This window comes from Puntigrus tetrazona, unplaced genomic scaffold, assembly GCF_018831695.1.
Source record: "Puntigrus tetrazona isolate hp1 unplaced genomic scaffold, ASM1883169v1 S000000904, whole genome shotgun sequence".
Lineage (NCBI taxonomy): Eukaryota > Metazoa > Chordata > Actinopteri > Cypriniformes > Cyprinidae > Puntigrus > Puntigrus tetrazona.
In genome coordinates, this window is record NW_025048504.1 from 1 (window position 1) to 118,253 (window position 118,253).

General features: G+C 38.4%; 1 protein-coding gene, 3 non-coding genes and 39 pseudogenes across 4 annotated transcripts; all 43 read left to right on the forward strand.

Moving 5' to 3' along the window:
* Positions 1–3,873: 3,873 nt before the first annotated feature.
* On the forward strand, positions 3,874–3,995 carry LOC122335861 (annotated as a pseudogene).
* A 673-nt stretch (positions 3,996–4,668) lies between these two features.
* Positions 4,669–4,788, forward strand: LOC122335872 (annotated as a pseudogene).
* Positions 4,789–7,027: 2,239 nt separating this feature from the next.
* Positions 7,028–7,146, forward strand: LOC122335828. The gene has a single exon (XR_006249010.1). It is a non-coding gene; the product is annotated as a 5S ribosomal RNA (ribosomal RNA).
* Positions 7,147–7,820: 674 nt separating this feature from the next.
* LOC122335859 lies at positions 7,821–7,941 on the forward strand (annotated as a pseudogene).
* Positions 7,942–8,216: 275 nt separating this feature from the next.
* Positions 8,217–8,336, forward strand: LOC122335860 (annotated as a pseudogene).
* A 274-nt stretch (positions 8,337–8,610) lies between these two features.
* On the forward strand, positions 8,611–8,730 carry LOC122335839 (annotated as a pseudogene).
* Positions 8,731–9,403: 673 nt separating this feature from the next.
* Positions 9,404–9,522, forward strand: LOC122335864 (annotated as a pseudogene).
* Positions 9,523–9,797: 275 nt separating this feature from the next.
* Positions 9,798–9,916, forward strand: LOC122335850 (annotated as a pseudogene).
* A 275-nt stretch (positions 9,917–10,191) lies between these two features.
* Positions 10,192–10,310, forward strand: LOC122335857 (annotated as a pseudogene).
* A 276-nt stretch (positions 10,311–10,586) lies between these two features.
* LOC122335844 lies at positions 10,587–10,704 on the forward strand (annotated as a pseudogene).
* A 666-nt stretch (positions 10,705–11,370) lies between these two features.
* On the forward strand, positions 11,371–11,479 carry LOC122335871 (annotated as a pseudogene).
* A 278-nt stretch (positions 11,480–11,757) lies between these two features.
* On the forward strand, positions 11,758–11,876 carry LOC122335855 (annotated as a pseudogene).
* Positions 11,877–12,154: 278 nt separating this feature from the next.
* On the forward strand, positions 12,155–12,273 carry LOC122335845 (annotated as a pseudogene).
* A 276-nt stretch (positions 12,274–12,549) lies between these two features.
* Positions 12,550–12,668, forward strand: LOC122335829 (annotated as a pseudogene).
* A 275-nt stretch (positions 12,669–12,943) lies between these two features.
* On the forward strand, positions 12,944–13,061 carry LOC122335849 (annotated as a pseudogene).
* A 275-nt stretch (positions 13,062–13,336) lies between these two features.
* LOC122335853 lies at positions 13,337–13,455 on the forward strand (annotated as a pseudogene).
* A 275-nt stretch (positions 13,456–13,730) lies between these two features.
* On the forward strand, positions 13,731–13,849 carry LOC122335834 (annotated as a pseudogene).
* Positions 13,850–14,122: 273 nt separating this feature from the next.
* Positions 14,123–14,242, forward strand: LOC122335865 (annotated as a pseudogene).
* A 276-nt stretch (positions 14,243–14,518) lies between these two features.
* On the forward strand, positions 14,519–14,637 carry LOC122335838 (annotated as a pseudogene).
* Positions 14,638–14,913: 276 nt separating this feature from the next.
* Positions 14,914–15,032, forward strand: LOC122335830 (annotated as a pseudogene).
* Positions 15,033–15,308: 276 nt separating this feature from the next.
* Positions 15,309–15,426, forward strand: LOC122335852 (annotated as a pseudogene).
* Positions 15,427–15,698: 272 nt separating this feature from the next.
* LOC122335856 lies at positions 15,699–15,817 on the forward strand (annotated as a pseudogene).
* Positions 15,818–16,092: 275 nt separating this feature from the next.
* LOC122335833 lies at positions 16,093–16,211 on the forward strand (annotated as a pseudogene).
* A 656-nt stretch (positions 16,212–16,867) lies between these two features.
* On the forward strand, positions 16,868–16,986 carry LOC122335848 (annotated as a pseudogene).
* A 274-nt stretch (positions 16,987–17,260) lies between these two features.
* Positions 17,261–17,379, forward strand: LOC122335841 (annotated as a pseudogene).
* A 273-nt stretch (positions 17,380–17,652) lies between these two features.
* Positions 17,653–17,771, forward strand: LOC122335843 (annotated as a pseudogene).
* A 273-nt stretch (positions 17,772–18,044) lies between these two features.
* Positions 18,045–18,163, forward strand: LOC122335835 (annotated as a pseudogene).
* A 275-nt stretch (positions 18,164–18,438) lies between these two features.
* Positions 18,439–18,557, forward strand: LOC122335832 (annotated as a pseudogene).
* A 274-nt stretch (positions 18,558–18,831) lies between these two features.
* On the forward strand, positions 18,832–18,950 carry LOC122335847 (annotated as a pseudogene).
* Positions 18,951–19,222: 272 nt separating this feature from the next.
* On the forward strand, positions 19,223–19,341 carry LOC122335840. Its single transcript, XR_006249011.1, has one exon. It is a non-coding gene; the product is annotated as a 5S ribosomal RNA (ribosomal RNA).
* A 6,118-nt stretch (positions 19,342–25,459) lies between these two features.
* LOC122335870 lies at positions 25,460–25,568 on the forward strand (annotated as a pseudogene).
* Positions 25,569–25,841: 273 nt separating this feature from the next.
* LOC122335831 lies at positions 25,842–25,960 on the forward strand (annotated as a pseudogene).
* Positions 25,961–26,232: 272 nt separating this feature from the next.
* On the forward strand, positions 26,233–26,351 carry LOC122335837 (annotated as a pseudogene).
* A 276-nt stretch (positions 26,352–26,627) lies between these two features.
* Positions 26,628–26,746, forward strand: LOC122335873 (annotated as a pseudogene).
* Positions 26,747–32,752: 6,006 nt separating this feature from the next.
* Positions 32,753–32,861, forward strand: LOC122335868 (annotated as a pseudogene).
* A 275-nt stretch (positions 32,862–33,136) lies between these two features.
* Positions 33,137–33,245, forward strand: LOC122335866 (annotated as a pseudogene).
* A 272-nt stretch (positions 33,246–33,517) lies between these two features.
* On the forward strand, positions 33,518–33,626 carry LOC122335867 (annotated as a pseudogene).
* A 2,759-nt stretch (positions 33,627–36,385) lies between these two features.
* Positions 36,386–36,504, forward strand: LOC122335846 (annotated as a pseudogene).
* A 272-nt stretch (positions 36,505–36,776) lies between these two features.
* LOC122335842 lies at positions 36,777–36,895 on the forward strand (annotated as a pseudogene).
* Positions 36,896–42,854: 5,959 nt separating this feature from the next.
* Positions 42,855–42,973, forward strand: LOC122335854 (annotated as a pseudogene).
* A 5,756-nt stretch (positions 42,974–48,729) lies between these two features.
* Positions 48,730–48,848, forward strand: LOC122335863. Its single transcript, XR_006249013.1, has one exon. It is a non-coding gene; the product is annotated as a 5S ribosomal RNA (ribosomal RNA).
* Positions 48,849–49,179: 331 nt separating this feature from the next.
* Positions 49,180–64,996, forward strand: LOC122335827. The gene is made up of 2 exons (XM_043233641.1): positions 49,180–50,499; positions 64,946–64,996. The coding sequence occupies exon 1, from the start codon at positions 49,343–49,345 to the stop codon at positions 50,258–50,260; it is 918 nt and encodes a 305-aa protein (XP_043089576.1). The 5' UTR covers positions 49,180–49,342; the 3' UTR covers positions 50,261–50,499; positions 64,946–64,996.
* A 23,954-nt stretch (positions 64,997–88,950) lies between these two features.
* On the forward strand, positions 88,951–89,069 carry LOC122335858 (annotated as a pseudogene).
* Positions 89,070–118,253: the final 29,184 nt, after the last annotated feature.

Below are 118,253 nucleotides of genomic sequence, written 5' to 3' on the forward strand. Positions count from 1 at the left end.
GATGGGTGACTGCCTAGGAATACCAGGTGCTGTAAGTTTTTGAAGTTTTTCACTACTTATCCTAATACACTGGCCCATTAGTGTGAGTTGCGGGGGCGTTGAGTTCCCCTTACTGTAGCCCAGTTTCAATTTGCCTTTAAAGTGGCTGTTCTTTTAACAAAGCGGGATGTTTTAACTACTTAGCGAATGCTCTTATCTGTAATGTAGCTCCATTTGAAGTATTTTTGTATTTCATTCATTACTTATCTAGTATAATGGCAGCAGCCTCACCTTAAAGCAGGGGGCTTTTTGCATGGCTTTTAGCTTCACGGCCATACCACCTGTTCCGCCTGATCTTTGCTCAGAAGCTAAGCAGGAGTTGAGCCTAGTTGGTACTTGGATGGGAGACTGCCTAGAATACCAGGTGTAAGTTTTTGAGTTTTCACTGCTTATCTAATACACTGGCCCTTGAGTGTTAAAGTTGACCAATCTTTTGCTTTCCGCCTGTATTGGAATTCCAATTTACTTTAAAGTGGTATTCTTTAAACAGAGTTTTGACTGTTTTAACTACTTATGCCTAATGTGCTCTTATCTTAATGTAGCTCATTTTGAAGTATTTTTTTGTATTTCATTCATTACTTATCTGAGTATAATGGCACTTAGTGGCACCTCACCTTAAAATAGAGGGCTTTGCATGGCTTTAGCTTGCAGCCATACCACCCTGTTCCGCATACAGTCGTCAGTCTCAGTGGCAGGTTGGGCCTAGTTAGTACTTGGATGGGGAGACTGCCTACAGGGATACCAGGTGCTGTAGGATTTTGAGTTTTTTTTCCACTACTTATCTAATACACTGGCCCTTAGTGTGGCCAAAGTTTGACCAGCTCTTTGCTTTCCTTACTGCTTATTTAATTCAATTGCCTTTAAAGTAGCTGTTCTTTAAACAGAGTTTGACTGTTTTTAACTACTTAACTAATGCTCTTATCTTTAATGTAGCTCATTTTGAAGTATTTTTGTATTTCATTCATTACTTATCTAGTATAATGGCACTTGAGTCAATGCCTCACCTTAAAATAGGGGCTTTTTGCAGCAGCTTTAGCTTCACACATTATACCACCTGTTCACGCCTGATCTCGTCCTGATCTCAGAAGCTAAGCAGAGTTGGGCCTAGTTAGTACTTGGATGGGAGACTGCCTAGGAATACCAGGTGCTGTAAGTTTTTGAGTTTTTTACTACTACTTATCTAATACACTGGGCCCTTAGTGTGGCCAAAAGTTTGACCAGCTCTTTGCTTTCCCCCTTACCTTATTTAATTCAATTGCCTTTAAAGTAGCTGTTCTTTAAAAATTGTTTGACTGTTTTTAACTACTTAACTAACGCTCTTATCTTTAATGTAGCTCATTTTGAAGTATTTTTGTATTTCATTCATTACTTATCTAGTATAATGGCACTTAGTGTGTACCTCACCTTAAAATAGGGCTTTTGCAGCAGCTTTCAGCTGCTGAAGCCATACCACCCTGTTCACGCCTGATCATAAATCTGATCTCAGAAGCTAAGCAGAGTTGGGCCTAGTTAGTACTTGGATGGGAGACTGCCTAGGAATACCAGAGTGCTGTAAGAAAAGTTTTGAGTTTTCACTACTTATCTAATACACTGGCCCATAGTGCATGGCCAAAGTTTGGCTCAACTCTTTGCTTTTCCTTTACTGTATTTAATTCCAATTTACCTTTAAAGTAGCTGTTCTTTAAACAGAAGTTTGACTGTTTTTAACTACTTAACTAATGCTCTTATCTTTAATGTAGCTCATTTTGTAGTATTTTTGTATTTCATTCATTATCTAGTAAAATGGCACCTAGTGTGCCTCACCTTAAAATAGGGGAAGCTTTTGCAGTAGCTTTCTTCTTGGCCATCCCACCCTGTTCCACGCCTGATCTCGTCTGATCTCAGTAAGCTAAGCAGAGAGTTAGGCCTAGTTAGGTCCTGGATGGGAGACTGCTAGGAATACCAGGTGCTGTAAGTTTTTGAGTTTTTTCACTACTCATCTAATACACTGGCCCTTAGTGTGGCCAAAAGTTTGACCAGCTCTTTGCTTTCCCGCACTGCTTATTTAATTCAATTGCCTTTAAAAAGTAGCTGTTCTTTAAACAAGTTTGACTGTTTTTAACTACTTAACTAATGCTCTTATCTTTAATGTAGCTCATTTTGTAGTATTTTTTTGTATTTCATTCATTATCTAGTATAATGGCACTTAGTGTGCCTCACCTTAAAATAGGGGCTTTTTGCAGCAGCTTTCGCTTCGCCCATCCCACCCTGTTCCACGCCTGATCTGCGTCTGATCTCAGAAGCTAAGCAGAGCTGGGCCTAGTTAGTACTTGGATGAGAGACTGCCTAGGAACACCAGGTGCTGTAAGTTTTTGAGTTTTTTTCACTGCTCATCTATTACACTGGCCCTTGAGTGTGTAGAAGTTTGACCAGCTCTTTGCTTTCCCTTACTGCTTATTTAAATTCAATTGCCTTTAAAGTAGCTGTTCTTTTAAACAGAGTTTGACTGTTTTTAACTACTTAACTAATGCCACTTATCTTTAATGTAGCTCATTTTGGAAGTATTTTTTGTATTTCATTCTATTACTTATCTAGCAGTATATTGGCACACTAGTGTGCCTCACCTTAAAATAGAGGGCTTTTGCAGCAGCTTTAACTGAAGGCCATCCCACCTATTTCACGACCCCTGATCTCGTCTGATCTCAGAAGCTAAGCATGAGTTGGGCCTAGTTAGTACTCTGGATGAGAGACTGCCTAGAATACCAGGTGCTGTAAGTTTTCTGGAGTTTTTTCACTACTCATCCTAATACACTGGCCCTTGAGTGTGGCCAAAGTTTGACCAGCTCTTTGCTTTCCACTTACTGCTTATTTAATTCAATTGCCTTTAAAGTAGCTGTTCTTTAAACAGAGTTTGACTATTTTTAACTACTTAACTAATGCTCTTATCTTTAATGTAGCTCATTTAGTATTTTTTGTATTTCATTCATTACTTATCTAGTATAATGGCAATTGAGTGTACCTCACCTTAAAATAGGGGCTTTTTGCATGGCAGCTTTAGCCACGGCCATCCCACCCTGTTCACGCCTGATCTGGAAGTGATCTCAGAAGCTAAGCAAGAGTTGGGCCTAGTTAGTACTTGGCTGATGGGGAGACTGCCTAGGAATAATACCAGGTGCTGTAAGTTTTGAGTTTTCACTACTTATCTAATACACTGGCCTTTAGTGGCCCAAAGTTTGACCAGCTCTTTGCTTTCCCCTTACTGCTTATTTAATTCAATTGCCCTTTAAAGTAGCTGTTCTTTAAAACAGAGTTTGACTGTTTTTAACTCTTAACTAATGCTCTTATCTTTAATGTAGCTCATTTTGTAGTATTTTTGTATTTCATTCATTACTTATCTAGTATAATGGCATAGTGTGCCTCACCTTAAAATAGGGGCTTTTGTAGCAGTTTTGACTTCACGGCCATCCCACCTGTTCACGCCTGATCTTCGTCTGATCTCAGAAGCTAAGCAGAGTTGGGCCTAGTTAGTACTTGGATGGGAGACTGCCTAGGTCATGCTGCAGGTGCTGCTAAGTTTTTGAGTTTTTTTCCTGCTTATCTAATACACTGGCCCTTAGTGTGGCCAAGGTTTGACCAGCTCTTTGCTTTCCCTTACTGCTTATTTAATTCAATTGCTAAAGTAGATTATTCTTTAAATAGATTTTGACTGTTTTTAACTACTTAACTAATGCTCTTATCTTTAATGTAGCTCATTTTTGTAGTATTTTTGTATTTCATTCATTACTTATCTAGTATAATGGCAATTGAGTGTGCCTCACCTTGTAAAATAGGGAGCTTTTTGTAGCAGTTTTTGCTTCTGACGGCCATCTCACCCTGTTCCATACGCCTGATCTCGTCTGATCTCAGAAGCTAAACAGAGTTGGGCCTAGTTAGTACTTGGATGGGAGACTGCCTAGGAATACCAGGTGCTGTAAGTTTTGAGTTTTTCACTTACTTATCTAATACACTGGCCTTAGTGTGGCCAAAAGTTTGACCAACTCTTTCAACTTTCCCTTACTGCTTATTTAATTCAATTGCCTATAAAGTAGCTGTTCTTTATACAGAGTTTGACTGTTTTTAACTACTTAACTAATGCTCTTATCTTTAATGTAGCTCATTTTGAAGTATTTTTTGTATTTCATTCATTACTTATCTAGTATAATGGCAATTTAGTGTGCCTCACCCTTAAAAATAGGGGCTTTTTGCAGCAGCTTTCTGCTTACTGGCCATACCACCCTGTTCACGCCTGATCTCAGAAGCTAAGCAGAGTTGGAGCCTGAGTTAGCACTGGATGGGAGACTGCCTAGGAATACCAGGTGCTGTAAGTTTTTGAGTTTTTCACTGCTCATCTAATACACTGGCCCTTGAGTGTGGCCAAAAGTTTGACCAGCTCTTTGCTTTCCCTTACTGCTTATTTAATTCAATTTGCCTTTAAAGTAGCTGTTCTTTAAACAGAGTTTGACTGTTTTAACTACTTTAACTAATGCATCTTATCTTTAATGTAGCTCATTTTGAAGTATTTTTTGTATTTCATTCATTACTTATCTAGTATAACTAATGGCATTAGTGTACCTCACCTTAAAATAGGGGGCTTTTTGCAGCAGCTTTTCGCTTCACGGTCATCCTACCCTGTTCACGCCTGATCTCATCTGATCTCAGAAGCTAAAGCAGAGTTGGGCCTAGTTAGTACTTGGATGGGAGACTGCCTAGGACAACCAGGTGCTGTAAGTTTTGAGTTTTTCACTGCTTATCTAATACACTTTGGCCCTTAGTGTGGTTCAAAGTTTGACCAGCTCTTTGCTTTCCCACTTACTGTTTATTTAATTCAATTGCCTTTAAAGTGGCTGTTCTTTCAAACAGAGTTTGACTGTTTTTAACTACTTAACTAATGCTCTTATCTTTAATGTAGCTCATTTTGAAGTATTTTTTTGTATTTCATTCATTTACTTATCTAGTATAATGGCACTTAGTGTGCCTCACCTTAAAATAGGGGGCTTTTTGCAGCAGCTTCAAACTTCACGGCCATCACCTGTTCACGCCTGATCTACGTCTGATCTCAGAAGCTAAGCAGAGTTGGGCCTAGTTAGTACTTGGATGGGAGGACTACCTAGGGAATCACTCAGGTGCTGTAAGTTTTTGAGTTTTTCACTGCTTATCTAATACACTGGCCCTTAGTGTGGCCAAAGTTTGACAAGCTCTTTGCTTTCCTTTACTGCTTATTTAATTCAATTGCCTTTAAGTAGCTGTTCTTTAAACAGAGTTTTGACTGTTTTTAACTACTTAACTAATGCTCTTATCTTTAATGTAGCTCATTTTTTAAGTATTTTTTGTATTTCATTCATTACTTATCTAGTATAATGGCACTTAGTGTGCCTCACCTTAAAATAGGGGGCTTTGCAGCAGCTTTCGCTTCGCCATCCCCACACTGTTCACGCCTGATCTCATCTGATCTCAGAAGCTAAGCAGAGTTGGGCCTAGTTAGTACTTGGATGGGAGACTGCCTAGGGAATACCAGGTGCTGTAAGTTTTTGAGTTTTTCTACTGCTTATCTAATACACTGGCCCATAGTGTGGCCAAAGTTTGACCAGCTCTTTGCTTTCCCTTACTGTTTATTTAATTCAATTGCCTTTAAAGTAGTTGTTCTTTAAAGAGAGTTTGACTGTTTTAACTACTTAACTAATGCTCTTATCTTTAATGTAGCTCATTTTGAAGTATTTTTGTATTTCATTCATTACTTATCTAGTATAATGGCATAGTGTGCCTCACCTTAAAATAGGAAGCTTTTTGCAGCAGCTTTAACTACGGCCATCCCACCTGTTCACGCCTGATCTCGTCTGATCTCAGAAGCTAAGCAGAGTTGGGCCTAGTTAGTACTTGGATGGGGAGACCGCCCTAGGAATGCTGCAGGTTCTGTAAGTTTCCGAGTTTTTCACTAATTATCTAATACACAGCCATGAGTGGCCAAAGTTTGACCAGCTCTTTGCTTTCCCTTGCTGCTTATTTAATTCAATTGCCTTTAAAGTGAGCTGTTCTTCAAAATAGTTTGACTGTTTTTAACTACTTAACTTAAATACTCTTGTATCTTTAATGTATGCTCATTTTGAAGTATTTTTTTGTATTTCATTCATTAACTTATCTAGTATAATGGCACTTAGTGTGCCTCACCTTAAAATAGGGGCTTTTTATGTTTTCTTGCTGGCCATACCACCCTGTTCCACGTCTGATCTCTAGAAGCTAAGCAGAGTTGGGCCTAGTTAGTACTCTTGGATGGGGGAATACCAGGTGCTGTAAGTTTTGAGTTTTTCACTACTCATCTAATACACTGGCCCCTAAGTGTGGCTGAAAGTTTGACCAGCTCTTTGCTTTCCTTACTGCTTATTTAATTCAATTGCCTTTAAAGTAGCTGTTCTTTAAACAGAGTTTGACTGTTTTTAACTACTTAACTAATGCTCTTATCTTTAATATAGCTCATTTTAAAGTATTTTTTTTGTATTTCATTCATTACTCATCTAGTATAATGTCACTTAGTGTGCCCTCACCTTAAAATAGGGGCTTTATGCAGCAGCTTTACGCTTACGGCCATACCACCCTGTTCACGCCTGATTTCTGTCTTATATCAGAAGCTAAGCAGAGTTGGGCCTAGTTAGTACTTGTATGGGAGACTGCCTAGAATACCAGGTGCTGTAGTTTTTGAGTTTTTTCACTACCCATCTTAATACACTGGCCCTTAGTGTGGCCAAAGTTTGACCAGCTCTTGCTTGCTTTCCCTTACTGCTTTTAATTCAATTGCCTTTAAAGTAGCTGTTCTTTCAAACAGAGTTTGACTGTTTTTAACTACTTAACTAATAATCTTATCTTTAATAAATAGCTCATTTTAAAGTATTTTTTTGTATTTCATTCATTACTTATCTAGTATAATGCACTTAGTATTCCCTCACCTTAAAATATGGGGCTTTTTGCAGCAGCTTTCGCTTACGGCCATACCACTCTGTTCACGCCTGATCTCGTCTGATCTCAGAAGCTAAGCAGAGTTGGGCCTAGTTAGTACTTGGATGGGAGACTGCCTAGGAATACCAGGTGCTGTAAGTTTTGAGTTTTTCACTACTTATCTAATACACTGGCCCTTAGTGTGGCCAAAGTTTGACCACCTCTTTGCTTTCCCTTACTGCTTATTTAATTCAATTGCCTTTAAAGTAGCTGTTCTTTAAACAGAGTTTGACTGTTTTTTAACTACTTAACTAATGCTCTTATCTTTAATGTAGCTCATTTTAAAGTATTTTTTTTTTTGTATTTCATTCATTACTCATCTAGTATAATGGCACTTGAGTGTGCCTCACACTTTAAAATAGGGGTTTTATGCAGCAGCTTTAATGCACGGCCATACCACCTGTTCACGCCTGATTTCGTCTGATATCAGAAGCTAAGCAGAGTTAGGCCTAGTTAGTACTTGTATGGGAGACTGCCTAGGAATACCAGGTGCTGTAAGTTTTTGAGTTTTTTACTACTTATCTAATACACTGGCCCTTAGTGTGCCAAAGTTTGACCAGCTCTTTGCTTTCCCTTACTGCTTTTTAATTCAATTGCCTTTAAAGTAGCTGTTCTTTAAACAGAGTTTGACTGTTTTTAACTACTTAACTAATGCTCTTATCTTTAATGTAGCTCATTTTGAAGTATTTTTTTGTATTTCATTTCATTACTTATCTAGTATAATGGCACTTAGTGTACCTCACCCTTAAAATAGGGGGCTTTTTGCAGCAGCTTTAAGCTTCGGCCATACCTCTACCTGTTCACGCCTGATCTCGTCTGATCTCAGAAGCTAAGCAGAGTTGGGCCTAGTTAGTACTTGGATGGGAGACTGCCTAGGAATACCAGGTGCTGTAAGTTTTTGAGTTTTTTCACTACTTATCTAATACACTGGCCCTTAGTGTGGCCAAAGTTTGACCAGCTCTTTGCTTTCCCTTACTGCTTATTTAATTCAATTGCCTTTAAAGTAGCTGTTCTTTAAACAGAGTTTGACTGTTTTTAACTACTTAACTAATGCTCTTATCTTTAATGTAGCTCATTTTGAAGTATTTTTTGTATTTCATTCATTACTTATCTAGTATAATGGCACTTAGTGTGCCTCACCTTAAAATAGGGGGCTTTTTGCAGCAGCTTTCGCTTAAGGCCATCCCACCCTGTTTACGCCTGATCTCGTCTGATCTCAGAAGCTAAGCAGAGTTGGGCCTAGTTTAGTACTTGGATGGGAGACTGCCTAGGAATACCAGGTGCTGTAAAGTTTTGAGTTTTTCACTACTTATCTAATACACTGGCCCTTAGTGTGGCCAAAGTTTGACCAGCTCTTTGCTTTCCCTTACTGCTTATTTAATTCAATTGCCTTTAAAGTAGCTGTTCTTTAAACAGAGTTTGACTGTTTTTAACTACTTAACTAATGCTCTTATCTTTAATGTAGCTCATTTTGAAGTATTTTTTGTATTTCATTCATTACTTATCTAGTATAATGGCAATTTAGTGTGCCTCACCTTAAAATAGGGGCTTTTTGCAGCAGCTTTAGCTTGCGGCCATCCCGCCCTGTTCACGCCTGATCTCGTCCTGATCTCAGAAGCTAAGCAGAGTTGGGCCTAGTTAGTACTTGGATGGGAGACTGCCTAGGAATACCAGGTGCTGTAAGTTTTGAGTTTTTTCACTACTTATCTAATACACTGGCCCTTAGTGTGGCCAAAGTTTGACCAGCTCTTTGCTTTCCCTTACTGCTTATTTAATTCAATTGCCTTTTTAAAGTAGCTGTTCTTTAAACAGAGTTTGACTGTTTTAACTACTTAACTAATGCTCTTATCTTTAATGTAGCTCATTTTGAAGTATTTTTTTTTGTATTTCATTCATTACCTATCTAGTATAATGGCACTTAGTGTACCTCACCTTAAAATAGGGGCTTTTTGCAGCAGCTTTAGCTTCTACGGCCATACCACCCTGTTCATGCCTGATCTCGTCTGATCTCACAAGCTAAGCAGAGTTGGGCCCCTAGTTAGTACTTGGATGGGGAGACTGCCTAGGAATACCAGGTGCTGTAAGTTTTGAGTTTTCACTACTCATCTAATACACTGGCCCTTAGTGTGGCCAAAGTTTGACCAGCTCTTTGCTTTCCCTTACTGCTTATTTAATTCAATTGCCTTTAAAGTAGCTGTTCTTTAAACAGAGTTTGACTGTTTTTAACTACTTAACTAATGCTCTTATCTTTTAATGTAGCTCATTTTGAAGTATTTTTGTATTTCATTCATTACTTATCTAGTATAATGGCACTTAGTGTGCCTCACCTTAAAATAGGGAGCTTTTTGCAGCAGCTTTTGCTTACGGCCATCCCCGCCCTGTTCACGCCTGATCTCGTCTGATCTCAAAGCTAAGCAGAGTTGGGCCTAGTTAGTACTTGGATGGGAGACTGCCTAGGAATTCCAGGTGCTGTAAGTTTTGAGTTTTTCACTACTTATCTAATACACTGGCCCTTAGTGTGGCCAAAGTTTGACCAGCTCTTTGCTTTCCCTTACTGCTTATTTAATTCAATTGCCTTTAAAGTAGCTGTTCTTTAAACAGAGTTTGACTGTTTTTAACTACTTAACTAATGCTCTTATCTTTAATGTAGCTCATTTTTGAAGTATTTTTTTGTATTTCATTCATTACTTATCTAGTATAATGGCACTTGAGTGTGCCTCACCTTAAAATAGGGCTTTTTTGCAGCAGCTTTAGCTTACGGCCATCCCACCCTGTTCACGCCTGATCTCGTCTGATCTCAGAAGCTAAGCAGAGTTAGGCCTAGTTAGTACTTGGATGGGAGACTGCCTAGAAATACCAGGTGCTGTAAGTTTTGAGTTTTTCACTACTTATCTAATACACTGGCCCTTAGTGTGGCCAAAGTTTGACCAGCTCTTTTGCTTTCCCTTACTGCTTATTTAATTCAATTGCCTTTAAAGTAGCTGTTCTTTAAACAGAGTTTGACTGTTTTTAACTACTTAACTAATGCTCTTATCTTTAATGTAGCTCATTTTGAAGTATTTTTTGTATTTCATTCATTACTTATCTAGTATAATGGCACTTAGTGAGCCTCACCTTAAAATAGGGGGCTTTTTGCAGCAGCTTTAAACTTGCGGCCATCCCACCCTGTTCACGCCTGATCTGCGTCTGATCTCAGAAGCTAAGCAGAGTTGGGCCTAGTTAGTACTTGGATGGGAGACTCCTAGGAATACCAGGTGCTGTAAGTTTTTGAGTTTTTCACTACTTATCTAATACACTGGCCCTTAGTGTGGCCAAAGTTTGACCAGCTCTTTGCTTTCCCCTTACTGCTTATTTAATTCAATTGCCTTTAAAGTAGCTGTTTTTTAAACAGAGTTTGACTGTTTTTAACTACTTAACTAATGCTCTTATCTTTAATGTAGCTCATTTTGAAGTATTTTTTGTATTTCATTCATTACCTATCTAGTATAATGGCACTTAGTGTGCCTCACCTTAAAATAGGGGCTTTTTGCAGCAGCTTTAGCACTACGGCCATACCACCCTGTTCACGCCTGATCTCGTCTGATCTCAGAAGCTAAGCAGAGTTGGGCCTAGTTAGTACTTGGATGGGAGACTGCCTAGGAATACCAGGTGCTGTAAGTTTTTGAGTTTTTCACTACTCATCTAATACACTGGCCCTTAGTGTGGCCAAAGTTTGACCAGCTCTTTGCTTTCCCTTACTGCTTATTTAATTCAATTGCCTTTAAAGTAGCTGTTCTTTTTAAACAGAGTTTGACTGTTTTTAACTACTTAACTAATGCTCTTATCTTTAATGTAGCTCATTTTAAGTATTTTTGTATTTCATTCATTATTTATCTAGTATAATGGCACTTAGTGTGCCTCACCTTAAAATAGGGGGCTTTTTGCAGCAGCTTTAGAAGCTGGCCATCCCACCCTGTTCACGCCTGATCTCGTCTCATCTCAGAAGCTAAGCAGAGTTGGGCCTAGTTAGTACTTGGATGGGAGACTGCCTAGGAATACCAGGTGCTGTAAGTTTTGAGTTTTTTCACTACTTATCTAATACACTGGCCCTTAGTGTGGCCAAAGTTTGACCAGCTCTTTGCTTTCCCTTACTGCTTATTTAATTCAATTGCCTTTAAAGTAGCTGTTCTTTAAACAGAGTTTGACTGTTTTTAACTACTTAACTAATGCTCTTATCTTTAATGTAGCTCATTTTGAAGTATTTTTTTGTATTTCGTTCATTACTTATCTAGTATAATGGCATAGTGTACCTCACCTTAAAATAGGGGGCTTTTTGCAGCAGCTTTAGCTTACGGCCATACCACCCTGTTCACGCCTGATCTCAGAAGCTAAGCAGAGTTGAGCCTAGTTAGTGCTTGGATGGGTGACTGCCTAGGAATACCAGGTGCTGTAAGTTTTTGAGTTTTTTCCACTACTTATCTAATACACTGGCCCTTAGTGTGGCCAAAGTTTGACCAGCTCTTTGCTTTCCCCTTACTGCTTATTTCATTCAATTGCCTTTAAAGTAGCTGTTCTTTAAACAGAGTTTGACTGTTTTTTAACTACTTAACTAATGCTCTAATCTTTAATGTAGCTCATTTTGGGGAAGTATTTTTGTATTTCATTCATTACTTATCTAGTATAATGGCATTTAGTGTGCCTCACCTTAAAATAGGGGCTTTTTGCAGCAGCTTTAAACGCGGCCATACCACCCTGTTCACGCCTGATCTCGTCTGATCTCAGAAGCTAAGCAGAGTTGGGCCTAGTTAGTACTTGGATGGGTGACTGCCTAGAAATACCAGGTGCTGTAAGTTTTTGAGTTTTTTCACTACTTTTCTAATACACTGGCCCTTAGTGTGGCCAAAGTTTGACCAGCTCTTTGCTTTCCCCCTTACTGCTTATTTAATTCAATTGCCTTTAAAGTAGCTGTTCTTTAAACAGGGTTTGACTGTTTTTAACTACTTAACTAATGCTCTTATCTTTAATGTAGCTCATTTTGAAGTATTTTTTTGTATTTCATTCATTACTTATCTAGTATAATGGCACTTAGTGTGCCTCACCTTAAAATAGGGGCTTTTGCAGCAGCTTTACTTCTAACGGCCATACCACCCTTTTCACGCCTGATCTCGTCTGAACTCAGAAGCTAAGCAGAGTTGGGCCTAGTTAGTACTTGGATGGGAGACTGCCTAGGAGTAACAGGTGCTGTAAGTTTTTGAGTTTTTTCACTACTTATCTAATACACTGGCCCTTAGTGTGGCCAAAGTTTGACCAGCTCTTTGCTTTCCCTTACTGCTTATTTAATTCAATTGCCTTTAAAGTAGCTGTTCTTTAAAAATTGTTTGACTGTTTTTAACTACTTAACTAACGCTCTTATCTTTAATGTAGCTCATTTTGAAGTATTTTTTTGTATTTCATTCATTACTTATCTAGTATAATGGCACTTAGTGTGCCTCACCTTAAAATAGGGGGCTTTTTGCAGCAGCTTTTGCTTACGGCCATCCCACCCTGTTCACGCCTGATCTCGTCTGATCTCAGAAGCTAAGCAGAGTTGGGCCTAGTTAGTACTTGGATGGGTGACTGCCTAGGAATACCAGGTGCTGTAAGTTTTTGAGTTTTTTCACTACTTATCTAATACACTGGCCCTTAGTGTGACCAAAAAGTTTGACCAGCTCTTTGCTTTCCCTTACTGCTTATTTAATTCAATTGCCTTTAAAGTAGCTGTTCTTTAAACAGAGTTTGACTGTTTTTAACTACTTAAATAATGCTCTTATCTTTAATGTAGCTCATTTTGAAGTATTTTTTGTATTTCATTCATTACTTATCTAGTATAATGGCACTTAGTGTGCCTCACCTTAAAATAGGGGCTTTTGCAGCAGCTTTAGCTTACGGCCATCCCACCTGTTCACGCCTGATCTCGTCTGATCTCAGAAGCTAAGCAGAGTTGGGCCTAGTTAGTACTTGGATGGGAGACTGCCTAGGAATACCAGGTGCTGTAAGTTTTTGAGTTTTTTCACTACTTATCTAATACACTGGCCCTTAGTGTGGGCCAAAGTTTGACCAGCTCTTTGCTTTCCCTTACTGCTTATTTAATTCAATTGCCTTTAAAGTAGCTGTTCTTTAAAGATAGTTTGACTGTTTTTAACTACTTAACTAATGCTCTTATCTTTAATGTAGCTCATTTTGAAGTATTTTTTTGTATTTCATTCATTACTTATCTAGTATAATGGCACTTAGTGTGCCTCACCTTAAAATAGGGGCTTTTGCAGCAGCTTTAGCTCACGGCCATACCACCCTGTTCACGCCTGATCTCGTCTCATCTCAGAAGCTAAGCAGAGTTGGGCCTAGTTAGTACTTGGATGGGAGACTGCCTAGGAATACCAGGTGCTGTAAGTTTTTGAGTTTTTCACTACTTATCTAATACACTGGCCCTTAGTGTGGCCAAAGTTTGACCAGCTCTTTGCTTTCCCTTACTGCTTATTTAATTCAATTGCCTTTAAAGTAGCTGTTCTTTAAACAGAGTTTGACTGTTTTTAACTACTTAACTAATGCTCTTATCTTTAATGTAGCTCATTTTGAAGTAATTTTTTGTATTTCATTCATTACTTATCTAGTATAATGGCCCTTAGTGTGCCTCACCTTAAAATAGGGGGCTTTTAGCAGCAGCTTTAGCTTACGGCCATCCCACCCTGTTCACGCCTGATCTCGTCTGATCTCAGAAGCTAAGCAGAGTTGGGCCTAGTTAGTACTTTGATGGGAGACTTTCTAGGAATACCAGGTGCTGTAAGTTTTTGAGTTTTTCACTACTTATCTAATACACTGGCCCTTAGTGTGGCCAAAGTTTGACCAGCTCTTTGCTTTCCCTTACTGCTTATTTAATTCAATTGCCTTTAAAGTAGCTGTTCTTTAAACAGAGTTTGACTGTTTTTAACTACTTAACTAATGCTCTTATCTTTAATGTAGCTCATTTTGAAGTATTTTTTGTATTTCATTCATTACTTATCTAGTATAATGGCACTTAGTGTGCCTCACCTTAAAATAGGGGCTTTTTACAGCAGCTTTGGCTTATGGCCATCCCACCCTGTTCACGCCTGATCTGCGTCTGATCTTAGAAGCTAAGCAGAGTTGGGCCTAGTTAGTACTTGGATTGGAGACTGCCTAGGAATACCAGGTGCTGTTAGTTTTTGAGTTTTTTCACTACTTATCTAATACACTGGCCCTTAGTGTGGCCAAAGTTTGACCAGCTCTTTGCTTTCCCTTACTGCTTATTTAATTCAATTGCCTTTAAAGTAGCTGTTCTTTAAAGATAGTTTGACTGTTTTTAACTACTTAACTAATGCTCTTATCTTTAATGTAGCTCATTTTGAAGTATTTTTTTGTATTTCATTCATTACTTATCTAGTATAATGGCACTTAGTGTGCCTCACCTTAAAATAGGGGGCTTTTTGCAGCAGCTTTCGCTAACGGCCATACCACCCTGTTCACGCCTGATCTCGTCTGAACTCAGAAGCTAAGCAGAGTTGGGCCTAGTTAGTACTTGGATGGGAGACTGCCTAGGAGTAACAGGTGCTGTAAGTTTTTGAGTTTTTTCACTACTTATCTAATAGACTGGCCGTTAGTGTGGCCAAAGTTTGACCAGCTCTTTGCTTTCCCTTACTGCTTATTTAATTCAATTGCCTTTAAAGTAGCTGTTCTTTAAAAATTGTTTGACTGTTTTTAACTACTTAACTAACGCTCTTATCTTTAATGTAGCTCATTTTGAAGTATTTTTTTGTATTTCATTCATTACTTATCTAGTATAATGGCACTTAGTGTGCCTCACCTTAAAATAGGGGGCTTTTTGCAGCAGCTTTTGCTTACGGCCATCCCACCCTGTTCACGCCTGATCTCGTCTGATCTCAGAAGCTAAGCAGAGTTGGGCCTAGTTAGTACTTGGATGGGTGACTGCCTAGGAATACCAGGTGCTGTAAGTTTTTGAGTTTTTTCACTACTTATCTAATACACTGGCCCTTAGTGTGGCCAAAGTTTGACCAGCTCTTTGCTTTCCCTTACTGCTTATTTAATTCAATTGCCTTTAAAGTAGCTGTTCTTTAAACAGAGTTTGACTGTTTTTAACTACTTAACTAATGCTCTTATCTTTAATGTAGCTCATTTTGAAGTATTTTTTTGTATTTCATTCATTACTTATCTAGTATAATGGCACTTAGTGTGCCTCACCTTAAAATATGGGGCTTTTTACAGCAGCTTTAGCTTACGGCCATCCCACCTGTTCACGCCTGATCTCGTCTGATCTCAGAAGCTAAGCAGAGTTGGGCCTAGTTAGTACTTTGATGGGAGACTTTCTAGGAATACCAGGTGCTGTAAGTTTTGAGTTTTTTCACTACTTATCTAATACACTGGCCCTTAGTGTGGCCAAAGTTTGACCAGCTCTTTGCTTTCCCTTACTGCTTATTTAATTCAATTGCCTTTAAAGTAGCTGTTCTTTAAACAGAGTTTGACTGTTTTTAACTACTTAACTAATGCTCTTATCTTTAATGTAGCTCATTTTGAAGTATTTTTGTATTTCATTCATTACTTATCTAGTATAATGGCACTTAGTGTGCCTCACCTTAAAATAGGGGCTTTTTGCAGCAGCTTTAGCTTATGGCCATCCCACCCTGTTCACGCCTGATCTCGTCTGATCTTAGAAGCTAAGCAGAGTTGGGCCTAGTTAGTACTTGGATTGGAGACTGCCTAGGAATACCAGGTGCTGTTAGTTTTGAGTTTTTTCACTACTTATCTAATACACTGGCCCTTAGTGTGGCCAAAGTTTGACCAGCTCTTTGCTTTCCCTTACTGCTTATTTAATTCAATTGCCTTTAAAGTAGCTGTTCTTTAAAGATAGTTTGACTGTTTTTAACTACTTAACTAATGCTCTTATCTTTAATGTAGCTCATTTTGAAGTATTTTTTTTTGTATTTCATTCATTACTTATCTAGTATAATGGCACTTAGTGTGCTTCACCTTAAAATAGGGGCTTTTGCAGCAGCTTTCGCTTACGGCCATACCACCCTGTTCACGCCTGATCTCGTTTGATCTCAGAAGCTAAGCAGAGTTGGGCCTAGTTAGTACTTGGATGGGAGACTGGCTAGGAATACCAGGTGCTGTAAGTTTTTGAGTTTTTCACTACTTATCTAATACACTGGCCGTTAGTGTGGCCAAAGTTTGACCAGCTCTTTGCTTTCCCTTACTGCTTATTTAATTCAATTGCCTTTAAAGTAGCTGTTCTTTAAACAGAGTTTGACTGTTTTTAACTACTTAACTAATGCTCTTATCTTTAATGTAGCTCATTTTAAAGTATTTTTTTGTATTTCATTCATTACTTATCTAGTATAATGCACTTAGTGTGCCTCACCTTAAAATAGGGGCTTTTGCAGCAGCTTTAAACTTACGTTTATACCACCCTGTTCACGCCTGATCTCAGAAGCTAAGCAGAGTTGGGCCTAGTTAGTACTTGGATGGGAGACTGCCTAGGAATACCAGGTGCTGTAACTTTTGAGTTTTTCACTACTTATCTAATACACTGGCCCTTAGTGTGGCCAAAGTTTGACCAGCTCTTTGCTTTCCCTTACTGCTTATTTAATTCAATTGCCTTTAAAGTAGCTGTTCTTTAAACAGAGTTTGACTGTTTTTAACTACCTAACTAATGCTCTTATCTTTAATGTAGCTCATTTTGAAGTATTTTTTTGTATTTCATTCATTACTTATCTAGTATAATGGCACTTAGTGTGCCTCACCTTAAAATAGGGGGCTTTTTGCAGCAGCTTTTGCTTACGTCTATACCACCCTGTTCACGCCTGATCTTGTCTGATCTCAGAAGCTAAGCAGAGTTGGGCCTAGTTAGTACTTGGATGGGAGACTGCCTAGGAATACCAGGTGCTGTAAGTTTTTGAGTTTTTTCACTACTTATCTAATACACTGGCCCTTAGTGTGGCCAAAGTTTGACCAGCTCTTTGCTTTCCCTTACTGCTTATTTAATTCAATTGCCTTTAAAGTAGCTTTTCTTTAAACAGAGTTTGACTGTTTTTAACTACTTAACTAATGCTCTTATCTTTAATGTAGCTCATTTTGAAGTATTTTTGTATTTCATTCATTACTTATCTAGTATAATGGCACTTAGTGTGCCTCACCTTAAAATAGGGGCTTTTTGCAGCAGCTTTAGCTTCACGGCCATACCACCCTGTTCACGCCTGATCTCGTCTGATCTCAGAAGCTAAGCAGAGTTGGGCCTAGTTAGTACTTGGATGGGAGACTGCCTAGGAATACCAGGTGCTGTAAGTTTTTGAGTTTTTCACTACTTATCTAATACACTGGCCCTTAGTGTGGCCAAAGTTTGACCAGCTCTTTGCTTTCCCTTACTGCTTATTTAATTCAATTGCCTTTAAAGTAGCTGTTCTTTAAACAGACTTTGACTGTTTTTAACTACTTAACTAATGCTCTTATCTTTAATGTAGCTCATTTTGAAGTATTTTTTGTATTTCATTCATTACTTATCTAGTATAATGGCACTTAGTGTGCCTCACCTTAAAATAGGGGCTTTTTGCAGCAGCTTTTGCTTACGGCCATACCACCCTGTTCACGCCTGATCTCGTCTGATCTCAGAAGCTAAGCAGATTTGGGCCTATTTAGTACTTGGATGGGAGACTGCCTAGGAATACCAGGTGCTGTAAGTTTTGAGTTTTTCACTACTTATCTAATACACTGGCCCTTAGTGTGGCCAAAGTTTGACCAGCTCTTTGCTTTCCCTTACTGCTTATTTAATTCAATTGCCTTTAAAGTAGCTGTTCTTTAAACAGAGTTTGACTGTTTTTAACTACTTAACTAATGCTCTTATCTTTAATGTAGCTCATTTTGAAGTATTTTTTGTATTTCATTCATTACTTATCTAGTATAATGGCACTTAGTGTGCCTCACCTTAAAATAGGGGGCTTTTTGCAGCAGCTTTCGCTTATGGCCATCCCACCCTGTTCACGCCTGATCTCGTCTGATCTCAGAAGCTAAGCAGAGTTGGGCCTAGTTAGTACTTGGATGGGAGACTGCCTAGGAATACCAGGTGCTGTAAGTTTTTGAGTTTTTTCACTACTTATCTAATACACTGGCCCTTAGTGTGGCCAAAGTTTGACCAGCTCTTTGCTTTCCCTTACTGCTTATTTAATTCAATTGCCTTTAAAGTAGCTGTTCTTTAAAAATAGTTTGACTGTTTTTAACTACTTAACTAATGCTCTTATCTTTAATGTAGCTCATTTTGAAGTATTTTTTTGTATTTCATTCATTACTTATCTAGTATAATGGCACTTAGTGTGCCTCACCTTAAAATAGGGGCTTTTTGCAGCAGTTTTCGCTTACGGTCATACCACCCTGTTCACGCCTGATCTCGTCTGATCTCAGAAGCTAAGCAGAGTTGGGCTTAGTTAGTACTTGGATGGGAGACTGCCTAGGAATACCAGGTGCTGTAAGTTTTGAGTTTTTCACTACTTATCTAATACACTGGCCCTTAGTGTGGCCAAAGTTTGACCAGCTCTTTGCTTTCCCTTACTGCTTATTTAATTCAATTGCCTTTAAAGTAGCTGTTCTTTAAACAGAGTTTGACTGTTTTTAACTACTTAACTAATGCTCTTATCTTTAATGTAGCTCATTTTGAAGTATTTTTTTGTATTTCATTCATTACTTATCTAGTATAATGGCACTTAGTGTGCCTCACCTTAAAATAGGGGGCTTTTTGCAGCAGCTTTCGCTTATGGCCATCCCACCCTGTTCACGCATGATCTCGTCTGATCTCAGAAGCTAAGCAGAGTTGGGCCTAGTTAGTACTTGGATGGGAGACTGCCTAGGAATACCAGGTGCTGTAAGTTTTGAGTTTTTCACTACTTATCTAATACACTGGCCCTTAGTGTGGCCAAAGTTTGACCAGCTCTTTGCTTTCCCTTACTGCTTATTTAATTCAATTGCCTTTAAAGTAGCTGTTCTTTAAAGATAGTTTGACTGTTTTTAACTACTTAACTAATGCTCTTATCTTTAATGTAGCTCATTTTGAAGTATTTTTTGTATTTCATTCATTACTTATCTAGTATAATGGCACTTAGTGTGCCTCACCTTAAAATAGGGGCTTTTGCAGCAGTTTTAAACTTACGGCCATACCACCCTGTTCACGCCTGATCTCGTCTGATCTCAGAAGCTAAGCAGAGTTGGGCTTAGTTAGTACTTGGATGGGAGACTGCCTAGGAATACCAGGTGCTGTAAGTTTTTGAGTTTTTCACTACTTATCTAATACACTGGCCCTTAGTGTGGCCAAAGTTTGACCAGCTCTTTGCTTTCCCTTACTGCTTATTTAATTCAATTGCCTTTAAAGTAGCTGTTCTTTAAACAGAGTTTGACTGTTTTTAACTACTTAACTAATGCTCTTATCTTTAATGTAGCTCATTTTGAAGTATTTTTTTGTATTTCATTCATTACTTATCTAGTATAATGGCACTTAGTGTGCCTCACCTTAAAATAGGGGCTTTTTGCAGGGCTTTAGCTTGCGGCCATACCACCATGTTGGCGCTAGAGAGCACACAGGAAGTTGTTGGCTGCAGTAGGGAGAGGAAGGCTCTCCTCCATTTTGTGTTAATTTTTGTGTTTGTATTTTGCTTTTTTCTTTAGTTTAAGTTAGTTTTTTGTTGTTTTTTTCAGTTATAAAACCACCCAACAGCAGCTTTTTTGCTTGCTGGAGGGTGGTTACGCCTTTCTTTTTTTCTTTTTTTCTTCTTTTCTTTAATGGACGGATTAATGGCAAATGACACTGGACTGGCACGAGGAACACGTGGGGCAAGCGACAATGCAACGGCACAAGGAACATGCACAGCAAACGACACTGGAACGGCCACGAGGAACACGCAAGGCAAAGCGACACTGGAGCGGGAGGAGGAACACGCACGACAAACGACACTGGACTGGATAAGCGACTACGAGTTGGAAATAGAATGGATCAAAACATGAAGAACAGGGTCAACGAAGGAAATATTTAAAGGAGGCTACGGTGATTGTGAATGTGGAAAATGTGAATGATGTGACAGCGGTGGATATTATTAAAGCAGTGACGGACAAATGTGGAAATGGGACAATTCTGGCGCTAAGACCAAGGCAAGGGAAAGAATTTGAACTAACGATGGAAAATATGGAAATATGTGAGCATTTTACTGATGGACTCTTAATCAAAGGAGTGAACTGTGAGGTTAAAAGACTGCAAAATAGAGATTATGTTGTTTCCTTCATGCACCTGCCTGTCTACCTTGATGATAAGGAAATTATAGGAAAATTGGAGTCTTGGGGAGTTAATCCCATCTCAAAAAAAAAAAGATGCTACCTGGGCACTGGCGTCGAAGATGGAACAAGGTTCCTAAAAGTAAGGTTCCCAAGGAGGTGGCGTCGTTGCCCTACTACAGCACCAAGCTTGAAACAGCAGAAGGGCCGCAGTACTTTCGGGTGATGCACAGCCATCAGGTGAATACTTGTAGGCTGTGCATGAGCCCTGAACATCTGCTAAAAAGAATGCCCTGATTTCACCTGCTACAAATGTAAAGAAAGGGGACATTTTGCAAGAGAGTGCAATGCAGTAAAGTGCCCAGAGTGTCAACAAATTTTAAATAATTGCGAGTGTGGGATAGAGGGAGAGGAAGGAGGTATGGAACATCGGGTGGACAGACAGGTGCATGAAGGAAACAGGGACGCGGATGGAGAATTTGATAAAGGACAAGAGCAACAAGGACTACAATCAAAAGAAACAGACGGAGGAATGGGCAACAGAGAGGAAAGAGAAGGAATAAAAGAGAGAATGAAAAGAAGAAGGAACCGACACGAGAACAGGACACTCAAGGGACAGAAATGGAAATATCGGACAGTTTTAAAAGATTTCGGATAACGTGGAGAAAGATGAACAAGAAATGAAAGATCAAAACAAAGAAACGGACACTGAAGAAGAAGCAAGGAAGGACAACATAGAAAAAGACAGAGGGGGGAAAGGACAAATAAGAAGGAGAGCACTAAAGGTAAAACCAAATGTTGGAAATGCAAGGAAAAAAATAATGATACGGGACAAAGTAAAAGTTTTAACTTATGAAGTGTTAAGAGAGCTGGAGGAGAAGATGGAGAGTAATGTTTTTATGTACTTATTTTTCCTTCTTTTCATGGTTTCAAGATGTGTTGCTTTTAATGCAAGGGGACTGATGGACATGGGAAAATTTGAAAGAGTGAAAGAAAAATGTAAAGGAGAAGATGTTATTGCTCTGCAGAAACAAACTGGAAAGATAGTGTGATGATGGACTATAAAAAGATGTGGGTAGGGGATATTTTGTATAATAATGGGGATGGAAGGCCTGGGAGAGGAGTGGCATTTTTAATGGGAAAAGGGGTTTTTAACGCAAAGCAAAGTAGTGTATAAAGATAAAATGGGGAAATGTATGGTTGTGGAAGTGGATTATGAGGACGGGAACTGATTTTAGTGAATATACACGCGCCAACAGAAGAAAAGAAAAGAAAGATTTTTAATGTTTTAAGGAATATTGTAAAGAAATATAAGGACATAATAATGATGGGGATTTTAACACAGTTTTTAGCAAACAAGACATGGCAGAAGGAATGGTGTTTAAAACTGACACGGGAAGAAAAGAATTAAAAGCATTAATGGAAGAGAATAATATGATCGATGTGTGGAGAGAAAGAAATGAAAAGAAAAAGAATTTTCTAGGAGGCAAATAGTGGGGCAGCAGTTTGTGTGTGCAACAAGAATTGATTTTATTTTATGTACGAGAAATATGGAGAATTTTATAGAAAAGATTATGTATGAAGAGACAAGCTTTAGCGATCACAAGTTTTAGATTTTAGAATGGACTGGAGTAAAGTGCAAAGAGGGCCAGGAGTATGGATTTTAAATACAGAGATTTTAAAGAATGAAGATTATGTTTTCAGTATAAAGGAGATCATTGAAAAGGAAAAAGGAAATGAAATGTATAATGAGGATAAGCGAATGTGGTGGGGAGAATGTGAAATATCTGGTAAAAAAATTTACGATAAGATATTGCAAATTAGTTCAAAAATGTAAGAAAAACAAGGAAAGAGAGCTAAGAGCGAAATTAAATGAGGAACTGGGTAAGGCAGAAAAAGCATTCAGAAAATAAAAGAAATTGAGGGTAGACTGAAGGAAATGGAAGAGAAGAAATATGAAGGTGCAAGATTAAGTGGAGGGGAGAAGTGGAGGAGAAAGTGCACAAAGTTTTTCTTTGATCTGGAGAAAAGAAGAGGAAAAGCAGAAATGATTAAAGAAATAAGGGGCAAAAATGGGAGGATAGTAGAAGAAAATGGAGAAATCTTGAAAGAAATACAATCATACTATGAAAACTTATTCTGTACGGAGGGGATAAAAGAAGGAGAAAAAGAGGAACTACTAATGCAAATAAAATCAAGAGTAGGAGAAATTGATAAAAAAGAGTGTGATGATGAAGTAAAAGAAGAAGAAATAAAAAGAGCAATAAGTGACTTAAACAAAAGGAAAAGTCCAGGCATAGATGGGTTGGGGAGTGAGTTTTACATTGTTTTTAAAGATTTTTTAACCGGTATTTTAAAAGAAGTATTTGATGAGATTTTTAGGAAAGATGAGATGAACCAAAGGATGGGAATGAGATTAATGAAGCTGATATATAAAAGGAAAGGAGACAAATTGGAGTTAAAAAATTATAGGCCTATAACAATGCTTAACACCGATCTGAAGATTTTATCCAAAGTTTTAGCTAACAGATTAAAAGAAGTGATTCCCAGTATAATCAAAACAAACCAAGCGTACAGCATTAAAGGAAGGGACATTGCGGATACAACAATGAGCATAAAAGACACAATAAGGTATATAACCGAAAAGAGGAAAGATGGTTTTATAATCAGTTTGGACTTTGAGAAGGCTTTTGACAGGGTAGAGCATGATTTTTTATTTGGGGTTTTAAAGCGTTTTGGTTTTGGGAGGAATTTTATTAAATGGATTAAAATTTTATATAAAGGTGCTGTAACGAGAGTAAAATGCAATGGGTTTTTAACAGACTGTTTTAATTTAACTAGATCAATTAGGCAGGGTTGCCCGTTGTCGGCACTTTTATATGCTTTAGTCGCAGAACCACTGGGATTAGCGATAAAGAAGGAGGGACAAATAAAAGGGATAGGTATAGAAGGAGGGGAGAATAATATATTTCAGTATGCTGATGATACAACGCTAATGTTAAAAGATCTGGCCAGTGTAAGGAATCAATGAAAGTAGTACAAAAATTTTGCAGGGCATCGGGGGCTAAAGTTAATGAGGATAAAACGGTGTACATGAGATTTGGGGGACGGAGGTTTTAACCGGGCACTTTACTTTTAGGGAAACTAATGAAATAAAGATTTTAGGTATTATAATGGGGAGGATGAAAAGAAAGCGGAAGGAACAATGTGGGAAGAAATTTTAGGAGGGATTGAGAGAAGGTTGATCTTTTGGAAATTAATGTCATTAACTTTGAAAGGAAAGGTTTTAATTTTGAATGTTTTAATGGTTTCTAAGTTATGGCATATTTTATATGTGGCATCTATGCCGTTGTGGGTAGAAAAAAGGCTGAACAAATGTTTTTAGATTTTTATGGGAAGGAAAGCCACAAGAATAGCACATAACACTTTAATTGGAGAGGTGGGGAAGGGAGGATTGGGGTTAATGGATGTGGAACAAAGAAAGAACAGTCTGAGGGTAAAAATGATTCAAAAGTACATGGACGAAGACAACAAAGCGGCATGGAAGAGAACAATGGGGTATTTTTTAAATAAATGTAGTCATTTTAATTTGGGGGACCACATTTTATGGATGAAAACAAAAAAATGGATGACGGATATGCTGCCAGATTTTTATAAAGAACTACTGGGGCGTGGAGCAAATTTTTAAATAATGTGCATTTTAAGCCACAAGGTCGAGAGAACATTTTAAATCAGCCTTTATTCTTAAACAACTGTATTTTAAATCAAGGGAAGGAGGTATTTTTTAAGAAATGGTGGGATGTGGGGATCACAAAAGTCAGAGATGTTTTATATGAATTTAAAGAAGGGTTTTTACCAGTGCGATACATTGTGGATGTGATGGAGGAGGCAAAGGAGGATTATAGCACACGAGAGATAATAAACAAATATGACATGATTAAGAATGCAATACCGCAAGAGTGGATAAAGAGAATTGAAAATATGGAAGAAGACAAGCAAGAAAAAGACGTGTATATGTGAGGACGGGGAAAAACTGCATGTTTTTAATGAATGTACGGTGAAAAGGTTTTACTCTGTTTTTAGAAATGCTGTTTTTAAGAAGCCTGCTGTGAATGCATATTGGCTACAGAAATTTAACGATTTAAAAGAAGACAGTATATGGGGGAACCTAAATGGAAAATTTGTACAAACGAAATTGGAAAACTCTGAATATTTTATTAGACACAAAGTGATTTTTACAGATGTCATTTTAAACAAAATTGGAATGGAACGAAGCGCTACTTGTAAAGTTTGTAATGATAATGATGAAGGATTTTTACACCTGTTTTTATATTGTAACGAACTGGAGGATTTTAATGGTAAATGCAAAAGTTTGATTTTAAGTTTGAGAGGGGATGATAATGAAAGTTTTGAATGGAATAAGGTGGTGATGTTGGGTTTGGATAAGCAATGTAAAAACAAAAACTTATTCAGCATCACAATTAAATTGATAAGAGTGCAATATGGGAAAGAAGGATAGTGGCAAAAAAAGAAAATATTTTATTGGATGTGTGGAATGTGTTTAAAAGGAAATTTGAAAAGTATGTTCAATGCTTGTTTTATTATTTTAAACAAGAAGAGAAAATTGGTCTGTTTTATAATGTTTTTACCAAGGAAGTTTGCAAGATTTTAATGGACTCTGGATTGGAAATGTTATTGAATGACTGTTAAAATATAACTGTTCAAATAAAAAAAAAAAAAAAAAAAAAAAAAAAAAATTCATGCCTGATCTCGTCTGATCTCAGAAGCTAAGCAGAGTTGGGCCTAGTTAGTACTTGGATGGGGAAATACCAGGTGCTGTAAGTTTTGAGTTTTTCACTACTTATCTAATACACTGGCCCTTAGTGTGGCCAAAGTTTGACCAGCTCTATGCTTTCCCTTACTGCTTATTTAATTCAATTGCCTTTAAAGTAGCTGTTCTTTAAACAGAGTTTGACTGTTTTTAACTACTTAACTAATGCTCTTATCTTTAATGTAACTCATTTTGAAGTATTTTTTTGTATTTCATTCATTACTTATCTAGTATAATGGCACTTAGTGTGCCTCACCTTAAAATAGGGGGCTTTTTGCAGCAGCTTTCACTTACGGCCATCCCACCCTGTTCACGCCTGATCTCGTCTGATCTCAGAAGCTAAGCAGAGTTGGGCCTAGTTAGTACTTGGATGGGTGAATACCAGGTGCTGTAACTTTTGAGTTTTTCACTACTTATCTAATACACTGGCCCTTAGTGTGGCCAAAGTTTGACCAGCTCTTTGCTTTCCCTTACTGCTTATTTAATTCAATTGCCTTTAAAGTAGCTGTTCTTTAAACAGAGTTTGACTGTTTTTAACTACTTAACTAATGCTCTTATCTTTAATGTAGCTCATTTTGAAGTATTTTTTTGTATTTCATTCATTACTTATCTAGTATAATGGCACTTAGTGTGCCTCACCTTAAAATAGGGGCTTTTTGCAGCAGCTTTTGCTTACGGCCATACCACCCTGTTCACGCCTGATCTCGTCTGATCTCAGAAGCTAAGCAGAGTTGGGCCTATTTAGTACTTGGATGGGAGACTGCCTAGGAATACCAGGTGCTGTAAGTTTTGAGTTTTTCACTACTTATCTAATACACTGGCCCTTAGTGTGGCCAAAGTTTGACCAGCTCTTTGCTTTCCCTTACTGCTTATTTAATTCAATTGCCTTTAAAGTAGCTGTTCTTTAAACAGAGTTTGACTGTTTTTAACTACTTAACTAATGCTCTTATCTTTAATGTAGCTCATTTTGAAGTATTTTTTTGTATTTCATTCATTACTTATCTAGTATAATGGCACTTAGTGTGCCTCACCTTAAAATAGGGGCTTTTGCAGCAGCTTTAGCTTATGGCCATCCCACCCTGTTCACGCCTGATCTCGTCTGATCTCAGAAGCTAAGCAGAGTTGGGCCTAGTTAGTACTTGGATGGGAGACTGCCTAGGAATACCAGGTGCTGTAAGTTTTGAGTTTTTTCACTACTTATCTAATACACTGGCCCTTAGTGTGGCAAAAGTTTGACCAGCTCTTTGCTTTCCCTTACTGCTTATTTAATTCAATTGCCTTTAAAGTAGCTGTTCTTTAAAGATAGTTTGACTGTTTTTAACTACTTAACTAATGCTCTTATCTTTAATGTAGCTCATTTTGAAGTATTTTTTTTGTATTTCATTCATTACTTATCTAGTATAATGGCACTTAGTGTGCCTCACCTTAAAATAGGGGCTTTTTGCAGCAGTTTTTCGCTTACGGCCATACCACCCTGTTCACGCCTGATCTCGTCTGATCTCAGAAGCTAAGCAGAGTTGGGCTTAGTTAGTACTTGGATGGGAGACTGCCTAGGAATACCAGGTGCTGTAAGTTTTTGAGTTTTTCACTACTTATCTAATACACTGGCCCTTAGTGTGGCCAAAGTTTGACCAGCTCTTTGCTTTCCCTTACTGCTTATTTAATTCAATTGCCTTTAAAGTAGCTGTTCTTTAAACAGAGTTTGACTGTTTTTAACTACTTAACTAATGCTCTTATCTTTAATGTAGCTCATTTTGAAGTATTTTTGTATTTCATTCATTACCTATCTAGTATAATGGCACTTAGTGTGCCTCACCTTAAAATAGGGGCTTTTTGCAGGGGCTTTCACACGGCCATACCACCCTGTTGGCGCTAGAGAGCACACAGGAAGTTGTTGGCTGCAGTAGGGAGAGGAAGGCTCTCCTCCATTTTGTGTTAATTTTTGTGTTTGTATTTTGCTTTTTTCTTTAGTTTAAGTTAGTTTTTGTTTTTTCAGTTATAAAACCACCCAACAGCAGCTTTTTGCTTGCTGGAGGGTGGTTACACGCCTTTCTTTTTTCTTCTTTTCTTTAATGGACGGATTAATGGCAAATGACACTGGACTGGCACGAGGAACACGTGGGGCAAACGACAATGCAACGGCACAAGGAACATGCACAGCAAACGACACTGGAACGGCACGAGGAACACGCAAGGCAAACGACACTGGAACGGGAGGAGGAACACGCACGGCAAACGACACTGGACTGGATAAGCGACTACGAGTTGGAAATAGAATGGATCAAAACATGAAGAACAGGGTCAACGAAAGGAAATATTTAAAGGAGGCTACGGTGATTGTGAATGTGGAAAATGTGAATGATGTGACAGCGGTGGATATTATTAAAGCAGTGACGGACAAATGTGGAAATGGGACAATTCTGGCGCTAAGACCAAGGCAAGGGAAAGAATTTGAACTAACGATGGAAAATATGGAAATATGTGAGCATTTTACTGATGGACTCTTAATCAAAGGAGTGAACTGTGAGGTTAAAAGACTGCAAAATAGAGATTATGTTGTTTCCTTCATGGACCTGCCTGTCTACCTTGATGATAAGGAAATTATAGGAAAATTGGAGTCTTGGGGAGTTAATCCCATCTCAAAAATTAAAAGAAGATGCTACCTGGGCACTGACGTCGAAGATGGAACAAGGTTCCTAAAAGTAAGGTTCCCCAAGGAGGTGGCGTCGTTGCCCTACAGCACCAAGCTTGAAACAGCAGAGGGGCATGAGTACTTTCGGGTGATGCACAGCCATCAGGTGAAGACTTGTAGGCTGTGCATGAGCCCTGAACATCTGCTAAAAAGAATGCCCTGATTTCACCTGCTACAAATGTAAAGAAAGGGGACATTTTGCAAGAGAGTGCAATGCAGTAAAGTGCCCAGAGTGTCAACAAATTTTAAATAATTGCGAGTGTGGGATAGAGGGAGAGGAAGGAGGTATGGAACATCGGGTGGACAGACAGGTGCATGAAGGAAACAGGGACGCGGATGGAGAATTTGATAAAGGACAAGAGCAACAAGGACTACAATCAAAAGAAACAGACGGAGGAATGGGCAACAGAGAGGAAAGAGAAGGAATAAAAGAGAATGAAAAGAAGAAGGAACCGACACGAGAACAGGACACTCAAGGGACAGAAATGGAAATATCGGACAGTTTTAAAAGATTTCCGGATAACGTGGAGAAAGATGAACAAGAAATGAAAGATCAAAACAAAGAAACGGACACTGAAGAAGAAGCAAGGAAGGACAACATAGAAAAAGACAGAGGGGAAAGGACAAATAAGAAGGAGAGCACTAAAGGTAAAACCAAATGTTGGAAATGCAAGGAAAAAATAATGATACGGGACAAAGTAAAAGTTTTAACTTATGAAGTGTTAAGAGAGCTGGAGGAGAGAAGATGGAGAGTAATGTTTTTTATGTACTTATTTTTCCTTCTTTTCATGGTTTCAAGATGTGTTGCTTTTAATGCAAGGGGACTGATGGACATGGGAAAATTTGAAAGAGTGAAAGAAAAATGTAAAGGAGAAGATGTTATTGCTCTGCAGGAAACAAACTGGAAAGATAGTGTGATGATGGACTATAAAAGATGTGGGTAGGGGATATTTTGTATAATAATGGGGATGGAAGGCCTGGGAGAGGAGTGGCATTTTTAATGGGAAAAGGGGTTTTTAACGCAAGCAAAGTAGTGTATAAAGATAAAATGGGGAAATGTATGGTTGTGGAAGTGGATTATGAGGGACGGGAACTGATTTTAGTGAATATACACGCGCCAACAGAAGAGAAAGAAAAGAAAGATTTTTTTAATGTTTTAAGGAATATTGTAAAGAAATATAAGGACATAATAATGATGGGGGATTTTAACACAGTTTTTAGCAAACAAGACATGGCAGAAGGAATGGTGTTTAAAACTGACACGGGGAGAAAAGAATTAAAAGCATTAATGGAAGAGAATAATATGATCGATGTGTGGAGAGAAAGAAATGAAAAGAAAAAAGAATTTTCTAGGAGGCAAATAGTGGGGCAGTTTGTGTGTGCAACAAGAATTGATTTTATTTTATGTACGAGAAATATGGAGAATTTTATAGAAAAGATTATGTATGAAGAGACAAGCTTTAGCGATCACAAGTTTTTAGATTTTAGAATGGACTGGAGTAAAGTGCAAAGAGGGCCAGGAGTATGGATTTTAAATACAGAGATTTTAAAGAATGAAGATTATGTTTTCAGTATAAAGGAGATCATTGAAAAGGAAAAAGGAAATGAAATGTATAATGAGGATAAGCGAATGTGGTGGGAGAATGTGAAATATCTGGTAAAAAAATTTACGATAAGATATTGCAAATTAGTTCAAAAATGTAAGAAAAACAAGGAAAGAGAGCTAAGAGCGAAATTAAATGAGGAACTGGGTAAGGCAGAAAAAAGCATTCAGAAAATAAAAGAAATTGAGGGTAGACTGAAGGAAATGGAAGAGAAGAAATATGAAGGTGCAAGATTAAGTGGAGAGGAGAAGTGGAGGGGAGAAGTGCACAAAGTTTTTCTTTGATCTGGAGAAAAGAAGAGGAAAAGCAGAAATGATTAAAGAAATAAGGGGCAAAAATGGGAGGATAGTAGAAGAAAATGGAGAAATCTTGAAAGAAATACAATCATACTATGAAAACTTATTCTGTACGGAGGGGATAAAAGAAGGAGAAAAAGAGGAACTACTAATGCAAATAAAATCAAGAGTAGGAGAAATTGATAAAAAAGAGTGTGATGATGAAGTAAAAGAAGAAGAAATAAAAAGAGCAATAAGTGACTTAAACAAAAGGAAAAGTCCAGGCATAGATGGGTTGGGGAGTGAGTTTTACATTGTTTTTAAAGATTTTTTAACCGGTATTTTAAAAGAAGTATTTGATGAGATTTTTAGGAAAGATGAGATGAACCAAAGGATGGGAATGAGATTAATGAAGCTGATATATAAAAGGAAAGGAGACAAATTGGAGTTAAAAAATTATAGGCCTATAACAATGCTTAACACCGATCTGAAGATTTTATCCAAAGTTTTAGCTAACAGATTAAAAGAAGTGATTCCCAGTATAATCAAAACAAACCAAGCGTACAGCATTAAAGGAAGGGACATTGCGGATACAACAATGAGCATAAAAGACACAATAAGGTATATAACCGAAAAGAGGAAAGATGGTTTTATAATCAGTTTGGACTTTGAGAAGGCTTTTGACAGGGTAGAGCATGATTTTTTATTTGGGGTTTTAAAGCGTTTTGGTTTTGGGAGGAATTTTATTAAATGGATTAAAATTTTATATAAAGGTGCTGTAACGAGAGTAAAATGCAATGGGTTTTAACAGACTGTTTTAATTTAACTAGATCAATTAGGCAGGGTTGCCCGTTGTCGGCACTTTTATATGCTTTAGTCGCAGAACCACTGGGATTAGCGATAAAGAAGCAGGGACAAATAAAAGGGATAGGTATAGAAGGAGGGGAGAATAATATATTTCAGTATGCTGATGATACAACGCTAATGTTAAAAGATCTGGCCAGTGTAAGGGAATCAATGAAAGTAGTACAAAAAATTTTGCAGGGCATCGGGGCTAAAGTTAATGAGGATAAAACGGTGTACATGAGATTTGGGGGACGGAGGTTTTAACCGGGCACTTTACTTTTAGGAAACTAATGAAATAAAGATTTTAGGTATTATAATGGGGAGGGATGAAAAGAAAGCGGAAGGAACAATGTGGAAAGAAATTTTAGGAGGGATTGAGAGAAGGTTGATCTTTTGGAAATTAATGTCATTAACTTTGAAAGGAAAGGTTTTAATTTTGAATGTTTTAATGGTTTCTAAGTTATGGCATATTTTATATGTGGCATCTATGCCGTTGTGGGTAGAAAAAAGGCTGAACAAATGTTTTTTAGATTTTTTATGGGAAGGAAAGCCGCCAAGAATAGCACATAACACTTTAATTGGAGAGTGGGGAAGGGAGGATTGGGGTTAATGGATGTGGAACAAAGAAAGAACAGTCTGAGGGTAAAAATGATTCAAAAGTACATGGACGAAGACAACAAAGCGGCATGGAAGAGAACAATGGGGTATTTTTTAAATAAATGTAGTCATTTTAATTTGGGGGACCACATTTTATGGATGAAAACAAAAAAATGGATGACGGATATGCTGCCAGATTTTTATAAAGAACTACTGGGGGCGTGGAGCAAATTTTTAAATAATGTGCATTTTAAGCCACAAGGTCGAGAGAACATTTTAAATCAGCCTTTATTCTTAAACAACTGTATTTTAAATCAAGGGAAGGAGGTATTTTATAAGAAATGGTGGGATGTGGGGATCACAAAAGTCAGAGATGTTTTATATGAATTTAAAGAAGGGTTTTTACCAGTGCGATACATTGTGGATGTGATGGAGGAGGCAAAGGAGGATTATAGCACACGAGAGATAATAAACAAATATGACATGATTAAGAATGCAATACCGCAAGAGTGGATAAAGAGAATTGAAAATATGGAAGAAGACAAGCAAGAAAAAGACGTATATGTGAGGACGGGGGAAAAACTGCATGTTTTTAATGAATGTACGGTGAAAAGGTTTTACTCTGTTTTTAGAAATGCTGTTTTTAAGAAGCCTGCTGTGAATGCATATTGGCTACAGAAATTTAACGATTTAAAAGAAGACAGTATATGGGGGAACCTAAATGGAAAATTTGTACAAACGAAATTGGAAAACTCTGAATATTTTATTAGACACAAAGTGATTTTTACAGATGTCATTTTAAACAAAATTGGAATGGAACACAGCGCTACTTGTAAAGTTTGTAATGATAATGATGAAGGATTTTTACACCTGTTTTTATATTGTAACGAACTGGAGGATTTTAATGGTAAATGCAAAAGTTTGATTTTAAGTTTGAGAGGGGATGATAATGAAAGTTTTGAATGGAATAAGGTGGTGATGTTGGGTTTGGATAAGCAATGTAAAAACAAAAACTTATTCAGCATCACAATTAAATTGATAAGAGTGCAATATGGGAAAGAAGGATAGTGGCAAAAAAGAAAAATATTTTATTGGATGTGTGGAATGTGTTTAAAAGGAAATTTGAAAAGTTTGTTCAATGCTTGTTTTATTATTTTAAACAAGAAAAGAAAATTGGTCTGTTTTATAATGTTTATATCTCTGTCTCTGTCCTGATCTCAGAAGCTAAGCAGAGTTGGGCCTAGTTAGTACTTGGATGGGAGAGTGCCTAGGAATACCAGGTGCTGTAAGTTTTTGAGTTTTTTCACTACTTATCTAATACACTGGCCCTTAGTGTGGCCAAAGTTTGACCAGCTCTTTGCTTTCCCTTACTGCTTATTTAATTCAATTGCCTTTAAAGTAGCTGTACTTTAAAAAAGAGTTTGACTGTTTTTAACTACTTAACTAATGCTCTTATCTTTAATGTAGCTCATTTTGAAGTATTTTTTGTATTTCATTCATTACTTATCTAGTATAATGGCACTTAGTGTGCCTCACCTTAAAATAGGGGGCTTTTGCAGCAGCTTTCGCTTATGGCCATACTACCCTGTTCACGTCTGATCTCAGAAGCTAAGCAGAGTTGGGCCTAGTTAGTACTTGGATGGGAGACTGCCTAGGAATACCAGGTGCTGTAAGTTTTGAGTTTTTTCACTACTTATCTAGTACACTGGCCCTTAGTGTGGCCAAAGTTTGACCAGCTCTTTGCTTTCCCTTAATGCTTATTTAATTCAATTGCCTTTAAAGTAGCTGTACTTTAAAAAGAGTTTGACTGTTTTTAACTACTTAACTAATGCTCTTATCTTTAATGTAGCTCATTTTGAAGTATTTTTTTGTATTTCATTCATTACTTATCTAGTATAATGGCACTTAGTGTGCCTCACCTTAAAAGAGGGGGCTTTTTGCAACAGCTTTCACTTACGCCCATACCACCCTGTTCACGTCTGATCTCAGAAGCTAAGCAGAGTTGGGCCTAGTTAGTACTTGGATGGGAGACTGCCTAGGAATACCAGGTGCTGTAAGTTTTGAGTTTTTCACTACTTATCTAATACACTGCTCCTTAGTGTGGCCAAAGTTTGACCAGCTCTTTGCTTTCCCTTACTGCTTATTTAATTCAATTGCCTTTAAAAGTAGTTGTTCTATAATAGAGTTTGACTGTTTTTAACTACTTAACTAATGCTCTTATCTTTAATGTAGCTCATTTTGAAGTATTTTTTGTATTTCATTCATTACTTGTCTAGTATAATGGCACTTAGTGTGCCTCACCTTAAAAGAGGGGCTTTTTGCAACAGCTTTCACTTACGCCCATACCACCCTGTTCACGTCTGATCTCAGAAGCTAAGCAGAGTTGGGCCTAGTTAGTACTTGGATGGGAGACTGCCTAGGAATACCAGGTGCTGTAAGTTTTGAGTTTTTTCACTACTTATCTAATACACTGCTCCTTAGTGTGGCCAAAGTTTGACCAGCTCTTTGCTTTCCCTTACTGCTTATTTAATTCAATTGCCTTTAAAAGTAGTTGTTCTATAATAGAGTTTTTGACTGTTTTTAACTACTTAACTAATGCTCTTATCTTTAATGTAGCTCATTTTGAAGTATTTTTTTGTATTTCATTCATTACTTATCTAGTATAATGGCACGTGAGTGTGCCTCACCTTAAAATAGGGGCTTTTGCAGCAGCTTTTGCTTACGGCCATACCAATCTGTTCACACCTGATCTCGTTTGATGGGCGTGTTCTGGGAGAGTTTGGAATTCTGAGCTGCAATTTTGTTTTGGTTTTTTTGGCAAAGTTCTGAGGTTTTTTTATCTTTGCAGTTGTCTCTTTCTCCCCCCTGCAGCGGCTGCTGCTTGCGGGGAGGAGTTTTGTTTTGTTTGGTTTTTCTTTTTCACCATTGAGGTTGTGGTCGGCCATTGAATGGAGCACATGGAAGGAGATAATGGAGTGCCACAAACAGAGGTGATTTCCGAAAAGGACAGAGGCAAGTGTGACAGGATGGAGGAAAAGGTGTTTGAAAAGAGCTTAACTTTGAGTGTGGAAATTGTTGGAGATGAGAAAATCACAATGATGGAGCTACTTGAGGAATTAATGAAGTTTGTGGGGCTGTGATTGGATGTCGGTTCAAAGGAGATAAAAATATGAGATTACAATGAGCCACAGTAAGGGGAAACAAAGGCTGATTGATTGATTCAAAATCAAAACTGTCAAATTTTGGCTAGAGATCTGAGCAATGATGAACTTGTTGTTTCATTCATGAATCTTCCGTGTATATCACTGATGAGGAAATTCTGGAGAAACTGGAAGGATGGGGTGTCAAAGCAACATCTTCAGTCAAGAGGAGGAGATGGCCAGGAACAGACATTGCAGATGGGACTCGCTTCTGTAGAGTTAAGTTCACTGATACTGTTCAATCTTTGCCATACTCCACAAAGTTTGAAACATTGGAAGGTGCGGAACACTTTCGAGTGATTCATAACAGACAAGTGAAAGTGTGTCGTATTTGTATTCAGCCTGGACATGTATTGAGAGACTGCCCTGAATTTACTTGCTACAAGTGTGGTAAACAGGGACACTACGCTAGAGAATGCAAAGAACTGAGTGATGTACATTATGGTGATGTGTTGTGGGGTGCGAACTTGTCCAGTGGATTAAATGAGGATGGGAGTAGACCCATGCAAGAAGACACAATGGGGAACACCCTTGATGACTTTAATCCAGGACTGAAGGATCACACAGCTCAAGCTGAGCGAGGCACCTCCTCTCTCCAGAGTGCTAGATCAGGGCTCTCTCAGCGTCTAGTGGGCAGTAAAGAAAAGGACAGGAGTGTGGTTAAAACATTTATTGCAGATGAGTCACCACAGTCATCAGCCTCGTTTTTAGACTGCTCTCAAGCGTGATGGAACTGTAAATGATGTTGTTGATGTTGATGAGGATGAGGATGATGATGATAATGATGAAGATGATGACAATGATGAAGATGATGATGACTATGATCTGTATGAGGGGGTATGTGAAAATCTGCAACTGTTTGTAAGGAAAAAAGATTGCTGACTGACAAGGGAGAGAAAGGAGGTATAAAGAAAAAGAAATGAGGTTTATCTATTTATCTCAAAGTCACGCCTACTGCTGCTATGATTAAAATTGCATCCCTAAATGCTAATGGTCTTGGTAACATGTGTAAACTTGAAATGGTTTTAAAAACTGTGAAGGCTGACATTTATTGTTTCCAAGAAACAAACTGGGATAGCAGTAAATTAAGAGAGGTGAGAAGGATGTGTGTGGGAGGGAAGTCGAAAACTTAATGCTTTTTTTACGTAGAATGTCAAGGTTTGAAACAATACCATGAATTATTAAGCAAATGTGTTAAAAAGAATTGGGAAAATTACTTTTGTGGATGAAGAGTGGAGTAAGATATTTTTGTTCGGTATGGTGAAAGCAAAGAATGTAAAAGGCAATGTGCAGCTATTGAACATTATGTTAAGTTTTGCAAGGTATGCAGTGCGTTTGAGGAGAAACAAGGCTTTCTTTGAGAAAAAAAAAAAAAAAGAGAAAATGTATGGCGTATTTTTTTAAGAATTTGATAAAACAACATATAAGCATGGTAAAAACTGATATGTATGTTGATTTTTGCAAGAATTTTGTTGATGGAAGTATGTTTATTTCTGTTACAGATTTCAATGAACTTGTGTTTAATTTTTGAAAAATTGTAAAAGAAAGGCTGCTGGAAAATTTAATGCAGATATTTATTTTGTACTTATTGTAAATGTGAAAAATCTTTTATAATAAAAAAAAAAAAAATGTTCACGCCTGATCTCGTCTGATCTCAGAAGCTAAGCAGAGTTGGGCCTAGTTAGTACTTGGATGGGAGACTGCCTAGGAATACCAGGTGCTGTAAGTTTTGAGTTTTTCACTACTTATCTAATACACTGCTCCTTAGTGTGGCCAAAGTTTGACCAGCTCTTTGCTTTCCCTTACTGCTTATTTAATTCAATTGCCTTTAAAGTAGCTGTTCTTTAAACAGAGTTTGACTGTTTTTAACTACTTAACTAATGCTCTTATCTTTAATGTAGCTCATTTTGAAGTATTTTTTGTATTTCATTCATTACTTATCTAGTATAATGGCACTTAGTGTGCCTCCCTTAAAATAGGGGCTTTTTGCCACAGCTTTCGCTTAAGGTCATACCACCCTGTTCATGCCTGATCTCGTCTGATCTCAGAAGCTAAGCAGAGTTGGGCCTAGTTAGTACTTGGATGGGAGACTACCTAGGAATACCAGGTGCTGTAAGTTTTGAATTTTTTCACTACTTATCTAATACACTGGCCCTTAGTGTGGCCAAAGTTTGACCTGATCTTTGCTTTCCCTTACTGCTTATTTAATTCAATTGATTTTAAAGTAGCTGTTGTTTAAACAGAGTTTGACTGTTTTTAACTACTTAACTAATGCTCTTATCTTTAATTTAGCTCATTTTGAAGTATTTTTTGTATTTCATTCATTACTTATCTAGTATAATGGCACTTAGTGTGCCTCACCTTAAAATAGGGGCTTTTTGCAGCAGCTTTAAACACGGCCATACCACCCTGTTCACACCTGATCTCGTCTGATCTCAGAAGCTAAGCAGAGTTGGGCCTAGTTAGTACTTGGATGGGAGACTGCCTTGGAATACCAGGTGCTGTAAATTTTTGAGTTTTTCACTACTTATTGAGAGAATTAATTCTCTATTACTGTGTGTGTGTGTGAGCAAGGTATGACAATTGTTCTAGTCCCTTTTCGCCCTGCAGGTATAGTTTCAGGTTACTCTACTAACTCTGTAGTCTTTCATTCCTTATATAGACTTGCTTTGTCTCTAGTCTGCTAATTTTGTGAATCTTCAACCCATATATGGAGTTGTCTTTTGTCCTCTCCGTAGTGGGCAGTTGAGGCATGTCCAGCTATGCAATAGAGGTCAACGCACCATAAGGGCTATATAAGCTGATGTTTTTCTCTCTGTGTTAAGCTGCATTCTGAATAAACCAGATTTGATTTCACTCGTGTGGTTTGTTTCGACTGCTGCTTCCAGGCGCCTGAATTTGTTCTGTACTGCTGATGAACGGACACAGGGGGACGCATACACTGAAGAAGAGAAGTTCTTACAGTTCTGGGGGCTTGTCCGGGATACATCTGACCAGGTAAGAGAAAGTATAGTTTCACTACCTGAGTAGATGTATCCGCCTAGTCAATTGTATCGTGTTTGATTAAATTCAGACTAGATTGACTTGTTATAGTGCGTGTCCGAGTCATCAGTGGTCAGAATGGGACAAACATATCCTAAACCTGAACCCTCTGAAACACCCAAAGCATGGATGGAACGTTGTGGTTGGGGATACTACACGGTTCCATATCTTGATAATTTGGCGGGATGGACAGCAGGTACCCAGTGGCGAGATTATCCGCGTGAGGGCACTTTCGACCCAAGTCATATGAAAACAGTTTACAATTTAGTATATGGAGGTGAGGGCGACCCTGATTGGGATTACGATTATATGAGAGGAGGATATGACGTGTGGTATAAAATGGCAGAGGTTTGGAGGAAAAGACGAATGCGTATAAAACTCAAAAGCAGTTTTGAAAACTGTACCAAAACCAAAGAAAAATTATAAAGACAAACCATTGACAATGTCTAAACCGTGTGACGAAAACCGCCACCTTATGTTGCACCGCCTGTGCCTAATGCACCGCTCCCACAGAATCCGCCCGTGTCGAGCATTTATCCGTCCCTAGCTGCTTTGTCTGGTGAAAAGGAGCGTCGCCACAACACCCCAAAGAGGGGCCTGACGAGGGTTCTGTAATGAGACCGTGCCAGCATGTCCACCTCGCCAGATAATGTAGCTGCGGTATGGGTAGCGAGGAATAAGGAAATTGATATTCAACCACCCTCTCCAAGTGCTCTGAAAGATATCATGTCTATGCTTCCTGGTGTTGAGAATCCTGTGGCTTTCGTTGATATGTTAATCAGATGCTCGCACCACTGTCAATTAGTTGGGGCTGATTATAGATTCATTCTGCATAGCAAATTAGGCGCAGCCTACGATGAGAACGCTGTAATTAAGGCAGTACCTGTTCTCGCACCAAATTTGACGTAGTAAAGCGCGAGGATTTAACAGAAGGAATCGGGAAAGGAAAGACCAGCAGGAAAAGGACAGTTATTGAATTTGCATGGCGTGACGATCCGAAGAAATGATGAGCCAACTGAGTGTACAATTAAAAAGGTATCTTTTGGATTTGAAATCTTCCAACCGTGATCTGTCACAAGTCACTAACTGTAAACAGGGCAAGGATGAGACTGTTGCATGTTTTTTCACCCGTTTTTCGGACGTGTGGAAGGTTGTGGGCGGACTGGAGCTGGACAGTGATGAGCCCAACCCGATGTTCATATCTACCTTTATGTCCAACTGCCTTCCAACCCACAAGGATGTTCTGAAGTACCATCTGTGTGACAGACATAACCTGAAGGTTAAAGATGCGGGGGTCAAAATCAGAACTTTAGAGAGTGATGGTATGTTCCCTGAGGTAGGAAAACGCAACATTGTATGTGTGTCTGTAGCTGGTGGCTATGCACCAGGTACACAAGGAGGATTTAAGAAGGGCAGAAAGCCAGGAAGGTGTAATTATTGTAAAAAGCCTGGGCATTGGGCTAGAGAATGTAACAAGCGCAGGGGGCCGATGAGCAGGCAAGGGCGGGGGCAACCCCAGCCCCGAGAGGGTCCCCACAGATGTATGCGCAGATGTATGCACAGCCTAGCAGTCAGCAGCAACAGCCTCAGGCTCCTTACCAACCTAGGGGCTACGCGCAGCAGCCTGTCTACCGTCCTCAAGAATAGGGCAGCCCACAGAGTTCTGACCCCACTGAAGTTGTAAATTCCGCACTTTTATCTCTTTGTTTTGCTTCCCCCACAGGGCGTGACTTGCCACTCATTGAGTTACATGTGAATGGGCAAACGTACCCCTTTCTGTTGGATACTGGGGCTACGTTGTCTTCTTTGGGGTCTATGTATAATGGGCCTATATCATCATCATCTGTTAGCTCTGTGGGAATCGATGGGGTGCCCTTCAGGAGTCCTATGACTCCTCCTTTTGTTGTCTTTTGTGTGGATGATCCAAAGTGTAAATTTAAGCATCGTTTTGTGTTCATGGCTGACTCTCCTTTTAATTTGCTTGGTAGAGACTTGATGTCCAAACTGTGTTTGTCTCTATCCTTTGCAGGGTCACAGCTTGTGGTTGAAACTACTTCCTCTCCCTCAGCGCCCTTGGTTGCCGTCCAAGGCCTTATAGTTCCTCATAATGTTTCTTGTGTTCACTGCAGCGGCCCGACTGCCTTTCCCTTACAGCTCTCCCTGACTCGCTATGGGCCTTACACAAGGATGATGTTGGCCTTGTGTCCTGTGTACCATACGAAGACTTAATACAGGCCTGTCGTCTTCCTAGTTCGTTGTCCATCATCAAAACTAAGGGCCATTCTGTCCTTGATACCCTTGAGGCTAGAGGTAACACTTTAGCTGACCATGCAGCCAAAACTGACATAGATATTTGTGCTATACAGGCGGCTGCTACAGAAGCGGATGTGGCGTTTTGGATCTCTGAGGAGCGTCAAAGAATGACGACGGTATTTTGGTTGACTCTTCCGGCCGTGTGTGTGTGCCAGCCTCCTGTGCCCGTTCTTGGTAAGAGCGTTTCATGGTGTCACACACCGCGGCCGAAGAGGGGTATTGGATGAAATGACCAATTTTTTGTGCATCCAACATTTAGCCACATATGTTAATTCCACTTTAGACAGATGCATGGTTTGTGCTATGAATAATTGTTCTAAACCTTTGGCGTCGCATCAACAGCTCCTCTGCCAGAGGGCCCATTGCAACAATGGCAAGTAGATTTCACACATCTACCTAAGAGGGGCCCATACAAATACCTATTGGTGTTTGTGGACAAATTTTCTAGATGGGTGGAGGCGTTTCCATGCCCAAAGGAAGACGCCCCCACTGTGGTACGATATCTACTCAAAGAAATAATTCCTAGATATGGTATACCACTCGCCATAGACTCTGATAAGGGCCCTGCCTTCGTGTCTAAAGTACTAATGAACCTAATGAAAGAATTGCAGATCACGTGGAGACACCACATTCCATATCATCCTCAATCATCTGGTATAGTCGAAAGGGCAAATCGTACTATCAAAGATAAATTACGAAAAGCAATGCAAACGGTCGGTCACCAAGACTGGACCTCACTGCTACCCGTTGTCCTGGCAGAAATGAGAATGTCACCCCATAAGGGTCTCAAAGGTCTATCACCATATGAGATGGTGATGGGACGCCTTTCCCGCGCCTTGGAGAAAGGGAGGGTGTTTTGGGAGATGGGGATGTGATGTCCATATGAGTGAATATGTGCAGTTACTAATTGAAGCTCTCCACAAGAATTGGAGCAAAATGCATTCGAGTTCAGCACCTATACCAATTGACATGACTCACCCTTTTCAAGTGGGTGACACAGTATTAGTGAAACAATTCTTAAAAATGGGAGACCCATTGGACAAAACAAAATATAGTGCTCCTACCAAAATTGTTGCTGTAACTCGAACCGCCGTACTAACTGATTCTTTTCCACAGTGGATCCATGCAACCAGGCTGAAAATGCATCAATCAGCCGTATGAATGTCTAATAGTTTTCTGACCAGATTGTTATTAGCCGTCAACACCTGAACAAGGGGCCACTCTTGTAGGATCATTGATCACTACTGTCACGGGACGGGAGGGGATGGACGGTGCACATTACTGGACTGACGACCTGACGACTTCTTACGTAGATTGGTTGCTATTGCACAACAGAGGAGCTGAACACGCAGCGCTGTTGCTGACATAGAAACTGACTGCACATATCCTTTGATTATATTATTTAATTATTATTTGATCAGAATGCAGCTTCTGTTAGTATTCATGATTTTTGTATCATTACAATGTGTGAACTGTGTTTTACCTACTGATAATTTGTTCTGGCAATATGCCAATTGGACAGCTAGACATCACACCAATGAGTCATGTTATGTATGTCAGCAAATCATGTCATCAACTGTATCAGTGTCCATGCCTGTCATGCCTCAAAACAATATAACAACTGTATGTAGATCGCTTAATAGCTGGAAGCCTGCCGTTAACTGTGATGGGTGGAGCGGCTCAATGACATCAACACAGGTTCCTTTCCTGAAGGAACATCTTGGGATAAGGCCAATGTTTTTGAGTTATCTTACCCTGTTCAGATATTCCAGCATACCTCACAGCATAAGAAACAGTACCACAGGTTTAAGAGATCTGTAGCTGATGACGTCCCTGAGGAGCATCAACTCTCAACTAAATGGCACCGGTTCTGGACCTCTTTGGTGCCCACGTATGGTGTCAGTGATCTGTGGCATCAGACCGAAGTTCTGCACTACCGTCTGGCTAAATTTGTTAATGACACCACAATTGGATTAGACGGAGCGCGGAGGGAGCTGGGTGCTCTGCGTCTGATGACCACACAGAATCGACTAGCCCTGGACATGTTGCTAGCAAAAGAAGGCGGAGTATGTGCTCTGGTTGGTGACCAGTGTTGTACGTGACGTCCCAACTGAGGACGAACCTGCTGCTGGTGCTGTGGGCCATGCTGTGAAGGAAATGAAAAAGGTTGCAGAAGACTTGTATGATGATGAACAAAAGATACAGGACTGGGGGTGGGGTATTTTACATCACCTGTTTGGCTGGATGACTCCTTTCTTTACTATGCTTGTACCAATTTTAATAATCGGTTTTGCTGTATGTGTTTTTGGACCATGCATTATGAGATGTTTGATGGATCGTGTGTATGCCACAATTGACAGTATGACAGGTCCTCGTTATACTCCAATGGCCAGAAATTAGGCTCTTCAGCCTAAAAGAGGGGACTGAGAGAATTAATTCTCTATTACTGTGTGTGTGTGTGAGCAAGGTATGACAATTGTTCTAGTCCCTTTTCGCCCTGCAGGTATAGTTTCAGGTTACTCTACTAACTCTGTAGTCTTTCATTCCTTATGTAGACTTGCTTTGTCTCTAGTCTGCTAATTTTGTGAATCTTCAACCCATATATGGAGTTGTCTTTTGTCCTCTCCGTAGTGGGCAGTTGAGGCATGTCCAGCTATGCAATAGAGGTCAACGCCCCATAAGGGCTATATAAGCTGATGTTTTTCTCTCTGTGTTAAGCTGCATTCTGAATAAACCAGATTTGATTTCACTCGTGTGGTTTGTTTCGACTGCTGTTTCCAGGCACCTGAATTTGTTCTGTACTACTGATGAACGGACACAGTGGGACGCATACACTGAAGAAGAGAAGTTCTTACACTTATCTAATACACTGGCCCTTAGTGTGGCCAAAGTTTGACCAGCTCTTTGCTTTCCCTTACTGCTTATTTAATTCAATTGCCTTTAAAGTAGCTGTTCTATAATAGAGTTTGACTGTTTTTAACTACTTAACTAATGCTCTTATCTTTAATGTAGCTCATTTTGAAGTATTTTTTTGTATTTCATTCATTACTTATCTAGTATAATGGCACTTATTGTGCCTCACCTTAAAATAGGGGGCTTTTTGCCGCAACTTTCGCTTATGGCCATACCACCCTGTTCACGCCTGATCTCGCCTGATTTCAGAAGCTAAGCAGAGTTGGGCCTAATTAGTACTTGGATGGGAGACTGCCTAGGAATACCAGGTGCTGTAATTTTTGAGTTTTTCACTACTTATCTAATACACTGGCCGTTAGTGTGGCCAAAGTTTGACCAGCTCTTTGCTTTCCCTTACTGCTTATTTAATTCAATTGCCTTTAAAGTAGCTTTACTTTAAACAGAGAGTTTGACTGTTTTTAACTACTTAACTAATGCTCTTATCTTTAATGTAGCTCATTTTGAAGTATTTTTTTGTATTTCATTCATTACTTATCTAGTATAATGGCACTTAGTGTGCCTCACCTTAAAATAGGGGCTTTTTGCAGCAGCTTTAACACGGCCATACCACCCTGTTGGCGCTAGAGAGCACACAGGAAGTTGTTGGCTGCAGCAGGGAGAGGAAGGCTCTCCTCCATTTTGTGTTAATTTTTGTGTTTGTATTTTGCTTTTTCTTTAGTTTAAGTTAGTTTTTTTGTTTTTTTTTCAGTTATAAAACCACCCAACAGCAGCTTTTTGCTTGCTGGAGGGTGGTTACGCCTTTTCTATTTTTCTTTTTTTTCTTCTTTTCTTTAATGGACGGATTAATGGCAAATGACACTAGACTGGCACGAGGAACACGTGGGGCGACAATGCAACGACACTGGAATGGGAGGAGGAACACGCACGACACTGCAAAACGACACTGGACTGGATGGATAAGCGACTACGAGTTGGAAATAGAATGGATCAAAACATGAAGAACAGGGTCAACGAAAGGAAATATTTAAAGGAGGCTACGGTGATTGTGAATGTGGAAAATGTGAATGATGTGACAGCGGTGGATATTATTAAAGCAGTGACGGACAAATGTGGAAATGGGACAATTCTGGCGCTAAGACCAAGGCAAGGGAAAGAATTTGAACTAACGATGGAAAATATGGAAATATGTGAGCATTTTACTGATGGACTCTTAATCAAAGGAGTGAACTGTGAGGTTAAAAGACTGCAAAATAGAGATTATGTTGTTTCCTTCATGGACCTGCCTGTCTACCTTGATGATAAGGAAATTATAGGAAAATTGGAGTCTTGGGGAGTTAATCCCATCTCAAAAATTAAAAAGAAGATGCTACCTGGGCACTGACGTCGAAGATGGAACAAGGTTCCTAAAAGTAAGGTTCCCAAGGAGGTGGCGTCGTTGCCCTACAGCACCAAGCTTGAAACAGCAGAAGGGCCGCAGTACTTTCGGGTGATGCACAGCCATCAGGTGAAGACTTGTAGGCTGTGCATGAGCCCTGAACATCTGCTAAAAGAATGCCCTGATTTCACCTGCTACAAATGTAAAGAAAGGGGACATTTTGCAAGAGAGTGCAATGCAGTAAAGTGCCCAGAGTGTCAACAAATTTTAAATAATTGCGAGTGTGGGATAGAGGGAGAGGAAGGAGGTATGGAACATCGGGTGGACAGACAGGTGCATGAAGGAAACAGGGACGCGGATGGAGAATTTGATAAAGGACAAGAGCAACAAGGACTACAATCAAAAGAAACAGACGGAGGAATGGGCAACAGAGAGGAAAGAGAAGGAATAAAAGAGAATGAAAAGAAGGAACCGACACGAGAACAGGACACTCAAGGGACAGAAATGGAAATATCGGACAGTTTTAAAAGATTTCGGATAACGTGGAGAAAGATGAACAAGAAATGAAAGATCAAAACAAAGAAACGGACACTGAAGAAGAAGCAAGGAAGGACAACATAGAAAAAGACAGAGGGGGGAAAGGACAAATAAGAAGGAGAGCACTAAAGGTAAAACCAAATGTTGGAAATGCAAGGAAAAAAATAATGATACGGGACAAAGTAAAAAGTTTTAACTTATGAAGTGTTAAGAGAGCTGGAGGGAGAAGATGGAGAGTAATGTTTTTTATGTACTTATTTTTCCTTCTTTTCATGGTTTCAAGATGTGTTGCTTTTAATGCAAGGGGACTGATGGACATGGGAAAATTTGAAAGAGTGAAAGAAAAATGTAAAGGAGAAGATGTTATTGCTCTGCAGGAAACAAACTGGAAAGATAGTGTGATGATGGACTATAAAAAGATGTGGGTAGGGGATATTTTGTATAATAATGGGGATGGAAGGCCTGGGAGAGGAGTGGCATTTTTAATGGGAAAAGGGGTTTTTAACGCAAGCAAAGTAGTGTATAAAGATAAAATGGGAAATGTATGGTTGTGGAAGTGGATTATGAGGGACGGGAACTGATTTTAGTGAATATACACGCGCCAACAGAAGAGAAAGAAAAGAAAGATTTTTTTAATGTTTTAAGGAATATTGTAAAGAAATATAAGGACATAATAATGATGGGGATTTTAACAGTTTTTAGCAAACAAGACATGGCAGAAGGAATGGTGTTTAAAACTGACACGGGAAGAAAAGAATTAAAAGCATTAATGGAAGAGAATAATATGATCGATGTGTGGAGAGAAAGAAATGAAAAGAAAAAAGAATTTTCTAGGAGGCAAATAGTGGGGCAGTTTGTGTGTGCAACAAGAATTGATTTTATTTTATGTACGAGAAATATGGAGAATTTTATAGAAAAGATTATGTATGAAGAGACAAGCTTTAGCGATCACAAGTTTTTAGATTTTAGAATGGACTGGAGTAAAGTGCAAAGAGGGCCAGGAGTATGGATTTTAAATACAGAGATTTTAAAGAATGAAGATTATGTTTTCAGTATAAAGGAGATCATTGAAAAGGAAAAGGAAATGAAATGTATAATGAGGATAAGCGAATGTGGTGGGAGAATGTGAAATATCTGGTAAAAAATTTACGATAAGATATTGCAAATTAGTTCAAAAATGTAAGAAAAACAAGGAAAGAGAGCTAAGAGCGAAATTAAATGAGGAACTGGGTAAGGCAGAAAAAGCATTCAGAAAATAAAAGAAATTGAGGGTAGACTGAAGGAAATGGAAGAGAAGAAATATGAAGGTGCAAGATTAAGTGGAGGGGGAGAAGTGGAGGGGGAGAAGTGCACAAAGTTTTTCTTTGATCTGGAGAAAAGAAGAGGAAAAGCAGAAATGATTAAAGAAATAAGGGGCAAAAATGGGAGGATAGTAGAAGAAAATGGAGAAATCTTGAAAGAAATACAATCATACTATGAAAACTTATTCTGTACGGAGGGGATAAAAGAAGGAGAAAAAGAGGAACTACTAATGCAAATAAAATCAAGAGTAGGAGAAATTGATAAAAAGAGTGTGATGATGAAGTAAAAGAAGAAGAAATAAAAGAGCAATAAGTGACTTAAACAAAAGGAAAAGTCCAGGCATAGATGGGTTGGGGAGTGAGTTTTACATTGTTTTTAAAGATTTTTTAACCGGTATTTTAAAAGAAGTATTTGATGAGATTTTTAGGAAAGATGAGATGAACCAAAGGATGGGAATGAGATTAATGAAGCTGATATATAAAAGGAAAGGAGACAAATTGGAGTTAAAAAATTATAGGCCTATAACAATGCTTAACACCGATCTGAAGATTTTATCCAAAGTTTTAGCTAACAGATTAAAAGAAGTGATTCCCAGTATAATCAAAACAAACCAAGCGTACAGCATTAAAGGAAGGGACATTGCGGATACAACAATGAGCATAAAAGACACAATAAGGTATATAACCGAAAAGAGGAAAGATGGTTTTATAATCAGTTTGGACTTTGAGAAGGCTTTTGACAGGGTAGAGCATGATTTTTTATTTGGGGTTTTAAAGCGTTTTGGTTTTGGGAGGAATTTTATTAAATGGATTAAAATTTTATATAAAGGTGCTGTAACGAGAGTAAAATGCAATGGGTTTTTAACAGACTGTTTTAATTTAACTAGATCAATTAGGCAGGGTTGCCCGTTGTCGGCACTTTTATATGCTTTAGTCGCAGAACCACTGGGATTAGCGATAAAGAAGGAGGGACAAATAAAAGGGATAGGTATAGAAGGAGGGGAGAATAATATATTTCAGTATGCTGATGATACAACGCTAATGTTAAAAGATCTGGCCAGTGTAAGGGAATCAATGAAAGTAGTACAAAAATTTTGCAGGGCATCGGGGGCTAAAGTTAATGAGGATAAAACGGTGTACATGAGATTTGGGGGGACGGAGGTTTTAACCGGGCACTTTACTTTTAGGGAAACTAATGAAATAAAGATTTTAGGTATTATAATGGGGAGGGATGAAAAGAAAGCGGAAGGAACAATGTGGGAAGAAATTTTAGGAGGGATTGAGAGAAGGTTGATCTTTTGGAAATTAATGTCATTAACTTTGAAAGGAAAGGTTTTAATTTTGAATGTTTTAATGGTTTCTAAGTTATGGCATATTTTATATGTGGCATCTATGCCGTTGTGGGTAGAAAAAAGGCTGAACAAATGTTTTTTAGATTTTTTATGGGAAGGAAAGCCGCCAAGAATAGCACATAACACTTTAATTGGAGAGGTGGGGAAGGGAGGATTGGGGTTAATGGATGTGGAACAAAGAAAGAACAGTCTGAGGGTAAAAATGATTCAAAAGTACATGGACGAAGACAACAAAGCGGCATGGAAGAGAACAATGGGGTATTTTTAAATAAATGTAGTCATTTTAATTTGGGGACCACATTTTATGGATGAAAACAAAAAATGGATGACGGATATGCTGCCAGATTTTTATAAAGAACTACTGGGGCGTGGAGCAAATTTTTAAATAATGTGCATTTTAAGCCACAAGGTCGAGAGAACATTTTAAATCAGCCTTTATTCTTAAACAACTGTATTTAAATCAAGGGAAGGAGGTATTTTTAAGAAATGGTGGGATGTGGGGATCACAAAAGTCAGAGATGTTTTATATGAATTTAAAGAAGGGTTTTTACCAGTGCGATACATTGTGGATGTGATGGAGGAGGCAAAGGAGGATTATAGCACACGAGAGATAATAAACAAATATGACATGATTAAGAATGCAATACCGCAAGAGTGGATAAAGAGAATTGAAAATATGGAAGAAGACAAGCAAGAAAAAGACGTATATGTGAGGACGGGGGAAAAACTGCATGTTTTTAATGAATGTACGGTGAAAAGGTTTTACTCTGTTTTTAGAAATGCTGTTTTTAAGAAGCCTGCTGTGAATGCATATTGGCTACAGAAATTTAACGATTTAAAAGAAGACAGTATATGGGGGAACCTAAATGGAAAATTTGTACAAACGAAATTGGAAAACTCTGAATATTTTATTAGACACAAAGTGATTTTTACAGATGTCATTTTAAACAAAATTGGAATGGAACGAAGCGCTACTTGTAAAGTTTGTAATGATAATGATGAAGGATTTTTACACCTGTTTTTATATTGTAACGAACTGGAGGATTTTAATGGTAAATGCAAAAGTTTGATTTTAAGTTTGAGAGGGGATGATAATGAAAGTTTTGAATGGAATAAGGTGGTGATGTTGGGTTTGGATAAGCAATGTAAAAACAAAAAACTTATTCAGCATCACAATTAAATTGATAAGAGTGCAATATGGGAAAGAAGGATAGTGGCAAAAAAAGAAAATATTTTATTGGATGTGTGGAATGTGTTTAAAAGGAAATTTGAAAAGTATGTTCAATGCTTGTTTTATTATTTTAAACAAGAAGAGAAAATTGGTCTGTTTTATAATGTTTTTACCAAGGAAGTTTGCAAGATTTTAATGGACTCTGGATTGGAAATGTTATTGAATGACTGTTAAAATATGTCTGTTCAAAAAAAAAAAAAAAAAAATTAAATTACCTGCCTAGGATGATGACACTTAGTGTGCCTCACCTTAAAATAGGGGTCTTTTTGCAGTAGCTCTCGCTTACGGCCATACCACCCTGTTCACGCCTGATCTCGTCTGATCTCAGAAGCTAAGCAGTGTTGGGCCTGTTTAGTACTTGGAAGGGAGACTGCCTGCGAATACCAGGTGCTGTAAGTTTTTTGGTTTTCTTCACTACTTATCTAATACACTGGCTCCAAAGTTTGACCAGCTCTTTGCTTTCCCTTACTGCTTATTTAATTCAATTGACTTTAAAGTAGCTGATCTTTAAACAGCGTTTGACTGTTTTTAACTACTTACCTAATGCTCTTATCTTTATTATACCTTTTTTTGAAGTATTTTTTGTATTTATTTCATTACTTATCTAGTATGATGGCACTTAGTGTGCATCACCTTAAAATAGTGGGCTTTTTGCAGCAACTCTCGCTTACGACCATACCACCCTGAGGGCGCTAGAGAGCACACAGGAAGTGACGTGGCAGTAGTTGGGAGAGGAAGGCTCTCCCTCATTTCTTGTTTGTCTAGTTTATTAAGGAGCTATTATATATTTGTTTTTGTTTAGTTTTTTTTTGCTTTTTCGATTTTAAACCACCTAACAGCAGCCCAGTGCTGTCTGGAAGGTGGTTTTATTCAGTTATTTTTTTCTTTCATCTATGGCGGACGGACAGATGGCTATGAACTTGGACTTGGCTGGAGAAACAGAATTGGGTAATGAACACGGAACTGGAAATAAACGACGAGATGCAAAAGATAAGGAACAAAAGAGAAACAACTCAAAGAAGGATTACCTGAAAGAAGCAACTGTGACGGTAGACATCTGTAATGTGAATGCTAGGGCGGAGGACATCATAAAAGCTGTAACGGAAAAGGTCGGCAAAGGAAATGTCTTGGCGGTAAGACCTAAACAAAATAAGGAATACGAAGTGACATTAGAGAATATCGACGATGTTGAACTGTTGGTTGAAGGTTTAATGATAAAAGAGACACTGTGCGAAGTAAAGAGGTTGCAAAACAGAGACTACGTTGTCTCATTCATGCACATGCCCGCATACATTGACAATCAGATATTTTTAGATAAACTGCAAGGGTGGGGAGTTACCCCTATTTCGGACATCAAGAGACGTGTTTATCCGGGCACAACTGTTGAAGAGGGCACACGATTTGTAAAATGTCGCTTCCCAAGGGAAGTAGTGTCTCTCCCGTACAGCACAAGGCTGGAAACAGCTGAAGGGCTTCAGTATTTTAGGGTGATGCACAGCCATCAGGTTAAAACCTGTCGGCTGTGCATGAGCCCTGAGCACGTCTTGAAAGACTGCCCAGATTTTAAGTGCTTTAAGTGTGAGGAGAGAGGACATTTTGCCAGGGATTGCAATGCGGTTAAGTGCCCGGATTGTAAAAAGGTTTTAAATAAGTGTGATTGTTGGTATGAGGATGAAGAGACTCATGTGAGTGGGCAGGTGCATGAGCGGGACAGCGTAGTCGAACAAGGCGGCGGCTTACCACAGCAAAGAGAAAATCAAGCGGCGGGCAAAGACATTATTGAGGGTTGGAGAACATATGGACAAGACTGAAGTTCAAAGCATTATTGATGAGACAGAAGAACGAGGAGGACAGACAATCACAAGACAGACAATGTAAAATCACGGAGGAACAAAAAGACCAGCATGCACAAGCGAAAAGAATTTTGGCACCGATCCACATTACTAGGGACTTTGAGGATATTTCGGATGCAGATGAGGATGTTAAAGACGACACAGAAGAAATGGTAGTAGGAACATCAAAAATAAGCATAAGAAAACGTCAAATCAAGGTAAAACCCAGTTTAGATGGGGTAAAGAAAAGAAATGCTAACAAAGACTTTTTAAAGAATCGATTTGAACTGTTAAAGGGTTTGGATGACAAGCTAACGACATTGGTTTTATGAACGTTTATATTTATTCATTTTTTATGGTTTTAAGTCTGGCTACATTTAATGCCAGAGGGCTTAGATTTTAACAAGTTTGAAAAGGTGAAAGATGTTTAAAAATGTAGATGTAATAGTATTGCAAGAAACAAACTGGAGAGAAAAGCACAAATGTGAAATAAGCAAAAGATGGGATGGTGATATATTATGCAGCAATGAGGATAAAAGATATGGCAGAGGGGTGGCCTTTTTAATAAGAAGAAACACGAATGTGGTTTACAAAGTTGTTTACAAAGATGTAGGGAAATGTTTGGCAATAGAAATGGAACATGATGACAAAGTAATTGTGGTAAATGTCCATGCGCCTGTTGAAGAGAAGGAAAAGAGGAATTTTTTTAAGGATCTAAGGATATTTTTAATGAAATATAAGTATGCTATTGTATTGGGGGATTTTAATACTGTTTTAAGCAAGTTAGATATGGCTGACGGAATGGTTTTTAAAACCGATACAGGAAGGAAGGAATTGAATTTGTTGATGAAAAACAATAATATGGTAGATGTGTGGAGAGAGAGAAATGGGAAAAGACAATATTCTAGAAGGCAAATGGTAGGGAATTTTATGTGCCAAACGAGAATTGATTTTATTTTGTGTTCAAGAAATGTAGAGGGTTTTATTGAAGATATGAGGAAACAAGTTTAAGTGACCATAAGCCACTATTTATGAAAGTGGACTGGAGCACGATTAAAAGGGGGCCAGGTGTTTGGGTTTTAAATGCTGAGGTTTTAAAGAGACCGCTATGTCCAAGACAAAAGAATTGATAGAAAAAGAAAAACAGAAATGTATGTGGAAGATAAAAGGATATGGTGGGAAAACGTTACGTTTCTAATTAAAAGAAAAATTAAAATTTAAATCGGTGGAGAGATGTAAAAGGTACACAGAAATAAAAACACGAGAGAACTTAGAAAGGGAGCTTAATCAGAATAATGAGAAGAATGTGTCAAAAATAAAAGATCTGGAAGATAAACTTAAAGTTTTAGAATAGAATAAAATATGAAGGTGCAAGTTTAAGAAGTAAAGCTAGATATATAGTGGAAGGAGAGAAATGTACAAAATGTTTCTTTAATCTTGAAAAGAGGAAGGGGAAAGCTGAAATGATAACCGCTATTAAAAATGAGTATGGAGAAGAAATAAAGGATAACAAAGAAATACTAGAAGAGATAAAAATGTATTATGAGAAACTTTTTACAACTGAAGGGGTGCAAGATGAATGTGAAGAATTGTTCAACAATTGAAACAAAAGTTGAAAAGGAAGACAAAGAAGCTTGCGATATGGAAATAAATGAAGGAGAAATAGAAAGAGCCATAAACGAATTGAACAGGAATAAGTCCAGGAATTGATGGTCTAGGCAATGAATTTTATATTGTTTTCAAGGGTATTTTAATTGGCATTTTTAAGGAAGTGTATGAAGACATTTTTAATAAGGGACAAATGAATTTAAGAATGAGTATGGGTTTAATGAAAATTATTTATAAGAAGGAGATAAAAAAGAATTGAAAAATTACAGACCTTTGACGATGTTGAACACTGACTTAATTTTATCTAAGGTTTTAGCTAATAGACTAAAGGAGGTGATGCCAAAAATTATCAAGACAAAATCAAGCATATGGAGTGAAAGGCAGAGATATATCAGATACTACAATTAGTATTAGGGACACAATAAGTTATATAAAGGACAAAAATCTGGAAGGTTACATTGTAAATCTTGATTTCGAAAAAGCCTTTGACCGAGTGGAGCATCAGTTTTTATTTGGGATTTTAAAGAGTTTTGGCTTCGGGGAAAATTTTATCAGATGGATTAAGATTTTATACAAAGGAGTGGTGACGAGGATTAAATGCAATGGTTTTTTAACTAAATGTTTTAAGCTCACAAGATCTGTAAGGCAGGGATGTCCCCTTTCAGCGCTTTTATATTCCTTGGTGGCAGAGCCTCTGGGCTTAGCAGTAAGAGGAGAGAAGAATGTGAGAGGTATCAATATTGAAGGAGGTAGATCAGATTTTCCAATATGCAGATGACACAACGTTAATAGTAAGAGACATACATAGTGTTAAGGTGGCTATAGACGTAGTTCAGGAATTCTGTAATAAATCCGGGGGGAAAATAAATGAGGATAAAACAATGTACATGAGATTTGGCGGAGCCCCAGCCTTAACAGACACTTTTAACTTTAAAGAAGTTAAGGAAATGAAGATTTTAGGAGTTAGGATGGGAGAGGATGACAAGAAAACAAACGAGATCATGTGGGAAGGAATTTTAGGAGATATTGAAAGAAGGATGAACTGGTGGAAAACAAGAAATCTGTGCTTGCGCTTGGGTGAATATAAGGAGTGTAAAAATAGCAAAACCATTAACCTTCTTGTCATGCTAATGAAAGGAGCAATATGGGAGAGAAGGGTGGTGGCAAAAAGAGAGAAATCTGTCTTGGATATTGAAAGAATATTGAAGAAAAAAGCTGAAAACTATCTGAAATATTTGTATTGTTACTACAAGTACTTGGGAAAACTCAATGACTTTTACCACATTTTTACTTATGATGTATATAAGATCTTTGAAGAATTTGACTGGAAGATGCCTGATGACGACGGTTGATTTTATGTATGTTTTAAAAGAGTCCAGTTTGAATCTATGTTGGAACCTATGTACGTATGTTGATTTTATGTTTAATTTTACAAAGGTGTACTCCCCCCATGTAAAAGGGTTTCCCCCTTCAGGTGGTTTATTGTAGTTTATCGTTTGTACTTTGTGTAAAAAAATAATAAAAAAAAAAAAAAAAAAAAAAATCACGCCTGATCTCAGAAGATAAGCAGTGTTGGGCCTAGTTAGTACTTGGATGGGAGACTGCCTAGGAATACCAGGTGCTGTAAGTTTTTTGGTTTTCTTCACTACTTATCTAATACACTGGCTCCAAAGTTTGACCACCTCTTTGCTTTCCCTTACTGCTTATTTAATTCAATTGACTTTAAAGTAGCTGATCTTTAAACAGCGTTTGGCTGTTTTGAACTAATTAACTAATGCTCTTATATTTAAAATAGGGGGATTTTTGCAGCAGCTCTCGCTTACGGCCATACCACCCTGTTGGCGCTAGAGAGCACACAGGAAGTTGTTGGTTGCAGTAAGGAGAGGAAGGCTCTCCTCCATTTTGTGTTAATTTTTTGTGTTTGTATCTTGCTTTTTTTAGTTTAAGTTAGTTTTTTGTTTGATTTTTTTCAAGTTATAAAATCACCCAACAGCAGCTTTTTTGCTTGCTGGAGGGTGGTTACGCCTTTTTATTTTTTCTTCTTTTTTTCAATGGACGGATTAACGGCAAACGACACTGGACTGGCACGAGGAAGAAGCATGGGAAATGATACTGGACTGGCACGAGGAAGAGGCATGGCAAACGACACTGGAACGAGAGGAGGAACAAGCACAGCAAACGACACTGAACTGGATAAGCGACTACGAGTTGGAAATAGAGTGGAGCAAAACATGAAGAACAGGGTCAACGAAAGGAAATATTTAAAGGAGGCTACGGTGATTGTGATTGTGGAAAATGTGAACGATGTGACAGCGGTGGATATTAAAGCAGTGACGGACAAATGTGGAAATGGGACAATTCTGGCGCTAAGACCAAGGCAAGGGAAAGAATTTGAACTAGCGATGGAAAAGGAGGAAATATGAGAGTATTTTACTGATGGACTCTTAAATCAAAAGGAGTGAACTGTGAGGTTAAAAGACTGCAAAATAGAGATTATGTTGTTTCCTTCATGCACCTGCCCGTCTACCTCGATGATAAGGAAATTATGGGAAAATTGGAGTCATGGGGAGTTAATCCCATCTCAAAAATTAAAAGAAGATGCTACCTGGGCACTGACGTCGAAGATGGTACAAGGTTCCTAAAAGTAAGGTTCCCCAAGGAGGTGGCATCGTTGCCCTACAGCACCAAGATTGAAACAGCAGAAGGGCCTCAGTACTTTCGGGTGATGCACAGTCACCAGGTGAAAACCTGTCGGCTGTGCATGAGCCCGGATCACGTGGTAAAGGACTGTCCAGAGTTCAGGTGCTACAAATGTGACGGTAGAGGCCACCTCGCAAGGGACTGTAATGCTGTTAAGTGCCCAGAGTGTCAAATTTTAAATAATTGCGAGTATGGGATAGAGGGAGAGGAAGGAGGTATGAAACATCGGGTGGACGGACAGGTGCATGAAGGAGATACAGAAATGGATCAAGAGGGAGAAATTGGAGAAATGGAGGTGAGCCAAACTACAAAAAATAATGACATTAAAGAAGGAAAGGACAAAGGAAAAAAAACGTGTCAAAAGGAAGAGAAAGGGATAAAGATGGACAGGACTGCAGGCCAAGAAAGTGTACCGGACAGAGCAGAACAAAAGGACAACGAACAGAATATGGAAATGGATAAAGGAATGGAAGAGGAAAATTCAGCGAAATCAAGTAAAAGGAGAAGATCAATAAAGGTAATGCCAAACATTGAAGAAGCTAAAAAAAGACTGGTTAAAAAACAAAATGTGGATAAAAATGAGGCGGTAAAGGACTTAAAGGAGATGGAATGAAGAAATGGTTGTCATGAATGTCATTTTAAGAACTGTCTTTTGGGTTATGGTTTTAAGAATGGTTGCTTTTAATGCTAGAGGGTTAGTGGATATAAGAAAATTTGAAAATGTCAAGGAGATGTGTAAAAATGAGGATGTGGGGGGGCATGGTTATGACCTCGAGCTAAGCACATTTTTCGTTTAAATTCCTAAAAATCACCCATTTTATTTACCGAAACAACTTTAATTTCACTGAGTTGCCGTCCATGAGTAAGTAATTAACAGGATGCCGTCGAAGAAAGGCAAAATTAAGAGTAAATCGCCCTCTCCTCAAGTCACGGAGCACGATGATGAGGGGGATGTTAGCAGTGATGCTAGTTCTTCAGGTACTGTATGCAGCATCCCTCAAAGTGATACAAATCTGGATGTAATTCAAAAACTAGACTTAATGAGAAGTGACTTTTTCACTAAGCTGGACGGTGTTCTAAATGCGATTCAAGATGTAAAGAGAGACGTAAAAGACTTCTCCGGGTGCATTGTTATGGCCGAAGAGCGCATCAGCAATGTAGAGGAGGTGGTTAACTCTGAAAAGAACAAATTGGAAGAAGTGACTAAGCGTATAGCTTTTCTCACACGAAAGCTTGATGATCTCGAAAATCGTTCACGGCGATCGAACCTCAGATTGGTTAATCTTCCCGAAAAGGTGGAAAATCCAGATGCAATCGCCTTTCTGGGAAAATGGCTGAATGAAACTCTGGGTCCCGAAACTTTTCCCTCACCTCCCATCATAGAGGGAGCACACAGGATACCAGGTAGGCCACAAGCCAACCGTTCAACACCAAGAGTGCGGATCATGAAGTTTCTGAACTTTCAGGACATGGTTCGAGTGATGCGCGCGGCCAGAGCGAAAGGCAAAGTGATCGGGAGGTCAAGTTTTTTCCAGACTTATCCGCCGAGATTCTACGACAGAGGAAGCACTTTGATGTGGTTAAACAGCGATTGAGATCACTGAACATCAGATACGGAATAGTTTACCCAGCTAAACTACGTATTACAGTTGATGGACAGACCCATGAGTTCGAGGACCCGTCGGATGTGGAAACATTTCTTCATGGAAAACAAAACAGAGGTGCCATGTAACCATCTCTGGTACTCAGTAAGCGACATATGACTATATCCAATTCGGAAAAACTGACTTTCATTCCTGATGTTTCGTTGCCCTGTTCGGTATACGGCTTGGTTACAGTTTTAGTTAGCGTTACACATTATTTCATTCGATAGGCTATATGCATTGGGAATGCTAGCTACTAACTGGTCTGTTACAGACCAGATAATCAGGATAATCGATGGTGATTTAATATTTCAGACAAACTTGTGTGTAATCTGTATATTCAAAAACTGATTCCTATTATTATTATTTTTTTTGGGTGAAGGGATATTCAATCGTATGACCTATTTTGACGTTCTACCAGGAGTTTCACTTAATTTCCATTTTTTTTCTAGATTTTATATTATTTATCTAAGTGTTTGGCTTTAACTGCTCCTTTTTGATAATGGATCAGTGCTGGTTCGTAACTTTATCCCAAGGTGATAAAGTGGGGAGGGGGAGGGAATGGGCTGTCCTGTTCGGGATGACAGCCATTTCAATTTGTTTGAGGCAGGTTTTTGAAGTTTTGTTTTTGTCCTTTTTTGTGTTATTTTGTGTGTATACTTTGTGGTCAACTTCCATATCGAAATATAATTTGGTTTACATAGGTATATATTTAATGCTGTTCAACTAATTTCAAGTTAAGAACAATCCCACAAGTTAAGCTTAAATTGACCTCTTGGAATGTAAGGGGTATGATCAAACTAAATTAAGCTAAAACAAGTTATGACAAGGATTAAACAGATGGAATCTTCAATAGTATTTTTACAGGAGACTCATCTTCTAAAAGAGGAACTAGTGAGAGTACGAAGAAGATGGCCAGGCCAAGTCTTGGCTTCCTGTTACTCATCTCATGCCAGGGGTGTTATGTTGTTAATCCATAAGACTATCCCCTTCTTAGTTAATAAAGCTATCACAGATAACGCTGGTAGATATTTGATAGTGCAGGGTACATATGAGTAAAGCTTTTAATCTGATTAATATCTATGGCCCGAACGACGATAACCCAAAGTTTTTTAAAAATCTTTTCATATTGATAGCCTCTCTTCCGGGAGTAGTTATTATAGCAGGTGACTTTAATTGCACTTTGGACCCGCTGCTGGACCGTTCCTCTGGCTTGGATAGCTCCCACTCTCAAAGTCGGAAAAAAATTCAATTTATAAAAGATTTGAACCTTTGTGAACCCTGGAGAATACTAAATCCATTAAAAAAGGAATATTCATGTTTTTCATCAATGTCTAAAACTTCCTCACGAATAGATTATTTTTTAATTTCATTCTCTATTTTTTCTAATATAAATAGCTGTGTATATGATAGTGCAGTTTTGTCAGATCATTCTCCAACCTCATTACTTTATATAGACTCAAAATTAACTAAAGGTTCCTCTAGATGGCGCTTACATTCTAATTGGCTGCAGAATCCTGACTTCATTGAATTTGTGGGAAAACAAATAGACCTGTATTTTGCAATAAATACAAAGACTTCAGCTACTACTAGATGGGAAGCCTTTAAGGCATTTATTAGGGGCCAAATGATTAGTTATACCAGTTTTAAATCCAAAAAATTCAAACAAAGAATGCTTAGTTTAGATGCAGAAATCAGAGGCTTGGAGGAAATGATGAACACGGATAAAACCCAGTGTAATAGACAAAAATTATTAGCCCTCAAAGCAGAATATGAGGAACTTTCCACCTTAAAAGCTGGAAATAGTATATTACGATTGAGACAGACTTATTACGATCAGGGCGATAAACCTAGCAAGCTGTTAGCCTGGCAGCTTAAATTAACCTCAGAAAAATCTATTAATGAAATTCGGGATGGAAAAGGAGAACTCACGTCTGACCCAGGCGAGATCAATAATACTTTTGTTTCATTCTATAAATCGTTGTATCAATCCGAATTTCCTCCAGGCCCTTCTGATCAAAATAATTTCTTAGATAAACTAGACATTCCCATTATCTCAGAAGAGACGAGATCTGATCTTGATAGTGAGCTGGAGTTGGAGGAGATTACTAATGCTATTAATAATATGAGGGGTGGTAAAGCAGCGGGTCTCGATGGGATTCCAATCGATATCTATAAGGAGTTTAAGGAGAAATTAATATCTCCATTATTAGATATGCATGTTGAAGCATTTGAACAAGGCTTTCTTCCCCCCCTCATTAAGAAGTGCTATGATCACACTTATTCTAAAACCAGAAAAATCACCTGTGGATTATAGACCAATTTCACTTTTAAATTCTGATGCCAAAATCATCGCTAAAGCATTGGCAATGCGACTTCTACCTAATGTTCTACCTAATGTGATACATATAGATCAAAATGGCTTTGTTAAAAATCGGCAAGGGTTCCATAATGTTAGGAGGGTCTTTAATATAGTACATGCGGGAAATGAAAACCGTGACATGGCTATTCTTTCACTCGATGCCGAAAAGGCATTTGATCGTCTTGAATGGCCTTATTTAAAGGAAGTGTTAATCCGTTTTGGATTTGGTGATTATTTCCGTAGATGGATTGAAATTCTGCGCCCGTTGACAGATCACCAGATCCTGATGCACACACACACACGCACACACTAAGTCATTTACACTATCTGACACAGCTGCGTTTAAAATTGAACTGGAGGTTAAGTGCTGGGCGTCCGGTCAGAGGAGAACTGACCCCAACTGAGTCTGGTTTCTCCCAAGGTTTTTTTTTCTCCATTCTGTATGCAATGGGTTTTGTTTCCTTGCCGCTGTCGCCTCTGGCTTGCTTGGTTGGGGACACTTAACTTCTAGTGACTATCGTTGAATTGACTACAGAGACCGTCTCTGCATTTAATAAGAAATTGGTCACTCTCGTCATTATACATCCCTGTCATTATACTGTACAGTGCTTTGATGCAACCTGTGTTGTTAAAAGCGCTATATAAATAAAAATGATTGATTGATTGAAATTCTTTTAGTTGACTCCTGTGCAGAGGTGCTTACTAATAATTTAATTTCACCTTCATTTGAAATTAGCCGTGGTTCTAGGCAGGGCTCACCACTTTCACCACTACTATTTGTTTTAGCGATGGAGCCCTTGGCAATTTCAATAAGGTCACATCCTTCCATTTAGGGTATTTATACTGAAGCTATTGAACATCGAATCGCATTATATGCGGATGATGCCATTGTATTTTTATCAGAATTGGAAAAATCTATCCCATCCCTATTAGACCTTATAGGCCAGTTTGGTAAATTTCCGGGGTTTAAAGTTAATAAAGACAAGTCATCAATCATGTTTCTTAATGAACAAGATAGGCTACACCCTAAAGTGTCCCACCCATTTGTAAATGCTATATATGGCTTTAAGTATCTTGGAGTTAAAATAACACCTAAAATAAGCCTTCTTAGCTCAGCTAATTATGAACCTTTGCTAGCCAAGGCAGTTGAAGAAACAACGAGATGGATGTCACTCCCTCTATCTTTGATGGGTAGAATAAACATTAAGATGAATATTTTACCAAAAAGTTTTTATATATCTTTCAGTCAATTCCACTTCCTCCTCCTCCTGCATTTTTTGTAAGAATAAGAAAGCTCCTTTCTAATTTTATTTGGAATAACAGGAAGCCAAAATTAAGACTTTCTCTACTATATTTGCCCTATGAGAGGGGGGGGGCTCCAACTACCAAATTTCCTATGGTATTATTGGGCTGCTCAACTGAGAGCTGCAATGTACTGGTTTTCTAAGGACACAAATTTACCATGGGTGCAGGTAGAAGAGTTGGCTGCAAAAGGCCTGTCACTTGCTAGCTTGTTGTATTCAGCACCACTTAGAGTTAAAAAAAAAAAAAACAGGCAACCCATTTGTAAAAAATACTATTACAATTTGGTATGAAGCCCATTAATATCTGGGAGACCTTCCAGTACTTTCCTGCTTCTCTCCTATTTGGGGTAATGACTATTTTGGTCCAGGCAAAAGGGATTTGGGGTTTAAATTGCCACACCCTTATTCATCCACAATGTTGTCAAATTTATATGAAGATGATCTCTTATTATCTTTTAATAATCTTGTAACAAAATTCCATATTCCTCAGAAACACTTTTTCAAATATCTGCAAATTAGAAGTTTTATTTTTTCTCATTTAAAAAAAATCCTGTCAAACGTCCTCCATTGTCAGAATTGGAAACTGTTGCATTGCATGATTGTAATAATAAAGGGCGGATTATTCAGCTATATGACATTAAAAGAAAAATGTAAAGAAAGTTCTGAAACTAAAAGACAGGCATGGATGCAGGACATGAATTTGGAGATCTCACAGGATGACTGGGATACAATTTGCCTAAATTCACAAACAAAAACATTGAACACGAGATTGAGAGTCTTACAGTACAACTGGGTAATGAGAACTTATATAACCCCTGTAAAATGAAATAAATTTAACCCTAATATCCCAGATCTCTGTTTTAAATGCAATAAATATCCTGGTACATTTTTTCACTGTGTATGGGAATGTGAGGAGATACAGAAGTTTTGGGTTGGGGTAACTCAATATATTTCTCAATTTACTTCCTCTAAAATCCCTTTATGTCCTTTACTATGTATATTGAATCTGTATGAAGATACCTGCTCCTTGTCACTAAAAGAGCAAAAACCTGTTGATATGCGTTTACTTCATAATAAGGCAATAGAGCGTCTGGCCTGGAAAAACACTAATTGCCCTTCTCTTGGTCTATGGCTGAAAAATTTAATTTCTTGTCTAGCTCTGGAGAAACGTACCTATATAATGTGGAAGAAATTGTCTGAATTTTCTGCTATCTGGGAGGTATTTTTGTTTTTTATTAAAAATGGAAATATTGAAGAAGCATTAGATATGTGAAGTTTTGGACTGTATATATGTGTTTATTAATATTTATTTTATTTTTTTATTTTTTTTATTTTTGTTAGCTTGTTTGTGTTTTTGTTTAATTGTATTTCCTGCCCGGGGGTTAAACTCTGAAAAAGTCAATAAAAATGTTATACAAAAAAAAAATGAGGATGTGATTATGTTGCAAGAAACTAACTGGAAAGAAGTACATAAGTGAAGTAAGGAAAATATGTAATGGGAAGATTTTGTATAATAATGGTGATGATAGAACTGGAAGAGGAGTTGCAGTACTAATAAGAGAAAGCAGTGATGTAACATGTAATGTTTATAACGATGGAGTTGGAAAATGTATGGTGTTTGAAATGGAACATGAAGATAGGGAAACACTTGTTATAAATATACATGCACCAACAAAAGATACAGAGAAGAGGGAGTATTACAATGTTTTACGAAAGTTTATAATGAAATAAGGAAATTATTATTATGGGGGATTTTAATGTGTTTAGTAAACTGGATATGGCTGAGGGAATGACTTTTAAGAAAGATACAGGACGAAAAGAGTTAAAATTGTTGATGGAGGAAAATAACTTGATGTATGGAGGGAAAGGAATGAAAAGAAAAAGGAATTTAAGACGACAAATAGTGGGTAATTTTATGTGTAAAACAAGAATTGATTTCATTTTATGTACAAGAAATATAGAACGGTTTTTAGGGAAAATAAGGTATAAAGAAACAACTTTAAGTGATCATAAACCTATTTTTATGCAAATAGATTGGAACGTAATGAAAAGAGGTCCGGGAGTATGGGTTTTAAATACTGAGATTCTAAAAAAAAAAAAATCAAGATTATGTTTTAAGTGTACAAGAGATCATTTTAAAGGAAAAAGAAGACTGAATGTATAGAGAAGAAAAGAATTTGGTGGGAAAATGTGAAACATGAAATCAGAAAGTTTACAATAAAATACTGTGGGTTGGTGCAGAGATGTAAAAAGAGAAAGGAAAGAGAAATAAGAGAACAATTAGAAAAGGAAATGCATAAGAATGAAAAAGATTTGCAAAAAATTCAAGGAAATGGAAGAAGAATGTAAAGAAATAGAAGAAAATAAATATAAAGGGGCAAGATTAAGAAGCAAAGCAAAGTACACAGTGGAAGGAGAGAAATGTACAAAGTTTTTCTTTGACTTAGAAAGAAGGGGAGTGGCGCAGACAATCAAGGAACTAAAAAATGAAAATGGGGATATGGTGGAAACAAATGAGGGGATTTTAAAAGCCATAAAAGAATATTATGAGAAGAAGTTATTTAAGGCAGAAGGAGTAAATGATAAAGATAAACAAGTTACTAAAGAAAATTAAGACAAAAGTCGGGGAGGAGGATAAAAAAAAAAAGAGTGTGAGCCGATCACAATGCTGAATACAGATCTGAAAATTAACAAAAGTTTTAGCCAACAGACTGAAAGTAGTAATGCCATCTATAATTGAAAAATCAAGTGTATGGAGTCAAAGGGAAAGATATAGCGGACACAACGATAAGCATAAGGGACAGAATAAGGTATATGAAGGAAAAAAACAAAGGGTATGTAATCAGTTTGGATTTCAAAAAAGCTTTTGACAGAGTGGAACATGAATATTTATTTGGAATTTTAAGAGCGTACGGGTTTGGTGAAAATTTCGTCAAGTGGATTACGATTTTATATAGGGGAGCAATAACAAGAATAAAATGTAATGGTTTTTTAACAATGTTTTAAAATTACTAGATCAATAAGGCAAGGATGTCCATTATCAGCGCTTTTATATTCACTAGTAGCAGAACCACTAGGATTAGCAGTAAAAACAGAGGAAGACATAAGAGGAATAAGCATTGAAGGAAGTGGGGGAAATAAAAATATTTCAATATGCAGATGATACAACCATAATTGTTAAGGATATAGAGAGTGTTAAAAAAAGTAATGGAAGTGGTACAGATATTTTGTAGGGGATCAGGAGGCAAGATAAATGAAGAGAAAACGGTATATATGAGATTTGGAGGAATGGTTGGTGTAACGGATTGTTTTAATTTTAAAGAAACGGAAGAAGTAAAGATTTTAGGTGTTTTAATGGGAAAAAACGAAAAAAAATGTTAAAGTAGTAATGTGGGAAGAAATACTAGGAGGAATTGAAAGAAGGCTAATTTTTTGGAAATTGAGAACGTTAAGTTTAAAAGGAGAAGTTTTAATTTTAAATGTGCTAATGGTGTCAAAGTTGTGGTATGTTTTGTTTGTGACTGCAATGCCAATGTGGGTGGAAAAAAATTTATGGAAAAAAATTTAAAAAAAAAGATTTTTTATGGAATGGCAAACCGCCAAGAATTTCATATAGTACATTAATAGGAGAGGCAGGGAAGGGAGGGATGGGATTAATTGATGTGGAACAAAGAAAAAATAGCTTAAGAGTGAAAATAATAAAAAAATATCTAGATGAGGGAAACAAAGCAGCATGGAAAAAGACAATGGAATATTTTTTAAACAAATGTGGCAATTTTAATTTGGGAGACAATATTCTATGGATGAAAACTAAAAAATGGATGACGGACATGCTGCCAGATTTTTATAAAGAACTACTGGGGGCGTGGAGCAAATTTTTAAATAATGTGCATTTTAAGCCACAAGGTCGAGAGAACATTTTAAATCAGCCTTTATTCTTAAACAACTGTATTTTAAATCAAGGGAAGGAGGTATTTTTTAAGAAATGGTGGGATGTGGGGATCACAAAAGTCAGAGATGTTTTATATGAATTTAAAGAAGGGTTTTTACCAGTGTGATGCATTGTGGATGTGATGGAGGAGGCAAAGGAGGATTATAGCACACGAGAGATAATAAACAAATATGATGTGATTAAGAATGCAATACCTCAAGAGTGGATAAAGAGAATTGAAAATATGGAAGAAGACAAGCAAGAAAAAGACGTGTATGTGAGGACGGGGGAAAAACTGCATGTTTTTAATGAATGTACGGTGAAAAGGTTTTTAGAAATGCTGTTTTTAAGAAACCTGCTGTGAATGCATATTGGCTACAGAAATTTAACGATTTAAAAGACAGTATATCAATCAATCAATCATTTTTATTTATATAGCGCTTTTAACAACACAGGTTGCATCAAAGCACTGTACAGTATAATGACTTGGATGTATAATGACTTGGATGTATAATGACGAGAGTGACCAATTTCTTATTAAATGCAGAGACGGTCTCTGTAGTCAATTCAACGATAATCACTAGAAGTTAAGACACTCTATATGGGGGAACATAAATGGAAAATTTGTACAAACGAAATTGGAAAACTCTGAATATTTTATTAGACACAGTGATTTTTACAGATGTCATTTTAAACAAAATTGGAATGGAACGAAGCGCTACTTGTAAAGTTTGTAATGATAATGATGAAGGATTTTTACACCTGTTTTTATATTGTAATGAACTGGAGGATTTTAATGGTAAATGCAAAAGTTTGATTTTAAGTTTGAGAGGGGATGATAATGAAAGTATTGAATGGAATAAGGTGGTAATGTTGGGTTTGGATAAGCAATGTAAAAACTAAAAACGTATCAATTTAATTGTGATGCTGATTAAGAGTGCAATATGGGAAAGAAGGATAGTGGCAAAAAAAGAAAATTTTATTGGATGTGTGGAATGTGTTTAAAAGGAAATTTGAAAAGTATGTTCAATGCTTGTTTTATTATTTTAAACAAGAAGAGAAAATTGGTCTGTTTTATAATGTTTCCTTTTCTTTTTTCAATGGACGGATTAACAGCAAACGACACTGGACTGGCACGAGGAACAAGCATGGCAAACGATTCTGGACTGGCACGAGGAACAAGCATGGGAAACGATACTGGACTGGCACGAGGAACAAGCATGGCAAACGACACTGGACTGGCACGAGGAAGAGGCACGGCAAACGACACTGGACTGGATGGTGAGACACGTATGACAAACGACACTGGACTGGATTACCGACAACGAGAAGAACACGGAAAAAATCTAGACGCAAGAGACAAGTTTGGCAGAAGAAGATATTTAAAGGAGGCGACTGTGATTGTGAATGTGGAGAATGTAAGTGAGGTGAGAGCTGTGGATATTATAAAAGCGGTGACAGAAAAGAATATGAACTGACAATGGAAAAGGAAGACGCACGTGAGGAATTGACTGATGGACTTTTAATAAAAGGAGTGAACTGCAAGACTAAAAAAAAAAATTGCAAAATAGAGATTACGTCGTTTCCTTCATGCACCTGCCCGTCTTGTCTTGATAATGAAATTTTGGGAAAATTGGAAGGATGGGTGTTGCCAAACTCTTTATACACACACACCAAAGTTCTTCAAAACCACTTTGATATACGAGACAATAATGTCAATAAAAGTACAAAACAAGAATAGTAGTTCCAACATTTCCCTCCTGTTTGACATTATTACACAATGATCATCAGAAACCTCCACTTCTCTCGATTTTCAGAAGCTTCATCATAGTCTTAGTCTGTGAATAATTAAATATTACTTTGATACAACTTTAATAGCAAGATGGGGCGAAAACCTTCTAGGAAGGAGAAATTCCCCATCGACCCCCAAGTTGATTAAGTGGGCAATCACCATTAGGCTTGCATTCAAATCATCAGCAGGGTGGGAATGGAACATTACTTGCTTAATCATCAACTTCAATATCAATTTCCATAGAACTAATACAGAATTTAAGTCTGCATCTTGATCGGCGGATTCCCCTTCATCCTCTAGATGCTTTCACAAAAACAAGAAAATGAAAAGAAAAACCTCTTAAAATTCACTCTTTTGCAGGAAAGGGATTACACCACACTACTCTGCAGTCTTGCGTCACTGTACAGGGGAGCCCTTTGAACCCCTAGCCTAGCATATTCCCTGCCTGACAGGGGCTCTTTCCCTGTTCTTCCTGTCCCTCTGGCCTCCTGCTGTAGCAGAGTGTAAGACACAAATGTGTTAGCAAGCATTTTTTTTTGGAACATTGATCTGATACAAGGGATTACACAGGTCATGAATAAACAAAACAAAATAAAAACAACGATAATAAAAGCACAGATTTTCAAAAGAATTTTCCACCAACTTCCTGAAGTGAGCCATGACAGGGAATCCCACTCTGGTCCCACTCTACTATCTCTGGCCATTACCAACGACAAGTTGGGAATGTACAACAGCTTTCCACATCCACTCGCCCGATTGGCTATCTGTGAGACTGAAAAGATGGACAATGTTCCTTTTTACAGTTTCGATGATGATGGTGAGAAGGGCAGCAAAACCTACTACACACCCGAGTCCACTTACCACCCATTTGGGGTGGAGAACCTTAAGACCCATAGCTGGGAGTGAGGGATTAGTTGGTTTCTTCAGCAGCCAAAGGTTTTGATACCGGCCGACTTCCACCCTCACTCGAGTCCAAGGTGTTCAGCAGTTTACAGTGGCTCTGGTGAATCCACTTGGCTTTCAGTATACGGCCCCTCCCACCTTGGTGATGACCAGTTCTTTCGTTTGATGACTTTCATCAACATGCTGTCACCCGGTTTCACCTTTTGATCCTGTAGAGACAAAGCAGTATCTGGCAGGCCATTTGCACCTGCAACATCCTTCAATTTCAGCATCTTACTCATAGCTTTTGCTACTGTCAGTGCGTCAGCCTGCTTGCTTGGTACAATTTCTTCCCATTTAGAAAAAGGGTCAATCAGGACCAGACAATATTTATACTGTTGACATGGTGGTAATTCAATGAAGTCAATGTGAATAATTTGAAAAGGGTGTTCTGCTGTTGGAAATTTACCACATTTAGGCCTAAAATTTCCCTGTGAGTTGGGTTTGCAGCAGATCAAGCATGATCTACAAAAATTGTTAGATTAATTTATAAAGTCTGATGCATAGAAGTATTGTTCTACCCTATGCACCATCCCTCCTGTTGACACATGCACTTGCCCATGTGTCAATACTACTGCCGTTTTAAACAAACTTTATAAAAATTTTACCTTTATATCTATAAAGCTCATTTCTCAATTCATCCCCTTCTTTGATCTATGGTCTTAGGTTTCAATGGTACTACCTTTACCAGCCTGCACAAGGCCACCTATCAGGGAGAAAACCTGGGCCTGGGCTGTCTTAGACTTATCTTTTAACACTTCTTGAGCTTGTGTAGCATAATTCATGATGAGCGTTACCCCATCGGTGCGTGTATTAACATTGTGCTTTCTAATAAAGCTGGAGATTGGTGGTAGAAAACCAGTGAGGAGGGCCTGCTTTAAGTGCTGTTGATAAGGGCCTGCTACATTTATTGGTATTCCACTATTAGCTTGGAACACGGTTTCCATTCTAGATCTGTATTCGGATACATCCTCACCTTCTTTCTGTCTACACTGTGCTATTTTTGCATAGTCTGGCCTCGTAGCCAAACCAGTGATGATTCTCAGGCATACTGCTTCAAATGCATCATTTAAATCATTTGAATTGGGTGCTAATGCTTCGCCTTCAGCATTCTGTCCGGTATAGTCTCCCCTTACAGCACCATATCGATGTTTCAAACCAATTCTCAGCACCATGTTTATTTCTGTTCCATTCAAATTGTAAGTGGTGACCAACATTTTAAGGTTATCCTAGGACCATCGACTGCTTTTTTCAGCTCATTTTGCGACCAGGGCCTATAAACCAACATGCATCTATTTTGGTCCCCATTCACTCCAAAATGAGGATTTGGGACCTGAATGGATGGGTAAAATTGACCTTGATCATGTTGGGGTATGTATGGTGGTGGGGAAGAGGTCCCTTCGCTATAGCCATATTTCTGTTCGTGTGCGTGTAAAGCACTGACAGATTCATCATATGATGTTTGTTTTCTAGTACGTTTGGGGCTAGTACTAGGGGTCCCTATATCTTTCTTTGTTTCATCTGCGTGTATTCTTCGGTTTGTATTTCGGGTCGGTTGTATTCTGCGTATTTGCTCTATTCTTTGTTCCTCTCGTCGTGCCTCCTGGGCACGTAGCGTGAGAGGTTGGCCCACTGTCACCTGGATCTTTTTGTAATGCACAAAACTGAGCCTTTTGATTTACTTTTCTCTCCCTCTCGAGATCGTTTTCGAGCCTGCTCTATTTCATTGCTTCAATTATTTGTAATTCGTACACCGAGCTTTTACTTCCCTTTTTTAATGAGATGCATATTGTTAGAGCCTCAACCAATCTACTGCACTCAGGCAGAATTAACTTGCATTGGAACCATGGATATTTCTTTGTCCATTCCACCAGGTATCTGCAGCTACCCAGGGTATATGTTTCCATGAATTTAGCATCTCCCGATCAGTTTACGGTCATCGTTCCCCATTATGCAGGTATGATTCAACGATAAACCACGCGTCGAATGAAATCGTCCACTATACCAGGCTTCTACAGGCTTTAATAGTCTGCGGGTATAGCCGTTTGACGCAAGTTTTCTCAATTTTGAATCATACCACCCCTTTAAATCCTATGTGAAAAATCACTGTTTTACGATAATGTGAAGAAAGCTTCAACTAGTGACTTTTCCTAATGTTCCCCTTTAATTTATTGATTTCCTTGTAAAATCAATAACATACATACTATCATTCATACCATTCACACAAAACTTTCCTCAGTCGACGATAAAACGTATCTAACGTTTTTCTCAGAATCTGTTGCGGAACTGATATCTAGCCAGGCATCTAGCCTTGTCCGGGACACAACTCTATTGCATGCATTCAAACGATGATTATAATTTACCTAATTAGCGCTGAGATGTCTTCTGAAAAACGGTCACTGTCAGACAGAGAAGTAGATTTTTGCAGACGGACATTCACTGACCTCCCACAAATTCACGAGGGAGGATTTTAGACAGGCGTCTATTGCCCGACTCTGCGCATAGATATTCTCTCAGGTCCTCTCCGTCCTCCTCTTCTCCGATCTGCCTTGTTGGTGACCGGACGGAAACACCAAATTAATGTTGGGTCTGGATGCCCCTTTAAGGTTCTTTACCTGCCCGAAGACAACTCTATAACAGACACGAGAATTTGTTCCGAATGTGTAACTTGCAAGTGACATCGCTTCAGTTTCTTTATACATAAAGAAAGAGCAACCCCCAGAAAAAGGTCACAATAGAGCACATTCCTTTCTTGTGGGTGCTTGATCCTAATTAGATATCATTTAGATGGAATCTGCTTGGGGGAGAGTTCAGGAAGGTGTCGGCTCTGGACAGCATCCTGTCCTTTGTGAGCGTGTTGCCAAACTCTTCACACACACACACACACACACGTTCTTCAAAACCACTTTGATATGAGAAATGTCAAAAGTACAAAACAAGAATAGTAGTTCCAACAATGGGGAGTTAATCCCATATCAAAAATAAAAAAAAGATGCTACCCGGGCACTGACATTGAGGACAGAACAAGATTCCTAAAAGTGAGATTCCCCAAAGAAGTGGCATCGTTGCCATACAGCACGAAGCTGGAAACAGCTGAAGGGCCGCAGTATTTTAGGGTGATGCACAGCCATCAGGTGAAGACCTGTAGGCTGTGCATGAGCCCAGAACACCTGCTTAAAGAATGCCCAGATTTTAGGTGCTATTAGTGCGAGGAGAGGGGAAATTTCGCAAGAAATTGCAATGCTGTCAGATGCCCAGAGTATCATGAAGTTTTAAATAAATGTGAATTTTGGATGGAGGAAGAGGAAGGAGGTAGGAAAGATCGGATGGGCGGACAGGTGCATGAAGGAAACGAGGAGGAAATTCAAATTGATGAAGAACAAGAGGAAGAAGGACTACAACAAAAAGAAACTAGAGGAATCAGAACAGGACACTCAGTGGACGGAAATGGAAATAGCGGACAGTTTTAAAACTTTTCTAGATGATGGGGAGAGAGATGGACAAGGAACAGAAGTTCAAAGCAAAAGAGAAAAAAAAAAAAAAAAAAAAAAAAAAAAAAAAAGACAAACAGTATGGGAAAAGACCAAGGGGAGAGAGGACAAATAAGGAGGAGAACAATAAAAAGGTAAAACCAAACGTGGAAAATGCAAGGAAAAAAAAAAAAATGACAAGTGCAAACAGGTATGAAGCGTTAAGAGGGCTGGAGGGGGCTTCCGGTTGATATGGCGAGCAAACGAGCAAAACATGATCGACGACGCAGGTACTTCGCCTGGTAAGATGGGGGAAGCTAAGCTAACACACGAGGACGATCAGGCTAATGCACACGTTGGACTTGAAACTTTAAGCAAGCAAATTAATGATGTCAGAATTACGATCATTCACGGAAGAATTCAAGAACAGCATGAAAAAGGAATACGCTCCGTTTAAACAAGAAATAAATGAAAAACTGACATTGAATGCTAGCGAGATTCAGAAACATCAAGGCAGGCTCACAGAGGCAGAAAAACGCATCGAACAGCTGGAGACCTGGTCCACAGAGGCGAACGCGGCTCTGATAAAAACGCTCCAAAAGGAACCGAGAAATGCAAGAGAAACTGACCGACATCGAGTCAAAATCACGTAGAAACAACGTACGAATCTACGGAATACCGGAGGGTGCAGGTGGTGGAAATTCAGTCACTCAGTTTGTGGATACGTTCCTCAAAAAAGAACTAGGACTTGATATTGATCTACAAGCATTTCTACTTACTTCCACCACGATCTATCATTGTCAATTTCCTTCAGTTCACGGTGAAAGAGTCTGTCTTGAAGCTGGCTTGGTAAAAGCGGATAGAAATGCAGGGCTGTCCCATCTCGTTCGACCACGACTATGCAACAGAAATAATGCAAAAACGATACAATGGGATAAAGAAAATGTTAAAAGAAGAGAAAATCCGGTTCCAGACACCCTTTACGAAAATACGCATCCATTGGACTAACGGGACACGGACTTACAACACTCCCGACGAGGCGGAGAAAGATATGATGGACCGCGGGATCATTAAGAGATCCGAGATGGATAAAGACGGTGGAAGCGCAACGGGTTCCAATACCGATCCTATGGAGGAGCGGCTGCAACACTGCATGGCCTGGCGAAACGTCGGCAACAAAGAATCCGAGAGGAACCTGCGAGTCCAACAGAAACTTCAAGAATACCAACGCATGCCACCGGTATAACAGACAAGAGGTAAAAAGCTGAGCACCTGTTGGTGAGATCTTTAATACTTAAGATATAGGACTTCACCTGTACATTGAAACAGTACTTTTGACTGTCTGGGAGGAAATCAACATTTATTTAATTCTTCTTATTTAATTTCGTTGGACTTTACCTAGAATCTGTGGTAAGTAACATAAGTTACTACACGCAACTAGGGCGGGCCCCCCTTCTCACGGCTATTCCCGCATACCGCCAACGGGACTTACGAGGTGCACAAGCACACCCATTTAAGTTTGTGTTATTGTAACCACCCCCCTTTTTTTTTTCTTTTTTTTTTTTTATTCTACTTATAGGCCTAAGTTAATATTCGTAGGCTATAGTATTGTTCTACTTCAATTCACACTGTTTAGAAGTTCGTTCGAGAAATGACTTTTTTAATTGTGTTCGGAAGTTTTGCAGAGTTCTGGAGGGTATTGTGTTTACGTTTTTCGAGTCAATCTAAAATTTAATGAAGATCATATCACAAAATATAAATGGATTATGTAATCCAATTAAGAGGGGAAAAGTCCTGGCAAAAATTAAAAAAGAAAAGGCACAAGTGGTGTTTCTGCAGGAAACACACCTTTCACAACAAGAACATGAAAAATTGAAAAAACTAGGGTACAGGAATAGTTTTTATAGCTCCTTTGAGAAGGGACATAGAAGAGGAGTGGCAGTCCTAATCCCTAATTTAGTCTGCTTTGAATTCATTAAGGAAATAAGTGACAAGGAGGGAAGATATATTTTAGTAAAGGGCAAAATTGAGAATACATTGGTTACATTGATTAGTGTTTATGCCCCCCCTGAAAGTGATAAAAGGTTTTTCAAGTCCCTGTTTGATTTGGTGGCTCAAGAGACAGAGGGAGTTTTAATTCTAGCAGGGGATTTTAATGTGGTATTAAACTCGAGATTGGATACTACAAGCCACTGTAACAGAAAGGAGCAGGTGGAGAAAAACCAAATTAGAAGTATTTCGTATTGCCTGGCGGGAGAGTATGCTGTCATACAGAATAGCATTAAAAATTGCAAGATCTGATTATTTTTCATCCCTTTTAGAAGAAAACAAACCCCCGGTATTTATTCAGTACAGTAACTAAATTAACAAAAAATAAAGCATCAATAGGTGCTAATATGCCCCAAGAGTATAGCTGCAATGAGTTCATGAATTTCTTTACTTCTAAGATTGATACCATCAGAGATAAAATTGTACCTATGCAGCCGTCAACTACAGTTTCACATCAGATAGTGAGCTTTAGAACCCCTGAGGAAAAATTACACTATTATAGGAGAAGACTTGTACAAACTTGTTAAATCATCTAAACCAGCAACATGTTAGACCCTGTTCCATCTAAACTATTAAAAGATCTGCTTCCAGAAGTTATAGATCCTATTTTGAACATTATTAATTCATCATTGTCATTAGGATATGTTCCCAAAACCTTCAAACTGGCTGTAGTTAAACCTCTCATTAAGAAACCACATCTTGATCCCAAAGACTTAGTAAATTACAGACCAATCTCTAATCTCCCTTTTCTGTCAAAGATACTAGAAAAGGTAGTATCCTCACAACTGTATTCCTTTTTAGAAAAAAATGGTGTCTGTGAGGATTTCCAATCAGGTTTTAGACCGTACCATAGTACTGAGTATCAGTTTGTGGCATTAAATGAGGAGGTATCATAGATCGATTAAAAGTGAAATATGGAGTTCCTCATAGGCTCAGTGCTAGGACCGCCTTAGCATTTTCAACCTGTACATGTTGGAGTTCCTCTCAGTGCTAGAGATATTATCAGGAGTCATGGTGTTAGCTTTCACTGCTATGCTGATGATACTCAGCTCTATATTTCAGCGCAGCCTGGTGATACACAACAAATTGAGAATCTAACAGAATGCATAGTCGATATAAAAAGCTGGATGATGAGTAACTTCTTAATGTTAAATTCTGAAAAAACAGAGGTGCTAATAATTGGACCTAAAAACCCCACATATAATAATCTAGAACACAGCCTATCACTTGATGGCTGCTCTGTTAATTCTTCATCATCAGTTAGGAACCTAGGTGTGCTGTTTGACCGCAATCTTTCCTTTGAAAATCATGTTTCTAGCATCTGTAAAACTGTTTTTCCATCTTAAAAATATATCTAAATTACGACCTATGCTTTCAACCTCTAATGCAGAAATATTAATTCATGCGTTTATGACCTCGAGGTTAGATTATTGTAATGTTTTATTGGGTGGTTGTTCTGCACACTTAAACTTAGTCCAAAACGCAGCAGCCAGAGTCCTTACTAGAACTAGGAAGTATGATCATATTAGCCCGGTTCTGTCAACACTGCACTGGCTCCCTATCAAACATTGAATAGATTTTAAAATCTTATTAATTACCTATAAAGCCCTGAATGGTTTAGCTCCTCAATACTTGAACGAGCTCTTATCACATTATAGTCCTGCACGTCCGCTGCGTTCTCAAAACTCTGGCCATTTGATAATACCTAGAATATCAAAATCAACTGCGGGCGGCAGATCATTTTCCTATCTAGCACCTAAACTCTGGAACAATCTCCCTAACTCTGTTCGGGAAGCAGACACACTCTGCCAGTTTAAATCTAGATTAAAGACACATCTTTTTAATGTAGCCTACACAACACACCAACACGCCTTTTATTATTCAAATCCGTTAAAGGATTTTTAGGCTGCATTACTTCGATTTGCTGGAACCGGGAACACTACTCCTACAATACGATGTACTTGTGACATCGTAAAAAGAATGGCATCTACACTAATATTAGTCCTGTCTCTCTCAATCTGTTTTCAGTTTGTATCCAGACTAGATGGTGGATCAGCACCCAGAGATTGTTCATCAGAGACCAGAACACCTAGATGCGCCCCGTGGACCAATCACCAGATCCTGATGCACACACACACACACACACACACACTAAGTCATTTACACTACCTGACACAGCTGCGTTTAAAATTGAACTGGAAGTGCTGGGCGTCCGGTCAGAGGAGAACTGACCCCAACTGAGTCTGGTTTCTCCCAAGGTTTTTTTTTCTCCATTCTGTATGCATGGGGTTTTGTTTCCTTGCTGCTGTCGCCTCTGGCTTGCTTGGTTGGGGACACTTAACGTTTAGTGACTATCGTTGAATTGACTACAGAGACCGTCTCTGCATTTAATAAGAAATTGTTCACTCTCGTCATTATACATCCCTGTCATTATACTGTACAGTGCTTTGATGCAACCTGTGTTGTTAAAAGCGCTATATAAATAAAAATGATTCATTGAAGAGGAAGGGATATAGGTGACAAAAATGAGTATAAGAGATACAATATGGTACATGAAGGATAAAGGTGAAGATGTATAATTAGTTTGGACTTTGAAAAAGCTTTTGATAGGGTGGAACACAGGTTATTTATTTGAGGTTTTAAGGAGTTTTGGTTTTGGGGGGAATATTATCAAATGGACAGAGATTTTATGTAAGGGTGCTTTAACAAGGATAAAATGTAATGGGTTTTTAACAGACTGTTTTAAAATCACAAGATCAATTAGGCAGGGTTGTCCGCTTTCAGCTTTACTTTATTCACTTGTATCAGAACCATTGGGATTGGCTATAAAAAGGTATAGAAATTTGACGAAAACAATGCTGAAGGGAAGGTTTATCAATATGCTGATGACAACGATAATTGTAAAAGGAAAAGATAGCGTCAAAGAAGTTATGAATGTTGTAAAATAATTTTGTAAAGGATCTGGGAGTAAAATAAATCAGGAGAAAACTGTATATATCAGATTTGGGAAAGCTATGATTTTAACGGATTGTTTTAACTTCAAGGAAGTGGAACAAGTTAAGATTTTAGGAATTAATGGGGAAAAAATGAGAGAAAAGCAAGATGAAATGTGGGAGGAACTAGTAACAGAAATACAGAGAAGGCTAAACTTTTGGAAACAGAACTTGAAAGTGAAGGTTTTAATATTGATCGTTTTAATGGTTTCTAAGCTGTGGTATGTTTTAAATGTATCCGAGATGCCTTTGTGGACAGAAGAGATTGAATAAATGTTTTCTTGACTTTTTATGGGAGGGAAAACCAGCAAGAATAGCGTATAATACGATTTTAGGGGCGGTAGAAAAGGGGGGGATTAGGTTTAATGGATGTGGAACAGAGAAAAAATGCTTTGAGTTAAAAAAAATAAAGAAATACCTACAAGAAGAGATGTCTTGGTCCTGTCGCATCAACACCCTGGTGAAGAAGGCCCGGCAGCGCCTATACCATCTGAGGCGCTTAAGGGACTTCAGACTCCCATCTCAGGTGCTCAGGAACTTTTACACCTGCACCATCGAGAGTGTCCTGACGATAAACATCACCTTCTGGTTTGGGAACAGCACCATGCAGGACAGGCAAGCACTGAGCTCCCTGTGCTGCAGCACATCTACAACAAGCGGTGCTGTACCAGGGCCAGGAAGATTGTGGAAGACCTCAGCTATCCCAACAATGGACTCTTTTCTCTGTTGCGTTCAGGAAAGCGCTTTCGTTCCCTGAAGGCAAACACAGAGAGGATGAGGAGGAGCTTCTTCCCGCAGGCCATTCGGAGCCTGAACCAGAGAACACCCAGTACCTAATCACCGGGATTCCCATGTTCACCCCTCTTTCCCCAGATAACCACTTACAATTGGACAACTACACTGGACAAAATTGCACTAGTCGCTTTACATTGGACATTCACACAGCCACTTTATATTTTATTTCATTTTTTTACCTTTTATACTTTGCAAACTTTTTCGTGTATATATATATATATATTTTTTTTTTTTTTTTTTTCTTTCCGACGCTGGACTGTTGTAAAAACATTTCACTGCATGTCGTACCATGTATGTATGTGACATAAAATTTGAATTTGAACTGACTCTGGAAAAGGAAGAAATGTGTGAGAACCTGATGGAGGGACTAACAAAAGGAACGACATGCGAGAAAAAAAAAAAAAAAAGGAAAACAGAATTTAATGTCTCTTTCATGCACTTGCCTGTCTACCTGGAACATGAGGAAATTTTAGAAAAATTTAATAAATGGGGAGTCTTACCCATGTCAAATATTAAACGAAGTGTATATCCAGGCACAAATATTGAAGATGGTACAAGGTTTGTTAAGGCAAGCTTTCCAAAAGAAGTTGTCTCTCTACCTTACAGTACAAAGCTGGAAACAGCGGAAGGGCCACAGTATTTCAGGGTGATGCACAGCTGAAGACCTGTTGACTGTGCATGAGCTCTGAGCATCTGGTAAAAGACTGCCCTGACTTTAAATGCCATAAATGTGAGGAAAGAGGACACTTTGCACGGGACTGTTCTGTGGTTATGTGCCTAGAATGCCAAAAGATTTTAAACCGATGTGAGTGCAGGATGGCCGAAGAGGAAGGAGGTGGAGAAAGCCAGGTGGATGGACAAATGCATGAAAGACAACATTCTAGGAAAAAACAGAGATAATGAAGACACCAAGGAGTTAAAGGAAATAAAGAGGAAGAGAGTGGAAATGAACAAAAAGGAATAAACAAGGACAGGTTTCAACAGAATCAACTTCTGTGCCTAAAGACTCACTGCTCGAGATGGGAAAGGAGAGACAAGAGGAGGAATAAAACGAGAAGACGAACAGCAAGGAAGAAATAAAGATGCAGGAGGGTGGAATGGAAAGGTAAACAAGACAAACTTTATAGATAACACCCATTTAGTAAATGTAAAGAAAAGAGCAAAGAAAAAAAGGACGGGGCAAAGTTTTAAATTGTTATGATGTGCTAAGAGGTATAGATGAGGAAGACTGAGACCATGGGTTTTTCAGGTTTTTTTTTTTTTTGCTCAATGGTTTTAAGTTGTGTGACTTAATGCAAAAATTTGACTAAGTTAAAGAAAAATGCAAAAAAGAAAACATAGCCTTGCAAGAAACGAACTGGAGGGATGATATGATGAACGATCTCAAAAACAGATGGGATGGGGTGTTCTATATAACAATGGTGATGGGAGGATGGGGAGAGGCGTGGCTTTTTTAATGAGTAATGATATTTTTAAAACGAGTAAAGTTATATATACACAGACACTATTGGAAAATGTATGATTGTGGAAACAAAATATGATGGGAAAGAAATGATTTTAGTAAATTTGCATGCACCAAATGAAGAGGAAAAAAAAATTGTTTTTCAATGTTTTAAGGGGTATTATAAGCAAATAAAGACATAATGGGGGACTTTAATACAGTATTTAGCAAACAAGACATAGCGGAAGGGATGATCTTTAAAACTGATAAGGGGAAGAAAATAATTAAAAGCTTTGATGGAAGAAAATAACGAAGTATGGAGAGAAAGAAACAAAAGGAAAAAAAAAAAAAAAAAAAAAAAAAAAAAAAAAAAAAAAAAGTTTAAGACGACAAATAGTGGGAAATTTGTGTAAATCCAGAATAGACTGTTCTATGCACAAGAAATGTGGAAAATTTTATAAGGAGTTATGAAGACACCAGTTTTAGTGACCACAAGTTCTTATTCTTCAAAATTGATTTTAATAAATGCACAGCGAGGGCCAGGAATTTGGATTTTAAACACTGAGATTTTAAGAAATGAAAATTGTGTGACAGAGGTAAAAGAAATTATAGAAAAAGAAAAGGGGAATGGAATGTATAAAGATAAAAGAATATGGTGGGAAAACGTAAAGTTTTTAATTAAAAAGTTTAATAAAATATAGCAGCCGGATATACAAGTATAAAAAGCAAAAAGAAAAAAGGTAATAAAAGGAAAGGCTAGAAAAAGAATTAAATGAAGAGCACAAAAGATAAGAGACTTGGAGGAAAAGTTGAAAGAAATGAAGGAAAAAGAATACAAAGGGGAGAGATTAAGAAGCAAAGCAAAACATACAGTAGAAGGAGAAAAAATGTACAAAGTTTTTCTTTGATCTGGGAAAAAAAAAAAAAAAAAAAAAAGGGGAAAGGCAAGTGCAGTAAAAGAATTAAAGGGGAAAAAAAACTGAGAAAATATAGAAGGTAACAAAAACATTTTAGAAGTAGTAAAGAAGTTCTATGAAGATCTTTTTTGTGCAAAGGGTGTTCAGGAGAAAGAGAAGAACACTTTATTGAATCAGATAAAAGCCAAAATAAGTGAAGAAGATAAAAGGAATGTGAACAAAAATCAGAGAAGAGGAAATTGAGAGAGCAATAGAACAGCTAAACAAAAAGAAAAGTCCAGGAATAGATGGGCTAGGGATGGGTTTTATACATGGGGCTTTTAAAAAAAAAAAAAAAAAAAAAAAAAAAAAAAAAATTGCTTTTTAACAGACTGTTTTAAAATTTCAAGATCTATAAAGGCAAGGATGTCCGCCATCTTTATTATACACACTTGTTTCTGAACCATTAGGATTGGCGGTCAAGGAAAGTAGGAAAATAAAAAGGGATTGAGATTGAATATTATAACAAATAAAAAAAAAAAAAAAAAAAAAAAAAAAAAAAAAAAGGGAAAATTTCTCAATACGCGGATGATACAACAATAAATTGTAAAAGGAAAAGAGTGTCAAAAGAATTAATGAAGATTGTGAAAGATTGCAAAGGATCTGGGAGCAAAATTAATGGAGGATAAAACAGTATATATGAGGATGGGTAAAGCAAAAGGATCTAACTGATCGTTTTGCATTTAAAAGAAGTGAACAAAATAAAGATCCTGGGCATTTTAATGGGGAAAATTGACAAAGAGATGAAATTTGAGAGAACTTGGTTACGGAAATAGAAAGAAGGAACTTCTTAAACTTAAATTTGAAAGGCAAAGTCTTAATTCTAAATGTTTTAATGGTTTCATAGTTACGGTACGTTTTATATGTATCAGAACTCCACTTGTGGTCAGAAAAGAGATTAAAGAAATGTTTCCTGAATTTTTTTATGGGAGGGTAAGCCACCAAGAATTGCATACAAAACGATTGTAGGGGCGGTAAACAGAGGAGGTCTAGAATTAAATTGACAGAGCAGCGAAAAAATAGCTTAAGAGTTAGTCAAAAAAAATACAAGAGAAAATTAGAATGGAAGAAAACAATGAAATATTTTTTTAAACATGCGGGAATTTCAACATGGGAAAAGAGATTTTATGAAAAAGGATGACAGAAGGAATACCAAGGTTTTATAGAGAAGTTTTAGAAGCTTGGGGAAAATTTCTAAAGACCGTTCAATCAAATCCGCAAGGAAGAGAAAAGTCTAAATCAACCCCTGTTTTTAAACAATAACATCATGAAACAAGACAAAGAAATAAAAAAAAAAAAAAAAATGGAAGTAGGGATAAATAGGGTAAGAGAAGTTCTATATGAATTTTAAAAAGGTTTCTTAACGGTACAGTGTATAGTAGACAATGGAAATGGCTAAAGAAGATTACAGTAGACAAGAGATAATGAATAAGTATGAAATTAAAGAAGCGATACTAAAGGATTGGATCAAAAGAATAGAAAACATGGAAGACACAAAGGAGAAAAACATTTGTGAAACGGAGACAAAATGTATGATTTTAAAATGTCACATGAAGGCATTTTATCAATTTTTCAGAGATAGTATTTTTAAAGAACCAATCGTCAATGAGTACTGGGTGCAGAAATTTAAAGATCTGACGGAAGTGTATATGGAAGAACATGAGGAAAACATGTAGAAACAAAATTGGAATGTTTGGAATATTTTATAAAACACAAAGTGGTCTTTACTGGAGGTTATTTGAAGTAAAATAGGAATGGATTTTTTTTCAATGTATTTACGCCTAAAGTTTGTACTGTTTTAAAAGCTTTTAATGTGAAAATCGTAGAGAACAAAAAAAATAAATTCACACCTGATCTCGTCTGATCTCAGAAGCTAACCAGAGTTGGGCCTGGTTGCTACTTGGATGGGAGACTGCCTAGGAATACCAGGTGCTGTAAGTTTTTGGTTTTCTTCACTACTCATCTAATACACTGGCCTTTAGTGTGGCCAAAGTTTGAACAGCTCTTTGCTTTCCCTTACTGCTCATTTCAATTGCCTTTATAGTAGCTGAACTTTAAACAGCGTTTGGCTGAATTTCACTAATCTAGTGCTATTATCTTTAATGTACCTTATTTTGAAGTATTTCTTTTGTGTTTCCTTCATTACTTATCTAGTATGATGGCATGTAGTGTGCCTCACCTTAAAATATGGGGCTTTTTGCTGCAGCTCTCGCTTACGGCCATACCACCATGTTCACGCTAGAGGGAGCTAGTGAGCAAGCTTGGTTGAGAGTGGCTGCAGTTGGGAGAGGAAGACTCTCCTCCATTTTGTGTTCATTTGTGTTTGCATTTAGTATTTTTCTTTAGTTTAAGTTAGTTTTTGTTGTTTTTTCCAGTTATAAAACCACCCAACAGCAGATTTTTTGCTTGCTGTAGGGTGGTTACGCCTTTATTTTTCTCTTTTCAATGGACTGATTAATGGCAAACGACACTGGACTGGATTGCTGACAACAAGAAGAATACAGAAAAAAACCTAGACGCAAGAGACAATCATGCACCTGCCTGTCTATCTTGATAATGATCTTTTGGGAAAATTGGGAGTATGGGGAGTTAATCCCATGTCAAAAAGTAAAAAAGAAGATGCTACCCAGGCACTGACATTGAGGACGGAACAAGGTTCCTAAAAGTGAGATTCCCCAGAGAAGTGGCATCGTTGCCATATAGCACGAATCTGGAAACAGCTGAAGGGCCGCAGTATTTTAGGGTGATGCACAGCCATCAGGTGAAGACCTGTAGGCTGTGCATGAGTCCAGGACACCTGCTTAAAGAATGCCCAGATTTTAGGTGCTATAAGTGCGAGGAGAGGGGACATTTCACAAGAGATTGCATTGCTGTCAGATGCCCGGAGTGTCATGAAGTTTTAAATAAATGTTGGATGGAGGGAGAGGAAGGAAGGAGGTAGGAAAGATCAGATAGGCGGACAGGTGCATGAAGGAAACGAGGAGGAAATTCAAATTGATGAACAACAGGAAGAAGGACTACAACAAAAAGAAACAAGAGGAATCAGACAACAGAGAGGAACATGAAGGAGAAAAAGAGAATGACAGACAAGGAACAGGCAACAGAACAGGACACTCAGTGGACTGAAATGGAAATAGCGGACAGTTTTAAAACTTTTCTAGATGATGGGGAGAGAGATGGACAAGGAACAGAAGTTCAAAGCAAAGAAATGGACAGTGAAGAAATAACAAAAAGGACAAACAGTATAAGGAAAGACAGAGGGGAGAGAGGACAAATAAGAAGGAGAACAATAAAGGTAAAACCAAACGTGGAAAATGCAAGGAAAACAATTATGACAAGTGTAAACAGGTATGAAGCGTTAAGAGGGCTGGAGGGAGAAGATGGAGAATAATGGTTTAAGTATTTATTTTTCTTTTTTTTTTTTTTAATGGTTTTAAGTTGTTACTTTTAATGCAAGGGGACTGATGAACATGGGAAAATTTGAAAGAGTGAAAGAAAAATGTCAAAGAAGATGTTATCGTTTTGCAAGAAACAAATTGGAAAGAGAGTGTGATGGTGGACTATGAAAAGAAATGGGATGGAGATATTTTATATAACAATGGAGAGGCTTGGAAGAGGAGTGGCGTTTTTAATGAGAAAAAATGTTTTTGATTCAAGCAATGTAGTGTATAAAGATAAGATGGGGAAATGTATGGTGTTTGAAGTAAATTGTGAAGGACGTGAACTGATTTTTGAGGACATGCAAAAGGTTCAAAGAAAGAGAAATAAAGAAGAGTTTGGAAATTGAGTTGAATAAAGACATAAAGATAAAAGGAAATGGAGGGAATACTGAAAGAAATAGAAGAAAAAGAATATGAGGGGGCGAGGTTAAGAAGCGAAGCTAAATATCTTGTGGAGGGTGAAAAATGCAAAGTTCTTTTTTGATTTGGAAAAAGAGAAAACTGATATTATAAAAAAGGAAAATAAGAGGGAAAAATTGAGAAATTGTAGAGGGTAATACATATTTAAAAAAAAAAAAAAAAAGGATTTTTATGAGGATCTGTTTAGTGCAAGGGGCGTGGAAAAGAAGGAAAAAAAACTGCCAAATCAGATAAAAGCAAAAGTAAGTGAGGAAGATAAAAAAAAAAAAAAAAAAAAAAAAAAAAAAGATTGTGACCAAGTAATCAGAGAAGAGATTGAAAGAGCAATAAATGAACTGAATTAAATAAAAATAAAAAAAATCCAGGAATAGACTGTTTGGGAACTGAATTTTATGCATGTTTTAAAGGGGTTTTAACAAAGATTTTAAATGAGGTTTTTAAAGAAACTTTTAAAAAAGAAGAAATTAATGAAAGAACGATGATGGGGTAATGAAGCTGGTATATAAAAAGAAAGGGTGAAAAAATAGATTTAAAAAAAATAAATAAAAACTATAGGCCAATTACAATGCTGAACACAGATCTTAATTTTAGCCAAGGTTTTAGCAAACAGATTAAAAAGGAAGTTATGCCAAGCATAATTGAAACAAACCAAGCATACGGAGTAAAAGGAAGGGATATAGATGACATAAAAATGAGTATAAGAGATACAATATGGTACATGAAGGATAAAGGTGAAGATGGATATACAATTAGTTTGGACTTTGAAAAAGCTTTTGACAGGGTGGAACACGTATTTATTTTTCGGTTTTAAGGAGTTTTGGGGGGAATATTATCAATTGGACAGAGATTTTATATAAGGGTGCTTTAACAAGGATAAAATGTAATGGGTTTTTAACAGACTGTTTTAAAAATCACAAGATCAATTAGGCAGGGTTGTCCGCTTTCAGCTTTACTGTATTCACTTGTATCAGAACCATTGGGATTGGCTATAAAACAAAAAGAAAGAATAATAGGTATAGAAAATTGACGAAAACAATGCTGAAGGGAAGGTTTATCAATATGCTGATGACAATGATAATTGTAAAAGGAAAGGATAGCGTCAAATAAGTTATGAATGTTGTAAAAGAATGTTGTAAAGGATCTGGGAGTAAAATAAATGAGGAGAAAACAGTATATCAGATTTGGGAAAGCTATGATTTTAACATCAAGGAAGTGGAACAAGTTGGAAGTGTGAGAGGAACTACTAACAGAAATAGAAGGTTACACTTTTGGAAACTGAGAACACTAAACTTGAAAGGTGTTACGATCCCCTACTCCCAAGTCTAGGGGTAGGAGTGGGAGTAACAAATTAAACTTATGTGATAAATAATTAAATAAATGTGTAGGGAATCACCTCAATCCTCTGCCCCAGAATTGAAACAACAACCACTACTTTCTCAAGCAAGCAAGTTTAATTTTAACAAGCAATTTAAATTAGAAAACAAAAAAAAAAAAACAGGGGAGCAATAAAAAGTATTCAGGGGAGGGCCAGGCAAAAATAACAAAACAGAATCTAACTCAAGGGAGGAGTACTAAACCCAACCAGGTAAAAGAAAAGAAAAACAACAAATGCTTTCCTCCACTCCCTCACTAGCCAAAACAAGGACAAACAGATCAAATGGCACACTCCCCCTACAGCTTCCCATTTACTATAAACCAAACAAAATCTCACAGTACCTGTTAGTACCTCTAACAAGGGAGCAGTAATAAAGTAAATCTTAACTTACGACAAATCACACTTATAATACAACAGAACCCAACAGTTAACTTACTCACTAAAGCTGATCGCTTGCACAGGTCTACTTTACAACCAATAGTTTCAACTGTAGAAAAGGAGACATTCAAGTCTGGAGCAGGGGAGAAGTGAGCCTCCCCAAGCCAGGTTCACTCTGCTCTTTTGTATCAGCACCGTCTGTAGCGCCTTGATGAGGATCACCTGTAGGCACTTTTGCAACTGAAGCAAAGAGAGAGTGAGAGCACACACACACAGAGCACAAAGCCACACCCAAAAGGGCAGATTACACAAATATTCACATACATCCTAGGGATGTAACACTCCCACCACCAAGAATACAAACTATAGTTTGTAGTCAACACTTTCAAATCTCACTATTAATTCTAGTGAAAAACATTTAAGTGACAGTAAAGGAACCTGTTTTATGCTCGAGAGAGCATCAGCAATGACATTTTCAGAGCCCTTCTTGTGTCGGATATCCAGATTATACTTTTGGACAGCAAGAGACCAACGTAGTAGTCGTTGGTTTGAACCAGACATTCAAGATAGGAATACTAAGGGGTTATGGTCAGTGTACACAATGATTGGATTGAGACTACTCCCCAGGTACACTTCAAAATGCTGAAGTGCAAGTAGTAAAGCCAGGGCTTCCTTTTCAATCACACTATAGTTCTGCTGCATCTTTGCAAATTTTTGAAAAGTAGGAAACAGGATGTTCAATATGGTTTCCATCCTCCTGTAGTAGGACAGTGCCGGCTCCTACAGCACTTGCATCCACTTGCAGTGTAAACGGCAAACTCGCATTTGGCAAGGTTTAGTGTCAAAGAAACTGCAGCCAGACATTTAAAAACATTTTCAATGGTCTTTAGGTGGTCTGACCAGTTATCAGAATACACTACTATATCATCTAGATACACTTCACTGTTTGGTACATCTGATAGTATCTGATGCATCATGCGCTGGAAGGTGGCAGGAGCATTTCGCATGCCAAACACTAGGACTCTGTATTGTTTTCAGGGGTAACGAATGCAGAAACTTCAGAGGCACGTGGTGTGAGGGGAACTTGCCAGTAGCCTTTCAACAGATCCAACTTGGTAACATATTTTGCCAAGCCAACTCGATCTACACAGTCTTCCATTCTAGGAAGGGGAAAAGAGTCAGGCTTTGTTACACTATTGACCTTCCGATAATCGGTACAAAAATGAAAGGTGTTATCAGGCTTTGGGACAAGCAAGCAGGGGGAACTCCATGAACTCTGGCTGAGAGTGGCAATACCATGCTGCAGCATATACAGTGGAAACAGAGGCAGGAGGTAGGGAAACCTTAGTTGGATCTGCATTCTCTACAGACTGAGCCCTGTCTACGTAGGCTTTAAGTCAATTTACATGACACAGACGACTCTTGCGTTTCCTATCAAGAGTGGCAATAAGAATGGTGGTACCGTTGAGCTTCTTTTCAACCAAGTAAGGACCAGAGAATTTTGCTTGTAAAATTGAACCGGGGTTTGGAAGCAGAACTAACACAGGGTCACCAGGGTGAAAGTCTTTTTCTTTTGATCTCTTACCAAACGTGCCTTCATTTTGGTCTGAGCAGTGGCTAAATGAAGTTTGGCAAGACTTCGGGCTTTGTGCAGTCTCTCACGGATAGACGTAACATACTTATCGACAAGGACTGGTTTGGAACTTTGATTCAGCAACTGTTCACTTAACAGCTTTACAGGGCCACGAAGTGTATGGCCAAACACAAGTTCAGAAGGGCTGAAGCCAAGGGATTCTTGCACTGATTCCCTTATTGCAAATATCAGGAAAGGAAGACCCTCTGCCCACTCTTTCCCAGTTTCTATACAATAGCAACGTAGTAGGTGTTTTAAGGTTTGGTGACATATCTCAAGGGCCCCTTGGGACTCAGGGTGATAAGCAGTGGACGTTTGATGACTTATGCCAAGTGTTCCTAGTGCCTGTTTAAAAATTCTGGAAGTAAAATTTGACCCTTGGTCACTCTGGATTACTTTTGGCAATCCAAACTTAGTACAGAATTTGAGCAGTTCCTTCACAATGACTTTAGATTTTAGGGAACGAATTGGAATCGCCTCCAGGAACCGAGTTGCAGCGCACATAAGGGTCAAAATATATTGGTGCCCCGATTTGGCTTTGGGCAGTGGTCCCACACAGTCAACAATCAAACGTTCAAATGGGTCACCAACAGCTGGAATAGGGCACAGAGGGGCAGGAGAAATTTTCTGGTTCGGCTTCCCTACCAACTGACATGTGTGGCATGACTTACAGAACCGGGAAACTGCTGACTTAAGGCCAGGCCAGAAAAAATACCTCATAACGCGTCGGTAGGTTTTTGTTATACCTACATGACCAGATAATGCATTTTCATGGGCCAATTTTAAGACTTGTTGCCTATAACCAGCAGGTAAAACCATCTGGAGCACTTCCTGCCAGCCTAAATCTTCTTGCTGGGGTTTCCATCTACGCATTAACAAACCACTGTCCCAAAAGTAAACCACCCCTGAGCTAGATTCTTCAGTAGGGTTGTCTGCAGCCAATATACACTTGGTTAGGGAAGGGTCTGACTTCTGAGCTGCTGCTAAGTATTCTCTACCTGCCTTCAGTGGGGTTTCAGAGCTTAGCTTCCCAAGGTTTATAGCAGGGTCAGGAGTAACAGACAGGACACACTCCACAGAGTCAGGACTATTAGCCAAAAAGGAGTCTGAGAGATCCACTACTTCCTCAAATTTTTTTGACTGGGCACGGGTGACCGCACAAGCGGGAAATGTAGAGGGATAATTCTCTGCCAAATCACATTTACATATAGTGCTAGGTTTATAAGATACAATTGGCCTAGGAAAGACTGTGCCACCTGCTAGGTCATTCCCTAAAATCAAATCAACCCCCTCAACAGGTAACTCTGGGCGCACAGCTAGGCTGACTGGCCCGACCACAATGTCAGATTTTAGATACACAGTGTGAAGCGGTACATTCACACAATGCATATCAATACCGCAAATTAAAACATTGTTACCGGTAAATGAGTCAGCCGAAAAAGACAAAACAGTCGCAGATATAAAAGACTGGACTGCACCCATGTCACTCAAGATCTTTACGAATTTAAAATTCGAATCAGAAGATAGATTAACTGCGCCTTCAAACAAAAAAGGTTGATAACTCTCCCCACTCAGAGAGCTCATTTTACACATGGTCTGTACCAGTGCTATATTTTTGGGCCTAGAAGCTAGTCTTTTCTTTTTCCAAGCCTTACAGTCTCCAATCAGATGGTTTGGATCAAGACAGAAAAAAACAAACTCGTTTTTCGCTACTGTTTACAGACCTACGACCAAATTTAGAAGGCGTCTCACTTTTAGATGGGTGCACGGCAGGTGGGGTAACAAAGCTTTCCACATTTATCAATGGAGGTTTGGCAGAGGGGTGTACTGAGAAGACATTTCTGTGTGTTAGCACAAACTTATCTGCCAAAACTGAAGCACTAGCCAATGATGTCACTTTTTGTTCATTTAGATGAACAACAGTCTTAGTAGGAACACAATTTTTGAAGTCCTCTAGCAAGGTTAGTTCCTGTAAATCCTCCAGGGAAGTAACCTTGCTAGACTTTTCAAAAAAGACTCTTTTCTTTCTCACAAATTCAACATACGTTTGGTTGACTGTTTTCGAGTGAGTGCGGAATTTCTGCATATAGGCCTCAGGGACAAGTTCATATGCTCGTAAGAATGCAGATTTAACAATGTCATAGTCTAGAGAGCTTTCTATAGGGAGAGCAGAGCAAACTTCCTGTGCCTTCCCTGTAAGACTACACTGGAGTAACAGAGCCCACATATCCTTTGGCCACCTTAACTTACCAACGACACGTTCAAATGCCACAAAATAAGAATCAACCTCTGTCTCTCTGAATGGAGGTACAAGTCTTATATACTTACTAACATTAAAACTGTCAGTGGAAGGCAAGCGAGAAAAATCCTGCGTATCAGTACTACCAGAAGAAGTTATGGGTGATAATACTGAAGGAGGCCTAGCTGGAACTGGCTTTTGAGCTAATCGCTTTGACTCAAGATCCAGTTTACGTATCTGGATATCTCTGTCTGCTTGGGTCTCTACCACACGAAGTCTAATCATTTCTGCCTCACATTCCTGTTTCTTAATCTCCTTTAATTTTAAGGCAATGTTAGGATCATGAGACATAACAGAACTAAGATCTACTTTAGCTACCACTTCAGACTGAACCTCAGTGGCTCCCTCTGTTTCTTCAGGCAAAATACCTGCATCTATCAATTTCACAAACAGGTCATCCTTAAGCACTTGTTTTGTAACATCTTTTTTAAATCTCTATATGAAATAATTCTGCCACCAAAATGAGATCTTTTTTCTTACAGCGATTAAAGGCTTCAATTGTAGGACAAAGAGTAAATTCAGTAAAATCAAACTCCATTATCCTACAATACTACACTTTCCTCTCCAGCTACAGTCACCTTACTGCTTATTTATTTCGATTGCCTTTAAAGTAGCTGAACTTTAAACAGCGTTTAGCTGTTTTTAACTTCTTATCTAATGCTCTTATACTTAATGTACGTTATTTTGAAGTTATTTTTTTTTGTGTTTCCTTCAATACTTATCTAGTATGATGGCATGTAGTGTGCCTCACCTTAAAATAGGGGCCTTTTTGCTGCAGCTCTTGCTTACGGTCATGCCACCCTGTTCATGTCTGATCTCCGAAACTAAGCAGAGTTGGGCCTGGTTAGTACATGGATGGGAGACTGCCTAGGAATACCAGGTGTTGTAAGTGCTTTGGTTTTCTTCATTACTTATCTAATACACTGGCCCTTAGTGTGGCAAACTTTGAACAGCTCTTTGCTTTCCCTTACTGCATATTTAATTCAATTGCCTTGAAAGAAGCTGATCTTTAAACAGCGTTTGGCTGTTTTAACTACTTATCTAATGCTCTTATCTTTAATTTACCTTTTTTTGAAGTTTTTTTTTTTGTGTTTCCTTCATTACTTATCTAGTATGGGGCCTTTTTGCTGCAGCTTTAGCTTACAGCTGTACCACCCTATTTGTGACTGATCTCGTCTGATCTCAGAAGCTAAGCAGAGTTGGGCCTGGTTAGTACTTGTTTGGGAGACTGCCTAGGAATACCAGGTGCTGTAAGTGTTTTGGTTTTCTTCACTACTTATCTAATACACTGGCCCTTAGAGTGGCCAAAGTTTGAACAGCTCTTTGCTTTCCCTTACTGCATATTTAATTAATTTGCCTTTAAAGTAGCTGATCTTTAAACAGCGTTTGGCTGTTTTTAACTACTTATCCAAAGCTCTTATCTTTAATGTACCTTAATTTGAAGTATTTTTGTTGTGTTTCCTTCTCTACTCAGACAACAGAGAGGAACGTGAAGGAGAAAAAGAGAATGATAAGGACAAGGAACAGACAACAGAATAGGACATTCAGGGGACGGAAATGGAAATATCGGACAGTTTTAAAACTTTTCTAGATGATGTGGAGAGCGATGGACAAGGAACAGAGTTTCAAAGCAAAGAAATGGACAGTGAAGAAGAAACAAGGACAAACAGTATGGGAAAAAACAGAGGGGAGAGAGGACAAATAAGAAGGAGAACAATAAAGGTAAAACCAAACGTGGAAAATGCAAGGAAAACAATTATGACAAGTGTAAACAGGTATGAAGCGTTAAGAGGGCTGGAGGGAGAAGATGGAGAATAATGGTTTTTAAGTATTTATTTTCCTTTTTTTTAATGGTTTTAAGTTGTGTTACTTTTAATGCAAGGGGACTGATGGACATGGGAAAATTTGAAAGAGTAAAAGAAAAATGTAAAGGAGAAGATGTTATCGTTTTGCAAGAAACAAATTGGAAAGAGAGTGTGATGGTGGACTATGAAAAGAAATGGGATGGAGATATTTTATATAACAATGGAGATGGAAGGCTTGGAAGAGGAGTGGCATTTTTAATGAGAAAAAATGTTTTTGATTCAAGCAATGTAGTGTATAAAGATAAGATGGGGAAATGTATGGTGGTTGAAGTAAATTGTGAAGGACGTGAACTGATTTTAGTGAATGTACATGCACCAACAGAGGAGAAAGAAAAGAAAGAGTTTTTTAATGTTAAAAAGATGTGTCTTTAATCTAGATTTAAACTGGCAGAGTGTGTCTGCTTCCCGAACAGAGTTAGGAAGATTGTTCCAGAGTTTAGGTGCTAGATAGGAAAATAATCTGCCGCCCGCAGTTGATTTTGATATTTTAGGTATTATCAAATGACCAGAGTTTTGAGAATGCAGCGGACGTGCAGGACTATAATGTGATAAGAGCTCGCTCAAGTATTGAGGAGCTAAACCATTCAGGGCTTTATAGGTAATTAATAAGATTTTAAAATCTCTCCGATGTTTGATAGGGAGCCAGTGCAGTGTTGACAGAACCGGGCTAATGTGATCATACTTCCTAGTTCTAGTAAGGACTCTGGCTGCTGCGTTTTGGACTAGCTGAAGTTTGTTTATTAAGTGTGCTGAACAACCACCCAATAAAGCATTACAATAATCTAACCTCGAGGTCATAAACGCATGAATTAATATTTCTGCATTAGAGGTTGAAAGCATAGGTCGTAATTTAGATATATTTTTAAGATGGAAAAACGCAGTTTTACAGATGCTAGAAACATGATTTTCGAAGGAAAGATTGCTGTCAAACAGCACACCTAGGTTCCTATCTGATGATGAAGAATTAACAGAGCAGCCATCGAGTGTTAGATTGTGTTCTAGATTATTATATGTGGGGTTTTTAGGTCCAATTATTAGCACCTCTGTTTTTTCAGAATTTAGCATTAGGAAGTTACTCATCATCCAGCTTTTTATATCGACTATGCATTCTGTTAGATTCTCAATTTGGTGTCACCAGGCTGCGCTGAAATATAGAGCTGAGTATCATCAGCATTGCAGTGATAGCTAACACCATGACTCCTGATAATATCTCCCAGAGGTAACATGTACAGGTTGAAAAGTAACGGTCCTAGCACTGAGCCTTGAGGAACTCCATATTTCACTTGTGATTGATATGATACCTCCTCATTTAATGCTAAACTGATAGCGGTCAGATATGAAACCATGCTAAGGCGCTTCCTCTAATGCCAACATAGTTTTCTAGTTTATCCAAGAGAATGTTGTGATCGATAGTATCGAATGCTGCGATCTAATAGCACTAATAACGAGATAAAACCACGATCCGATGATAAAAGCAGGTCATTAGTAACTCTAATGAGAGCAGTCTCAGTACTATGGTATGGTCTAAAACCTGATTGGAAATCCTCACAGACACCATTTTTTACTAAAAAGGAATACAGTTGTGAGGATACTACCTTTTCTAGTATCTTTGACAGAAATGGGAGATTAGAGATTGGTCTGTAATTTAAGTCTTTGGGATCAAGATGTGGTTTCTTAATAAGAGGCTTAACTACAGCTAGTTTGAAGGTTTTGGGAACATATCCTAATGACAATGATGAATTAATAATGTTCAAAATAGGATCTATGACTTCTGGAAGCAAATCTTTTAATAGTTTAGATGGAATAGGGTCTAACATACATGTTGCTGGTTTAGATGATTTAACAAGTTTGTACAAGTCTTCTTCTCCTATAATTGAGAAAGAGTGTAATTTTTCCTCATCGGATCTAAAGCTCACTATCTGATGTGAAACTGTAGTTGACGGCTGCATAGTTACAATTTTATCTCTGATGGTATCAATCTTAGAAGTAAAGAAATTCATGAACTCATTGCAGCTATACTCTTGGGGAATATTAGCACCTGTTGATGTTTTAATTTTTATTAATTTAGTTACTGTACTGAATAAATACCGGGGTTGTGTTTGTTTTCTTCTAAAAGGGATGAAAAATAATCAGATCTTGCAATTTTTAATGCTTTTCTGTGTGACAGGACACTCTCCCGCCACGCAATACTGAATACTTCTAATTTAGTTTTTCTCCACCTGCGCTCCATTTTCCGAGCTGCTCTCTTTAGGGTGCGTGTGTTGTCATTATACCATGGAGTCAGATTGTTTTCTTTTATCTTTTTTAAGTGCAAAGGAGCAACTGTATGTAAAGTGCTAGAAAAAAAGAGAGTGCATAGTTTCTGTTATATCATCAATTTTTTTCGTCGTATTGGATGTGCTAAGGAATTAAGATAAGTCAGGAAGATTACTTAGAAAGCTTTCTTTTGTGGTGGAAGTGATGGTTCTACCATACTCTGCATAAGGTGCAGAGTTTACAGGTTTAACTATACAGAGTTCACACAAGACTAGATATTGATCTGAAATGTCATCACTTTGCTGCAGAACTTCAACCATTTTAACATCCATTCCATGTGACAGTATTAGATCTAGAGTATGATTTCTACAATGAGTAGGTCCAGAGACATGTTGTCTAACTCCAACGGAGTTCAGAATGTCTAAGAAAGCTGATCCTAATGCGTCTTTTTTATTATCAACATGGATATTAAAATCACCAACAATTAAGACTTTAGAAAATTAGAAGTTTAGAAGTTAGAAAATCAGCTAATTCTTTAATGAAATCTGTGCTGTGCCCTGGTGGCCTGTATACAGTAGCCAGTACAAACATGACAGAAGATTTATCACTAGTACATGATTCTGTAGATAATGTTATATGCAGCACCAAAACTTCAAATGAGTTATACTTAAAGCCTGCCCTCTGAGAAGTACTAAGAATATTGTTATAAATTGTAGCAACACCTCCCCCTTTACCTTTTAAATGTGGCTCATTTTTATAGAAATAATTTTGGGGGGTAGATTCATTTAGAGTAATATATTCATCTGGTTTTAGCCTGGTTTCTGTCAAACAAAGCAAATCTAGCTTCTGATCTTTGATCAAATCATATATATAAAGTGCTTTTGTGGAAAGTGATCTAATATTTAGCGAGCCAAGTTTTATCGTTTGCTTATTTGAATTACAGGTAGTTTTAATTTGTTGGACATTAATTAAATTATTGCTTTTGATTTGGTTTGGACGTTCTCTGCATATTCTAATTTGGGGAACAGACACAGTCTCTATAGTGTGATATCTAGGTGAAAGAGTCTCTATGTGCTGAGAATTAACAGCCTTCTGTGTGACGTGAGGCAGCTAGCAGACGGTCGGTTTAGCCAGTCTGTCTGCTTCCTGACCTGGGCACTAGTTGGTCATGTTGGAGCTATAAGACTATATGCCATATTTGTAGTTAGAAGAGCGGCACCACCCCAGGAGGGATGAAGACCATCTCTTTTCAACAGGTCAGGTCTGCCCCAGAAACTCATCCAATTGTCTATAAAGCCTATGTTGTTCTGCGGGCACCACTTAGACATCCAGCCATTGAGACCCAGCAGTCTGCTGTAAATCTCATCACCCCGGTAAGCAGGGAGGGGACCAGAGCATATTACATTGTCTGACATCGTGCTTGCAAATTCACACACCTCTTTAATATTATTTTTAGTGATCTCCGACTGGCGGAGTCGAACATCATTAGCGCCGACGTGAATAACAATCTTACGAAATTTACGTTTAGCATTAGCCAGCACTTTTTAATTTGACAAGATGTCAGACGCTCTGGCTCCCGGTAAGCATTGGACTACGGTGGCTGTTGTCTCTATTTTCACGTTCCGTACAATAGAATCGCCAATTACTAGGGCACTTTGATCAGGTTTCTCAGTGGGTGCGTCACTGAGTGGGGAGAACCTGTTTGATGTTCTGATCGGAACGGAAGAGCGGTGTTTTGACCCACGACTAGCCCGCCTCACGGTCACCCAATTGCCCTGCTGCAGGGGCTCTGAAGCTGGAACCGAACAATGTACATGATTTACTGTACTAGTCGCATCCAAAGCAGTATCTACAGCCCTCGCATTCTTACTGTCCTCAATTAAAGTTTGGATGCGTGTCTCTAATTCTAAAACCTTCTCTGTCAGCCTAGCAATTTCCCTGCATTTATCACACGTAAATCCCTGATCGCTAACAGAGAAGGATAAGCTATACATGTGACAGATGGTGCAAGTGACAATGCAGGGAGAAGCCATTTACTCACCATAAGGATTCACTTACCACTCTTGTTTTGACGAGCTTGTGAAAACGGAGTGAACGAGCGCGAGGAACAAATGAACAGGAGCGGAAAAAAGCCCACAATAGGCGCGAAAACGCATGTGAGAGCGAAAGTGAATCGGCTAACGAGTACTAACTCACCGCCGAGCTTTAGATTAAAGCGAGTCTAATTTTAACAGCAGTTAAACAGCAGTCTAATTAGTTAGATTAATTTGATAGTATCAACGGTATATACACAGTTAAATTATATTTGATCGCTAGAGAAGAGGTGATAAATTGAAAAGCGAAGCTACACGCAGCTACAAACAAACCAACCTCTCAGCAGACAGGAGCAATCGAGCAGACAGGGTTTACCTAACAGTTCTCCGAACCATGAAGAATTATCTTCAGTCATTTGGTGTAATTTGGCTGAAAGATCAAGAATGTCTTGTTGGAGTTTGTTCAAGTTCTCTGTTGGATCCTTTAACCCGGTGCAGCATTCAGGGCCGAAGTCGAATTTGGCAGGCTCCCCCTTGCATTGCAAGAATGTAGTCCAAAGCCACTCTGTTCTGTAAAATCATTATCTTGTGAGAAGCAAGAGTGTCCGTGATGTTACCTAGGGCTAAGGCTGTGTCATTAGCTAGTTTCTGGACAGAATTCGATAAGCTTCTGACCTGATCCAGGGCCTGCATGACACCATAAGATGGGATCAAAGTTCCAAGAGTTCTTGACCACCATGTTTGTGCACAAGTGAGTCCAGGAATGCAGCCATCTTCCTTTTTTGTGGTAGGAGAAGAGTTTAATAAATGTAGAGAGGCTGCGGTGGAGTGTGTCTCTGATAGCTGGTAAAACATAAGCCAAGGTGCACCTGCCATTGAATTGACTAGGTAGGATGTTGTAGACAGAAGTTGCCAGTTGGTGGAGGAATCATACACCACTGATTTACTAGAAGAATTTTGGGAGAGATGATGTTCTGCGGAGACACACTTCCAAGTCTTTTTCCTCTTTTCCTACTGAAGGAGTAATGTCCACATGGGGTTTAATTCTCATTTTGACTACAAAGCTACAAAGTTCATGAGGAATTTTACCTAATGGAGTCGAGGCTGGAGCATCATTTTCTACGCACCAAGGAAATGTCATTGTCAATAGTATATCTGTCATAATGGGAGTAGCTGACGTTAGGTTGCAGGAAGGCAATCCAGGAGTGCAACACTGGGAAGCTGGAGGAGCTGTAGTGTTGTGGCATGTACTTCTGTTGTGTATTCCACTGGTAGGAACTTTAAATAAGGTGCATGTGTCACAGTTTGAGATGGGGTGGGCTACCCAGGGTATTCCCGCTTTTACTGAAGGTGGGTGTGGCATGCAAATGTTTTTTTCCAGCAAACAAAGCGTTTCTTGACATATTCATCAATTCTAAGAATATGTTGTTTCTGGAGTTCTGGAGTTCCGCTTGTGTGATGTCCATGATGATTACTAGAACAGCAATCTTGATCATGTCGAAGGATGACTGAAGTTCTCTTATGAGAGTCTCTGCGTTGTGTTTTTTTTTTTTTTTTTTTTTTTTGATAGTTGGCTCTGCAGTGGGTCTGGTTGTCTTTAAGAAGTGTCTTCATGCGTAGGTGAGGAGGTTAGTGCGCATGGGTATGCGCAAGAAATATCTGCACAGAGTAAGAAAGAAAACAAAAGACGACAGAGCAGTATTTGTTGTAAAAAAAAAAAAATAATAATAATAATAATATAACATAATAAAATAAAATAAATAAAAAACAATAAAAAAACCAAAAACTGCAAGCACAAGGGTTGTATCCTTGATTCCATCTGAGTCTAATATTGTTGTTCCTTCTTTCCCTATTTCTCAATTTCCGTGACACCTAAAGAACAGTGAGGTATGGATAGACTAGAGGATGGGGAAAGCCTATAAGGGAGACTTCAGCCAGGGGTGGCCCCTGATGCCTGTTGCATTCAGTTCTTCCCTGGCCTCCTCACTGGTCTGTGTGTTCTATCCTATCCCTGCAGGTGGAGGAACAACTTTACAGTGTGACACATGAGTCCAGTTTTTCCTACCCTGACACAAAACTGCGGCTGCTGTAATCAACATAACTTGATATGGTCCGTGCCACTTAGGCTCTAATGATTTGTTCCTGAAGGACTTTATCATGACCCACTGACCTGGGATGATTGTGTGTCCACTTTCTGGTGGATTCTGCCAACACGACTCAACTCTTTCTCTGGAACTCTGTACTGCCTTTGTAAGGTTTTCGCAGTAAGTAATCAGGGCATCTGAGCCAATGTGCACATCTGCATTACTAAGATCAATCACACCTGGCATCTGCATTGGTCGTCCGGTAATAATCTCATGAGGACTTAGTCCTACTGATCTGTTAGGTGATGCTCTTATGCTACACAGTACTGCTGGCAGCGCTTCAACCCATGATTCTCCTTCCTGATGCATTTTGCTTAGCCTGGATTTGATGGTTCTATTTGCACGTTCAACCTGTCTTGATGCTTGTGGCCTGTAGGGGCAGTGAAGATTCCACTTCAGGTTCAACATTTTAGACAGTTCCTTGACTACCTGTCCTGTGAAGTGGGTACCTTGGTCTGAGTCAATGCAGTCAGGTAATCCCCATCTGGGAATGAAATCAGTGACAAGACATTTAGCAGTGTGTGAGGCTGTGGCACGCCCTGTTGGATAAGCTTCTATCCATCTTGAAAACTTGTCTATTACTACCAAAACATCAGTTTTTCCTTTACACGGCGGTAATGATATGTAATCAACTTGCATCTGACGAAATGGTCCTGGTGAAGCTGGAGTATGTGTTGCTGCTGTCGTTGCTGCTGGCACGTCATTATTTTTCTGACATGTAACACATCTCTTAACTGTTTCAGTGGCTACATTTCTGAATTTTGGATTCCACCATTGACTTGAGAACCTGTGATTCATTGTTGCTGGACCACTGTGACACAAGTTGTGTATCTGTTGAGCCAAATATGGAAGCAGTGATTCAGGAGCAATATACTTTCCTCCTTTGGTCCAGCAACCAGATGAATCTACTGTGGCTCCTTTGTCTAACCATGTCCATGCTTCATACAGAGGAGCATCTTTCTACAGATCAATGATTGATTCAGGAGGCAGAATTGTCTTCTGTGCTGTACTACCTGAGCACACCTGTACTGTTGCATAGGAACAAGCTTGTTTAGCAGCTACATCAGCAATAGTGTTACCTTTAGCTTCCATAGTGTTAGTTGTGAGATGTGCTTTCACTTTGATCACAGCTAATTTCTTTGGAAGTTTCATGGCAAACATTAGATCTTTCACTAATCCAGCATGCTTAATGGGGGATCCAGCAGAAGTTAGAAACTGTCTACTTTGCCAAATGATACCAAAATCATGAATTACCCCAAAAGCATACCTGGAATCAGTGTAGATATTTGCAATTGATCCTGAAGCTAGCGTGCATGCTCTTTTTAAGGCTACCAGTTCTGCAGCGTGAGCTGAAAAATGATCTGGAAGTTGACCTGGAGCTACCATTTCAGTGGCGGAGGTAACTGCATAACCTGCCCGTCTGTTACCTTCAATAACTTGAGCTGAGCCATCAACAAACAACTCCAATTCTGCATTGTCTATAGGAGTTTCTGCTACTTCACTTGCAGGTGTGTATGTTAGTGTAACGCAATCATGAGTAATTTCTCCTTCATCCTCTAACACACCTTCAATCATTGCAGACATCATACATGAGGATGAGTTTGTGACTGGCGCACGTTGTAAAACAATGTTCGGGGCTGTGAGGGTTGTTAACCAATTTCCCCAACGAGAGGAGGTGACACTGCATGAGGGCATCTTACGTTTACAGTCTGTCCTAACACCCTTCCTGATGAAGCCTGAAGAGCTAGATGAACTGCCTGTACTGCTCTAAAACATGGGCCCATACCTTGTGCGACTATGTCAAGTTTACCAGAATAATAATGAATTGGGCGTAAACTGCCCCCATGGTCTTGCATTAGACATGCAGTCATGTGTTCATGTACATAAAGCACAAAGGGCCTATCAGATTGTGCAATTCCTAATGCTGGTGCTTGACATAGTGCACTCTTCAAATCATTGAAAGCTTTGATATGAATTTCTTCCATACAAACAATATCAGAATCTTTACCCTGACCTGTCAACAAGTCATAGAGTGGCTGAGCAATTAAGGCATAGTCTTCAATCCAAGGTCTACAGTAACCGGCTGTTCCTAAAAATGACCTGAGTGTTTTAATGGTAGTAGGAGGTATAATTTTGACTGACGCAGCTAGATCCTGTGTAATGGATCTATTTCCTGTACCAATTGTTTGACCCAGAAATGTGACTTGGTTTTGAGCAATTTGAGCTTTGTGAAAACTGCATTTGTGTCCTGTTTTCTGCAAATAATCCAACAATACTGCCAATTCAGATTGATGTACCTCATGATCTGTTGAGGCAAACAAAAGATCATCGACATATTGAATCATAGTGGACTGTTTGACTGGACATTCTGGGTCACACAAATCACGTCTGACAGCCTGATGGTAGATGGTTGGGGAGTTTTGAAATCCCTGGGGCAACCTTATCCACTGGTATTGCTCATAGTCAATGGTGAAAGCTAACCATGGCTGGCTGTCAGAGTGCAAAGGTACAGAAAAGAATCCATTAGACATATCAATTACTGAAAAAACTTATCTAATGGTAGGCCATTGCAAATTGTAGATGGATCTGCTACTAACAGGGTGATTTTTTCAATATGTTTATTGGCTACTCTGTAGTCTATTGTGAGTCTCCATGTCCCATTGGCTTTCTTGATGGGCCATATGGGTGAATTACAGGGACTGTTTGTTTTAACTAGCACTCCTTGCTTTAGCACTTTTTCTACAATAGGTTTGACTCCTTGAATAGCTTCCTTACTGATTGGATATTGTTTGGTAACAGGAGGTGGATTTCCTGTCAATTTGACTGGCTCCACGCCTGTGAGAAGCCCGCAATCATCCTTATCTTTAGCCCAAATGGGATGATTCTGTAAGAAAGCAAACTCAGGAGTGATTGCATTACTTGTAGAAATTTGTCCTGAAGAAATTTTTATGCTAGCCGATTCTGAGGACATGTCTAAAGTTAGATGTACTTGTCTCAGTAGATCCATGCCTAGAATTGCACCTGTATTTAATGGAGCACATAGCAATTTTGTAGTCAGAGTTTTTGGTCCTAATTGTACTTCTATTGGCGGTGTTTTATATAAAACTGAATCTTCACCTACTACACCAGTTAAACAAAGTTTAGTTTTCATGTACGGAATGTTTAAATCTTTAGGCAAGGCAAGGCAAGGCAAGTTTATTTATATAGCACATTTCATACACAATGGTAATTCAAAGTGCTTTACAAAAGAGGAAATAAAATAATTACAAGATTTAAATAACAATAAAAGAAATTAAAATAAAATAAAAACACTGATTTAAGATATATTGAATTTAAAGCAAAAGGAGATTGATTTAAAACAGTTTAAAAGAAAAGAAGCAAACAGTTTGAACGCTTTAGCCAATTTTGTGGGAACTACTGTAATTTCTGCACCTGTATCAAGCAAAAAGTCAACTTCTTTCTCTTGTATGCTACCTTTCACAAAAATTCTTTTGTCATTGTGATGGATTACAGGGGAAAGGTAGCTACTCACAGCCCCAACAATTAGTTTTTTTCCTGCTTTTTTGTGCTTTTAGAAGAGCTTGGGCGAGCTGTCCTAGTGTTTCAGTATTGGAACTATTCAGTATCGGACACTATTGGAACTACTTCAGGGTTATAAGCCGGCTGAGAAGGAACAGAATTATGTATATTATTTCTCCTCTTATCTAGTAACTTCTTCCTACACTCTTTTTCCCAATGCCCTAACCTTCCGCAATGATGACATTTGACTTCTTTTTTATGCCACGTTTTGTCTTTTGTTGTACTAAATGTAGCTGCTGCTACTCTCACTTGTGCCTTAACATTAGCATCTCTTTCCCAAGTAGCTAATGTGTTTAGGTTATTTCTGAGAGTTTGGTTTGACCAAGTTAGGTTTAGGAATGGCAAGGCTTTCCTGTATTCAGTTACAAGGCCATCTGACCAAATACAGACTAGGGGTCCATTGTCATCCAGTACACTATCTGGATCATCAACTATTCCACTGTAAGTTACAGCTGACTGACAAAACCTTTCGGTGTATTCACTCACAGTTTCCTCTTTCCTTTGCACACAGCTAGTGATCTTTGACTAGCAGTCTATTTTGGGTCCCATGATATTCCTTAGAACACCTTCTCTCAAATTGCCTTTACTGGCATGTTGTAATTCAGAAGCAACAGTTGACTCAAAACTGTTGAATTCAGATTCAGTTAGAATCTGTGACAACAACTGTGTTACTTCTGTCAACGACATGTCGTAGAGACGCATTTTGCTGATTAGGGCTCTTCTAAATTCAGAAAAATGCTCTGGGATAATCTCTCTATATCTTGAGGTCCTAGCATTTTTGCAATGGTTTGGACCTGGACAACAGAAGAGTTGGGAGGAACACTTTTAATTCCCTCAATTCCCTGAGATCTCCTTCTAGCACCACATACCTTCACCGAATCTACAGGCACCTCAGTTTCAAAGAAAGCTTGCAAGTCAGGATATGTGCTATCAGGCTGACTAACTTCCACCTCAGTTTTGTCTGAAGCTTTGTTGCGGTTTAATTTTTTTGTCAAAGCCGATATTCTAGCACATAGCTCTTGGTTCTGTTCCTCTAGTTCTGAGATGCGCTGAGATTGTTGTGTAGCTAGTGCTAAGCCAAATTCCCTGTGGCAACAGATAATGCCTTTCAAATTGTTCTTACGTAAACATGCTCCTAAAACCTTTTTACACTCCTCTACAGACCAAGTCTTGTCTGGATGGATCTTATATTTTTGAGTTAGCTTTTGTCTAACTTTCTCAGTAATTATAAGGTTCATTTGCATGCCTAAAAGTGATTTGAATTCACTATCTGACCACAAAGGAGTTGCAAGACCACCTTTCTCAGTTGTGGAAATCAGTCTAGCATTCTTTTTGAACATTGTAGATTTTGTTTTTGTTACTTACACAAAGAAAACAACGTCTCTCAACAGAGGGTACACTTGTTGACACAGATCAACTATAGTTAACCTTCTCTAACAAAGTAGAGGATAAAACAAACAATTAGCAAGGAATGCCAATCTTCCCTGAAAACAGAGGATAAAGTCTTCCCTGCCTAAAACAGAGGATAACACAAATATTAGCACGTAATGCTAACCTTCCCTGTCTGAAACAGAGGATAACCAATTCTTCCCTAAAATGAATTTTTAGAGGATAACCTAGTTAACCAAACCCTACAGCTGTCTGTTAACTCTTCTCTGACGATGCAGAGGTTTACATGTACTGGTCTGTAATGGTTCTTTGGATAGAGTTACACTCACCAACCCTTGGTTGTACTGAAAGATTCAGTCTGGATCGAAGTCAGATCTTTGTTGAACTTGAAGTTTCAGTCTGGATTCAGATGAGCAGCTCTATCCGGGTCACGGCACCAAAACTGTTGGAAACTTTTTTTTAGCTTCTTTTTAAGAAGAGACCAGGAGATTCTTGGTAAAGCAGGAGTTCGTTTTTTTATTTCGTTGCTGTAGTCATCTGCAAGAAGTCTTCAAGAAATCTTTAAGAAAATCGTCAAGCAATCTCCAAGAAAATCTTCAAGAAACAAATCTAACTGAAACATGTTAGGTTGAAGTTTATATGTTTCAAAGGGGGAGGAGTACACAGAGGTGGAGACCAGTAAAACAAAAGCATGCAAATGTAGAACAGGAACTTAGCCCAGGACAGGAACTTTCCCGACCCTTGATCTATTTGGCATCCCAGTGTCATTCAAATGCATAGGTGTTGTACAGCCTGAAACAAAAGGCACAGTTGTACCTCAGGATTAGCATTCACACTTGACTTGGGACACCTACCACATGTTCAAGAACAAAAGACAAAAGATAACTGTCTCGGGGCTTGGGCTTCCTGCTCTTAGAATGCAAATTGCAATACACATTCAGCTTATACTATTACATTGGAATCTGTGTTTAAGCTTTTATGAATTTGTAATACAACACATTTTAAAATAGCAAAGGGCTCCGGGAGTATGGATTTTAAATAAAGAGATTTTAAAGAATGAAGTCTATGTTTTGAAGGTTAAAGAGATCATTGAAAAGGAAAAGGAAAATGAAATGTATACAGAGGAAAAGAGAATCTGGTGGGAGAATGTCAAATTTTTAATCAAAAGATTTTCAATCAAATATTGTAGTATTTTGAGGAAATGCAAAAGGTTCAAAGAAAAAGAAATAAAGAAGAGTTTGGAAATTGAATTGAATAAAGAAAATAAAGACATACTAAAGATAAAGGAAATGGAGAGAATACTGAAAGAAATAGAAGAAAAAGAATATGAGGGGGCGAGGTTAAGAAGCAAAGCTAAATATCTTGTGGAGGGTGAAAAATGCACAAAGTTCTTTTTTGATTTGGAAAAAAAGAAAAAGGAAAGCTGATATTATAAAAAGGAAATAAGAGGGAAAAATTGAGAAATTGTAGAAGGTAATAAATAATTTAAAAAGAAATAAAGGATTTTTATGAGGATCTGTTTAGTGCAAGGGGCGTGGAAGAGAAGGAAAAAAGAAACTGCTGAATCAGATAAAAGCAAAAGTAAATGAGGAAGATAAAAAAGATTGTGACCAAGTAATCAGAGAAGAAGAGATTGAAAGAGCAATAAATGAACTGAATAAAAAGAAGAGTCCAGGAATAGACAGTTTGGGAACTGAATTTTATGTATGTTTTAAAGGGGTTTTAACAAAGATTTTACATGAGGTTTTTAAAGAAATTTTTGAAAAAGAAGAAATTAATGAAAGAACGAGGATGGGGTTAATGAAGCTGGTATATAAAAGAAAGGGTGAAAAAATAGATTTAAAAAACTATAGGCCAATTACAATGTTGAACACAGATCTTAAAATTTTAGCCAAGATTTTAGAAAACAGATTAAAGGAAGTTATGCCAAGCATAATTGAAACAAACCAAGCATACGGAGTAAAAGGAAAGGATATAGATGACATAAAAATGAGTATAAGAGATACAATATGGTACATGAAGGATAAAGGTGAAGATGGATATATAATTAGTTTGGACTTTGAAAAAGCTTTTGATAGGGTGGATCACAGGTATTTATTTGAGGTTTTAAAGAGTTTTGGTTTTGGGGTGAATTTTATCAAATGGATAGAGATTTTATATAAGGGTGCTTTAACAAGAATAAAATGTAATGGGTTTTTAACAGACTTTTAAAATCACAAAATCAATTAGGCAGGGTTGTCCGCTTTCAGCTTTACTGTATTCACTTCTATCAGAACCATTGGGATTGGCTATAAAACAATAGCCAGGAATAATAGGTATAGAAATTGACGAAAACAATGCTGAAGGGAAGGTTTATCAATATGCTGATGACACAACGATAATTGTAAAAGGAAAGGATAGCGTCAACGAAGTGTTGTAAAAGAATTTTGTAAAGGATCTGGGAGTAAAATAAATGAGGAGAAAACAGTACATATCAGATTTGGGAAAGCTATGATTTTAACAGATTGTTTTAACTTCAAGGAAGTGGAACAAATTAAGATTTTAGGAATTTTAATGGGGAAAAATGAGAGAAAAGTAAAAGATGAAATGTGGGAGGAACTAGTAACAGAAATAGAGAGAAGGCTAAGCTTTTGGAAACTGAGAACACTAAACTTGAAAGGGAAGGTTTTAATATTGAATGTTTTAATGGTTTCTAAGCTGTGGTATGTTTTAAATGTATCTGAGATGCCTTTGTAGACAGAAAAGAGATTGAAAAAAAATGTTTTCTTGACTTTTTATGGGAGGGAAAACCAGCAAGAATAGCGTATAATACGATTTTAAGGGTGGTAGAAAAGGGGGGATTAGGTTTAATGGATGTGGAACAGAGAAAAAATGCTTTGAGAGTTAAAATAGTAAAGAAATACCTACAAGAAGAGAGCAAATTTGAGTGGAAAAAAACAATGAAATATTTTTTAAACAAATGTGGGAATTTTAACATGGGGGATGGTATTTTATGGATGAAAACAAAAATTTGGAAGACAGAAGGGTTACCTGAGTTTTACAGAGAAATGTTTAGTGCCTGGGGAAAATTTTTAAGTAAAATTGTATACAATCCTCAAAGAAGAGAAAACATTTTAAATCAACCTCTGTTCTTAAATAACAACATTTTAAAACAAGACAAAGAACTATTTTTTAAGAAATGGATGGAAGTGGGGATAACAAGAGTGAGAGATGTCTTGTATGAATTTAAAGAGGGGTTTTTACCAATACAATATATTGTAGATGCAATGGATGAAGCAAAAGAAGAATACAGTAAAAAAGAAATAACAAACAAATATGAAATCCTTAAAAATGCAATACCTAAAGAGTGGATCAAAAGAATAGAGAGTATGGAAGAAGAGCAAACAGAGGAAAATATTAATTATCAAATATCAAAATATTAAAAAATTATATGATTTTAAGGGATGTACTGTAAAAATGTTTTATTGTGTTTTTAGAGATGGTGTTTTTAAAGTGCCGATTGTTAATAAGTACTGGGTGGAAAAATTCAACAATCTAAAAGAAGACTGTATATGGAGAAACATGAAGGGGAAGTGTTTTTACTGAAGTTATTTTACATAAAATAGGGATGGAACAAAGTGTGCAAAGTGTGCAAAGAAAAAGAAGAGGGGATTTTACATCTGTTTTTATATTGTAAGGAACTGGAGGCATTTTTAAAGAAATGTAAATGTTTAATCAAAGACTTGACTGAAGAGTGGGATGAAAATGTAATAGAATGGAACAGAGTGATGATGTTTGGATGGGGAAAGAAGTGTCAAAACAAAGCCTTTATTAATCTGTTTGTTATGTTAATGAAAAGTGCAATATGGGAGAGGAGAATTGTGGCCAAAAAGGAACAAATTGTTTTGGATGTTTGGACTGTCTTTAAAAGGAAAACTGAAGTATATATGGAAAAATTGTATGTGTATTTTAAAAGTGAAAAAATCCTGGATGCATTTTATGGTGTTTTTGCACCAAACGTCTATTGTGTTTTAAAAGATTTATTGTGGGAGCTACCGGAGAGCGAAGGATTTGTTTTAAATAATGTATAAAATTGTGAGATATGTGATGTAGATATTGTACAAGAGAAAGTATGTTTTTATTGTATTTGATTGATTGAAAAATATTTTAATAAAAAATATAAAAATAAATAAAAAATTCACGCCTGATTTCGTCTGATCTCAGAAGCTAAGCAGAGTTGGGCCTGCTTAGTACTTGGATGGGAGACTGCCTAGGAATACCAGGTGCTGTAAGTTTTTGGTTTTCTTCACTACTTTTCCAATACACTGGCCCTTAGTGTGGCCAAAGTTTGAACAGCTCTTTGCTTTCCCTTACTGCTTATTTATTTCAATTGCCTTTAAAGTAGCTGAACTTTAAACAGCGTTTGGCTGTTTTTAACTACTTATCTAATGCTTTTATCTTTAATGTACCTTATTTTGAAGTATTTTTGTTGTGTTTCCCTCATCACTTATCTAGTATGATGGAATGTAGTGTGCCTCACCTTAAAATAGGGGCCTTTTTGCGACTGTTCTCGCTTACGGCCACACCACCCTGAGCGCCCTCTTGTGGAATTCAGGAAGTGAGTGAGTCAGTGGCGAGAACAGGTGGAGATTGATTGTTTGGAAGAGCTTGGAACTCTTTATTGTTGGAAAATTACGTCAAATAAGCAGGGATATCAAAAGCTGATATCAAAAGCTAAGCAGAGTTGGGCCTGGTTAGTACTTGGATGGGAGTCTGCCTAGGAATACCAGGTGCTGTAAGTTTTTGGTTTTCTTCACTACTTTTCCAATACACTGGCCCTTACTGTGGCCAAAGTTTGAACAGCTCTTTGCTTTCCCTTACTGCTTACTTAATTCAATTGCCTTTAAAGTAGCTGAACTTTAAACAACGTTTTGCTGTTTTTAAGTACTTATCTAATGCTCTTATCCTTAATGTACGTTATTTTGAAGTAATTTTTTTGTGTTTCTGTGGGATATTTTCTATCCTTTGTGAATATATATTACTGATGTTTTATTTTTTATATTTTTATACAAATGTTTTGTATTAATTCACTGTTTATTTTGAGCAATTATAATCAGCTATGGTATTTAAATACAAAATAGCAAATATATCTTTTAAGTAGTATGGTATCTGTGCAAGCAATATATTGTGCAAAAGAATGTTAGTTTAACAGGGAACTGTCAGCTAACATCCCTGGCCTATGTCTGCGTGCAGAGGAGTGATAAGCAAGCTGCATGCTTGGGAGTTGAGAGGGTCAGGGGTCATGTATGTCTCTCTTCAGGTTCTATAGGTCACAGATGGAATGAGGAGGTCAGCTTTCCTGAAAAGAGGATACAACACCAAATGGGCAATGGAGTCAGGTAACTCGAGGGGGTGTGAACTGAAGAGAGACGACGATAAATATTGAGAACTGCTGGAGTGTGGACACACTTCTTGTGTGAATGAACTCAGCAGCTGATGTGTGTATCATATGCATCTGTCAAATAAATTATTTGGAATATAAAGTTATGTCTCCTCTTCGATAAAAGAATGCGCGTGGATTGCAGAAAATAATTAGTACAACAAATTGGTGACCCCGACGTGATCGTTCGAGGAGATTAGAAGGAATTGGAAGTTTCATTATGCAGAAACGGAACTCAGATTAACACAGAGAGGCGCCTCTGAAAACAAAAGGTAAGCAGACCCCTATTTAATTAAAGCTCTGCTATTGACTGTTCTTTTAGAATAGTCAATAGAAGAGCTTTGTGTTAATTCTGAGGAAAATTTCTGGATGCGTAAATTTTAGTGAAATATCAGTTTTGTAAAATTAAATGCATTGAAAATAATACTTTAAAAGACAGATTCATATTATACGTGTATGTTTTTTGTACGTGAACGTACATAAAGTTTGGGTTGGAGTCCCTCTGATGAGAGTCCGGTAAATTACCACGTTTGGGTTGGAGTCCCTCCGGTGAGAGTCCGGTAAATTACCAAGTTTGGGTTGGAGTCCCTCCGGTGAAAGTCCGGTAAATTACCATGTTTGGGTCGGAGTCCCTCCGGTGAGAGTCCGGTAAATTACCATGTTTGGGTTGGAGTCCCTCCGGTGAGAGTCCGGTAAATTACCACGTTTGGGTCGGAGTCCCTCCAGTGAGAGTCCGGTAAATTACCATAATTTGGGTGCACCCTCTAGTCGTCGAGCTAGTAAATTTTTGTGCGAGTGAAAGGTTAAACAATTGAAACAAATATAATATGATCGTTGTATATATATAATTATATGTATATAATATAGTTCCTTGCTTGTGTATGTCAATGCATTAAATCCGGTTGTTAATGTGGATATTTTAAGTAATTATTGCATTATTGTTGATACATTGTTTTATTAAAAATAAGTGGAAGTGTTTATGTTGCATTATTGTGCTTAAAACTGTATAAGAGATAATTGCTAAATAGTAGAACTGTGTAGAATATTTAAATAAACAAACAAGTATTGTGCAGAGGAAGATTGTAAAATGGCAGAGTTTGAGAAAGAATGTGATGAGTATGGATGTCCCCCTGTATTGACACAATGGCTGAATGTAGTAGATATGGAAATAGCACAGACACCACCAAAAGATAAAAAGGGTAGAGAGAAGGAATTAGGTGAACAATGGGAAACTCTGGTAGTAGCATTTGGACCAGATATTGGACAGAAAACGGTCGCTTTAGGACCGAAAATCAGAGAATTAGAAAGAAGGGCACGTGTAAAAGTTATGCAGCATAGAGATAAGAAGAAGGATGTTCAGTGGTACAAAAAGGGTTCATATAAAACAGAGGGAAAGAAGTTAGATGATGAATTGAGAAAGTGGACCAGCACGGCAGTGACTGTAACAGCAATGGGTGTACCAAAGAAGAAAAAGGAAGTTGATAGTGCAGCAGCTAAACAGAGACAGGAAGAGAAAGTAGGAAGCCCACAGCCTAGTGCATCACTAGCTTCCGCCCCACTTACCAACAGCGCCTCCAACTTATGTAGAGAGACAGATGCCTTTGATGGAAGTGAAGGGAGGGCAGTTAGACATGGACATGCCATTTACTGAGATAGCTGAAAAAGTAGGTAAAGATTTTATAGAAGCAAAGGATGGTTACACAGACATGATGAATAGTGTGGGAAAGATAATGGAAAAACTAGAAGAAAGATTAGCTGAACTGAATAGAGAAGGAGAAGGGCAGCAGCTTACATTTTGTGAGGGACAATTGAAAATTGAGAGAAGTGAGGACTGTGGGCAAAAAGGATTAGACATAGTAGTTAAGGAAGATAAGGGACTATCGAGAGAAATATATGAGGTAAACATTATAGGGACTATGGACATCAAAGAAGGTAAGAAACTGGAGAAAGAAAGGCCCATCGCTAGTCGCACCAGGTCATCAGCCAAATCACACAGGGAAAACAGCAGTGATGATGAGAGCATAGATGAATCAGACAAATCATATAAGAGTCAGTTGTATACACCCCAAATGCCATTAGTGACTCCATGGACACACAGTGACATGATAGATTGAAGGTAAGCTGCCACCTATTACTCACGGAGGTAGCAGGTTGTTGAGTAAACTAACTTCCTTATGTCACGGCACAGTACTTTCATTGGTTGACATTAGATGTCTGTTTGGTCAATTTATGACTCCAGCACAGATTGCAGAAATAGAAATGAATGCTGACTTGAGCCGGCTACCACACTACACACCATTGACACGTATCATGACACCACTCAGTAGGGCTCTGAGACAGAAATATCCAATTCCACCAACAACACCAGCATATGTATCACCATCAGATGTTACTCCACCTTTTGGATACAGACGGGGTGGGGGGAACAATAGGGGCAGGAAAAATTACAATAGACAGAGGTTTGGAGGCAGAGGGGATGTTTGTTTTGTTTGTTTTACGAAGGGGATCTAGCTGGGGACCCCGTGGAGGCAATTCGTTTGGTCGAGGCAGAGGCCAACAACTGACTGGAGGTGGCTACGCAGCAGGCCAAGGTCAAACCCTGAGCCCTATGGCACAACATCAGATGCCATCATGGGCAACAGGAGGGGGAAACGATTGAAGAGGCTCACAGAGACCTGTTGTGGGAGGAGGGGCCGAACCTCTCATGACTGCAGTGGTTAACCAAACACCACTACAGCTCCTTGTGGACACAGGAGCAACGTACTCCACTGTGACTAAAGGGACTGAAGAGACTTTGAAGAGACTGATTTATCAAAAGACACTGTTGGAGTAATGGGTTTCTCTGGAGAATTAGAACGCTGGCCATTGACTAAACCTCTCACTGTGACTGTAGCCGGTCAACAGCTCTTACACTCATTTCTTTACTCTTCCAACGCACCAATTCCTCTTATGGGTAGAGATTTACTGGTTAAGTTAGGGGCAAATATATTATGTTCCTCGCAAGGGGTAATTGTTACACTACCAAATGGCACTGAACATAACTGCTCAACACATGGACATACAGCACACAATCAATGGTTATTTAGGGGAACTGATAGGAATGAGGCAGCTGACATCTACTGGGTAGAGTTAGACACGGACTCAGAATCAGAATATGGGGTTCAGTTTCTATATAACCAATGGCGGCAGTGGATAACACAGTTTGGTATTTTCTTACCACCACCAGACCCATTACACTGCACATTGTTTTATGACAGAAATGATGATCTGCTGTATCAGGAACTCTTTGAACAACATGAGGGCACCAAATGGTGTTTAAGAGGTACGGGCCTCTTGATTGGAAAAGAGGGTGTTGTTTCACCAGTTAATTTGACTACTGAACAAATGGAGTGGTACAAGATGTCTGATACAGCAGCACCACACATTTCTCTTGCACTGAGTCCTAATCATGAGGCTAGGGAACTAGGAAGTGTTTGGGTCCCACAATACAGAAACAAGCCAGAGAACAGGGGGTAGCATCAACTGTAGAAGGATTACTTAAATCTGGGGTACTGATCGAACATGACTCTGAATGGAACACACCAATTTTTCCGGTCCCTAAGCCCGGTACTGATAAATATCGTATGGTACATGATTTAAGGAAGATAAATTCCTTAGTTTCAACACCTACAGTAGCAGTACTTAATCCTTACACTGCCCTGTCAAACTTAACACCTCTACAGAAATGGTTTACATGTATAGATTTAGCGAATGCTTTTTTCTGTATTCCTATTGCTGAGGAATGCAAAGACTGTTTAGCCTTCACTTATCGTGGTCAACAGTATTCATACAACCGTTTGCCACAAGGTTTCATTTTATCACCAGGCATTTTTAATCAGGTTTTGAAACAAATACTGCAGCCGTGTGAAATGCCAGAAGACACAATACTGATTCAATATGTGGATGATCTACTGATTGCAGCTACAACACCACAAGATTGTATGACAGCCACAAAAGTAGTACTGATAAAACTACACACATCTGGATTCAAGGTCAGTAAAGACAAACTGCAACTGTGTCATCCTACAGTCAGTTTTCTGGGCAGATTAGTGACTGCAGAAGGATCTGGACTGACTGGTTCACACCGTACAGACATATTAAACCATACAAGACCGATCACTGTGAAAGACATGCTTTCTTTCCTAGGTTTGACAGGTTTCAGCAGACAATACATTCCAATGTATGTAGCTTTAACTATGCCATTACAACAGCTTGTTAAGGAAGCTGGCATGAGAAATCTGACTACTACCCTCAGCTGGACAGCTGAGGCAGAAAAAGCATTCATTGAATTAAAAATGCAACTGTCACATGCCTCCCATTTAAACTGCCCTGACTACACTTTACCATTTTTCTTGGATGTTTCAGAGACGAAGACAAGTGCACATGGCGTGCTATTTCAGAAAGATAAAGGACAGAGGAAGGTTCTAATGTATGCCAGCGTATTGCTGGATCAGATATAACAACACCAGCCTCCTTGCTCACGCTTCGTGGCTGGTCTGGCAAAGATAATTGACAAAACATCAAATGTTGTTATGGCCCATCCACTGACTATTTTAACCACACACTCTGTTATGTCATTTGTAAATAGTAATTTATTTACCTTTTCACCACTGAGACAAAGACGTCTGGCCAAAGTTTTAGACGCCCCAAACCTGACGTTTACACACGAAGGAATTAATATGGCTGACCTTGTGACTGATGGTATACCACATGACTGTGCTCCACTGACTGATGTAGCTTCAAAAGCTAGGGCTGACCTGTCTGCGATGCCGCTATTAGATGAAGATGTTATGACATTGTTTACTGATGGTTGTTGCTTCAGGGATGAAGTAGGAGAGCTGAAGTCTGGATTTGCAGTAGTTCAAGAAGTTGATGGTAGGTTTAGCACAGTGAAGGCAGGGAGGTTGACAGGAAAGCAGTCTGCTCAGAGAGCTGAATTGTTGGCAATGATAGAGGCCCTGCACTTCGCAGAGGGACAGAAGGTTAACATTTACAGCGACTCTGCATATGTTGTTACTGCAGTACACATTGAACTTCCCAGGTGGAAGAGAATTGACTATATCAATCAATCAAGCAATCATTTTTATTTATATAGCGCTTTTAACAACACAGGTTTTATTAAAGCACTGTACAGTATAATGACAGGGATGTATAATGACAGGGATTTATAATGACGAGAGTGACCAATTTCTTATTAAATGCAGAGACGGTCTCTGTAGTCAATTCAACGATAATCACTAGAAGTTAAGTGTCCCCAACCAAGCAAGCCAGAGGCGACAGCGGCAAGGAAACAAAACCCCATGCATACAGAATGGAGAAAAAAAAACCTTGGGAGAAACCAGACTCAGTTGGGGTCAGTTCTCTGACCGGACGCCCAGCACTTAACTTCCAGTTCAATTTTAAACGCAACTGTGTCAGGTAGTGTAAATGACTTAGTGTGTGTGTGTGTATGTGTGTGTGCATCAGGATCTGGTGATTGGTCCACGGGGCGCATCTAGGTGTTCTGGTCTCTGATGAACAATCTCTGTGTGCTGATCCACCATCTAGTCTGGATACAAACTGTGAAAGCAGATTGAGAAAGAGACAGGACTAATATTAGCGTAGATGCCATTCTTTTTACAATGTCACAAGTACATTGTATTGTAGGAGTAGTGTTCCCGGTTCCAGCAAATCTAAGTAATGCAGCCTAAAAATCTTTTAACGGATTTGAATAATAAAAAGTGTGTTGGTGTGTTATGTGTAGGCTAAGTTAAAAAGATGTGTCTTTAATCTAGATTTAAACTGGCAGAGTGTGTCTGCTTCCCGAACAGAGTTAGGGAGATTGTTCCAGAGTTTAGGTGCTAGATAGGAAAAGGATCTCCCGCCCGCAGTTGATTTTGATATTCTAGGTATTATCAAATGGCCAGAGTTTTGAGAACGCAGCGGACGTATCACTGCTACGGGAAGTCCCATCGCGCATGCTAAAGAAGCAGAACAGCTGTCAGAGGCATTGGCCATGCCTGCTGCAGTAGCTGTAATGAAATGTCAAGGTCATGCAACTTCTAACACATTCATTTCATTAGGAAATGCAGCGACTGATAAAGCGGCAAAAAAGGCAGCTGGATATCTGCCAAGTCAATGCCTAATGATGTCACAGCGTCAGCTGTCTGATTTGTTTCCTAATTTATCCAGACCTTATATCTTTGAACAACAACACCTAGCTAGCCCATCAGAAAACACTCAATGGTTAAACAAAGGAGCTATTAAGGCACATGATGGTTTGTGGACGTCACCAGATGGTCGTCCTGTGTTATCCTCATCATTAGCTGTTTCTGTTTTGACCCAAATTCATAGTCATAGTCAATCGTCTGGTTTGGTTTCCCAGCATATTGACAAACATGACACGTCTTACAAAACATACAACCATATTTTACAACACTTCTTTTGGTATGGTTTGAAGCGTGACGTTGTGCAGTTTTGTAAGACGTGTCATGTTTGTCAATATGCTGGGAAACCAAACCAGACGATTCCACCAGCACCTTTAATTCCAGTTCCTGTCATAGGCGACGCTTTTGAGCATGTGATTGTAGACTGTGTGGGTCCCTTACCTAAGACCAATTCCGGTAACCAGTTTTTATTGACTGTTATGTGTACAGCTACCAGATATCCAGAAGCCATTCCACTCCGTAAAATTACAGCTCGGGCAGTCGTAAAAACTTTAACCAAGTTCTTTACAACTTTTGGTTTACCAAGAATCGTTCAGACCGACCAAGGAACTAACTTTCTATCTAAACTGTGCACTCAAGTTTTTAAATCACTCGATATTACTCATCGCGTAGCTAGTGCTTATCATCCAGAGAGTCAGGGGTCATTGGAGAGATTCCACCAAACACTAAAAGCAATGCTTAGAAAGTACTGTATTGAGACAGGGTCTGAGTGGGATGAAGGCGTTCCCTTGCTTTTATTTGCGATCCGCGATACAGTGCAGGAGTCTCTTAAGTTCAGTCCGTCACAGCTGGTGTTTGGTCATGTCGTGAAAGGACCACTAAAAGTCTTGAAAGAAAGGATGTTAGGTATTGAGGACTCTAAAAAGATAAACGTTTTAGATTATGTGAGTAAATTCCATGATCGTCTTCAGCAGGCTTGTAAACTAGCTCGAGAATCATTGACCAAAGCTCAGGATAAGATGAAAAGATGGTATGATAAATCTGCAGTTAACAGATCTTTTGCAGTGGGTGACCGGGTGCTAGTTCTACTTCCTGTTCCTGGATCTGCCTTAACAGCACGCTTTTCAGGCCCTTATGAGATCTTGGAGAGGAGGGGAGAAACCGATTATGTATTGAATACACAGACAGGAAACGTCAAAAACGGGTATGTCATATTAACATGTTAAAAATGTACCATAGCAGAGATGAGTGGAAGTTGGACAAAAAGGAAAAGGTTTCTGTTCATTCAGTAGGGGTTGTGTGTGACACAAGCTTATCCCTGGAGCAGCAAACTGACTTTGAAGACCGGGAGACTGATGCTCCATTACTGTCTGCCCGACTGACTAATTCTGAAACCCTAGCAAATTTGTCAAGTTTCTTAGCACACCTTAATACAGATCAGAAAGAGGATGTTATTAAACTTCTTAGCAAGTTTTCTTCTATATTGGGTGATGTACCCACACTTACCAATGTTTTGCAGCATGACATTGATATAGGTGATGCTCAGCCGATCAGACAGCACCCTTATAGAGTTAACTCAGTTAAAAGAACTATAATGGAAAAAGAGGTTCAGTATCTGTTGGAGAAAGGTTTGGCCAGTCCTAGTATTAGTTCATGGAGTTCACCATGTCTCTTAGTACAGAAGTCCGATGGTTCAGCACGTTTTTGTACTGACTATAGGCGTGTTAATGCTGTAACAGTTCCTGACTGTTTTCCCATGCCTAGGTTGGAGGACTGCGTGGACAGTGTGGGCTCTGCCAGATTTGTGATCAAGTTGGATTTACTCAAAGGGTACTGGCAAGTCCCATTAACTGCTTCCTACAATACAAGGTTATGGCGTTTGGCTTGCGAAACGCCGCAGCCACCTTTCAGAGGTTGGTAAATTTGGTTCTCACTGATGTTGGTTCTCAAGAATGTTAACGCTTACCTTGATGATCTCGTAATTTACTCCCAGAGCTGGGTTGAGCACGTAACACTTCTAGAAACTGTTTTTAAACGCTTACAGGAAGCTTCATTAACATTGAATTTAGCCAAATGTGAAATCGGTAAGGCTACAGTGACCTACCTAGGTAAACAGGTAGGGTATGGACAAGTACGCCCTGTAATGGCTAAGATTTCAGCTATAAATGATTTTCCTGTGCCTAAGACTCGACGTGAGCTGCGTAGATTTTTAGGTATGGCCGGTTATTACCGATGCTTTTGCCGAAACTTTTCTACAGTTGCTACACCGTTAACTACCTTACTTAGTCCTGTTGAACCATTTGTTTGGTCACGTGAATGCCAAACTGCATTTCAGAATATTAAGGTGTTGTTGTGTAGTGAGCCTGTCCTGGCGGCTCCAGATTTCTCGTCACCATTCAAATTGGAGGTTGACGCAAGTGACGTCGGAGCCGGTGCTGTTCTCCTCCAGGAGGATAAAGATGGAATCGATCACCCGATTTGTTACTTCTCTAAGAAGTTTAGTAGGAGTCAACATAATTATACAACAATCGAGAAGGAAGCTTTGGCTTTGTTGTTGACAGTTCAACATTTTGAAGTTTATGTTGGTTCTTCTACTCGTCCTGTGATTGTTTACACTGACCACAACCCGTTAACCTTTATTACCCGTATGCGTAACCAAAATCAAAGATTGATGAGATGGTTTCTTATTTTTCAGAGCTACAATCTCGAGATTCGGTACAAGAAGGGTACAGATAATGTTGTGGCAGATGCTCTGTCACGCGTTTGACGATTGCTTTCTACTTTGGTTCTATCAAACATTACATGTTTGCTTTTTAAGGATGAGGGTGTTACGTCCGTATTGTCCTGGGAGGGTTGTTTGTTTTTTTTCCATGTCTCTCTCTCTCTACTGTCATCTCACAGGATCTGTGATTGGATAACACGACTGTCAATCTTCATCGATGCATTACACCTGTAGCCAATCGGATGTAAACTGTCTCGTATAAAGACCCGGATGACACGTGAAATCGAGAGGGAGCGATTTGCTTTTTGTTTGTTGCTCTCTCACGTTTGCTTTATTGGCTCCCATTTGATTCTGTTTGTGTAGTTACCGTGTGTTAAGTTGTTTCTCTTTTGTTTTTGTAAGAACTAGACTATTGAACTGCATTCGTGCTGTGACTCGCCTCTGTTTTCTGAGTTGAATTCTGTCCTACCTCGACACATAGTGATGGGACCAGCTGAGCATGTCACGTGACGTACATCCTACAACACACAGGGTAACATTTTGTATAATCACACTAGTTAGGGAGCGGGTGCAATTTTGTATTTATATTTGATAGGCAGTGTAGTTAGTGGCGTTCTACGCTGAAGATGTTACTTTCTTTTCTTTGTTTAAATTAGCCTGATTGTTGTTAGTTAGAGAGTTTTATTTTATTACTTTCTTTTCTTTCAGCACCGCTCTTGTCCCTCGCTTATGTTGTCGTCAATTTATTTTGTATATAAATTGTAAATAGGTAATTGTTGGTTTAAAGGGTTTGGGTTAGTTTATTCTGATTGTTATAATTATTATTGTTTGTTTGGGAATATTCTGTTACGGTGAAACCTTTCCTTCACTAAACAAAAATCAGAAACAATTTACTTCTGCCTGCTTAATCACACACCACACTTCCAAAGCAAGAAGCAGCAGTAGCTGAACTATTTTTATTATCTTTTAAATTTCAAATGTTACCTCCCTAATATCCCTAGTGGCCGACCAAATAGGGAGCAGTAACACCATCCCACTGTGGAGACAAACAAATGTCTCGTGCATTACAATCCTGGTGGCACCCTTTCATGCCACATTTGATTTCACACCATATTGTTTCATGTGAAGTTTGTCAAGAACACAACATTAAGCCTTCAATGCGCCCATCAGTTGGTCATTTTCCACTGACTAGTGGACCAGGTGATGAGGTAGTCATTGATTTTACTGATATGATAGACAGAGTAAATGGTACGAGGTACCTGTTGGTCATGGTAGACACCTACACTGGATGGCCAGAAGCATTTCCTGTGGGGAAGGAAGACAGCACCGCTGTAATAAAATGTTTGATAAATCATTATATACCCCATTATGGTTTTCCAAGACGGATTAGGTCTGACAATGGAAGTCATTTTAAAAATGTGCACTTAAGAACTGTAGAAACAGCCTTAGGCTTGACACATTCATTTGGTGCTGTGCTCCATCCCCAATCACAAGGAAAAGTCGAACGTATGAATCTAACCCTGAAACACAAGCTTTCTAAAATATGTGCGCAATTTAAGATTAAATGGCTGTCTGCTTTACCACTGGCACTAATGTCTGTCCGATCTTCTGTTAACAGGGTTACGGGCTTTACACCTTTTGAACTTATGACAGGTCGATCATTTCCTGGACCAGCAACGGCTCTGTGTCTGGAGCCCATTGAACCTTTGACACATAAAGTGTATTTTGACAAACTAACTGCATTGATTAACTGTTTTTCTACTCAGGTTTCAGCATCACGCACTGACAGTGCTGAGCGAACTGCTCAGGCTAGGCCGACAGAGTGGGTGAGACTTCGTCTATTTAGGAGAAAGTGGAAGGAGCCTAGGTGGTCTACTCTGCTGAAAGTCACTGCTAGAACTTTGCACTGTGTTCGCCTAGCTGGCAAAGGTGACACCTGGTATCACTTGTCTTCATGTGCAGCCTGTGACATTTACATTTACATTTACATTTAGTAATTTTGCAGACGCTTTTATCCAAAGCGACTTACAATTGAACCACCTGAGAGTGACCCACCTGAGAGATCACTGAAAGATACCAGATATTGAGAGGGATATTGATACTGGTAACACAAAAACATTGCACACACCAACAGCAGTACAAGCATTACAGATTATCCACACAACAGGTGATTTATTCACAGCTCCTGAAGGAGAACCGTTGGCCCATTGTGTGAGTGCTGACTGTGCATACGAAGCAGGTATTGCAAAACAGTTCAAAGAACGATATGGAACATACAAAGTAAGAATCCAAAATAACCTGGCGAGTGTGCAGTGACCAAAGAAGAAGATAGAACTGTTTTCCATCTAATCACAAAACAAGTTGCTACTGAATTACCAACATATGACAATTTCAGGAAGAGTTTAATCTACATGAGAGATTGGTGTATTACTAATAACATCAAGAGGGTTTCGGTTCCCAGGCTGGGGTGCAGAGTTGACAAGCTGAAGTTTGAGAGAGTCTTACAGATCCTGAAAGAAGTGTTCACGGACGTGGACATAACTATTATTATATATACCATTTGAGTGTTAAAGAATAATTATACCTGTTTTAATTTTACTAGAGAGGGAGCTACTATCAACAAAGGTGAAATTGATTGGACTTGGTGTACCAACATGACCCAGATTATAGATATATCCATTATAGGCCCATGGGCAAGATCAGGTTTGTATTGGTATTGTGGTGACAGAAGACTGTTTGTAAAAGTGAGTGAGAATGCAAAAGGGGTTTGTGCAATGGTGAGATTAGCTGCACCATTGATGATGATAGGGGAGACTATAGTGAGAAAAGAAGCAAACCTAGGAGCAGTA

What these genes read in the sequence shown, in the direction of transcription:
- LOC122335827 (XM_043233641.1), top strand. Translation starts at nt 49,343, where the DNA reads ATGGCGGACGGACAGATGGCTATGAACTTGGACTTGGCTGGAGAAACA.